This window comes from Phaethon aethereus (genome assembly GCF_964289735.1).
Source record: "Phaethon aethereus genome assembly, chromosome: Z".
Lineage (NCBI taxonomy): Eukaryota > Metazoa > Chordata > Aves > Phaethontiformes > Phaethontidae > Phaethon > Phaethon aethereus.
In genome coordinates, this window is record NC_138577.1 from 7,252,687 (window position 1) to 7,396,865 (window position 144,179).

The 144,179-nt window shown below is 40.2% G+C and overlaps 1 protein-coding gene across 1 annotated transcript; it reads right to left on the reverse strand.

The window, feature by feature from the left end:
* Positions 1–24,501: 24,501 nt before the first annotated feature.
* Positions 24,502–100,234, reverse strand: PIK3C3 (phosphatidylinositol 3-kinase catalytic subunit type 3; the record flags this gene model as incomplete). Its single annotated transcript, XM_082013731.1, has 26 exons — positions 24,502–24,666; positions 25,303–25,428; positions 39,524–39,614; positions 44,617–44,785; positions 54,972–55,046; positions 56,183–56,267; positions 58,262–58,326; positions 58,982–59,051; positions 59,368–59,496; positions 61,270–61,401; positions 62,064–62,180; positions 63,050–63,155; positions 66,173–66,240; positions 67,443–67,530; positions 68,788–68,942; positions 77,067–77,252; positions 78,788–78,880; positions 79,365–79,469; positions 80,100–80,189; positions 80,620–80,691; positions 86,826–86,921; positions 89,082–89,168; positions 95,221–95,350; positions 97,565–97,708; positions 98,226–98,414; positions 100,167–100,234. 26 exons carry the CDS (start codon positions 100,232–100,234, stop codon positions 24,502–24,504), a joined length of 2,901 nt encoding a protein of 966 aa, XP_081869857.1.
* Positions 100,235–144,179: the final 43,945 nt, after the last annotated feature.

A 144,179-nucleotide genomic window follows, 5' to 3' on the forward strand; every position in this document is an offset into this window, starting at 1 on the left:
AGCAGAAACAATTTTGTGTCTCCCTGAACAACAAAGCAGGTTAGAAATCCTACCCTCTAAAGACCACCCCCGTATGTAACAGCACAAAACACACCTTTGCCAGAGTCTTCTATAAACTAAAAACGCCGAGTCCAGAGCACTCCCCTCAGTCTGCAGTCATTCCAGCACTATCAGATGCCTACAACAAATGAGAAGCCCAATGTATTTCTCGATATTTAGGTGTCAGAAATCACTTAAAGGTCCAATTCAGAAAGACGATGCCATCATACCCTCTACAGAACCTTTATTTAAAAAAAAAAAAACACTGTTCAGAGAAATAAAGCACTCCTCTCCCTGCCTTTTGGGTTTTTTTTTTAACCACCTTCTTCGAAGAAAAAAAAAGACCCATAAAATAGTCAGCACACAGAGGTCTAAAACACTTCATTAGCTTTTTCTAGGGCATTACAGAACAGTTATTACTTGATTACTTTAGGGCTTGCTCTCTGCCTCCGAGATATGAGTAGGATTCAACATGTGTTTTGCCTGAAAAAAGCTAAACGCCAGAGAGGTGGCTTGACAAAACTATCAGTCTTTATCTCACAGCCTACCGTTCTGAAACTCAGTAATGCAGACAGATGGTGGCAAAACAAGCCAAATTCCATGGGAAACTCAGAACCGACACCATTTTCACATCGTCGTTATGTTTTGTCAGGAAGAACGAGCAGTGAAACAGCTTAATGTGCACACAGCGAACACACAGCCTGCAAACAGGTGACAATTATGGTGGGTAACCCCATGGACTGCAAACAAATTCTCCAGGCAGAGAAGAGCAATGGTACCCTGATGCAGCAAACATTCAGGTTGCTAAACTTACCTGATTAGAAGCGGACACCACCCCTGGGCCAGGATGTATCTCACCTTAAGTTGGCAAGTCTAAAATTGGGACATTTTATCTATGTTAGGGGGTTCGGTCCCTCCTTGTAATCGAGGGAGAAAGAGCGAGCTGCTGACTGCTGCTCCACATGTCCACAAGTTGGCACCGGGGGTGGGAAGAGCCCAGGCTTTGGTGTCTCCAGCTCTCCACATCCCCCATGGACAAAGGTCCATGATACAGCAGCACCTCAGAGCAGCCTTCAGACCGGTTTTCTCACGAAGTAACCTCAAAACGGGGGTGTGAGGAGCATTTTAGAAACCCGCCTCTATCAGAAAGGCAGGACTGTAATCTCACGAAGGGTTCCAGCTGGGGGTGATGGGGATTGTAGAGCACACGCCCTCGGGCCGCCCTAGTCCTCCCCGTCCCTCCCAGGCTGTGTGCCCAGGCTCTGCTGGAAGGGACCCGCTTGCAAACGCCGCCGCCGAGCGCCGGCCGCAGCAGCACCAACGGCACCCAGCGAGGAACAGCCCTCCCTGCGCGCCCTCGTGGGATTTTCCTCAAATCCGACTGACGTTCGGGACGTGGTTTAGCAGGCACGGTGGTGTTGGGTTGATGGCTGGAGGAGATGATCTTGAATGTCTTTTCCAACCTTAATGACTCTGTGACTGCCCCAAAGCCTCACACGCTGCATTTTTGTCAGCACTATCCCCCCTCCTTGCTGTACCAAACTCCTCAATTCAATTATTCCTTTCTTTTGCTTTTTCTCCCTGTCAAAGCCTCATCTTGCCTTCGCTCCCCGATCTAATTAGCTCCCACGGAACACCTGGGTTCCACATGCTGGACTGACACCTTTCGCGATGCACCAATCTTTCGCTCGATTGCCTCAATTAGCTTCCATCGTACACCTGGGTACGGCACTAAGGTGGCATCTGTACAGCTCAGGGAATGTCTGCTCCATTATGGAGCTTTTCCATCACTTCTTGGAGAGAAAGAGATTATTGTGCCCTTAACTGTATCCCTGCCTCAGCCGGAGGGATCGTTCTCTGCCTCCGTGTCTCACATGCAGCCACTCAGCCTCTCTGCAGATGTTGAAGCTTGGAAAAAATGGGTCCTCTACGAGGACATGAAATCGCAAGCCATCAAGACTTTGGAAACAGAAATTTATCGGAATGCTTGGAACCAGAATTGCAAAGCTGGGTAGAGCTGTTATAACCGTTGCATCTTGATCGACCTCTGCTGTAACCCCAGGGAAGGGTAGCTCTTTGCCCTGTTTCGGCTGGCTATAAAGTTGAGGGACTCCTCAAGCTGCACTGTAGGACTTTAAAATCTTCACTAGGCTCAGACTGCTCAAGTTGTTTGCAATAAACTGCAGACCAGGATCTTCGAGAGATAGGTCCAGACTTTATCACAGATATTTTATGTTTGCATCCATGGAACTGCTGGCCAAATTTGCCCCATGCTCTTCAAAAGGCCATTAAAGGACAATGGAAAGGGCATCTTCAGATATTGCAGACAATGTTGATACTTTAAATTTATCATTAAAAATAATAAAAGGTGTAACAAAATAGTTTGTTCAGTGCAGGTGAGGAGAAGTGAGGGCTAATGCTTCCTAGAAAAGATGACAGCTTTCTCCCTGGATCCAAAATGATAAATAGCATTTTTTAACACGTCATCATGTTGGGGTATTAAACTAAGTTTTTCTAAAATCCAAGCTCCTAATAGGTCTTATTTGGGGATTAGTAGGGAAGAAATTAGCTAGTATAATTCTATTTGACAGAGATCAAAGCTAGGAACAACATTTTTCGTGATGTTATGCTGAAGCTGGAAGGTTTATGTTATCACTTTTCATCCATCTGTTCATTCTTCGTGGTATAACTGCTGAAGCTGTTGGCCAGTTTCAACTGTATCTGGTGGACCAGGGAGGTCTCAAAGACATTATATGAATGTATGTTTCATGGAAACGAATCTTTAATCAAGAAGGGAGACCTTATTAATTTCTCTGCTAAGTAAAACAGCTGTAGTGTGAGAGCAAGTGTCATCAAACAGAGAAGCACATCAGAAATTTTTATGAACTCCGTAGCTCTAGTGAAAAACCCCAAAAGCAAAACAACAAACACTGTCACTATTTCCACTTTAGCAAGCACAAGAAAATTCAGCTGAGTGACTACTCCACAACAGACCAGTCTCTTCAGTTCTTCAACACTTCTACTGGTCGAAGAACAAGTTGTTTCAGCGCATTATTTTGGGTGTGCAAGAGATGCCCCCTTGGATTTGGTTTGCACGTAGAAGAAAGCAAGGTTAACACCACCCAGTCTATCCATCTACCCAGTCTGTGATGTGAGATCATAGGAATTGCCATGAATTATCTATCTCAGGACCTCAGCGATAGATTCACCAAGAAACGGCGTTATACACACTGTAACCTCATTTCTGAATGGTGACCCCTTTCAGATGGTGCCAAACTTGGAGGTCACGTGAAGCGTCCTAGGCATACTTTCTCTTGTTCTTGGGAAAAAAAGATGATGATGCTAAAATAAGAATTCAGGTTTACTGTTGTTGATTAATTTTATTTATTTGCTCTTTTTCTGTCTTTTTTTCTCCTTTTGGGACTGATTCTGTGGTATTTTGCTGACCTTTCTTCACATGTGCATGTCTCCTAGAAAACAGCTTTAGTTCACCAAATTCAAACTCCAGAGAGGTCTCCTACAACTTTGCTGGCACGCTTGCGGCGAATAAAGAAGCCTAATGGCTTTTAATGTCTATTAAACCCCTTGTTTCCAAGAAGTTTAATCCATCTCATTGAAAGACTCTATGCCTTTGAGTTGTCCCACTGGATTATTTGATTATTAAAATTAAATGACTAAGTGTCAAGCTGAATGGGCGCCGGTCTTCTAAACCACCTTCTGCGCACGACAAAATTTCAGCAAAGCATTTCAGCGTCTGCCAGAAACACCTCAGCAGGCAGCAGGATAAGGGAGAAAGGATTGAACCTGCGTGGAAAGGGAGAGCTCAGCCGCCTTTAGAGGAGGGAAGCACCACGTTGCTGCATTCGATTGCTTGCACTAACAGGGAGAGCTGACGCAACAGTGCTCTTCAGGGACTGGGCACAACGGACAGCAGATGCTTGCAGGCTGCTGCATGGCAAGAGCGGACACATCCTTATTATCGCTAAGAAGCAACATGTGGCCAGGAACAGCTACATGCTTCCAAATTGGAGAGACAATCGCCAAGGGTTGGGGAAGGAGGAGCTCTGGGGTCTTCCCTTCCTCCCATAGTACTGCTTGGGGGGTACCTGCATTCCTTGTCATGTAGGGACCCTTCTCCAGTCGTATCACAGCTTTTGGGGGGCTCTCAGCAGTGCACAGGAATTAATATATGTGCATTTAAATGCGAACAAGGCATATCTTCCTTTTAAGTACTTTAACTATGTTCCTCACCTCTCTGAGCTAAATTTTTCTCGCAGCCCTCTTCTTTATTCATTTTCCTGTCACCATTTCTTCATTTGGAAGGGTCTTAGATTTTTAATTGTGCTTTGTGTTAACTGGGATGATTTTGTCACATACAACCTAACAGTGGCTCAGATGAAGGGGCAGCACATCATCACACGCAGGTGAGAATGGGCCTGTGGGACAACAGAAAGAAAAGGTTCTACTGGTTTTGTTGCTATAGAAAACATCCCATGGAAAGTCACTATGAGTTAAGATTTGAAATAGGTATTCTGAGCCACAACGCAGGTGTCTTCTCCTCATCCTTTAGAAAGAAACAGAAGTAAATAAGCCCTTCTTCTTTGGCCCCTGTGCCCAACGTAAATCATTCTCCCTGGAAGTAGCACATCATTTTTCTTGTCTCTCGGGCCGTGTGACCTGCAGACAGTAATTTCCTTTTGAGCGGGGTCTCTCTGACATACCAAGAGACCGTGGCACATGGTTATAGTGGAGTCCCAGAATGAGCTCTACTGCCTTCAGGGGAAACTATTCCTTCCAGAGCAGCCGCTCATGGACCACTGTGTCACTCTGGGTTTTTCCTGTACCATGTATTATTTCCATATACTAAACTGCTGAACAGGACAGCTCCACCAGTTGAAAATATTGTTCTGAAAACAAACCTGAACTAAATATACATGTACAAACATATCTATAGCTTTGAATTCTTTCAAGAAAGGGAGAAAACCCTAACACCCTCAATTCCATTTGTCAGCATGGCCAGGGTTTGCTTTCATAGCAAGTCTCTCCATGGAAGAATGATTAGGAACAAAATCACTATATGCTGAGTTTTAGAAAAGTGTCCAAACTGTATGAGAGGCAATTGACTCACTGGAGTGTAGGCTTGACTTGACTGTTATGGACTAAAAGTGTTTTTTCAAAGCTCTTTGTGTTCATAAATGCTATCTATAACATCTTTCATGGTGCCTTTTCTGCAATAGACGATAATGTGAGCTCACACAGAGTGAATAATTAGCAGCCAACGGGCTAAGGATAATGGATATGGAAGCAGTTTCCAAGAGGACATTTCTCCTCTTTTCTCTCTCAACTTTTCAGGCAAGTATTTGAATAGTCAGAGACAGAAGGGATTATATCCTAAAGGTAATTAATATCAATCAGTCATCAAAACTAGCTGCTTTTGTGAGCTCTAATTACCAAGGAGTCCAATAGCTTGGTGGATCATGCCACATGGTGGGGTACTGGCCATCATCGTGCTCTAGGCCCTGGAGTAATGGTGGACTTTCACTTAGCCATCCAGCAGAGAGTTGTCCGAGAAAAATCAGAGAACAGCCTAAGGAAACGAGCAGCGCTCAGGGAAAGGACGTCAGCCCCTGTTTGCAGCCTGGAACTCAGGAAGGACACAGCCTTTGGCCCTCCTCCTTTTTGGAAAAGTTTTATCAGTAGCAGACAACTGTTGTGATGTGGCTGGTGTGACTGCGCGATGTCCAGGTTTCCTGAAGGGCACATTTTGTATTTCCTCGCAGCAAACCCATCCGAGCGAGCCTGTCACAAACAGAGAGGGTCATCTACTCTCAGAGTCCTGATTTAAGTTTTAGGGTTGTTTAAACCTCACAAAACAGGCATAATACTGTGCTCATCCTGGGGCACAAACCTAAAGGTCAAAGAGAGCAATGAAAGATTTGTCAAACTCCCACCTGACTCAGTGGGTGGTGTCAGCACCACAGACACTCAAATTCTGCTTAAAAGCTATTGTAAGCACTCAGGTTCCTCCTCTTTCTTTCCCTAAGGTCTCACTATTTAAATGAAAGCATTTTTTTTTCCTGCATCCAGCACTATTCCTTCATGTTTCTTTTGAGTCTGATGCTTTACATGTTCTTTAATTGTCATCACGCATGATGGAGGAATATTATCAAAGCAATCAAACTGCAAACAAAGGGACTTAGAACATTTACAGCTGCATTCAGCCACCCAGATGAAGCTCATGACAGCTTGAAGGCACAGCAAGCACCAGGCTCAGCTGCCGGCCGCAGCAGCAGGTCAGTACTCACCCAGGGCAGATATGGGGGGCTGGGGGGAAGGAAAAAAAAAGGCAAAAAACTGGACAATCATCCAGCTAAATGAATTTGGAGGAAGCAATAGATGTGATACTCCATGGGGCTTTTCCTACCCAAACAAAACTAACAGCATATCCAGGTTAGTAACCTGGAGTTCCTCCTTTTTACCATCTCATTCCAAAGGCTTGCAATGAAGGCAACAGCAGGAAAAAAGCAGTCTTAAAACAATACCGACATACAATTGATCTGGGTTCCTAATCACTGCTCCACAGGGACCGGCAACACTTTAAAAACAAGATGTATTTAATCACAGCGTGCCACTGACATCAGTTCAAAGGCAGCTTCAGCCGCTCTCATCTTCAAGAGAGAACTTTCTTGCCCAGACTTCAATTAATCCCCACGCGGCCTAATTTTTCAACATTTTCAACCTTGTACAGATTCTTTGCACAAAATCCTGTCCCTTCTACTTGTTCTTTCCTCTCAGTTTGAATATACAGGTCTTCAGCCAGAAAGGAAATAAGAGAACTCTTGTAACTGGACTTTTCCTGCCCTGCACTGTAAATCAAGACTGTGGCTGCTTTCTGATTTACTTTGTCATAATCAAAACAAAAAATAACCCCCAGGGCTCAGTCTCCTCAATTTTAGTCCATTACAGAGATCGTCAGTTTTCTGTCTTGTGCAAATAAAGTTCTTCACTATTTTGCCTAAGAATTAATTATGATGAACTATTTCTTCAGCATACGCTCCAGATTTTCCAAACACTGTATGGGAAGCTCTTCAGTCTCTTAATACACAGCTATGCTCTCTCTGTGTTTTGCAAAAGGAACAGATTTCTTAATTCCCATCTGAGTCTAAGTCATTTAAGTAATTTTATTTATACTTACATACCTCAGAATTACACCGAGCCTCTGAAAGCATATTAAATTTTCACTTGTGCTTAACAGTTTTCAGTCCAGCATTTCCTGTATTACACATTAAATATAAATTAAAAAAAAAAAGACTCAAAATACAGCATTCATCAACAGCAGACATGAGAATGGAACTTCCTTGCTCAACAAATTTGCCCTCTATGCAAATAATTTCTTTGTTGGAGGTATATTTTCTTTTTCTAAGATCATCACCCATTTCTCTCATGAACTTTTCAGAGCATTTGCAACAAAATGGATCACAAAGTGCACATGCATTATACTTCTAAACATACAACCAACTATGCAAGATCAACTGTATTGTGTCACGTCTTCAGCTGCGACCAGTAAAAAAAGTCAAAAGATGAGACAGGAGAAGGGTAAGAATATATTAATATTTCTCAGTTGTATCTTCTCGGTTTCCAATGACTTACAGTTTCAGGAAAATCAAGAACTGACCTTGTTGATTGTTCCTTCCAGTGCATTTATCTAACTGCTTATTTAGCATCCACGAAACACTATGATAAGGAGCTCCACAGTTCAATTATGCACTGTATAAAAAGCTTTTCCTTTTATTTGTTTCAAACTTTTCTTTTGCTAATTTCCTTTTGATACCATCTGTTCATTAAGAAAGAGAAAAAATAGTCCTTTCTTGTTCACTTTTTTCCATATTACTCGGGATTTTCCACAGAATGCTTTAGGATTGAAGGCGCCTTTTGAGACCATGTAGTCCAACCCTCCTGCTCAAGCAGGGTCACCTAGAGCAGGTGTTGTCCAGGAATGTGCCCAGTTGGATTTTGTGCATCTCCATTGATGAAGGCTTCGAAGCTTCTCTGGGCAAGCTGTCTCAAAGTTCGACTACCCTCACAATAAAAAACCCCAAACAAACAGTTTTCTTGTGTTCAGATTGAATTTCTTGTGTTTTAATTTGTGCCCATTGCCTCTCGCCCTGTCACTGGGCACTACTGAGAAGAGCCTGACACCCTCTTCTTCATTCCCCACCCCCAGGTATTTATACACATTGATGAGATCCCCGCTGAGCCTTCTCCTCTACAGGCTGAACAGTCCCAGCCCTCAGCCTGTCCTCACAGGAAAGATGGACCAGTCCCATAATCACCTTTGTGGTCTTTTGCTGGACTTGCTTCAGTAAGTCTGTATCTTGTACTGGGGAGCCCAGAACCTGGCACAGTACTGCAGATTTTGAAGACCTCCGTAAGATCCTTCTTCAGCCATCTCTTTTCTAGACTGAAGTTTCCTGGTCCAGCTATTTATCCTGTGTTGGGAGTCATTTTGTTCCCTTGCTTATCTTTTTTACTCATCTTCATATTCTCTAGATCCAATATATCAATTTTGGGATGGGACAAATGTCGTTTTGCTTGCATTCAGTGGATGCACATGCACACACTCAGTGGCATGAGGATATTTTCTGTATGTTCTCTACTCCTTTTCTAACAACTCTTAATGTTTAATTGCTCTTTGCTATGGAGCATGGAAAGATGTTTTCCTAAACCTGTGTATTAGAACTCTGAGATCTCTTTCACGAATAAGCCTTTTAGCAGATGGGGTTCTATAATGCCAGATTTTCCTTACGGTATTATTATTATTAATAGAATCATATTCAAATGCTTCCCCCTATTCTTCCTTCAGTTTTTGCTTTGCTTTCATAAACAAAACCTGAAAAAATAATTCATTTTGCATTAGCATTTTTAGCCCCTTTCAATTATTTTCCTATGGCAAAACAGAAAAGTGAATGAAGGGGGGGGGAAGGGTAAAAAGGATAGAAATGTATAGATGGAATACTGAAGTAATGTATTGATACTACAAGTGATTTTCTTTGTGATATGGTTACAGCATAGCTTATGGGAATGCCTTCTACACTCACATGCTGGCCTGTGCAATGACAGAAGAATCCAGACACATCTATCAGCACTGTGGGCACAATTTTAGACATATGTTAAGTAAGCAGTCTGATGGCTGAAGACTTGTGGCTTGTGAAACAGAGAAGGAAGCAGAACAGCCATGATTTCACTATGTACTTCTGCTATATAACTTGCTTAGACTGGCTACCATGACCTGCGATTAGATGCTTGGAAGCTTCTGAAGTAGTTGGATCTCCCTGTACAAGAGAGAAATGCATGGAGACTGCTTTATTGTAAATATTTGCATTGTTGTCTGTCTTTTCACATTTCCAATAAATTGTTTAACTTAGAATCATAGAATAGTTTGGGTTGGAAGGGACCTTTCAAGGCCACCTAGTCCAACCCCCCTGCAGTGAGCAGGGACATCTTTATAAACTAGATCAGGTTGCTCAGAGCCCCGTCCAACCTCACCTGGGATGTTTCCAGGGATGGGGCATCTACCACCTCTCTGGGCAACTGGTGCCAAGGTTTCACCACCCTCATGGTGAAAAATTTCTTCCTTAGATCTATTAAAAATCTGCCCTCTTTTAGTTTACAACCATTACCCGTTGTCCTATTGCTACAGGCCTTGCTAAAAAGTCTGTCCCCATCTTTCCTATGGGCCCCCTTTAAGTACTAGACAGCTGCAATAAGGTCTCCCCAGAGCCTTTTCTTCTCCAGAAGAATTGTTGGTTTAACAATAATAGATGACAATTCTTCTCACTTTGATTTAGAAAACAAAACCCTAATTTTTTTCTGTCATTTTCAGGTTGACCAAAGTGAAAATGTGTGAGTAGAATTATTTCTAGCAGAAGGTATTAATTTTCTTCACAGGGCTTCTCCTGTCTTCTAGGCAGCTATCTAGTGTCCCTTCTCATTTTACAGTTAATTTAACTATCAAGATCCAGCTATGTTATTTACATGTGCCTTTGCATTTGGGCTTGGATTGCCGGTTTCTTCCATAATTATTTGTATTATAGGAATGCTCAGAGATTCTAGACCTATGGTGAGAATCACTACGCAAATGTAATGATATGATCCTTACTCAGAAGAGCTTATGAATTTAAAATGTCAGGAGAAGACAACACAGATGGATGCAACAGAAGAAATAAGAACCACTTGGATCCCTGATGCCAGATACATAGAATTTAAAGGAGACTGGATAAACTGTTCATACATATGAAATGGCAAACAGCTGGCATGAAATTTGTGGAGCACTGGGATCAAGTTTGTCCTTTATTGTGCCAGCAGAAATTCACTGTAATGATTTCAAATTCAAGTAAAGCTCCTTTCATTAATTACTTAGATGGAAAATAAGTTTTAAAAAAAGAAAGTAAAAGTAGCCTCCTTCCCACCCTCAATCATGCTGGAATTTATGGAATTAAACAAAATAGTAGGGGAAGAATCAATGAAATCCCCAAGAGATATTCGAAAACTGCAGTATCAGTACAAATTCATGCTTACCTTTAGATAATTCATGCAACCTTACAAAAGTTGGTAATTTATGCCTCACCTGGCATCTTTCCACTACCAGGACCTGAACACATTCATTATTTTAAGCTTCACAAAACACCTGAAGGCAAGTAAAGAACAGAGATCAGAGCAAGCATATCTAAAGCGTAGCAACCACGGCAATTGGAAGCTATATGAAGATTTAGAGCCCAAAACTGAGCATAACAGAACAGCTAGTTGATTTCCTAGGGCAATGTAATGATCTACTCCGTGATTTAAGTTTGGGTGATGTGCCTAGTTGTGTGAAATACATTTGACTCTGCTCTAGCTTCTGAGAAGATGGCATTTCTAAAAGATGGTACTCTTTGCTGCAACATCATCCACTAATAAATTTAGGTAAAAGCAGTCTGTCTTCTTGGGACACCATCTCCTATGGTTCTGGGGGGACACCTCTCATTCTAGTTAAGTTTATGGGTATTTGAATGTGGGAGAAGTATCCCAGTGTTCAGTGACGGGGCTGTACTCCTAATATTTTACTGTATGTGAAGCTCTGAACTTTTGCAGAAGTTCGGCTCATGGAAACAACGATCTCTTCAAGGTAACCAGCTGGATGAAAACGTGATGGGATTAACCTTTCCTCTGAACATTCCTGTACCTATGCCTCCCCTCAGAAAACATGTGTGTGACCATACAGTCAAACAAATTAAAGCCGAAGTGTGATTTGGATGCACACTTAATCCACATCTTACAGTGAATTCCACTGCTCAGAGTAACAGAATGTCTGCATGCCAATGACTGTGACCTCCTCTTAGAGAAGGAGATGGCCTAGTGCCTTGAACCTCTCCCTTGACGACTAATTGGACCTCAAACTCCCTTAAAATTATCCAAACTTCCCAAGACTGGGAGATCCAGTTACGGATGCCCTCTGTTTGGTCCTTGCAAAGAACACGCCAATACTGGAAAACAGAACTGCTATGTGTGTATTTCATCTTCATAGAAATACTTGCATCTAAGTTCCCAGCAAGGCCCACGGAAATCTACTCAGTAGTCAGTGAAGTCTAAAGATTTCAGAGTCAGCTCATGCTAAAGGAGGCACATAAGCCTTGACTCAATTTGGCTAAAACCAAGCACACAGTGCCATTTGAAATAGCCTGAGGTAGCCAAGACCTCCATGGCAGGCTCGCAAATCTAACATGGAAAATACGGGTAAGCCACACTCTTCTAGAGCAATAGCTGGAATCCAGGAAGGATGTTGCCTAGATCTGAGGCCTTAACCAAACTTGCTTTAGAAATCCTAATCCGTGATCCAGATATCACTATATAAAGCTGAGGTTGATGATCCTTACCTGCTTGCCTCGCAAGACAAATGGGAAAGAAGAGATTATTCAGTAGTTATCCAAGGGCAGCAAAGAACCGAACAAGATCCTGTAGATACTGTAAACTACAGGATTAGAACATGCATATACCTGGCAGCTTTAATCTAGTAGGATTAATTGCCCCAAATCTGTGTCCGTATGGCACCAACTGCAATGGTCCCAGATTCCTTTCTCACGCTCCTGTATTACAGTGCAGTACATTGTGTAAAAAGTCGAGTATTTGACCAGTGATTGCATCTTCAGAGATATTCTAGTCCAAAATCAACACTCTACATTCACAAAAATTAGGGTAGCTGGTAACCCCACCACCACACCTGCGCTTGCCTTTGCACTAGTACCAACACCACGTCTGAAAAACGGCAACCTACAATAGGAATGCACTAGAACTTGATATGCAAAAAACTGAGTAACAAAAAGAACAATCTTTACGACTGAACAAAAGGCTCAACACTAAAACTGCTATTGAGGAGCATTAGTAGGTACATGACCAGGGATATTAACAGGGGCAACAAAATCACAAAATAGTGGAAAAACATATGCTAAGTAAGTCTTTTGTATACACACATAATGGAAATCTAAGACTGAACTGTGGGTGTCCTGATTTATGCTGATTTACAAGTCTTAAATGAGTTGGTCTTCTTGCTTATTATATAGCTCTAACTGTAAATGAGAAATTAATTCTTGGGACTCGTAATTCTCAGTTGTTCTTGTACACACCCATTTACAATCCATATGGCGTTAAACTAGAAAAAATGTAGAGCTTTTAGCTATCCTTCTGGCTACATCTCTTCATTGAATGAAAGAATTTATCTCTTGCAGCACATGAACTCAGGATCAGATACCCATTAAGATGGATGACGCAGATGCAGAAAACATGGACCCTGCTCAAAAGGCCTGACAATGTGTCAAAAGGCCTGACAATGTGTCTTGTGGCTATTGCTTTCTTAAGCTGAAAAACTGATCATCTTATTTTGCTGTATTTCAGTTAAGCCTTCTTTTTGTACGTACAGAGCTTTAGCATTAGTTAATGAAAGGAAAGAAACATTTTCATTCTCCCTATTTTTACTACAGCTTTCTAAGACAAAAGGATGGAGAGAACCAGCAGAACAGTGTTTGACAGGAACAGGAGTTCCAGCAAGTACATTTCTTCAGGCATCTTTCAACTCTAATGTATGGAATAAACACAAGCCAACAAACCAAGGCTGAATGCAAAATGCAATCAAAACACATTGCGATTTGGCAGATTACAATGGCACTTCCCAGATCCATCTGAAATTAAAACCCCAAGCTATGGTACTTCTTGTGAGAGACAAGTTAAAAATGGGTCATGCACCACTGAGTTTACAGAGTGGGAGGGAAATGTAAGTTCAAAAAATGAAAAATCTTCAAGGCCAATGGACAACGTAACATAGAGTCTCTCAGCTCTCATTTCAAAAGTAGCATCTGTCAAGTTAGAAGCAGAACGGGCACCAAGACCTGTCATCTCCTCGTTTGCAGAGTACGATGCCACTCAGCACCTTGTTATTGGCATGTTGTTTGCAACTTGGAAAAGATAAATTGGCAATATGGCCCAATATCCTTGAAAAGATACCACCTCCAGGTTTTAGTAAATTGTGTGGACTAGTCACACAAAAACACCTCTGAACTATACAAGCACATTTTTTCCCCATTCAGGATTTCTACAAGTACAGCTCTTCCAGTAGCCAACTCTTCCCATGTATTTCATTTTTAAAAAGACCTCATTTGTTATCCCAAGATCTGTTGCTGTGCTTTCCCTTGCAGAAGAAACTGAATTAACTTCCAGCGTAATGCTGCCTTGACAGAACCTGGTCAGAGACCTCAGCTGAATTGTTCCTTTAAAAAAAAGAGCTTCCTGCCATGCATGCTGATGTTCTCACCCTTGAGGTTGGTGAATGAATCAGACATGCATTACAGCATCAACCGTCTCCCCCTTCACCTCTGCTGGGTCAGAAAACTTAGTATCTGAGTCAGATATGAGTGATCAGACCCGAGCGTCAGAAGCAAAACAGTTATCCGCACCAGAATGGCTCCCAGCAGGGACAGCCAAAGGGAGAAAAAACCCAAGTTTAAGCTGAAATGGAAGCTGCCTACCTCAGGGAATAGACTCTGCTGCTAGACCTGTTGTGCTTTCGTCAGAAATCTCTCCCTTGTATGCCAGTCGATGTCGGTACAGCATTAGAAAGGTGACAGACGGCTGACTGGACTGAATGAGTACGGTTGACATCACCTGACAAGGGGAAAAAAAAACAATCCAGTATCTACTGGAAGAGAAAAAAAGTTCTGTCCCTGTCCTGGGGACACAGTGCCCCTGTCACAGGGCACCACACCCCCAGCCAGGCAAGGTAAGCAGGCACCTCTCTATACCTGCCTGCAGACATAGAGCTTGTTATTCCACCTAAAGTTCAAAGGGAAGTAGTTTGTGAAAGGTTTGTTAAAAGCAGAGATTTTCCCTAATTACTGCCTATCTTCACAGCTAGAAAGCTGTATATATATCACTATGCCAGAAAAGAAACCTACTGAGAAAAAAAAAAAAAGCCGTTTTTTTTTTTTCTCCTTTTAACAATATGGGTTCTTCAGTCTCTAATCAGCAGGAGATGCGACATTAAACAAACCTGGGAGAGAGATGCCTTTGGTTACAATTAACTTTACAACCTGATTCCCAGTGAAAGAAGACACACTGCAGAAAGAAGCGTGCAAAAAGTCTTCCCATTTCACAGAACAAGGAAAAAGCAGTGTGACACTGTGGAATGTGTATCTATATGCTTTACCGATTACACGTTCCAGTTGATGTCCAAGCACCTAGCGAGACGGGGAAGGTGCCACTATCCGACTGTCACCCCGAGGACTGCAGGCTGGAGCAAACTGAATGGCTCGCCCATGGAAGAACTGATCCCAGACCTCCCCCGAGTCCCCACATGGGCTCAGCCCTCCCTTCACATCGCTTTCCATGCACTGTACTTCAGGAATTGAACATCTTCCCTTCAGCGACTCTGAAACCGCCATCTTCCGATCCCTTGCCATTGGTGAGGATGGGGAAAAATTTAGGACAAACATTTTTGTCACGGGGAGGATCAAAGTGGCTCTGTTAAACTTTGCAAAACATCTAGTTGTGGAGAGGTTTATTCAGAATTTAAGTACCTCCCTGTGGCATAGCTTAATCCACTTTGGGAAGGACAATCCCACACACAGCTTAACTGATTCATGCCTCTGAGTAGACGAGCTATGAATTCCTCTCTGAGCGACATTCCTGCTGTTTCAGGTTTGAACCCATGCCGGTGAACACCACGTCGCTGCTCAATGCTCTAGAAGCAACCGGGGTTAGGCATCTTCCCCTCTGCAGTGAAATTTCTTCCCCCCAGCAGAGTCCCTTCTAAATCACGGATGCTTGGAAAGACGTGAGGACACCAATATCGCACTTCAAGTAGCTTCACTATTACAAAGAACCACCACATCAGCTGAAGAGGTTACAAAAATCTATTTCAACACAATCCACCTGCAATCTGTTTTCAATGACTCCCTTAAGACTCCTTAAATGTACACGCTTCACATACTTCATAACGACCATGGTATTTCACCATCCACTGATGATACTGGGCCCTGCAAGTAAAACCTCTGCTGACTACAAAAGGCAGGACATTTCGTGATAGTACCTCTCTTTGCTGCTACCCCCACTCTGCGAGGAGGTGTTAAGATTCCCTTTTCCAAGGCCATTATTCCCCCAAAGCCTTGCAAAAATGCTTTTTATTTTAGATAGCACAAAGGAAGAACAAAGCCAGGTCTAGGGAACAGAGACATTCCTTGCCAAAAGGATAGATACCTTTTATATTAAAGCAAAGAGTCCATCCCTTTCTTTCTCACCCCACTACCCCCATCCCTCAAAACTATTTTGGCAATTCCTGCTTCTTCCTCCAAAGAAGAAAGGAAAGACAACTGTGCCGCTTTCTGCTCCTGAAGCACTGGCAGTTGAAAACATCCAATGACAGCGTGTAGGCAGGGGAGAAAAAAACAAACAACAATTCCTTTTGCTTCCCTCACCCTCAATCCTAACAGAAAGACCACCATAGATTCCAGAAGAAAATAAAATCAGGATGAAACTAAGATGGACGTTGAAAGGCAAATAAAGCACCCACAAGCCAGCTTTATAGTACTTTTTATTTCTAGCTATACAAAATAACAACTGCTGACTAAAACAAGCCCATGGCAAAATTATTTTTTGACTGTTGTTTCTTTTTCTCTGTAATGCTTCCTGAAGAGACTGAACAGGATGACTTTTGACAAGTTATTCTGTGACACAACTTAGTACAGCCTTGTTTCCCACCACCTACTGCATCATGCTCCGACACACGATGGAGCTCACAGCCTCCCTCTGCGTAGAAGTTTCTGTGGGTATGCACCCCTCATATATGCATGCGCACAAATACACGCGCAGGGTGAAACTGCCGTCTGACACTCCCTGGGGACCTTCCTCTGACTGGGGATCTACCTTTGTGAAACATGTAGGAATTTCACCATTAAGATTTGTACCCCTCAAGTCAAAACTGGCAGTAGTTATTCAAGGGATTGAGAAGTCATTGGAGAGAGACACGTAATATACTCGCAGTATGGACGGCATCGAGATATTAAACTGTAATAGATAACCTATTAAATTAAACATTCTTACTCCAGTTAGTCAAAGCTTTAGACTAACATAACAAAAAAGAAAAACCTTTATTCAAAACAAAACAGCTTATTCCCCCTGGTTTTGTTTTTTGTTTCTGTTTTTTTGTTTGTTTTACTTTAGATAGATGATACTGACCTAAGTTCTAAGAGCCATTAGATTATACAAAATAAGTTCAGAACTTACTTGGTTTATCAACATTTAAAAAAGCAAACACCTATTGATGTGTGGACTTCTAAGAACCATTTTCAACAATATTTAGTATTTAGAAGACAAGACTTAATTTATTTACTTACATCTAGTATGTTGTAGCAGTTCCAGTGCTGTCCTGTTCTTCCCGCTGTAGGGATTCAGAGGAGCTGGAAACAGAATACGCAGATCAGCCTGAAAAAAGTCACTAGCTGGATCAGACATTTTGTCAGCATTCAGCTGGCCCGTATTCTACAAAATTCTTTGGAAAATACACTGGAAAAAAATATGCAAGGTCACTCAACGAGCAGAAACACAGATGAACACACTGGTTGGGTTACGTTCCACTGACTCAGGTAAGCTTTTCCATTTCTGTGCCTGAGGTTGTCCATTTATAAAATGGTCAGTGATTTACAGTGAAATCAGGGTCTTCCTAAGCCTTACCTATCATACTCGGATTCCATTTTGGGTTCACATGCTAATATTTATAACTGTGTATAGTTTTAATAGGCTGTTGCACAGTCCAGCATATGAACAGGTTATTATGTTCACTTTAAACCACAAGACATAGTGAACAACCATCTATTAAATATAACTTTTATATATACATTGCAAGTTAACACTTTATAAACCTCTTTGCAAAGTAGGATCAGGTTGATAATGTCTTCTGGGTTTATAACCGAGAGTCATCCCTGGCCTGTCTGGTCAACTGATGCAGAATAGCTTATACCCATATTCTTCATACTTAGCCTTGGCCAGGAGGAAGATGACGTTTTCTTCAAAAGAAACAGAGGAAAAATCCTAGAATATATAAAGTAGAAAGCGCTGGAGATAGAAGTCAAGAAGTCAGCCAAATCAAGTGTGGCTATATCATACAAATCAACAAGTTGTGTGAGCATGTAGGATGCTCCTTAAAATAAAGACAATTCTTTTTTGCAGAATTTTCTCTGAATGTCTGAAAAGTCTATGTTCTTCAGAAATATCCTTGGAAGGTACCACCAAGTACCGTATGTAGACCCAGTTCATGGGAAACAGAGGCAGTAGAGAAATATCTATTTCTGAGAGATGGAGCAAGACCCCAAAAAAACCCCAAGAAAATGGTAATTACTACTTCTCCAAAGAACAGTCAACTAAAGAGGTACTACTGTGGCTCTTCTGTGGCACCGTGTTTTCCCAGCTAACACAAGCACTATGTAACTAGGGCAATATATTTCCTGTAAGTCGCACATATAGGGGAAAAGAGGGGCTGAACTCATGTTGTACTTAACTAGCACCTTCAGGTAATATGCTGATATAACCAAAGGCCCATCACAGACCTAGTGGATTTTGCTCCACCAAAGCTCTTCTGACATTTGCTAATGTCCTGGTTTCGGCTGGGATAGAGGTAACTTTCTTCCCGATCGCTGGTATAGTGCTGTGTTTTGGATTTGGGATGAAAGTAATGCTGGTAACGTGCCGATGTTTTGGGTTGTTGCTGAGCAGTCAAGGATTGTTCAGCTTTCCCTGCTCTGCCCTGCCAGGAGGAGGCTGGGGGTGCACGGGGAGCTGGGAGGGGACACAGCCCGGACAGCTGACCCAGGCTGGCCAGAGGGACATTCCATACCATACCACGTCATGCTCAGTATATGAACTGGGGGAGTTGGCTGGGGATGCACCACAGCTCAGGAACCAACTGGGCATCGGTCAGCAGGTGGTGAGCAATTGTGCTGTGCATTGCTTGTTTTGTCTTTTATCATTATTTTTATCATTATTAATTTTCCCCCTCCTGACCCGTCTTTTAAACTGCCTTTATATCCACCCACAAGTTCTATCTCTTTTTTTTTTTCCCCCCCAATTCTCTCCACCAGACTGTGGCGGGGGGAAGAGGGTGAGCAAACGCCTCTGTGGTTGTTCTAGCTACCTGCTGGGTTAAACCACAACAGCTAGCAAAAGAAGCACAAAGCAATCTGACTCACAAGTATCAGTCAGATTCAGATTCAAATCGGTCCTTCTTATCTTTATAATTGGCAGGGTTTTCTTCCTGACTTAAAATTGTTATTAAAAAAAAAAACAATGCAGGAGTATAAGAGCACCCATTGAAGAGATTCACACATTTAAGAAGAGCTAATTACATTGCTGATTATTCAAAACAGATTCATTATGAACTCAACACGTGGCACAAAAGTAATTTTGTGAGTGGTCTTATTCCTGCATCAAGCGAACTGAGGAGTGAAAATTCTCCTCTAGTATGCCATGTCTCAGCAAGTAAGATTAAAAAGACAAAGCAGAACACCTCAAGACTGCAACAACAAAGAATTTATTAGAGTCAGGAATATATATATAATCACTGTACAGAAAACATTCAGAGTTAAAGTGTAAAATACTGAACTGCTCACTGTGCATTTCAGTTGCTGAGCCTGTTAGTGATAATTTCATGGGCTGCCTACAGCTGGCTAACTTTATCAGCACTTAAAAACATTTTTGTAAGCAGGGAAGAAATGATTGTCTTTTCTAAATGATAACATTGCCCACGGTGGGAAGTAAAGGATCACACGAATTACACTGAAAACTTACTCAAGGTAGGAAGTTGGTGAGAAGGGAGGAGAGGAGACAGCCGTAGTTTTGTATTTTTTCTGCACCGAGGAACTGTAGCCTCACTGCTGTAACTTTGTACATAGTTGTGTTCAGTACAACAATGATTTCTATTTTTAAATAAGAAAATATATTAACAGGTACAAGAATTTACCATCAAATCCAGCCTCTTCCAGTTATCTTTGGCTTGAGAGGAAGTTGCTTACTTTGACCTTTGAGGCTCAAATGTTTTCACTGGAAAGAAATGCCGCCATAGCATCCGAGCCTGAAAGACGGTATAAACAACCATTTTCCTTTAAAAAATGGTTGGTTTTAAACCTTCAATGAACAGAGACTCAAAAAGCTTCTCTATGTCCTGAGCTCTCAATTCTTCATGCTACAAAACCTGCAGTTTTTGCCTTCCATAACTGTTTGGTGAAGTCCAGAAGGGCTTGAGAAAGTCTCTTTCTTGAGCATTTGCTTGTTTCCACCACAGGTAGGCAAAAGGCTTATTTTCTCCAATACTAAAAGAAAACAAAAACACATGGCACAGCATTTATTTAACCTGGTATACTCTCAAAGAACAAAAGTTATGCGTAAATTGAACTCTATGTTTAAAAACGCGGTGAAATGCCTAAAGGCAGGCGATTTCCACAACCCTTCAGAAGAATAAACAGCATGGAAACCAACTCTATCTGACCCTTGACAAATGGTTTCAGCCAATCTACACAATCCAGCTGGCAGATTTTCTCTATTTTGCTGTCCAGTAAGAGGAAAACAGAAGCCCTGTCCTGAGGGGAAGAACTAGAGCTGCATTCTGGGATGCAGCAGCACTGGGACCACAGCTTGGAGATGTCCTAAAGCCACTTCACATTTACAGCTTAATTTGAGTTTGTTCCTAAACAGAGAACAACCAACCATTAGTACAACCCCAGACTGTACAGCTACATTTTAGATGGGACACCCCTTGTCCTCCAAACTTTCACTTTTTAAATCACTGCTTAACATCAGCCCAGAATGCAACTGGCTTGACGTGTAAACTTACAAAGGAAATAAAAAGTGAACTCAGTCACTTCAGCTGGAGATTGTTTCCTTCCTCTGCAGAAATAAATAATGCTGCTAAAATGAAAATGACACTCCAGGTAGAAATGGCCATCCAGTCTTCATTAGTATCAACTAAAATTAGTATGCACCTTTTGTCCTCTTGAGCACTATTGTACACCACCATTGATCTATTCTAAATGTTAAATTTATTTACTATTGAGACAACAGTTTTTTGATAACCATTAAGGAGACAAGTACTACCTAAAAAGGTCTATAAAATATCTGATAAGATTAGAGATACCTTAGAAACTAAGCTAAAGTCTTCGTAACACAGCTTTGAACCAAACTCATTTTATAATATGGTACAAAAGAACAACACTAAGCTGATGCCAAAGTATCTACAGTGCTTTATCCAAGAGCTTTACTTACTACAGAGTGACATATAAAATGCTGATACACAACAGTTACTATAATAACCAACCTTATTAAAAAGCTCTTAACTGCTGCAGTAGACAGCAAAGATTCCTTGCAGGCAAGTAAAATAAATACCTATTGATAAACAAAAAAACACGTTCAAGGGCATTTCAAGTGAAAAATTGTGTGCTGTTAGGCCAAAATCTGCTATTTATGCAACTATCATAACATCTGTGCAGTGTTTTTCGGGGATTTGTTTTGGTTTTTAGACAATTTATACTACTATTAAGGGCAAGGCCATTGGCAATTCAATTCAATTCCATTGGCATTATACATGAACAAACTAAAAGCTTCAACTGCCCATGGTGTAAGACGACCCCTTTACAGCAAATTCAATGACACATTAATTGTTCATTTGTTCAACAATTTACAACCTCAGTGAAGATTCCAGCAGCAAATTCTTAAGAACAACTCAGACAAAAAGGAAAGATAACGATTTTGACTAATGAAGTACTAATATCACTAAAAGTGTCCTACCTCACTTGTAATATAAAGAGAATAGACATAATTAATGACTATTTAACATTTAATTTAAATGTAAACATTTGATTTTGATGGGATTTTTTTCATAATAAAAAAATATATAAATAGACCTCAGATTCTTAAGACTTGTCAACTACTGATTAATGTGTGACTATTGTTTTTGTGTTCTCACATTTACAAGCATCCAGTATTCTTGCATGGGAAGCTTGCAAGTAGTATTATTTATAGAACGTGAATGAAGGCAATAATCGCAACTCCAAAACTAGCAGAAGAATCCTACATCACATGGAGCCAAGAGACACCTTAAGCACTTAGAGCAACCCATTCTTTTTTTAATTTTAGACACCTGATACCCAAAGTAGAAAGGAAGGCCAAAAGCATATAGGTAGCAAACTCTGCAGCAGCGCATGAGGAGAATTCAGGGCCTCACAGGAAAAACAACCCAAAAGTCTCCACGCTGGAACGCAGCGTCAGCCAGCTAGAGAGGTAAAAACCCTCCAAATGGGACAACTGGATCACGCCTACATTAGTAGCTGTCACATCTGCTTATTTGGTATCCAACGTGCAATACATACACACTTTGGGCTTGTTTTTTAACTCCCAAAATATAAATGGAAGATGCCATCTTTGCCTGCTGCTGTATACATCAGCCTTTGCTTACAATGCCATTCCTGGGAGCTAGAAGCCTGGGGTTCAAATTCTTGGGTACTTCTAAATATTCCGAACAAATCTGTCCTGTGATATTAAAAGCAGTTGTAAGTGCTGAAGAAAGGTCAAACAAGACCAAGTTTGAATGGAAAAAGAAAAGGTCATCTAAATCAAACCTGTAAACTCTGACTTACTAATACAGCTTCACAAATGCAGTAACAATTATCTGGGAGAGTCTGGCAGTCACCTAAATGCAAGGAAGTAAAAGACGTATCTTTAAAAAAGTGACTGTCAATATGTGATTAAAAGAAAGGTCTACACACATATTGCAGGCACTTAAAATTTTAATCTTGAATCTTTGTAATAGGTTTTTTGTTTGATTTTTTTTTTTTAACCCCAACGTAGATGCTAGGCATTTTTCACTTTGTTTCATGAAATTACTGTCCTCCATCCTATGATCAAAGTAATCCATAATGAATGACAACAAATTTTGCAACATTTTCATATAATTACATTCCTTTTTTTCACATCATGTAAGAGATCACCTTTATTCAATATATATGCAGAGGGAAATGACATTTTTGCTCCTTACCCTGCACTACAGTGCAATTCTTCAAAATAAAAATTAAGTTTGCAGGAAACAACAGATTCGTTGGAAGACCTTTAGCAAAATGGATAGCCATAAAAATAGTTCCCAGTTTCCAGCAGAATTTGATCAGCCTTTTGAAGAAAGAATCAATAAAAAAAACCTGGGATAATGACTGGCTTTTCAGATTGGTTTCATTTTTCCTCTCAAATCCATTTCTCGTCATGAGTCCAATAGTTAAAGCAAACAGCGTAATATCTTAAAAACCTGATAAACACAAACTAAATACATCAAATGGTTTTAAGGAAAAAACGTTGTGAAATACGCTTTTGTGAATACAGTTTTATTCAACATGAGAACTAAACATTGTATTGTCTTGTTGTGGCTTGTAGTAACACAGCACACATGCGTGTGGTTAAACTTTTCATTCTCCATACCAGAGCAAGGGTGAATTTTAATCATAAAAATAGCCAAGACAATAACCTATTGCCACCCCACACCATTAGCAAAAATCAGGTAATGTGTGAGGATGGATGGGACCTCCGGAGATCATTTTAGTCCAACGCCCCCGCCGAGCTCAAGCAGGATCAAACACAACAGGTTGCTCAGAACATTGTGCTGTTGGATTTTAAGTATCTCCACAGATAAAGACTCCGGCACCCCTCTGGGAAACCTGTCCCAGTGTTTGATCTCCCTCACAGCAGTTCTTTATGTTTAGATGAAGTTTTTTGTCTTTCAGTTTGTGCCCACTGTCTCTTGTCCTGTCACTGGGCACGACTAAAAAGACTCTGACTCCACCTTCTTTACTCCCTTCCATCAGGTATTTACACGCATTGATAAGATCCCCCCGAGCCTTCTCTCCTCCAGACTGAACAGTCCCAGCCCTCTCACCCTCTTCTCATGTGACAGATGCTCCAAGCACTTGATCATCTCCACCGGCCTTTGCTGGAGTCGCTCCAGCACATCCATGCGCTGGAGAGCCCAAAAGGGGCACGGCACTCCAGATACATCTCACATAGCACTGAGTGGAGGGGAAGGATCAACTCCCTCCACCCGCCAGCAATACTCTGCCTAACATGGTGAACGAAGCTGGTGGCCCTCCTTCACCACAAGATCACATTGCTGCATCATGTGCAACTTGTCCACCAGAACCTTCAATGCTTTTTCTGAAAAGCTGATTCCCACCTCATCATCCATGCCCCTTCCCCGTGCTTGTGCATGGGGTTAATCTGCATCAGGTGCAGTGTTTGGCACTTCCCTTTGGTGAACTTCATGAGGTTCCTGTGCAGTCATTTCTCCAGCCTGTTGATGTCCCTGTGACTGGCAGCACACGCTTCCAGCGTACAGCTGCTCTATCCAGTTTTGCACTGTCTGCAAACTTGCTGAGGGTGCACTTCATCCCATCATACAGGTCATTGATGAAGATGTTAAACAATTTTGGCTTCATTATCAACCCTTTGAATACACCACTAGTGACTGGCCTCCAGATGGAGTTCTGATCTCAGCACACCAGCGAGTTTCCAAGCCACATCAGTGTCTATTTCTCTAGTCTATATTGCTCCGGTTTGTTTAGGAGGATATTATGACAAACGATGTCAAAGCCTTGTGCCAGTCAAGACAGAATACCTACAGCTCTCACCCAGTCCACTGAGCTAGGCATTTTATCTTAGGTGGCTACCAGGCCAGTCAGGCATGATTTCCCTTTTGTAAATCCATGCTGACTACTCCCAATCACCTTGAATCTATTCTGCAGGTGCAGATCTGCAGGTAGAGCAGAAGCCATCCCTCCTAATACCATAAGTCTCAAGGTTCCAGCTGTCACCATCCTATGAGTCTCTATTTCCTAACTCGATGAGCACAACATACTCTTACTCCTCCTTCAATGCAGCTGGAGATGCAGGCTCTTCTATCTCCAAGGTCTTGGGGAAGATCTGGTCAATCTCTGCTTTGCAGCTCTGATACTGTGCACTTTGCTGACCTCCTCCCACAGTTCCTTTACTTGGTGATCTGGACACACCACTGCTGCATACCTCCTGCAAGCAAGGAGCCCAACTCCCACTGCCCCAGGAAGAGGTCTCAGCTACTCACTACAGCCTCAAATCAGAAAAAGTGCATTCTCCCTCAGGAACTTCCCTGTGTTGAGGCCTCTGACACAGGGGACAGCCGCTCACATAGCCGCTGGGCACCACATTCTGTGGTACACTGTCAACATGGCAGAGGACGTGGATGCCACTGTGAGCAGAGCTTCTGGCACCTTCTGTGCACCCTGGTATGCAAGCCGCTGTGTCTGTTGATCAAACTAACTAGCTGGAATGCACAGTTCAGGAAGTCTAGCAAAGGTAGTAAAGAAAGGAAGTTTATCTTCACTCATTTACTTTGGGAATGAAAGCTAAGGAAGTTCTGGATCCTTCCCTCACAACTCCAGCTTTCCAATTTGCAGCAATACAACCAGCTACAAGCCACTTCACATGTTTGCTAAGTTGCTTTAGAGAATTCTCTAGGACTGCTAAGAGCTTGCTCTCCAGTCCTGGCAGCAAGAACACACTTATAACTTACTGCAAAATGAACTAAAACATCACGAACAATGAAGTTAAGTCTTGAACTTACCACTTGCAACCTCGCACCTTACTTAGCTTTCTCAGAGACCACCAACCGAGAAGACATCTCACCTGTGCAAACTTGTGTATCTGCTCCACCACAGCTGCGAAGAGGGCATGGACGCTTTCATCAATTAGACTCTGCATATAATGGACAGCTTCTTCATCAGACAGGTCCAAACGAAACTTGTCCTGCACCTGCAATGGGGGCAGAGATGACAAAAATTAATTCAATTCAACAGTTAAAACGTACACTGTTTTATCTGAACTATACAGGAGCAGACATAATTATTTCAGTTGTGGAAGTTTAGTAGACAATCTCTCTTTTACTTGTAAATTACAGCAGATAATTGGGAATTTACAATGTTATGTAAAATGAGTATTTTTAACCATTTCATAAAAATGAAAATGAAATTACATAAGCTAGAACGAGCGCCCTACACCTCATCCCCCCAACCAGCAACTTTAAAGCTCGAGGCCAGGAAGTCAAGAGAAGTACCCGGACATAAGTGTTTAAACAGAATTAAAATGCTATGAGAAAAAGAGAACACACTCAACAGTCATAAAAACGAATGAAATGCCACTTGAGAAAAAACACATAACTTTGCATAAATACAAAGTTGGAAGAATCTGGATGATCCTAACCATTTTTGAAAGTATCTAAACACTGCCTTATTTTAAGCTGAATTTCAGATAAAATTGTCTTTCAGAAAGTGTAAGAAAATTAAGTAAAGAATACAGATCGGAGGAAAGGCAAGCAAATGAACCCTGTCAAAACTAACCTTGGTACGGCTGGTGAGACTTTCATTAACTTTGAGTATGTCCACCATCCACATACAGGTGGTTGGAGACACTGCTACGCTCTCCATTGTTTCTTCTTTTGACAACAACGTATTTTAACTATTGTACCAATAGCACATTTTGCGTAGTCCTTGCAATCTGTATATGAATTAAAAGCTTAATGCACTATGATTAAGAATACAGCAACAACATCTATACTTTCCTATTTCAGCCTTGGCAAAGCTTTGACCCACGGATAATTACAAACGTGCAGCCAATGCCTTTCTGTGAATTCCAACTAATTCCATGGCAATTGTTCAGGACTGCTCCAGACGGCAACATCTCAAGTACCGTTACCACAGACATTACTTTGGTAATACTCAAAAACCTCTGTACATAGAACTGGCAAGAGCTTAAACAGATATTTTGGGGGGGGGGGGGGAAGATTTTGCTTTGCAGGAGCCAAGTAAGTTTTACAGACACGCCTTATGCCTCACAGCATTTATGAGAGACAGATGCATAAATAAGCATTTTGGATGAGTTCAAATAATCTGATGCATGGATCTGAGGAAGTGCTACAGATATCAAAACATCATTTTCTAAGTTTTCTGAAGCGCTGGCTGTGCAGCAAGGTCTGCATACAAGAATGGCAAGTGTTCATTCTTTCTGGGAAAAAAATCAAATTTTTTTGATAACAATGCTAACTTTGGTGCTTAGTTTGAAAAACCAGTTGTGCTGTTCAAGACCTCCTAGCGAGTCCATGTTCTCTCAGAATTAATGAGTCTAAGATCCCAGCATTGTGTAAATCCTATCCCCAAAGGTTATAACTACCAGGCACCTTGCAAAGTAGTGCTGTTCACAATATGAAAACTGCCCAGCAATTTCATATTACGTGCAGAAAATCAATTGCTGCCCTCTAATCACGTACTTTATTCTCATCAAGATAAATTTCAAATGATGTGAGCTCTTGTGGAGACCATCATACCCATCTACTTCAGTCTCCTGCATAAAGAGATAGGTAAAATTGTATCAAACAATTTTTGTATCAAGTCTGTGGCTTCTGGTTTATCGGTGAGAATCTCTTTTACAGAGTTTTTATAATAAAACAATGCTTCATATTCTAGGTAAATTTCTTCCATGATTAATTGCCCTGTTTAACATTTGTGACTTACTTCCTATCTGAATTGGTCCAATTTCCATCTCAGTGGAGCTCATGACAAGTTTTTACATTAAAGAACTGTCCATTAGAAATCTCTCTCGTGTAGGCAAATATCAAATGATTTAAGTTGCTTCTTAAACTTCTCCTGGATATGACTAAGGAGAATCAAGCCTTTCCTGAACTTCTTCCATGCATTTACTTTTTTTAAGCATTGACAAAAAAGCAAGCCAAATTATTTCAATGCTGTTCTTAAAAAGGTCGTATTAGTGAGATGGTACTACCTTCTCTTCCCATTTTGTATTCTTTCTATGCACCAAGGATACCACATATGCAACCACTCTCTTTATGATAGCAAAATACACCGAGAGTTCAGTTTAGTATTACTCTGCATTCTTTTCAAAGGCAATGTATTCCAGAATAGTGCCCTTCAGCGGCATAATAAAAAGCGTAAGTTAGCCTGCCAAGTATGGGAAGATAATGCTGCTTCATGCAAAATACTGTTATAACTCTGTTGCTGATATGTTTGAAGTAAGCAAAAATTGAATTTCTCCTCAGTTTCCCCTCAGAAAGAAGATTGATCAATATGCAAGAATTGATTAAGCCAAAAAAGTTCAAACTCTCAAGGGAGCAAGTACCAGGGAGATTTAGAAGATATTTCAGGCTAATATTATAGAACTTTTATCTTCATAACAAACATGATGAGAAGGAAGTTTATTATCTCCTATAGACATATTAGAAGTTTGACAGCCAATAAAGCACACAGTAGAATCCAACTGAATTTAATCGGCTGTTCACAAGCTTGCAATTACACAGAAGCTTAAAGACCTCCCCAAATTAGAGCACAGGCTCCTATCAGATCTATTTTCACACTCACAGAAAAGGTGATGTAATGAGAATTCAGCAAAACTGCTAACTGCAGTTTCAAAAGGAAAAAAAAAAATCCCTGTGATACTCTTTTACAAAACTCCAGTAATGAAGCACTTCAGCGATATTCTAATTTGTTCAAAAAAGAACTTCTCAGAAAGTCTTGCAGTTAGTGATGTTAAGATGCAGCTTCATTCTATGAAATTAATGTCTATTTAAACCCACATCCCACCTTCCCCAGGTACAGACTCACACATTGATATATGCGGAAAGAAATTTCCCCCCAGTTAGACCTTACAATCAGTTTGCAATTAACAGCAGGATCAAATGCTGCTGAGTACTCTATCTCTGCATGGAAGTTTTTCAGCACTGCAATTAAAACTGACTGCTGCAACCTGGCTGAGAAGAAACATGGCAAGATGACAAATTACCTCTTGAGCTGCAACAGCAGTAACAAGATTAATATACACTGACTTATGGTTCTTGTAGCAAAACCAGTAGTAATTCTTATTTGAAATCTCTGAGTTCCGAAGTAAAGCGTGTATTCTGAAAGCCAATAGTTTCTCCCAGAGGAAGCGCAATTAGGAAGAGATTTTTGCATGGTGTAAAAAAAAAAGTTAACGGGGGACAAGGGGTGTCGCGTTCTGGTGAGTTATACAATTATCTCGTTCTACGCACTTTAAGAAGAATAGCTACCATGAAGGCATCAAAAACATCCCACCCGAATTATTTACTTAAGAGTTCTCGCTTTGGCATTTAAATTAAGTGAATCTTGTTAGTATGGTCATCAGTATTTCTCAAAAGAAATATACTTGATGAATCTGGTTAAACTTTTGCTTTGTTTCCAGAAAGGAAAGTTTTAAACCACACACCATATACACACATGATTTTAAACATCAGGTCTCAACTGCAAAATTTTAATGTTCAAGGCTGGAAAGGTTGGATAAAGAACTAGAGAGTCCATGAAGATACCGACGCTCAACTTCAAGGTTTGAAGTTGTCCACTTCCTATCCCCTCCCCTGCACAGTGGATAGTTTAGTAATAAAGCATAAAAGAACAGGATTGAACAGTTACATGAATCTGCATGCCTAGAAATTTTTTGTACTTGAGTTAAATTTGAAGTGTCCTGTAAGAAAGCTACTGTCAGTTCCCATGACAGAGCTTTTTCAAAAGACAAAGAAAATAAAAATTAAAAAGGGGAAGAGGCCATAAACAACGAGGGATAGTTCAGAAGAAAACATGAGAGGGGTGGTGACGGGAGAAGCATTTAAGTATAAATTACTTGGAGCTGAACTATGATGAGAACAGAAAAAAAGCTGATCATCACTTGCTGCAGAATCGCAGAGAGTATAGGAACTTAGCAAGGTAACGAGCCAAAAAAGAAAAAAAAAAAAGCATTTTACAGTAAAGCTATCAAGAAATACTACTTTGCACTGTGATTATCCCATCTAAAAATAAAGGTTTATCAATTACAGTTGAAACAAACTCAAGAGAAAAGCACTACAAGAGGAGGAACCAGATACTTGGCTGCTCCCTGCCTTCCTTAACTACACAAACCAACACAATAACAGATATAAGGCGTTTTTGGTGCTGGTTTGGTTGGGTTTTTTCCTGTAACTGATACATATCAGAAGTCTTCACACATTCCATTAATGCTGCCCCATGCAATGAATATCTCAGTATCTAGAGAGATTGCAGATTAAGCATTAACTAAAAGATCCTCCTTTTTTAATACAAAGATGACTTTATACAGCACATTTTTAATATGGTCTAAAGTTGCATTTACACAATTTATTTATAATCAAGTCACAGTTTGAAGATACATTATTATGCTTTCTAGAATAGTTTAAACATAAGGATTAAGGTGCTAAGGTATGTGAGGGTGTGGGTGAAATAAAAACAGGCATCAGTTTTGATTACGATTTTGTTGAAAATAACCAAAACCATCAAAAAAACCAGGAAAAAATTCCAAACCCAAATCTAAACCACCCTGAGAGACCTCAGTCAAAATCAGTGTTAACAACTTCTCCTGCCAAAATCAAACAAAACACCTCAACCCCAAAAATCAAGTGGTCACTTCATCCACCTATTGTAAAAAAACCCTTGGATCTTATGAGGACACAGCCTGACCAGAACAAACACTATATAGCATCCCACATCTTAAATTCTGGGGTAGGTAAAGGAAGTCCCACACCACAAATGTTGTTATGGGGAAGCAGAACATCATGAGAGGTAAGACCGCAGTAGAAATAAAACTATTTCATGGAAAAAGGTGGTATTTCACACACACCCCCCCAAAAAAACCAAACCCAAACAAAAAACCGCAAACCAAAAAAAACTGTTTTGAAGATATGAAATGTCAAAACCTGTAAACTTTATGTGTATTTACATTTGATGTGACATTTCACTAGAAAAAGGGAAGCTATAAAGTTAACTGAGAGGGAGAGAGCAGAACATCTACCAGAATAACAGGCAGTGTTAACTGCTGGTAAACTCGCACTTTCTTTTTTGCTTGAAGAGTGTTCAAGGACAGTTAAAAAGACTTATAATTTTGAAAATGGTATCAAATGCGTTGTATAAAGCTGATTTCATAGAAACTCCCAGTCAGGCCCACAGAACTACATACAGAATAAAAATCAGAATGGCAATAAAGAGGAGATGAAATACTCAAGAAAACCCTGATCATCGTATTAAAAATCGCAGTGAAATGGCTGAGATAAATGGCAGGCCTGTGTCTCCGTTCACTTGAATGAACCTCCAGGTTCATCCTTCTCCCTTTTAGTATCTATCTTGTAATTTTGGAAGCACGACAGGCTTAGGACTGAGAGAAGAGAGACAAACCCAGTTGGGAACAGCGTTAGTGCAGCTAAGCACACTTCGTTGCAAAGTTCCAAGATTTTCACTTACTCTTTTTGCTCCTTAACCACAAGACTGCCCTTTCCCCCTCACCAAAGAACAGATTTGTAAGGATTTTCTTTTTTTTTTTTTTTTTTTTTTGTCTTCAAGTTTGACCTATTGTATAATATAGGCCATAGTTATCCTTGTATTAAACTAAAGAATTTGTCTTTTGTACTAACAAGTATCTGCTCACTGCTAAAACATCATGTAAAATGGATAGGTACGTAAGGCTCAAGGTTAAGATAAACTTTTTAGAAATTTTTAGGAAGCGTTCATAAACTTCAGGGCAGTATCTGAATCCATACCTCATGAACATTTGTAGCTATATTTTTCATAATTACTGAAGAAGGCAGCAATACATTTTGACCCAACATATCAAACGACACAGAAGAACCCTTTACTCAATCCTATTTAGTTTTCAGACTAAGTGCTAGTCAGCCATTCTGAAGACTGCTGGCTGCTCTACTATTTATTCTTCCAGCAACATTAAGCAGCACTGCTGCTGTTTTCTACGACTACGAGCTACATAATTTTATCGCTCCAATATGGGATTGCTCATTGCAAAGTCAGCTACTTAAGAGAAAAAACTTCAGTGCCCTTTTTTGTCGGGTCATAACATGTATTGGATGTAAGCACCCCAACTACTACTAACATCAGATGAAAACCAATTGATCACCAGAGAAGAAAACAATAATAATCTAGTGGGGTTTTCAGGATTATTTTTACTGTTTTGACATATAATTGTTACCAACAGTCAGCATCCAATATTCACGTAGCAGAAACTGGCATTAAATTCTTGACTTAACCCTTATCAGATTTCATCTTTCTCAGCAAATGACGTTCTTGCTTTCCCTGCTGCTTGCAGTCCCAACAACTCACTGTACAAACTACTCTGATGCTCTACTTGCATGAACAATCTATTTGAAAGACTATTCCGACAACAGCTTTTGTTTTCAAGGCTTTGATTTGAACAAACTGCAGCTTCTAAACAAGCCTGTGTAGGCTTCTGTAATGTTTTGGGTTTGGGTTTTTTTTTTTTTTTTAAATAGAAGCCAGTGAAGACATTAGTAACCATCTCTAAATTGAACTTCTATGAAAACAAGGGTTTCAGCTGCTGCAGTATGCAAAGATGATACTGTTCCAACTCAGAATTTCATCATATTGGCCAAAATCTTATAATCAAATAGACAGCGTGATATAAAGCAACAGGAGTACAGGAGTGTTCCCACACTTGGATCATGTTGTGATGTTTATTCCATTTTTTTTTTTTTCAATTTTGAAATGAATTAATATACATGCAAAATCAACAGCCTAGAAACAGAAAAGCTGGGTGTGCAGCTGCAGTGTCATTACCCAAATGTACAGAAAGATGAACGTCTGCTTAGGCAAAATAAGCTCCATGTCAATGTGACACTTCTACAAAGAATAAACCTCCCCAGAGCAGGTAGTAAATACAAATACTAAAACAAACAGACTCTGACCAAGCACAACTGAGTTTATTTCTCCTATAAATTTCCTCTTAGAATTAATAAATCTCAGGAATGTTTCCTAGCCCCACCCTTTAATAAATACTGGTATTTTCAGTAGGGTGAAAAGGGACAGCAGATATCCATTGCTTAAAAAGGCATGCCAAGCACCAAACAAGAAGTCCTTTCCGTTTCAGTAACTTATGAACTCAGCTTTCAGTTATCCACTGACTGACTCCTGGGGAGGACAGAGGAGGGAGAAAGAACACAGGGAATTTTACTACAAACCAGATGAAGAAACTGGCAAAATTAGCTCAGGATTAGAAAAAAGCTAAGTCAGAAAATTTTTCTGTTCCTCCACTCACATCATGTCTCTGCTTTACCTTTTATATCTGTAGAATGAGAATCATTTTAATTTGCCATGTTCAATATAAAAGGAACAAAACACGTTTGCTCTCTCTTCTTGCTAGTTTCCAAACATTTATACTATCCTTTCTTTTCAAGAGGGATGAGACTTAGTCAATGTTTGACTTGGAAACGCAGAGGGTGCTCGCAGTGTTACACTCTGTAGGAAGAAAATTCTTCACCCTGCTGAACAGTTTGAACGTAGACTTTTCCTGTCTATACCCAAAGGCGCTACCAAAACGGAATGGGGCTACTTTCACAACCAGCAGTTACCTGCTGCTTGCTGGAAGCCGGCATTGGAGTCCACATTCACAATAACCTCGCCTGTAAGTGAAACAGTTGCAGCATCTTTGCAGCACCTTCTTTAATCAATGGGCATCTGAAACACAGCTCAGTCAATTAGGACACTGTCCTTTAACGCCTGCCGAGTTCTTTCTGTGCCAATGAATCACTGGTCCCTGATGTTTTCTAATTTAAAGGTCAAATTTGCTATGATGGACAGATAGGAGCCATCTGGCTTTCCTATAGAAAAATCAAAAGCTTTTTTTGTTAGGAGGTGACAATGCTGAATACATTAGCTACATCTGAAGAGTGATGGTCTACCTCTTCCTTATGCAAAATTGGCTGTATAATTGACTCCAGATTTTAGTCATTACTACTTAAATTTATAGCACTGGCTAATTTAAAAAAGCCCAGCAATTAGCAGTTAGTGTTGGTGATGTACTGGAAATAACAAAAGCAAGTAGCACTGTCAGAAAAAGGTGTCATATGGGGAAATCTTGATTTTACTATCAGTTATGCATTGAGAAGTCAACATAAGTAGATTTCAGTCCCAGCCCATTTCGTGAAAACTGATAAGTGGAAAAGAATAAGCAGAGTGTAAAATGTAAGGGCTACCTTAGAAGGCAGAGAAAGGGAGAGGCAAACTGGGGAGAACCTTCTGCTACTTTTCAATTTAATTTCATTTTGTGAAGTTTTCTGAGCCAAAACAGGTTTACAGAAAAGCCTAAATGAGAGGGTGGCTGTAGGAGATGGTGTCATGAACCATGAGGTTAAGCACACTAGACTGAGTTTTCTTTATAAATGGTACAGAGAAGACAAAAGGACACTAAAGGATCAGAGAGACAACTAATTTCAAGCTCTGCAGCTACTTTTTCTTGGTCAAAAATTGACAAACATTTTACCATTAAACAAAGCACCAGGAATTTGAAGGGGGTTCCTATGGTTTTCAGGATGGGGCCAACTTTGTGCAGTTGGTAATCACTCTTTTCTGGGTTCTTTTATGGGGAAAAATAGCGATTGAAACTGGAGCGAAGGAAGTGAGTCACTAAAACAAGCTTTTCTCACAACTGAAAGGTACTAGCCAGTTTATCTAGTGACACTGGGTATGCACGCTGAAACTGCATAGCTAGTTGAAATATCAAGTTTTCCATACACTCTCAAAGAATAGTTGTGAAACTACAAACAGAGGTTTTTTTTGTTTTCAGGCCAATGCCAACTAACTCATTTTCAGTCCAAGTTTAGGTGTGAAAATGCATCATTAAAGTCAGGACGGATTTAATTTACAAAAACTACTGTTACGCAAAGCAAGCAAGAAGATACTGTCAAATTTTGGTATGCTCTAAATCAGCATCTCCAGTTGAAGTCATTGGGAGTTTCTGGTTCTTTTTAAGTTAACAGGAAGAAAATATCCACATTGTCATCTTTCTCCAATAAGTAAAATTAGTTTGTGTAGAGAAGAACGTGGAAGTACCTTCACAGATGACAGGAACAGAGCGCCCAGCTCTGCTTACACCATCCTGTGCCATAAACCATGTCAAACAGGTGTAATCTATAGTTATTGTAAAATAAGTTGTACATGACACAAGCTGCTGTTTCAATTTTGCCTTGACTCAATACATATTTCTCCCAAGACATTTCATAACTATTGGACAGAAACAATACCCAGACAACATGCTTTCATTTAGATTTCAAGCTTGATTATATTACATCCTGTCAGTTAACTCCTTGGGATGTCATGTTTTACTGGAAGGTAGATACATATTTTGGCAAAACCAGTCTCCAACTCTCAAGATCTTGCCTTGCCTTTTGTTCCTCAGGTTAGTAATGATACTCCTTGAGAGTGCTTTCTGCACTCAGATTTTTCTAAAAATTCTCATTTAACCTACCAGTCTGAAATTCTTAAAAAAAACCCAAAACTCCTCAGAATTCAAAGCATCCAATGCCTCACTGAAGAGGACATGTTCCACATAGTACTTTCTTTTATGATCTTACTTCGTTATATTTGGACAAATCAAGAAACAAAGTCCCAGGATTGTTGACTTCCAACCATATTTTCAGTCTAAGTAATGAGCATCCTGTTATAATACATGGACATATCACAGGAAGTGACAAAAGAGCACAAGAAATCAAGCCATACAACATGACAGTAGTGTTCCTTATTCTATTTCAGTTTATTTTACTCCAGCCATCGTTATCATACGGTGTATGCAAATGTTATTTTTATTTAAAATATATATATGATTACAAAAATTAAACCCTTCTTCTGGCTCTAAAAACTTGGTAGATTACTTTCTGAAAGTTTAGAAAAGGGCAACATCAAAAACATTTCCAGAGATGGCTTTACTTGCTAGTATGTTTTCACATCTTACTGTGTTTTTCACCAGCAGACAGATATTTCCTGCAACATAAAGCACCTCCCTGCCTACCAGAAATGAGGATGCATTATGTCACTTTGTGAAGCTAAAGATTAGACTGGAACCTGAGCTACCACCTAACAGCATAATGAGAAACTGTGGCCATTCAAAAGAAAAAAAAAACCCTTTCTTTAGAAGTAGTCTTCAGAATAATTCATGCCTACTTAGTAACAGCAGTATAGCTGCACCTAGTGAAAAATTCCAGGATTTCTACCAAACGAATTGTTCACCAAAATAACTGAAGCATAATACTCCCTTCAGTAAGCATTCCTTTCTTTAAAAAGAAAAAAACACTTTTTTTTTCTGACTACACAAAATTCCTTGTAGTTTAAACAAACTAGTATTCTGATTTATCACCAAATTTAGATAAGATTACCATTATCTTGTTACCTCAGTGACTTGACTTCAGCTGCGAGACCAAAGCCTCGCTGGCTCACCAGCCCCCTAAAGCAAAAATGAGGGCTCTACAAAACAGAAAATGAGTATAACTACAGCACCAATAAGGAAAATGCTGGCTATGAACTTCCACCTACCCTATTAAGCAGGATACCTTCTTAGATACAAAAACATTTGTACATCTCCACCTTTGTCTTCCACAAAAGTGGTATCACGGTTGAAATGGTTATTGACTGGACTCACACATCAAAGGTAATTTAATTTTACAGGTCAGTCCAAAATGGATCTTCAGCTAATTTGACTCTGTTGAAATATATATGGATTTTTTGTTTAAAGCTTTAAGGAAAAAAAAAAAAATCAATTGAGATGCTGAAAGCATTTATTCAATTTTCCGACAACAAGGTACAGTATTATCTTGTTAAATGACTGAAGAAACTTGACACTCAGCCCAAGAGATGCAAGACACCTTGTTCCTTTTTTTATTAGTATTAACAAAGCTTATAACTTATTTGAGACCGGCTAAGGACACAATATCCAAAACAAGTTTTCTAAGACATTATTTAAAAAAAAAAAAAAAACACAACCACAAAACAATCACCTATTCACCATTCTATAATGGGTTAAGATTATTCTGATCCTAGCCCATTTACAGCTGATTTGCTAGCTGTTTTTTTAAAGCAAAAAAGTAAAAACCAAAAATTGAGAATGAAAGAATACAGTTACTGTCATAGCAGCTTTGAACATAGTTGTAAAGCATCCAGTAGATCGTAACGCCAACAACTGTTTTATGGAAGGGTCCTCTGTTCACCTACTCGTTAGAGAACTCATTATGATATATTATTTTTGCATAAATTCCAGGAGTATATTCAAAGGACAGTTTTTGAACCAGAAGGACCAAACCTGAAAACTTAACAGGAGTTGAAAACAGCAGAGCTGTCAGAAAAAAGAGAATTTATATGAAGTAATGGGGAGGGTTGAGGAGTCTATGAATTACAAAGGAAACATTTATGAACAAGCTAAACAATTTGGTTATCTTTCTGGTAAAACCTTACTGTGTGGGTTTGGTTTTGTTTTTTAAAGTAACAAGCACACTGTAAATGAACTTCCAGAACTTGGGAAAGTAAAATCTTTTCCTCTCAAAAAATGTGAATACGTGAAAGTGATTTGCATTCCTTATGAGAAATAACTTGCCTTACTGGTTCAGTTCTAGCTCTTCTCACGTTTTAAAGCCTCTGTGAATAGACAGACTTGAACACATCGTGAGGGTAAAAGTTGCAGTTCACCAAGCTGCAGCATTGTCAGAGCTCAGTATCCCAATAACTAATTGCTGCATTTGATCTAACAGTGAACTTGTCATACACCAAATAAACGTACATTCTTTTAACGCAAAAACGACACTATTATTTGTACTTTTAAGGGAATTCAGAAGTAACCACATTGATCTAATTCACAGCTCTCAGAACTTTTTAGATTTTGCTTCCTTCCATGCTTTATGCTTATGTAAATCATGCTTTACATAATCTTGATTATTAACTATTGTACATCAGTAAACTGTACCATACTTAGCAGCGGTAGAAAAGACTTGTTGGCTTTTAATTCTGTATCTTGATTTGTTATTTTGAGAAAACTATATGGGAAATTTATATAGAGTAAGATAGTTTTGGAAGTCTGTAAAATACTCAAATGGTGCTAAGTCAGAACAATCCTTTGCAAATATTTCACAGAATCTAACTTCCTATTATCATTAATCACAGAAAACAATATACCCTTGGACAGTGCTTCTACAGAGTTCACAACCATAAAATGTGATACCAAGATACTAATAAGAAACAAGAATATTACATCTTAATTGGCAGGGACCACTGGGAGACTTCGTTTGATTAAAAAACGTCAGAGCTCATGCGACAGCATTGGAGGCCAGAGTGAACACTATCATGTAAAGCAACACTGAACGCAGGACAAAGATTAGTAAGATTAAAATATGTAGCCAGTCTCAAACTTATTGCTGCAAACATGAAAGAACCAACACTTCTGGAATTCAATGAAACCATCAGTTTGATCTTTGGTGACTATTTCAGTCAATGACAAACTTCTCAAAATTAGCCCCTGCACTACCTGTAGATACATACTTCAATTTTTCCCACTGTATCTATTTGTAGACTTCGCAATCTAAAAGGTTTTCCCATCCTTACTGTATCACTGAAGTAAAAAAAAAAGAAAGTACGTCTTTCCATTTTTCAAATAGGTAGCCAGAACAAAACATGTAATTTTTAGAAAGATGAAATTCATAGACATGTGCTGCAAGCATACTGTTAGAAAGGTCTCTTCCTTCAAAAGAAGGTCTCTACAAAAATGCAGTTACTCCCATCATCTACAACTTGGTAGGTATTGAACCATTTTGGTTTTCTGCTTTAAGCCTCTATCTCCCATGTTCTTACATGAGTAACTTATTCAATCTTTGCAGGGCATTTAGGGACAGAAGCGAGGTTCAAATATTCATACGGAAAAAGCATTAGCTGTCAGTTTCTCAAAAAAAACCCAAAACAACAATGAAGTGGAGGGGGGGTTGTCATCTTTACTACAAAATACAGCACTTCTGGCTAGCCCAGCCTTTCTGAATAGCTACATGAACTCTTTGTATCAATTTGAAACCAAGAAACTCTGAATAGAAATGCTCGAATTCTCACAGGCAAAAGGAAAGATTTGGTTCAAGTCACAGTTTAGTTTTTTTTAAGGTCTTTATATTAGAACGTGAAACATTAATTTAAAGATTCTGAACCTCAGCTTTCATAGCTTACTGAAAACACTGAAGAACAGGCTATGTTAGAGAAAATCCACTGCTCGAATAAAAATTACACTGAACTGATCTCCATTCGATACACAGGTTCTACAGTCTTTTGTGGAGCAGACAGTCCCTCATTGTAAATCAGGTTATAAAAAAACAGACAACAATTGCCTAAAATTTATGTGTAATGAAAGACAGATGAATATGCATCCAGTATATTTTAGTGTCAGTTGTTGCTGAAACATCAAATGGAGAAGAATGATTCAGGCTGGTGCAAAGGGACAAAATTAGAATTATTGGACACATTTCACAGAAGAGTTTGTTTTCACAGTAAACAAAAGTTTCATGATGATGAAGATACACCAGTCTACTGGTTTCATATGTTTAATAGACTGGGTTTATATCTACCAGTAAACTGGTTTTATAAGACCATCCATGACTTGCAGGATTCTAGACAAGACAGAATCTTCCACAGTATAGTCAGTGTTGACTGCTTCACTTATCAAAAATTTCATATGGTGGGATTACTGTAATTCTTTACAGATTACATTCTGGATTTAGCAGAATGCTAAAATACCACTTGGAACAGGGTGCTAGAGCAGACTCTGCACTACTGCGTGGATGATAAAGAGCAATTCTGTATTTATGGGCACATGTACTAAGTGATCTCAAAAGTATATTCTCCTATCTTTTAATTCAACGATTCCAGAAATCACTCAGGACTTACAAAACAGGAGCAAGTATTTTCAGGTCACCACTTACAAGTCAGTCACCACAAGTGATTGAAAATTTCATGACATGATGACTTAGGCTATTGAAAGACAAGGAAAGCTTTCCAGTTACCTTTTTTACAGTCTTGTCAGGTTCAAGAGCAATATCTGGAATGTTGGCATCCACCATGAGGGAAAATAAGTTCAAGATCAAGTTGGAATACCTAAGCAGAAGAGCAGATTAGGTAAAACACTTTGTAAATTGCACAAAAGACATTTTGTTAACAACTTAAATTAAGAACTCATCATCATTTTAGTGTTAACTCAAAATGCTTCTTCAGATGAAATGCATTCATAGCAGCGTAGTTGAAAATATTTATGTTAAAAACATAAGATTCACTGCTGATATCAGGTAAGTTTAACCCTCACGCTGTCTCAAACTGCCAAAACTGAAGAGACTGCTCTGGTTTTTTGTTGTGATTTTATAAAAATTGTCAGAACATTTATTCAGATACACATAAAATATAAACTACGATTTCAAATATTGTAAGATTTAATACCATCTTCTACCTCTAGTAGGACAAACATATGCTGGAATATTGATTCAAAGGTTATTTTTTATTAAAAAGGATATCAGTAATACAGCAGCACTATGTAAATTAGCATTCAAACAGCTGAAGTCTTCACAATTACAAGAAATGATTTTTCAAGTTGTTGCAAGGGCTTTGCCATAACAAGTTGAACATAAGTGATTTAATCAGAACGAAGTCTGCAGTTGTTCAGTTAAGCTGCAATAACATTGGTAAGCATGCTACACTTATGAAGTGCAAATGTCACTTATAACCATTATAAAAGACAAGACACGAGTATAGTTTTCAGTTTTAACATGGTGTTGGAAGTACTAATCTTTTAAAGAATACCATTTTGCCCTTGCAGGAAATTAGCTGCAAGTTGCTTTATGAAAGGATAATTTTCAAGCTGTTCAACATAAACTGAAACTTCCCTTCCTCTGGTAAAGAGATCCTGTCCCCTTTCAGAAACAAAGTGCATAACTGATTTCAAAATCTGAAATATTATTTTGCTAAGAGCACTAGGAGCTTCATAGATGATAGAAAATGAATTCTTAACAGCAAAACTCGTTTATTAGCAAGCTGCTGAATATATATAAGCTGACAATTGCAAGGAGTACAAAGTATTTTAACTACACAAAAGGACTTGCTTCATAGCCATATTTTATAAAGTAAATACTGCTCAACAAAAATCTCTCTAGAAAAGCATAATTCCATCTAAGTTTTAACCCTTTATAACACAAACATTTAAAATAAACTGTTTGGGCAGAGATGTTTTGTGTCTGATTTGTTTCAGCTGTTCTGCATCACTTTCCTGGGGGTGAGGGACTGAAATCAGGAAATTTTTTTTTTTTTCACAGATTAAAAGGTAGAAAGAAAGAAAAGCTACACTACCTTTTGTTTTAGCTCTGGGTAAGAAATCTGGCAGAGAAGTTGCTTTGGTGCCAGGACAAGACACCACAGGTTTTAACAAAAACTTTTTCTACTTGCCTGAAACAAGCAATTCTTACTTTAAACATACTTAAAGCTTACAGCTACATTCTCTTAAGTCTCTTCCTAGATCACTGGTAGCTTCCATTGGTAGTTCTCCCTTTGAACTGACCTAGGAGTCCAGAGTCTCAGAGTGCCTTTTGCTCTTGAACCACACAGAGAATAAGAGCTTATGAGCACTACAGGTTACTGGGGTCATTCAAGCGGCAGGCGTTTGTAAAAGAGTTTTTAAAGGTCTAGGCATCATTGCTAGATGCCAGGTAAGAGCTGGTTCTGTTCCCTACAATGAAGTCTTTTGGCTCTTGGTACTTATAGTAAAAGCATAAAACCATCTGAAGAACCTCATTTGAAAAAAAAATTCAAGAAAAGGTAATTTTGGGGGTAGTATGCGGTAGGAAGAGACAAAAATCAGGAAAGAGCTGTTCACCATACTACCTGCAGGTCTCTCCTCTGCCCCTCATCCCAACATTCCTTTAACTTAGTAACCAATTATATAGTGGTCTAAGGATGAAACAGAGCTTATCACGTAATTTGTTAGCTGCCTCTAGGATCCTTGTCACATTTCACAGGTTTTTCGAAAATTTATTCAAAACCTGGGACTTGACAGGAGAGGTAAGAGCTTCCTACTTTATAGACAGTTGGCTGTCATGCTTCCCATAGGCAACATCCTTGGCAAATATGCCAAGGTGTTCACAACTGGTCAACTGACAGCCCAAATTCATCCTAACACTAGACATTTTGCTGAAAAACCTTAGTAATTTGTTCTGTAAAAAACAGACAAGTACCTTTATCAGGCAAGTTGTATCACTTATCTTTGACATCTGTGTTACAAAGGCCTCTGGAATGGCTGACCTACGTCCATAGCCAGAATGAACTAGCAGCTCAGTTTTTGTAGGTTTAAGGAGCATCAATTAAAGCACCTAAACCTGACGTTGAATCTTTCTCACATAAATGCATTCTTTGTTTTCCTCAAAGACCTGTACAAATTAGTTTACAAAATAAACGAGCACTCAGCTGCACTGGAGGTTGATTAAACTTACAGCTTGAACATGAAGTGCTAAAAACACAGAGACCCTGCACTGCCCAGCTACAACCTTTCCAAAGAATCAGCACTTCCCAAGGGCCATCATAGCTTTCCACTTGTTGCCTATAGTTTTGTTTTTTTTTTTTCATTCAGATCTATATGGCCTCCTCTGTCCACTACACCACTGATTTGATGAGTTGGGTTGATGGTTGGACTTGATGATCTTAAAAGGTCTTTTCCAACCTTAATGATTCTGTGATCTGTGAAAAGAAAATGGGGAAAAACACTGGTCCAGCTAGCTGGATATCCCCATCCACACAGTGCAAATCTCAGCTCAAACTACAGCTTCTGTCTCCAGTTACCTCCTACTCCTTTGTCCCTACCTATGCCCACTAACTCCAACCAAGTATCAAACTAACACAAGGCAAACCCTTATTTGGGAAGGAATAATACAATCTAGAACCTCACCCTGGGAAAAGCTCTCAAATGCTGATGCTGGATTCTTCTCTGCTGGATCCTGCTAGGGATTTGTAAACTGGGAATTCACAGAGGAAGGGAAATGCTGACACGTAACAAGACTTGAACATCTTTTAACAGGCTCAACGGGTATAATGAAGGTGTAAAAAGACTGCTACAGCCCAAGTGAGGATGCAAGTTCTGCTGCCAGCCACAATTTGCCTTGCAGCACATTCAGAACTCAGAGGCTGCTCCTTCATTATAGCACTACTGACAAACACACAACGGATCACTCTTGTTCAAAAAAGTGGAAAGCATCTCCTTCACCCTCTGAAAAAAAAACAAACAAACCCAACAAACTGCACACTAATGACCATAAGCCAAACCGCTTCCAACCTAAACCCATGTACAAAATGAATCTTCCACTTACAAGTTTTAAACTGTTTTTATTTGTTTTCACTGTGCAACACCCATACTACCAGGAATCCTAAAACACTGAGATACAGCACTTGAAATACGTAGAGAACTGTGTATACCCCAGGGAAATAAAGAAGAAAGGATAAGATCCAAATTGATGGAGATGACAGAGTTCGCATTTAGTCTTGGCAATCAGAGGTTATGAGGTCATGCTACTTGGCCGGAAGAAGTATCTGTAAATGGGTTTGTGTCAACAGGCAGAACTGTTAGAGCTAAGCCATTCCATCTATAATTATTCTTTTTTTCAATAAGCAAATAAACTTAATCATTTGTAGTTCTAGCTACTTAATGTAGTAGTTACAGTAATACCAGTATTTCTATCTTTGTTGAAAGCCTTAAAGATATTTATCCAGAACCATTTAAAAATACTTTCCTATTAAATTGAACAAATATTGGATAGACTAAAATTACAACTACAATCCCTGACATTAAAAATGAAACCATCTTGATTTACAGTTTAGTCTTATACCTAAATTACTGCTACATTCCACACCTAATGATGGTATCTGTAGCATTACATAAATGAATGCAATGGATAATCCTTCGCTGACACAACAGACCTTTCCATTGAAACAGCTAGGCCTAAACAATAAAAACAACACAAGTATTTCACAAACAAGGAACAGAGTATTACAAAACAGTTTTAAGCAAAATTTAGAACATAGAATATACCTTAGCTTCCCTGATTGTTTTCTGGAGTCATGAATATTGTTTGCTGATAACATGCCGCTGTTTTTTTCATGCTAGTGATTTGCTTTTAACCCATTAACAATGTCAGTTCATAAACCAACTCCTTACTCTTTCTCCTTTTAACAAGGAGGGAACTACCTGCGGCATTTTTATTTCGGATCATTGACCACCTACTTTTCATACTACATGTACTTTTGACATATGCTTTTTATATTAATAAATTTTTTCCACACCTTTGGAGGTTTACATTACGTAATCATGATACCAAAGTGAAATTCTCTCATCTCTATGGAAGATGTATTAAATTAATCACTGGATGGACCAAAAGCGCTTACCTGTGTTCTGTTCACACAGAACAAAGCTGAGCTACTTGGCTCAGAAAGTTGATGGTTAAGCAATATGGTCACTGCAAAAGAATGAAGCTGATTCCAAGTCTAAAGGAGAGATCTGTTGGTCGGTAAATAAATACAGTCTAAAGAAGTTTTAGCTGTCACAGTTCCAGGTATCTACAGAAACTGCTAACATACTTGATTTTCACTACAAGTAGGTAGTTTTCGTCCCACAGGACCTGAACCCAACTAAGCTTATGTATGCCATCTTCAAGCCAAAGAATGTGATCATCACTAATCTAAACTGGTGAGGAGAAAGCAGCAAATGAGTAATGACTTAGAGTGAAAAGGAGTTACTTGATCATCAACAATCAAAGAAAATGTTGCTTAAGGGCAAACACATATCCAAAAAGCAAGATACAATTTAATACCCCAGAGTTATGAAAAAGCTATTTAGGTTATTAAAAAAGCAAAACTAGGGACCTTAACTTGAAGGATAATTACATTCAAGCTCTACGTTACACGAATGCTGTGATGTTTTCATTCCTTTGTTTTGTACAAGTTCCTGTGTCTATGTTCAGACTTGAAACAAGTTTTGCATTTTTAACAGAAATATTTTCTCTGATTCATGTACTCCTCTCCTGCTTTATGGTGGTTCTAATAAACTTTAGCATCAAAATAGTATTGTTACCTGCGGAGATGGAGAAAGGCTGTGTAGCACTGCTTACGGAACTCTTGGTACTGTTCACTCTGCGTGCCTCCCATACCTTCCACCATCTCCTTATTGAGCTTCATTGGGGGAGGTAGAGGCTTAGGGTCCCGACCCAAAATATAACCAAAGTCAATGTGAAATAGTTTACCTGTGGAAGAAGGAATGTAAGAAAGAAAGGAAAACATAATCCCTTAACTTCACATAGCATCAAATCTTGATGCAAAACTTCGGGGGGGGGGGGGGGAAATCTCTAAGTGCAATCTCTAGATGATGCTAAGCAGCTCTCAAAAAAATACAATCCACTGGTTTTTTGTAAGACTCATAACTGTGTATTTTAGATCTTCAGCTGCCAATCTGAAATTATGGGTTTAAAAAAGGAAAGTTGATTTCAAATTTAAGAGTACAAGATAATAAACAAGATGAGTTTTTTCCTGTTGTCTTTTTTTTTTTTAAACATATGCAGTATATTCACAAAGACTGAATCAATGTTAAAACTGGTCAGTAGACAATAAATGCACAGTTATATAACAGATACTACTAATTCTTTATGCCTTCTTTAGACTTTGTGAGCAAATTAAGATATTAATACACACATTGCATTGCTTTTAGTATCCCATTTGGTTGCTGTTGTATGAAATATGTTATTTCAGCTATACGTTAAATTTACCAAGGGGAAGATAAGACTCATGGTCCTAAGACCTTTTGAAGCCACTAAATTCCAAAGAAGAATTCAAAGCTGTTTCAAAGTTCATTAAGCAACGTTAAAATTTATCAACAGTTTTCAAATACATTGAAGAAACATCACTACAATTCTACCTGAAACTGTATTTCAAATGTGCCAAAGTTTGTCTTACACTTTTTCAGCACTAAAATGCAAGAGTTGCATCATTTTATCACTACCTTTCCCTTCTCAGATCAACTGACTACATTTAAAATGTTTCTGCAGCATTAACTTGACAAAAACTTACATATATCTCGTTTCAAATGCTCAAGGCAACTTCCCTTCCTATCAAGAGCTTGTATGCAGCTATATTGTTTACAATGTTGCTCAGACCTTTACTAGAGATTATTCACCATACTTCCTTTTAATAGTACTGAACTGTATGTGCGATGCAATAGGCGGCAAAATGAACAACCAAAACACCAGCAACTCCAAAAAATTCTACTAAAACATTTAGATAATCTGAAGATTAAATATTATATAAGTATACAAACAAAAATGTTGTCAACAGAAATCAAAATAGTACAATTCATAATTCTTAGGAAGCCAGTTTTGAGGAACATTCTCGACTCACCTCTTAAGTGGAAAATATTGACCATATAAAGCAAAAAAATATTTTTTTTCAAAGTGATCTGCACACAAATTTTCAGTTCGAAACGCATAATTTATACAATGCTTTGGGCCATACCAGAGCTGCATTACAGAAAGATGGTAAGAATTCAGATATACCAAGAAACATTTACATAAAAAATTTAAAAAATAATAACATATGAAATCTGTTAAGTGGTTTCTTTAGGACAGACAGAAACCATCTTCCTGAACTCTGCGGTAATGAGGAATCAGGAAGTAAATTAAGAAGTACAAAAGGGTGATGTGTGTTTGAACCGTTTCATAAGTTTTGCATCCAAAGCAAAGCTACCCAATGACATTAATAAAGTTAAGTCTTATATGTCTAATTTATAGAGGAGAATGAAATGTGTCTACAAGATGAAAGATCTTTTAAACAAGAAGGTAGAAAATTATTACCATGATTATTAGCTAGACAGTCACAGACAGCACAGATCATACACAGTCTTGCTTCAGAATTATGAAACTGAACAGTATTATGGACAGGGATCTGTTTGCCAAAGGGTATTTTAACCTGCAGCACCTGTATTCATTTTAGTATTTTCATAAGCTTAGGTGCTCAGCACTCTTGAAACTATGGAACAGCAGTATTTTTCAGTCAATCACTCCTCTTTGACCATTTCATTGAGCAATAATGTATCAGAGAAGGCTGCTCGAGATCCATCATAAGCACTCTTCTCGAGCCCAAGAAACAAATTACATCACAGCCCATTTTCTAATGGAGATCACAAGGATGCTTAATAAGCAGGCAAAGTATTCGTTAGTTGATAAAAGCCACAACCATTACATTTTGCATACCTAATTCTGCTAAAATATCCCCTTCCTTCAACAGTTTTTTTTAAGCTGTTACAGGAGTTACATTTGAGTAATGTAGTTATATGCAATAAAGTTACAAGGAGCTTGTTTTTGTACACTAAGTTTCTGAAGTAGGCACTTTGATATATACACATGCTGCACCATTAAGTTACAAAAAACATTTAATTAAAAAGTTTGTGGGGTCGGTTTTCTGTTTACTTATTAAAACCTCCCACCTTGAAGAGTCAAGAGACAATATTTTGAATAAAACAGTAACTCTTGTGGCAGTAATTAAATCTTTTTTTTTTAGTTTGCTCTGGAGATAAGGAATAAGAGATGATAATTAATAATTTAAATTGGTAATAAAGATGCATCTAAAACCTAAAAAAACATTTTAATAGCTGACTGATATATAGTCATATAAATTTATTAGATAGTTTACTTACTCATTTTTAGAAATGACCTATAAAAGAAACTGTAAGATAAGGCCATCCTGCATCAACATTATAGCTTCCCCAGGTGTACTTCAAAATTCAGCAGGTTTTTAGGCTGACTCAAAATGTATGTTAAAACCTTTAATTTGAATACATTAAATATATTTAATGTTTTTCAAATCCATGTATTAAACACAGACTGAACTAATTTTCATTTGTGCTGCTCCTCCAAGATCAATTAAACCAGCATACCGTATTACGGAATATGGACAGAAGGCTCCTCTTGGTGCTCACCTGAAGCCACTACACCAGTAAAACCAAGCAGCCAGCCTGAGGGAGTACCGCAGTTTTAGAGCTTTCTACAGCGAAGCCTGACTTATATTCTCCTTGAGGACTTAACTACAATTGCAACAACTGGAGAACAAGCTTGCTTTAGACAAATGAAATCGCTTGTATGTATAATACTGAAAATTAGGAGGAGCTTGCATTATTATTTTGTTAATAAATAATAAATTTTCCAAGTTAATAAACATGATGATTTGAAATCTTTTAAATACTAAGATAAAAGGTTGCAAGTATCTGAAGTGATCACCCCAAGTGAAATTCATATCAGGGTATAACACTGAACATCCCATTTTCACGGCATTAATGAATGTGATCATTAGACTATCACTCAGTATAAGCTCTATTATAACAACAAGGCTGAAGAAAGTTTCTGGTGCCTATATGACAAGGTGCAGTGTCTGAAAATACTAAATAGTAGCAGAAAAAGCAGGATAAAAATAGGAAGTTGAACAATCCAGCTCTATACAAAGCAACTGTTGTAGATCATATAAATTTCAAACAAAAATATCCCTTTGATCTAGAAATGACTGTACTGAAGATATAATTTTAAGAGGACAGAAAATGTACTCAGAATTTATATTCTGTGAGAACTGACTTACACTGTGAATAGCATATTGTCACCTAACATAGTCATCACTCCTGATATGCGTCTGTAACAACGGAGGCAAAAACTGCCTGTAATAACTTAGGAATGTTTTTTCTTTGTCAACTTAAATATGTTTTTTTCTTCAAGAGCACAGATCCTCAAAACACCACTCAGTTGAAATTTGTCAGCCTCAGGTACGGCAATACTTAAAAACCTTGTCTACTAATCACAGCTGAAAAAGTCTACAGGAGAATCATCATCTTATTTGGGCAGGTGTTGAGTGAGATTTTTAGTTCTGGAGTATCACACAATTTGTTCCATTTGTATTTGAAGTTCCTGAAAGTTATGTAAACTAGTTGATAAGAAGCCTACCTTCTCAACTGATTTTAGAAGACTACTCTTTCAAACCTTTATTTCACAGAATGGTTGAGGTTGGAAGGGATCTCTGAAAGACATCTGGTCCAACCCTCTGGTCAAGCAGGGCCACCTAGAGCTAGCTGCCTTGCATAGGATCATGTCCAGACAGTTTCTGAGTATCTCCAACGATGGAGACCCCATGACCTCTCTGGGCAACCTATGCCAGTGCTCCATCACCCTCACTATGAGTATTCATACCTGTAGTGTTGTATTTATATACAATTATCATCTGTCCTCCCTGTAAATCAGACTGCTTGTGAACTTTGTGTAAAACCAGTTTTTCCTAAAGGTTTTGAACTTCCATGTTTTATAAAACAATTACATTTCCCTTCTTCAATATACAGTGTCAGTGCCATAATACATACAGTTTGATCTCTTAGACCATCATGTTTTTAGTTTAGCTTCTAATCCATCTTCTTCAGATTTATTACATCTTAATTTAAAGGGCTCTTAATTATTAGACATCCTTATAAATTAAAGACAAAACTGGACTTCTAGTTTTGGTTTATTATTGTTCCTGAAAGACTGCTAAATCATATGGGTGAGGGTTTTTTCTTTGAGTCATGTTTTAAACTAAAAGAGAAATTACTTAAGACAACAGGTGAAACAGATTTTGTCCTCTTAGCCGCTTTTATTCTTGTAGGATTAGATATAAAGGCCTTGAATTTGTAATATTTAGACACTGAAACCTTTAGATGTACATTTAGAAATTTGAGTTCCTTATAAAAATGGGGCATTTTAGGCATCTGAGAAAACAAAACGTAAGAATTCAGTGAACACCTCAAGACCACAGACAATTATGCACAACTCCATGCCCTGTTTCGAGGCTAGGAGCAGGACTGTATGTAGGCACCTACACATAGTTCAAGATACACAGCTTTGGACAAACATTTCTGATGTTGAAAGTGACTCATTCATCAAAGGCTAAAAGATGACGTTAGCACTCTTTCAGGAAGCAGGAAAAATCTTTTCTGGAAAGCCTTCAAGTAGAGTCTCTCACCTTAAAAAACACTGCCCTAATAATCACTCCCCACTCCCCGTTTAAGCTATTTTACTGTAGAAAAAGCAATTCACAAGGCATTTACTGACTGGAAGAAGATGAGATGTTTCCAGGAATATGCAATAATGCAGCATGCACACACAAAATTATTTCCTTCAAAACCTAAAAGCTGATACTGTTTTGTAGTTTTACGTTTTTGGGGTGTTTTCTTTTGGTTTGTGGGGTTTTTTTTGTTTGTTTGTTTTTTGGGTTTTGGGGTTTTTTTTTATTTTATGAGGTTGCCTGCATTTTTTACTGAACACCTGGTTTTCTAACATACAGAATAAAGAGGACAGAACCTTGGAAACTTCAAGGAAAGGACATCAAACATAGAAATTTTCCCTGACTAGAAGTCAGACCATGAGGGATTTGAAAATCCATCCGAGTTCCTTTCAGCCTTGAGAGCGAAGTGATCTTTGGTTAAGTGAAGCATGGACTTATGGGGATTAAAAATTGGTGCAATAGCCAACGACACCTTACTGCAGCCAGAGAGGCTGATTTGTCCACCACTTTTACTGCTAATGTCTAGTTTTTAGCACAGGAGAAAGTTCCCATGTAACAGCACAGCAACTGTTTTATTTCACCAGAGGACTGTTAGGAAAAGCTATTGAAAACCTGCACAGAACTCCAAGATCCTTAAATGAAATGTGGAAGGCAAAGTAATTACTAAAATAAAATTAGTCTGGTGGCAATTGCCTTTTAATAGGTAAGAAAGCCTCACAAATTATTCTGAACTTAGCTGTTCCCAACTTTAGGGAAGAGGGGAAAAAACCCCAAACCAAAATACAGAAAACCCCAAGCTCTGAATTTCAACGTGTTTTCTCTAAACTGAAACTGCCACTATTATTTTAACATGGCTCGTATAAAAAAAATTACAAATTAATGACTATTTAAACTGAATTCCTATTTTAAATTTGAAGCAATGGGATAAAAATTCCTCTGATGAAATTGTGTGGATGCATGGGATGGATGGAGGGATGGAGTGGTTTCCTGGCTTTCTCAACAAATTCTGATGTTACCATCAAAATTTCTCCTTTGCTAACAGAGCACTGCCATGAGGAAAAAATCAGAATGCCTAATTTATTGTCATCATTTTCATCAGCTACATATTATAACTTTTCTAAGACTACACAAAAACGGAAGAAAGTAGTATGAATTGTTAAGGACTTATTCAGGATACAGACTTTAAAATCAGTATGCAGCAACAGCTGGAGGTAAAGTTTTATCGCTGTTGATGATAACGGATAAGGGCCCAGCTTGTGCTAAGCACTTTAATTTTCCTCCCCTCACACTTCAAGCTGTCCATTCTCAAAATACACTCCATGCAGGCATATTATGAGAAAAAAAAGAGTCAGGTATTTATTGTTAAATGAGAAATACTGTTCAAGAGAAAACGTTTTAGCATACCAACAGCTGTATTTAGGGAACCTATAATGGGAACCTGAATTTACATGTAGGTCTGTAAAGGTTATTGAAAGGTTAAGCTGGTCAGTCACTAGAGTGAGAATTAGTTGCTCAGACACACACATGCGGTGCTACTCTTGAATGCCATCTGAATGTCTCAGGATAGCCTAAAAATATCTACACGTAGCCTGCAAGTATGACAGGACCTTTGTGAAACCTTTGGCTGTCTATAAAGCAAGCTGAAGTTATTAAGGTATCTCAAATGGGACAGATTTCACTTGTCTATCATAGCTGAAACACTATCAAAGATCTAATGAGGACTGTAAGTCCAGTCTTAAGACTTTAAAAGGCTTCGCTAACATGAAGACGTGCGTATCTGGGTGTTGCATCAGTAGCTAGATCCTAACTCCACCATCAAAACCAGAGAGTGCAACAAATGCAGAAGAAAGTACTTTCAAGGGAAGACAAGACAGAAGTAAAACAAATGTGAAGCATAACGCATTATTGCATGAAAGTTACTGAACATGCTGCATCTGGTATATCACAATCCAGCTTCACAACCATCTAGCTCTTCCTTCCAAGGCAACAAAGGGCACATTAGCTGGTAAGTCAGATACCGGCATTAATACATACATCAGTCTGTAATCCTGCAACAAGGCACTGATGTTACTTAATGCTGGGTATTCAGCTGCACAACAGTGTCTTGTTATTTACAAGTCACAGTAATATCTGCTGTTATAGAACTGGAAACAAGGAATTAGAACATACAGCAATTGATAATATATTTCACCTCCAGCAGAAGTAGAAACTTCTCAGAGAAAATAAATATTCCTGTAGCACAATATTGACTTTATAATGCGACATTCAGATTACAAGTTAAGGCACATTTGTGAAACCGATGCAAGCATTCTTGTAATTTTTAACATTACTGATAGATGGGGATGTTTTGACTGATGGTTCCCTATATCTCCCTCCAAACAAACATCTACAGCTGCCCTTGAAGTATAACGGTACAGCATTTAAAAATCTGAAAGTCTAGATTTCTTGTTTAAGTCTACTTAAAATAAAAGTTACCCTATTTCTAGAATTGGAGGCATAAAACAGTCATAAAAGACAGCAGAAATTATTTCACCCAGATAAACATTCTCATCCTACAGCACAACCCCCCCATCTTCTAACACTGAGTGGGAAAAAAATTGGTTTTATGAACTTCAGTATCTATTGCTTAATATTTAAATACCACCATATCTATTATAAGTACAGACATCTGTATGTTAGAAGATGATGCAACAGTTCTATTGCAAGGAGTCCAACACAGATGTGGCTGCATCCACCAAATTAACGTGTAGAGATGAAAATGTAATGCCATATTGCCATATAAATCCAAGAAAAGTATGTGAACCCACAGCTGGTACTCAGCATTCTTTATCCTATTGGAAAGCTTTAATTCATTAAATAAGTATCATCCAGAAAGGATGCATATATGTCTCATAATTTTGAAGAAAGTTACTTACAGCTTCCATTCTTCAAGAGAAGAATGAGATTAGTTTTTCCTAACTTAAGTCTAAGGGATTCTCAGTAGCAAGAAACAAGCGTTTATAGCAAGTCTTTGTTGTATTTTGAACGTAAGAATTTCTCGTGATAGCTCAAAAAACCTCTCTCAGTATGTGACAGAGCATAGGTAGCAGACTGCAAACAATTTCAGGCTCAGAATGTACCGTGGATGTGCGCTGCCCTCTGCTGTACTGCCCAAATTCTTCTGCTAAGCCAAACAGCCATTGTGCTGTTTCTTTTTAACACAGACAGGTAAGATGCACTTGATCCCAAATGAAAACACTACATATTACTGCTCTGAGCATGCAAGCAGTGCCTGCTACGGGAAGATTCATACCCATCACCTTAGACAAATGATAGAGACCTCTAAAGACAAATTTTTAAATGCCCATATGTACATTTCCAAGCAGATAAGGAAAAATACACTTGGCTTTAGTTGCTCCCCCATGTGCTTAGTGCAAGACCTTTTACCCTAACCAAGGCCCAATAGTTAATTTTCTACTCTTTCATACAGAGCGTGCTGATTCGAAGTAATATATGCTTCAGTCTCATCTGTAAGCTAACACGCCTTCCACATGGATATGTCTCTTCTGCCCAAGTAACATTTTTAATTTACAGGTTTCCCATTCAATAAGTGTTTCACTATTATAAACACTTAACCACAATTCCTAACTCTTCATTATTACATAATGAAGGTATCTAAGGCATCAGAACTCCTATGGGAAGCTGTAGTTCAAAAACAAACAAGCAAAAAACAAAGGAAAAAAAACCACGAACAAAAAAACCCAACTAAATTCCCCCTAAAATAAATGTTTTTGTTTGTTAAAAACTTTGTAGAACTCATTTTCAACTAAAACATTTTAATTTCTCTCCACCCCAAGGCATTGATTGTAATAGTTGAAGTACCTTAATTTTCAAATCTTTCATTTCCTCTACTAGAGAAATCTATTTATTTAGAATCACTAGAATTATTCACTCTGTCTGTGAACTATTAATCCATACAGATGGCAACAAAAAAATAACATTAAAAAGGTTGAAACAAGTTAGGGAGAACCAAAATACATATCTGTTATTTTTAACTTTAAAGATACACGTGTTTTGCTGCAAACTGAAGGATGTATAAACAGTAACTTCTACTACCTTCTCTTCCCTAGCTTAAGTCTGTAATGAGCAGGACACTAAAGAGTCTATTTCCTTCTTTTTTTTAGAGAAGACTTAAAAATAAAAAAAAAATCTCAACAGGAGCTGAATGATCCAGCCAGCTCAGTTAGTCTGATTATGAAACACTTGGATTTTTGCTGTACAGTGGTTTGGTTTCATCACCAACACAAGAATTATAGGGAATAGAAGATGCATCATGTAAATTTCTTAGAAAAATTTCTTAGAAAGCTCACAGAACCACTTTGTTTAAAAGAATGTGAAATCTGAGACAGGAATTCGCATGAACACCTCAATGAAGTCATCAAGATTATACCTAATTCTGTATAACTACTGACAATACTTGTCTAAACATCTACTGTTATTTGGAATAGTATACATAAGAACCCAGAATTATTTGACAATTATTACAATACAACTGGCATCTAATTAGTAGATCTTGAATTTGCTTTCTGATAGCATGTTAAAAAAAAAGCTACGAAACAGGAATGTAAGAATTTAATGAAAAATGGTTTGATAAGAACAGTCAGGATACTTGGGGTTGGAGTCACTTTACAAATATTTTTTAATGCATCCCTATTTTTCATCTTTGGACCAGAAGTTCTGAAAAAGAAAGGTAATTATGATTTTAGCCAAATTTAAGATAACAGTGAAGTGCTTCTTGGTCTTACGTAAAGGCAGTCAATTTTTACTGTATACTACGTCCACACCTTTTTCAAAAAAAGTAGCACCCCTCAAGAAAATTCTTGTGTTTAACAAAAAACAACTTACAGGTCCAGTTTTCAGTGCAAAAAACTGTGACAGTAGAACAAGCCAGCTGAAAATTAAACAAAAACTCCAGTGTTTAAACACATGTCTGTGTTTAGGTGAAGTTAGACTTCCATTACCTACGGATGTATAAATGGCTCTTAAACTGACATCAAAACCCCATATCACATACCAGATACACATTATATCTTGCCTACTAATATAGGCAGATAGAGCAATATATCTCCAGTGTTCAGAGAGCAATTTATCTACTTGCTTTCTTATTCTTCAGCTGCCACTTCACACTACTAATCGGTTAAACCTAAACTTTGATTCACTGGATCAAATATTACTTTAGATGAGACAATAGAAGTTTACATTTAAAAATATATTCTGATCTACAATACTCAGTGGGTTATACTCAAAAGGAAAATGGAGCAAAACAGTACCAGCACATTAGAAATTTAACAAATGCTGTTACAAAATTATACTGCTAAAAAGAATTACCTGTTTTTGTTAGCAAAAGATTATCCAGATGTCTATCTCCAACTCCAAGGATGTAAGTAATTACACAGTAACCAGCTGTAACAAGTAAATAGTCAACATCAATGTAAGTATCTTTCCTGGAGAGCAAAACGTTCCACACAATTAACAGCAGCATATGACATGATCTTGGTTCTTGTTCACAACTAATAAATATACCAGAAAGACTAGGAACAGAGGTGGTGCTGGTGAAGAATAATCAAGATTATCATCTCTGTGAAGAACATTTGAATTAATACATTAAAACTCTGAAGTTCATTCAGTACTGCCTAGAATTTCTTTCTATGCAATTACATGCCTAACACTAAAAGCCTAAATCCATTCAAGATTGTGAGCAAGGTACTTCAAAGGAAGATGAAATATTTTGAGCAAAATGAATGTATGCATTTTGAACTTAAGATATTTTAAGACAACTGTAAACAAGCATTAGACACTGATATGAATGTGAATGTATATGCCAGCAGAATTCACAAGCTAAGCAGTAAGCCAGGCAGTGATAAATAAATTAGAACAAACATGAACTGTGTTAATGCTTACTTTGACCCACTAACCAGAACAGTCTGAAACAGTTCTAAAGACTGTACCATCAGAAAGAGAAGATACTGTGGAGCAACAACCGAATTCCATTTTTTTTGTTGTTGTTGGGGTTTTTTTGTTGTTGTTTTTTAGGATAAAGTTGCTTTTGATTTACTGGACAGCAAATGTGTCACTTTAACCTTGCCATCAGTTTACTGAACAAGAACTACACTACCACTTTTTCTTGTCATCCAAATGGAGCAAGAAGCTGAATGTAGCCTCAATCCCCGCAAAAAACAGATGTTTTAAAATTTTCTAGCTCAAATACAGATGATTTATTACTGTATAAATACTTTACATCTCCCTGAATTATCCAACTCATGATGTGGGAGGGGCAGAGGTTAAGATTATTGCTAGAAAGCAAAGTGTATTTAGCTTCTAGTCTCCTTTAAGGAGAACAAAAAGAGGGCCGAGGAAAGGAATTGCATATGACATGTCAGGCTCAAAACTATCATTTTCACAGGGATTCTGACAGCAAGTACATGCATGTCTTGTTGTCATCTATCTGCAGTCATCTAAACTGAAATGTCTTAATACCTCACCTACCTTGTCCTTTATACTTCAGATACGAAGTTACCAACTCTAAGACTGTAACTTACCACAGCTCTTAACATATGTGTCCATCACCTCGGCACTTATTCCATGCGGGCCGGTCTCACTCGGTGCATGTTTTCTGAAGAAGTTCTGGAGGGGAAGTCAACAACAATATTTAGTTATTCCACATGATCTGAAACAGGTTCTTCAGAACTAGCAGAAAGAAAGATTTAAATCAAGAACACAAACTGCCATTATTACAATCTGCTGAACTAACAACCACTCCCAAAAACCCTAGTAAGGTCTAATTTAATTTTGTATCGCTTTATTTTCTGTCTTAATCATTGTATTCTTATACTCAGTAGAAACAAATATGAAGTTCAAATTGAAGAGTTTCAAATTTAAATTCTTTACTAACAGCTTCAAAAAATTAACAATGCATTGAAAAGTTACTAATTAGTAACTACAAGTGCAAGATACTTCCACAGGAAACTGTTTATGCCAGATCAGCAAAAACTAGAACAGGACTCAGTTCAGATTTGTTAGCCATTACTAAATCCAATACAGAATCACATTTGGGACACACACTCTTACAAGGTTTATCATCATTATGTGCCTCCCTATTCCTCAACACAGCCAACCACTGCTGAGTTTAAAAGGAAAATATAAGTCATCAAATAGAAATTTGACATTTCCTGTGAAATGTGGACAGGGAGAAAACAGTCCTTCCCACTACTCAGAAGAAAAATTTTTTTTTTTTTTTTTTTTGACTGCGACAAAAGATGGGTAAACTATATCCAAGCCTAAGGACGAGTTTTGTCCTGCAAGCAAACATCGAAGTAAGCAAGCACTGGAAAGAGGAGCTTTGTAGGCATCCACATGACGTTAAGTGACTTAAATCCCTTCTTTTTTTCATTAGGATCTTACAAAAGAAAAGGAGCTACTGACAAGAAGGTACCTGCAGGCTAATTTAAGAAAGTTTTCCCTGAAAAGCAGTCCTTTTGCAACATGTATCGGAGTTTTAAGGACTGGGAAAGGTTTTAATTATCTTTGCTTACAGAGGAACGAGCCCTACTGAGATCTATTTAAAAAGCTGCAGAGTAGAAAGATTCTGTTAAATGAAATCCCTAAGAGAAATGTGGATGGAAATTTTTAATTGGTTAACAGGGCACTAGAGAGATCTACTGTCAGTGCTCCAAAATTTTACATGCTGTGTGTAAACAAACAAAACAAAAACCAAAAACAAATCAGACTTCAGACCATCCAAATGCTAAACGGTGGAGAGTGGATGAGAAGTACCTGATGAACTGTAACTTCAAGATTGCTGATAGAAGGTAAGTAACACTCAAACACCAAAACATTAAATTTTATATTATATAGATTAAACTTATAAATTATATAATTTATTTTTTGTAAAAATACATTTAAATTTTCCTCATATGTCAATTTGGTATGTTTTTATCTAACTTTTTATCTCAACCAGTTGAGCTCTGCTACCTAGCTTTTGTGCCATGCTTGAAATCAGAATGAATTTAGTGTGCCACTATTCAATTATGCGTCCCTGCCCAATTCCACAACAGTTACAGAAAGCTTGTTAAGTAAAAAAATAATTAAAGAGAGACATAAAAAATTCACACATTTCTATACATCCACCATGGCAGGGAAAGAGACATCAGAAATTATATAGACAAACTATTTAGTTGTTCCATTAAAAAAACCAAACACAAATAAACAAAAAACCAAACAAAATTAAAAAAAAAATCATTAAAAAATACTTTGACAAGGTATCAAGCCAAAACTAGTGGATGAATGACAGATACACTTTAAAACAAAACAGTACACAAGCACCATGCATCTCCCACTCATCATTACAAAAAAGACAGAATTTCAATATCACAACTACATTACACTTTAATTATTTAACTGGTATTATTTTTAGAAGATGAGATGCTCATATGTTGATTTAAGCATAATTTTTGGAAGGAAAACATCTGCTGTAAATACCCTTATATTTCAAGCTGTAATTTTTCTTCTAACAATGGATACAAAAATCAGTTGAGAGACTAAAGACTTTTGTATGACATTTAAGCTTGTAATTTATACTGTCTGACCAGAAGACTACTTAAAAATCTCCCATCCCATACCTGTATACTTTCCTCAGTAGCAAGTACTTCTGCAACTGGTACGGACTGAATAAACTGCATGAAGCCTGTGACAGAAAACAACCAAAAAAACCAAAATCTCCAATGCACAGAACTTTCAAGCTACTCTATAATGCATGTTTATTAAAGGACAACACTAATACACACTTTAATTCAACTACTTCTCATCAGCAAAAAAAAACATGTTTTGTCCCAATTTTCTGCCTTCAGTAGTTTTAAAACAACTTGTCATTAATATCAAATCAGCTTGCAAAAGGTCTGTTGTTCACAGTTTTCATGAGAAGAGAAAGATAAAGCAATGGCTTTCTAAATATTTATTCAGAAAGTATAGCCAACTTTCATTTTGTTTTGTCTTGTATTTTTCCTCCATTTCAGATCTATAAATAGGAATATCAAAAGTTACTTGTTTGAGAGCACACAGCAAGCTAGCAGTAAAGGTAACACTACTGATTGTCACATACTCCAAAATCCAGACCAGGCTTCCTTCGTGAAGGTATTTGAGTTACCTATGGAATACTGTGGTCACTCAAGTCATTTACTTCCATGACTTACATTGCAACCAGACTGTCTTACACATTTGAATCCTTTTTAGAATGTTGTACTATTTTCATAAGAGATGTTTTCTTAGTGTGTCACAACCTATGAACAGAGGGAGAAGACGACTCCCACTACTGTATTTTTAGGAAATCGAAGTATTCATACCATGTTTTGTACTAGTTGCCAGCACTTTATAGGGTGTCAGCTTCAAATCCAGATTCTCTTTTCTTAACAGCTGGGGGAAAAAAAAAAAAACACACACACACAAAAAAGGAAAGATGAACGAATAAAAAAAATCAGCTTCTATTTCCAAAAGGAAGGTGTATTGGACATTGATCTCCACTGTTCTTCACTGAAATCAGTTATGAGCAAAAGTCTGTATCACAATTTTTTTTTTTTTTTTTTTTAAATCTACACAGGATCATTGCCTGGCTATAAAGAAAAAAAAGTCACCTAAGATCTGAGAATCTGGAATGTATTAGCAACGTTAAGAGAGAGTCAAGGGAAATAAAGAACACAGAAGGGCAAGGATGTGGATTAATAATTCTCACCTTATCCATGAGTGAAATAATCTGAAGAATAAGTTGATCTTGACGTAAATCATCACCATGCTTAAAAATTACAGGATATTTGCCCCCATCTTCTGTCTTGAAGAATAACTGAGCAGGCATTAAGGCACTCTGGAAAAGGAAACTTACTTTACTAAGCTGGTTCACAGCAATGTTCACATTAACATGTTGCTACAGTGGAGTTCTAAAATATAAATCCTTGTTTTCTGCATTGTAAATTAGAAGTGAATTAACAAGTAGCAGGTCATAGGATTCAAGTATCAAATTCAGTTAGAAAAAGGTTTAGAGAAGTCCCATTTGAATACCAACAGCATTGCGGTGAGCACCAGAAGTCTCTTCACATTCCTCAAGTTCAGTAGAAATGAAGCAATTCTGAAGCTTCTAAAAGCAGTTACTCACTCTCTAGGACTCAAGAGTTAGAACATACCATTTCCACTTAGCAAAAGAGTGATCTAGGCATGGTTTTAAAAAAAATATCCTAAGGCTTTCCTTCTTTTTTTAGCAAGGAATGTGAAGGATACAGTCCCCCCCTCATCCCCCACCAGCAGCACAAGAGGAAAGGACAGGATTCAGATTTTCTTTGTATGCATGTAATTCCAATCAACATAGAAGCACTATGCAGAAGGTCACAACAAATTTAAACTGACCAGATCAAAGAGAGACAATTATAGGATAAATATCAAAGAAATGCTAGGGGCAAGACATCTTAAACAATTAATTCCTTCCTTAATCTATTTAGTAAAGGCAAAAATGCCTTTGTATGTTGTTGTTTGAGAAAGCCAATTTAGTTGTTTGCAATTTCTCTACAGAGAATGGGTTGAAGGGGATACCCTACAAGCAAGATTTCATTTACTGCAACCGACCAACTCACTTCGCTCAAAACCAAAACCAACAAACAAAAAATAATCAAGGATACAGAGTTTACTATTTGAGCAGTTCACATTAGATTTGTACATGCAATGATGTTTCAAAATTATTAAGTTCCAGAAAAAAAGGAAAAATTATTCTTTACATAGTCCTACTGCCATGTGACATCCAAGAGCACCAAAAATTAGTCATTCTTCCCTCTTTGGGTTTGACACCTTTTTATCCCATAGTACAGAATGAGAGATTAAATGGAAGTCTGTAACCTTTCAGAATCAAGAGGATCAAAGCCATGTCTGATTTTGAAACAAGCTACAACTCGTATTTCTGGTCCTAAACTTCCTACATTACTACAGAAGACCTATACGTAGACTATCTGACTTGAGTTTGTCCTGATCAAATTAAGCTATTATTCTTGATAGGACTTAGTTGCTGTTGCAGCAGTCTTTTTGTCACACGCTTCCCCCGACTCTTAAATCATATTCACTATAAAAGTTGACTCAAGTTTGTGAAACCTTGCTTTGATGAGAAGATCTTTCCAACATTGCCTTCAACCTGAAGGGCAACAGCATGCAACTGAAGCAACATACTCTTCAACGAGACTAACTGGTATATAAAGAAGCAAGCCAAGGCTGGGAAACCAAAAAATGGTATGGTAGAAAACTATGCAAAAATGTTCATCTCTGATTTTAAGTAAACAGAAATTATATCATAAGCAACAAGTAGCCTGTCAAAGTTTGAAATACTAGGCATAATAAAATTATGACCTAGTAGAGAAGATATATCAACCCGAGTTGCCAGAGCAGCTTGAACATTTTTTAATTGGCAGAAAATGCTTCCTGGACATCAACTTGTAAAAAAGTTTCACAAAGAAAATAGAGTTGTTTATTCACTTTAAGAGCGCATTACAGTTACATTTTGCCTCAACTATGTCAGCCTCTAAGTCTTTCAACTGATGTTTCTAAGCTTATAGCTCCTAAGATTTGTTTGTATTTCATCTATTCAGAAGATCTTATTTACCTTGAAAAGTGTGGCTTTTTCAGGGATTATCCCTTTAATTTTCACCTGAGGTTCCAGCGGAAGTGGAATAAGTTCCATATCTGCTAAATTCATCTTTTCATTATCTGCTAACAATGCCTGAAGCCTCTCATTCTAAAAGAATAAAAACTTGTTTAAAAAACAAAAAACCACATACTAGCTATAGACAAACAGTTAAAAAGTCTTTTAACAGAGGATCTAGCAATTATCCAATTTATTAAATTCTTTACTCCTCCAAAGAATCAAGGTTTCACTCATAAAATGCAGTGAAATAAAAATTATCTATTTGAAGTAATCTGAATAAGATATTCCATCTAGTCTGAGTATAGTCAAGCAGGTTTTTTAAGTACCAGGTATAACAGTCTTATAAAAATTTATTTTTAAATTGCCTGCACAAGTAGAAGGATGATTTATTTTCTACACCAGTATCAAGTGTTAGTTCTGTTTCAGACACTTGATTCAAGCCTTCATCTCTGATATTTTAAATCCCTGAACTCAAGGAGATCCCCTCCCACCAATGAACCAAACTGCCAACAGCTTGCGTAGACCACAGACTTCATGGCTTGCTCTACATTCTTACATCTGTAGTTACCAGAAACACATAACAGTCAATTTTCAAGTACTTTACACTTGGTGTCCTACATAATAAAGGTCAAATACATATACAGGACAGATGGACATCTGTTACAATCTCAGTGCTAAGAATTTTTAGTGAGAAGCTAGAATTCTTACTGTTGAATGCTAGCCAGAGATAAGTTTTCCAATCCTTTAGTTACCTTTTTCTTACGATTCCCACTTTCACGCTGCACTGCTTTCATTACATGAACCAGCCGATCTACAAAAGTCTGCTGGGCTGCCAACAACGAACGCATAACTCTGACAGACTTATCGCCCTAAGTGAATTAAAAGAAACAAAATTAGTTCTTTGTTCTGTAATTATTTTATCTAGAGATTATTCCTTTATTCTTAGGCCTTTGGGCTTTTAAGAGGTAAGTGAATAATGATCAATTTTCTGTCAATTCAAAAGGTATTTTCTGTAAAACACCATCAGAATCACTGTAGCTGGCAATCAATTATCTGACCTACTACTGCACTTCAATTTGCATCAACAATTTCAGCGGTGAACAGTCATGCATGACAAGCCTATTCACACAGAAAAAGTAAGTTACTAAGGATAAGCACATGGAATATTCTTACAAAGCCTAAGAGTCAGATTTGAGTAACATCCCTAAAATGGGAATTAGTATGAAGTGAGCGACACACTAAAATGAGGAAAGACTGCACACCTGCTGTAAATTATAAATCACAAAAGTTTGTTTGGTTGGGTTTTGGGGGTGTGTTTTTTTTTTTTTTTTTTTTTTTTTTGCTTTTTTTCCCCACTGCTCCAGCACCCTCTGCTGCTGATACACAGAACAACACTGCCTGTGAATTCAAAAGACCAGTCTCTTGTCTCTATTTGCACCGCAAGGACAAGTGCTTCCAATAAAGAAATAGTAATTAAAATAAACTGATTACACAAGGCAGAGGATTTTAGAACCAGCATGTTACCACCAGGAACAAGCAATAAAACATAGGAAAAAGTTCTTTTCTTTTTCAGTAGTTTCTTTGGTTTACCACAAACTCAAAATTCAAGCAAAAGTAGAAGCTTTTCTAAAAATCCCATATGTATGACATGAAAAACTGTCCTCCTTCTAGTCATCTGTGCCTTTTTAAAGAATGACTATCCCAAAACACTATATTTTTCCTTACACAGAGGCATTACCTTCAGCAAAGCCTGACTAAATCTTCGCATCACATTTAAGTACATTTCGTGAGTCTTTGGGTCCCTCTGCTGAGTGTCTTGATCTTCACACTCCACTATTACATACCTGCAGCATAAAAACAACCCAAGTTATGCTGTACTCCAGTGCCACACAATTTAAGTGAAATACAGCAAGCCCTGTATTATAGGCCTGGAACTAAAAATAAAGTCGGTATTTGAATAGGGTATCAACCAAGAGATGAACTCTTCAAAATTGTATAGTCAAGTTCCCACTTGCATCAGGAGAGTCCCTTAAAGTTTCTGAAGTCTTCCACTTACAGTGAAGTGGCATCTCAAACAGACAAGTCCAAATCATATGAACACTCCAACCAAGCAGTATAGGTGGGAAGAGTGGGCATTCCACGGTGCTGCTACCCTCTACATAACGTAAGGGCTGCAAGTATACCTGCAAAAACAACAGGAATCTCACCCTACCTGTTCCCTGTTCTACTATTAGCAATGGTGGAAGAGATGGTATCCTGAAGCAGCTCTGCAAAGTCTACATTCCAAAACAAGTTTTCATTTCTAAAAATTATGATTCAGGTACAAGAGTTGAACAGTACAATTTGGGACAGTTATACTGAAAATTTATTTTGCTGTGTTAAGCAGTTGTTTGGAATGCTTTTGTGCTTCCTTCTATTTGCAGCACTGACAAGAAAAAAGTAGTTATGCACTGAAGGTCTTCTTTCTGTTGAGCACTATATCTCCTAGTACTACCCAGTAAAAATGTAACCCCACTATTAAAAAAAAAGAAGAAATTAGCAAGTCAGTCGATTTTCAAACACTGCATTTGGATTCAAAAGTGACTCTGCACAATCAAACACACAGACTTTACAGTGACAGCTAGAATTAACCTTTCATTATGCACTTGTGTAGAATCTCTTTACAACAATGATTATGAGACAAGATTAGAGGTCTGTCATTTGCAGCTGATCAGATTTTACTAGTTTTATTTATAAATACACAATATATTATATATATTAAAATAAGGCCTATGGAACTTATTCCATCAGTATTATCTCAATACAATATATAACTAGAGATTACTTCTAGATCTGTGCTAACATATTGTTCCACACCGTTCCCTCACTAAAATGACAAAACTAGATTGCAGTAATATGTGTACAAAAATAGGTCCATATTTACAAAGTCTGAGCACCAAAACATCAATGAAAAAAGTAATGAATTGAAACATGCCATTTTCGTCTTCATTTGTTAAAAAGCCTTAAGACAGTTTCTCAAAGGTATCTTGAAACAAGGAGTAAGAGTAATTCTTCATACTTGGATAGGTGTCTCATAGGTCCCAGAGACAGAAAAAAACAGCAGCACTGACTTCTGTAAGCGCTGTTAAAGTATAAGGATAGGACAGCTTTACAATGCCAAGTGAATGAACAGGAGGTTTGATTTTCAAGGGTTATCGTACTTTTTCCATTGATCATTTTAGGTGCATGCTGTGTCTAGGTAGTCGAAATGAGCAATTGATCAGCAGCCAAGAGGATTTATGGCTACGTCAGCTGAAACAGTGGCTGCAACATTTGTATTTTGTCACTGAGAAATTGAGATGTCTGGAAGGAAAACAAAGAATAAATTGTCTGGTTTGGGGTTTGTGTGTTGTTTTTTTTCTTCCCTGCCTCCCCCCACCTGTTGTAAGACAAAAACTTCAGAGTTCTGGATGCTTTCAACTTTCTTCTTTCTGTCTGAGATGTTGCTGAAATGTGAGTGCACAGTTTCTATCAATGTGATAGAAGTAAGCTAACCTACTAACGCTTACCTTAATGAAGGATATTTGATTAGGTCAAGCATTTGGCTTCTACCCACATCAATTCAGCCTGCACTTATTCTAATCATTTACATTTAACAGCACTCCTTTCTGAAGCCAAACATTATCTTTGGCCACTGTAATAGAAGTATGTACACTGACAAACTGTAGTTAGGTCATGCACTTAAGTATTTTCAATTCAAGCTGCTGAAAAAGCAGTGAAAATAATAAAATTTAGAAAGACATTTACAAATGGAATCACTCTCAGGGTAGGTCAGGATTATTGTAGGAATTTTGTAAGAACAGTTTGGTAGGTTTACATTACATACCATACTCTATTCCTAATCCACAACTTATCTGTGGTTAATATTCATAGCACGTTAACATATAATCATGTGTATTGGTATTTTTCATTATAAGATGCATCTACAAAGGATACAAATAAGAATCGTTTCACTTAAGTTTAGCCACGTAAAAGGCACCTAAGCTCTCTATTTTAAAATGTGTGTATATACAACTAAATAGCTGTATGTGTTGTATATATGCAAATATATAGGTACATTAATATATACACATATATACACACACACTTTCAGAGAGTACAGCTCTATTCATCACAGCTTTCTTCAAGTGAGGTAATTCCTGTCTGCAAATACTTACTCAGAAGGCATGCAGATGACTCATTCAGGCATCTAAGTTAATTCTTAAGGGACTGAAGCGAGACAAGATCTTTAGCTGAGTAATCTTTCCTCTCCACTACCTAGATGAACTATTCACAAATAAAATTCCCTCTTAAGAAAGCACACATTTGCAATGACTTCGTGCTCATAGCATAACTACAAGTGGAATCTAAAAAATAATTAAGTTATCACAAAAAGTTGTGCTTTATGAACCTTCATAAAGTACACTCTTAATACTAAAGTGCATAACCTTAATATTCTAGCCAACACTGTCAAAAACTACAAACACAAGCCAAATAGAAAAGGAGAGCAAAAGTTTATCTACTTCCCACAACCATAAACTTGAATGACAACTTATAAACTACAGTTAGACTTTTTTTTTTAAAAATGTACTTTATGCCCTACAAATCACCTTCCTTTGTCTAACAGTAAAGTGCATTTGTGCATTTTAAAATACAGCTCCCTCCTTTTACTAATTATTCTGTTCAAATGCATATTGTTTTAAATCTACTACTTCACCCTGACAGAAACTGAGGTTCTCAAGTTCTTAAGACAGTTCATCTTTTGCTGTGCATCCTTCTGGGCATTACAGCTTCCATTTCAATTAGATATTGATAGAGTATGAATAAATAGTTTTTAACATACCAGTATAAGTAGTTCGCCAACGTGGAATTTTTGCATGCTCGTGTTATCAAGAAAGTGCAAAGGTCTTGCTGGAAGGGAATTAAGAAAAGCAAAATGAAGTTACACAGAAGTCTGAGCCCCTGGGAGAGAGACAAAGTTAAGGAAAAACCCCAAATAATTGCAGAGAGTTTTGACAGATACATTCCCTTCTAAGAGCTGAATCCAATCCAACCTAATATTTAAATCATATCAGTTTTAATATTACTCCAAAACAAATCCAGCAACAACACTACAAATAAAAACAGGTCTGCTACTACAGTAATCTATTTACCAACATGTTAGAAGTACATGATGTTCTCCAACAATAAATCTTTAACATAAATTTTGTATTTATAATATATTACACTTTCCTCCTATGCAATTATCCCTTGCTGTAAGACTCAACTTCAGAAGGTATTCGCTACCCTGTTTTGCATCTGAAGGATCTTAAAGTCATTAAGATGTTCTACATTTTAACATAAAGAACAAATCTGTAGAGTATACACAGTATTTAGTTGCTTTTTCAAGTTTCAATATTCCCACTAACAAGCAACCTGTGTATCTTTACTGGTATGCTCAACTTGAAGCTTATTTTCTATGAAATACTAAAACCCAAAAGGAAAGACTGGCAACAGGGAATGGATCTTTAGTTCAAAGACCAATTAACTGCACATCAGATTAAAATCAGATTCCCCTCAAACTGTCTTTTCCTTGCATCTTTCCCTCCCTCCAGTCCCATTTTCATTACTCTTCTACTTGTGGTATAAATTGAGTATAATCTTTGGCAGATGTAAAACACCACAGTGGCTCACTTAGGTCCAAAACGATGACACCCACACGAAAGAATATGGCTACAGGAAGAACAGACTGCAGAAACTAAAAAATTTGTGTAAATGTTTTCCATTAAAAAAAACTGCTTTAAAACATGTCAAACATATGCAATTGTCGGTATCTAATCAGAACGTGCTAGCCTTTGCAGTAAATTTCTCCTTTAAAGAAGAGTACCTTAATTTTAGGAAGAATTCAATACCCAGTCCCCCAATTTTGAATAGTGTGACCATGTACATAAATAGATGGCCTGTAAAAAAAATTCAGTTAAGCTATTGCTATTTCTTAGCATTTAGTTTATATTTATATTCTTTGTGCACTTTAAGTAGAAAGATTCAAATATTCACAAATAAAATCTAAAAAAAGTACCAGGTCACTAAAAAGCCTCAAGTATCAAAAATACAAGGTAAAGCATTTAACTTACATCAAGGCTTTCATTGTCTGCAAGCTCCTTTGTCTTAGAAGCAAGAGGTGGTGAGGAAACAGGTGGAACAGGGCTCATGATCTGGGAACTGCATGAAGGAAAGCATGTAATTGGCGTGATTCAAAGTTCTTGCTTGGGGGAAAGGGGCATGCATGGAAATAGCAACATATTTCACGTCCACAGCATAAGCAGCTCAGAAAACTGGACATGAAGTATCTTTGAAGATAGTATCTCATGCCTGTTTCAGAACAATCTGCATGAACAGCGCATTTGACAGTTGCAGTTCTGAAAACGGCAAAAATCTGTGCCTGGATAGCTACACAATTTATGTCTGTGAAGGACATTCGCATACATCAAATTTAGCATTTTGTTTCATCTTCCATAAAAAAATAAGCAGACACAGGTGGGAATTTAGCAAATCCACATTTCCAGGATATGCTTTTTTGAAATGTTCTTAAGATGAAATTGCTAATACGCAACACCTGCAAGCACTCATCTCTAGAGCGCAATTACACACAACAGAGGAGACAAACCCAATGCTTGCAAGAAAAAAAAAAATCAGACAGTAAATTTACCTGAAAGGAAGTAATCAAACAGCTCTACTAATGTCTAAGTGTCACGGCAGCCTCAAAATACACCACACATTCCAGGACACCCACCCTACAGCTTAGCAGCAAGATCAATGAGCAGCAGTATACTTGTAACATGAAAAGCATAGCCTAGCGACACAAGTGATTACACACTGAAGCTTAAGACTAAAAATGCTAGAAATTTGTATTAAATATTCATAGGAGACTCCAGTTAACCAAGATGGTTTGCACCTTTCTTAATACCATATTAATCCTGTATTTCAGTCTTTCTTTTGGATTCTTGCAAGAATAAAAAATGTGCTTCCCTAGCTCCTTCGCATTTACAGGATTCTCCCTACACCTTCTTTTGCACAAGCAGGAAAAAATTTCTTTCCATTTCAGACTGATCGGAGTTTTAGATCCTTATTCTTTAATGGAAGCGCGAAGCGAAGCCTCATACAACAACTTCGTTGAAGATATCCTAACTTTTGCAACAGAAAGCAAGTAATGCCAGTGTTCTTCCTGCTCTCCAGAAGCTGGCTTCCTTTACATGTGGCAAGGTCAAAGGCCACAACTTCAAAATGAAGAATGTTTTCTCCATAAACTATCTGTAGTCAGGAAATACATTCCATGTAAACTGAGGGTTAATTTTTTTTTTATGTCACTGCTTCAGATTATAAAATAGGACATGCAATGGTCCCTAAAAAGGAGGAAGAATTTGAGGGCTTACAATGTTACATGTTTCTGATTTTCTACTGGAAATCTAAGCTTCTTACCTGTCTATTTCTGCACCATTAGTTCCAGATGTCGTCATGCTTTCTGACATTGAACCTTGACTGTCCCTCTTGCTAGGTTCCAGTCCATTCTTTATGTCATCAAAGTTTTCATATTTCAATGCCTGGACTAACTGTAGCAGGTACATCAGCAAATCCTCATGGAGGAAAAAAAAATGAAAATTAGTTGAAGATGTCAGTCAAAGCTGACTAGGACTCCATATATTTTTACAAATCTAATTTATAAAAAAACCTTAGGATTTAGTGTCCTGTAAAGAAATGGAAATTGGGGTCTCCCTAGCAAGCAATATACAATAGAAAAACTGATGTAGGATGAAGTTTGACTCCCAAAAGATACTGAATTACCATACTACTAATTTTTTGTTCCTCAAAAGGTAGTAAGTGCTAATTAAGTAAATATTTAAGTGCAATTACTACTTTAAATTTCTCTTAGTTAAGCTGCCCTTCTTGCTTCCAGCATCCACAAAATAAACCTTACAGTCTGTGGCTCCCTGTCCTGGTTTCAGCCAGGATAGAGCTGGTTTTCCTCACAGAAGCTAGTGTGAGACTGTGTTTTGGATTTGGGATGAGGAACTGTTGATAATGTGCTGATGTTTTGGGTTGTTGCTGAGCCGTCAAGGACAGTCCAGCTTCTTGTGCTGGCCTGCCAGCGAGCAGGCTGGGGGTGCACGGGGAGCTGGGAGGGGACACAGCCGGGACAGCTGACCCAGACTGGCCAAAGAGATATTCCCTACCATCCGACGTCATGCCCAGTACATAAACTGGAGTTGGCCGGGGGGGCGGAAATCGCTGCTCGGGGACGGGCTGTCGATCACGGGGTGGTGAGCAATTTCTGTATTGGGCCTCACTTGTTCTTGTACATTCCTTTGTTGGTATTATCATTATTGTTCCCTTCTTTCTTTCTGTCCTATTAAACCGTGTTTATCTCAACCCACGAGGTTTTTCCTAATTCTCTCCCCCGTCCCACTGCGGGAGGGAGAGTGAGCGAGCGGCTGCGTGGTGCTTAGTTGCCAGCTGGGGCTAAACCACAACAGTCCTTTTTGGCGCCCAACGTGGGGCCTGAGGCTTGAGATAATAACGGTTGCAGGTCACAATATCAGTTTATTTGATTTGCATCATGCTCTCGTCTTTGCTGTACATGTTAAGGATCGGTGTTGGTTTCTGCGGGCTGCTGTACTCTGCAATGATTAGTAATGTCTCGCCTGTGAATTTTGTTTTTAGAGCACTGACCTTGAGCTTAATGTGGTATCATCTGAGCTCTGTACTAAAGCCGTTACTGTATTTTGGCTACAGTCTTGTGGAGACAATTAGCAATTATACTTCTGCCTCTGAAAGGTTTTTTATGGAGGAAATGCAGAGTGGTACCTTTGCTACCCTCTATCATAACATTTCCTCCTTCATCACAATAATTTTTCAGTATTTTGAACACCCTTGGCTGGTTAAAATACCTCTATTGCTACTTCTGGGGAACATGGTTTCGGTTTTGTCTAAGGTTGGCAAGCAATTTAAGAATATCACCCGGAGATCTGCCCCAAGACTGGATAGTTATGAATGGCAGGGTGTGTGGAACAGCATGGGCAAATGCCTGGGGCGGTGGGCACCTCCGGTGTTTTGGAGCTTCACTCCCGAACAAGTGCAGAATCCTGATAAACTAGCAGAATATCTGGAAGAAGTATGCTGTCAGCCTGGCAGCTCCAAGGAGACACAAATCATTGCCATGTGCTGGGGCCTGGCCCATGCCTACCGAACCCTATTTAACACTATGCAAAGGGGAGAGAGGCTCTCTGGGTCTGATGGCAATGTGGCAGGCACTGTGACTACTCCAACCCCTGTGGCAGGCACTGTCACTACTCCAACTCCCACGGCGGGCACTGCCACTACTCCAACCCCCACGGCGGGCACTGTAGCTACTCAGACTGTTGCAGCTGAACCAGAGAACCAGCCCATCCCGGTATCAGTTGCCCCTGTACAAAAGAAGAAATCTTGGAAGCGGAAGTCAGCTCGTTTAGTAAGGGAGGAGGAAGATTCTGCTAAGAAGGAGCCAGAGGAAGAGAGTGAGGAGGCAGAGTGCTCTGAAGCAGGGCCATCACAAGCACGGAAGAGGGAAGAGAGCGAGTCATCACTTGAAGAGGAGGAAGAGGAAGAACTTATAAAAGAGACGGTAACTACCCGATCTCTATCCCTGAGTAAATTGCGAGATATGCGAAAGGATTTCAGCCGTCGTCCAGGTGAGCACATTGTCACCTGGCTGCTCCGATGCTGGGATAATGGGGCCAGTAGCCTGGAATTAGAGGGTAGGGAAGCCAAGCAGCTGGGATCCCTTTCTAGGGAAGGGGGCATTGACAAAGCAATTGGAAAAGGTGCACGAGTCCTCAGCCTCTGGAGACGACTCCTGTTGGGTGTGAAGGAAAGGTACCCCTTCAAGGAAGATGTTCTATGTCACCCAGGCAAGTGGACCACCATGGAGAAAGGTATCCAGTACCTGAGGGAGCTAGCGGTGCTGGAAGTGATTTATGGTGACTTGGACAATGGACAATCATCCAAAGATCCAGATGAAGTCAATTGCACGCAACCTATGTGGCGGAAGTTTGTACGGAGTGCACCATCATCATATGCCAACTCATTAGCAGTAATGGCCTGGAAGGACGGAGAGAGACCAACGGTGGATGAATTGGCTGGCCAACTCCGGCAATACGAAGAAAGTCTCTCTTCCTCCCTACGGGCCTGTGTCTCTGCTATAGAGAAACTGTCCCGAGAGTTCCGGCAATTCAAAGAGGATATGCCCTACCCTCCACCCATACGGACCAGTGTCTCAGCCATTAGGAGTAAGCGCTCTTCTGTTCAAGAGAGAAGATACAGAGGATACACACCACGAGCCACCCTGTGGTTTCAATTGCGTGACTACGGAGAGGACATGAGGAGGTGGGATGGAAAACCTACCTCGACCCTAGAGGCACGAGTACGCGAGCTGCAAGGAAAAACAATTACAAAAGGGCGTTCAGGTTCCTCGAAGAAAATCGTCGCTCCACTTTCCAGTGGGCAGCTTCCCAGAAAGAATAGAAGAGCTGATCTCACCTCTGATCCTCTTGAAGGGACTTCTGATTCCTATTTACAAGAAGTGGGTAACGAGTACTATGAGCAGGATTAGAGGGGCCCTGCCTCCAGCCAGGCGGAGGAGAGGGACAACCGAGTTTATTGGACTGTGTGGATTAGATGGCCTGGCACATCAGACCCACAGGAATATAAGGCTTTAGTGGATACTGGTGCACAATGTACCCTGGTGCCATCAAGCCATATAGGGGCAGAGCCCATCTGTATTTCCAGAGTGACAGGGGGATCCCAACAGCTGACTGTACTGGAGGCTGAAGTGAGCCTAACTGGGAATGAGTGGCAGAAGCACCCCATTGTGACTGGCCCGGAGGCTCCGTGCATCCTGGGCATAGACTACCTCAGCAGAGGGTATTTCAAGGACCCAAAAGGGTACCGGTGGGCTTTTGGTATAGCTGCCTTGGAGACGGAAGAAATTAAACAGCTGTCCACCTTGCCTGGTCTCTCAGAGGACCCTTCTGTGGTGGGGTTGCTCAGGGTCAAAGAACAACAGGTGCTGATCGCTACCACAACAGTGCACCGGCGGCAATATCGCACCAACAGAGACTCCCTGATCCCCATCCATGAGCTGATTCGTCGGCTGGAGAGCCAAGGAGTGATCAGCAAGACTCGCTCACCCTTTAACAGCCCCATATGGCCAGTGAGAAAGTCTAATGGAGAGTGGAGACTGACAGTAGACTATCGTGGCCTGAATGAAGTCACGCCGCCACTGAGCGCTGCTGTGCCGGACATGCTAGAACTTCAATATGAACTGGAGTCAAAGGCAGCCAAGTGGTACGCCACCATTGATATTGCTAACGCGTTTTTCTCGATCCCTTTGGCGGCAGAGTGCAGGCCACAGTTTGCTTTCACCTGGAGGGGTGTCCAATACACCTGGAATCGACTTCCCCAGGGGTGGAAACACAGCCCTACCATTTGCCATGGGCTGATACAAACTGCATTGGAACAGGGTGAAGCTCCAGAGCATCTGCAATACATTGATGTCATCATCGTATGGGGCAACACAGCAGAAGAAGTTTTCGAGAAAGGGAAGAAAATAATTCAAGTACTTCTGAAAGCTGGTTTTGCTCTAAAACAAATTAAAGTCAAGGGACCTGCACAAGAGATCCAGTTTTTAGGAATAAAATGGCAAGATGGACGTTGACAGATCCCAACGGATGTGATCAACAAAATAACAGCTATGTCTCCACCAACTAGCAAAAAAGAAACACAAGCATTTTTGGGTGTTGTGGGTTTCTGGAGAATGCATATTCCAAATTACAGTCTGATTGTAAGCCCTCTTTATCAAGTGACCTGGAAGAAGAACGATTTTAAATGGGGCCCTGAGCAACGACAAGCCTTCGAACAAATCAAACAGGAGATAGTTCATGCCGTAGCCCTCGGGCCAGTCCGGGCAGGACAAGATGTTAAAAATGTGCTCTACACGGCAGCCGGGGAGAATGGCCCTACCTGGAGTCTCTGGCAGAAGGCACCAGGAGAGACTCGAGGTCGACCTCTCGGGTTTTGGAGTCGAGGATATAGGGGATCTGAGTCCCGCTATACTCCAACTGAAAAGGAGATACTGGCAGCATACGAAGGAGTTCGAGCTGCCTCAGAAGTGGTTGGTACTGAAGCACAGCTCCTCCTGGCACCCCGACTGCCGGTGCTGGGCTGGATGTTCAAAGGGAGGGTCCCCTCTACGCATCATGCGACTGATGCTACGTGGCGTAAGTGGGTCGCGCTTATTACACAGCGGGCTCGAATAGGAAACCTTAATCGCCCGGGAATCTTGGAAGTGATCATGGACTGGCCAGAAGGCAAAGATTTTGGAATATCACCGGAAGAGGAGGTGGCGCGTGCTGAAGAGGCTCCACCATATAATGAACTGCCAGAGAACGAAAGGCAATATGCCCTCTTTACTGATGGGTCCTGTCGTATTGTAGGCAAACATCGAAGGTGGAAAGCTGCTGTATGGAGCCCTATACGACGAGTTGCAGAAGTGGCTGAAGGACAAGGTGAATCACGTCAGTTTGCGGAGGTGAAAGCCATCCAGCTGGCTTTAGATATTGCCGAACGAGAAAAATGGCCAGTACTCTATCTTTATACTGACTCATGGATGGTAGCAAATGCTCTATGGGGGTGGCTGCAGCAATGGAAGCAGAGCAACTGGCAACGCAGAGGCAAGCCCATCTGGGCTGCTGAATTGTGGCAAGATATTGCTGCCCGACTAGAGAATCTCGTCATAAAAGTACGTCACGTAGATGCTCACGTACCCAAGAGTCGGGCCACCGAAGAACATCAAAACAACCATCAGGTGGATCAGGCTGCTAAGATTGAAGTGGCTCAGGTGGATCTGGACTGGCAACATAAGGGTGAATTATTTATAGCTCGGTGGGCCCATGACACCTCAGGCCATCAGGGAAGAGATGCAACATATAGATGGGCTCGGGATCGAGGGGTGGACCTGACCATGGATGCTATTGCACAGGTTATCCATGAATGTGAAACGTGTGCTGCGATCAAACAAGCCAAGCGGTTAAAGCCTCTCTGGTATGAAGGACGATGGTTGAAATATAAATATGGGGAGGCCTGGCAGATTGACTATATCACACTTCCACAAACTCGCCAAGGCAAGCGCTATGTGCTTACCATCGTGGAAGCAACCACCGGATGGCTGGAAACATACCCTGTGCCCCATGCCACCGCCCGGAACACTATCCTGGGCCTTGAAAAGCAAGTCTTATGGCGACATGGCACCCCCGAAAGAATTGAGTCAGACAATGGGACTCATTTCCGAAACAACCTCATAGACACCTGGGCCAAAGAGCACGGCATTGAGTGGGTGTATCACATCCCCTATCATGCACCAGCTTCCGGAAAAATTGAACGATACAACGGACTGTTAAAGACTACACTGAGAGCAATGGGTGATGGGACATTCAAAAATTGGGATAAACATTTAGCCAAAGCCACCTGGTTAGTCAACACTAGGGGATCTACTAATAGAGCCGGCCCTGCCCAATCAAAACTTCTACGTACTGTAGAAGGGGATAAAGTCCCTGTGGTGCATGTGAGAAACATGCTGGGGAAGACAGTCTGGGTTACTCCTGCATTAGGAAAAGGCAAACCCATTCGTGGGATTGCCTTTGCCCAGGGACCTGGGTGCACTTGGTGGGTAATGCGGAAGGATGGGGAAGTCCGATGTGTACCTCAAGGAGACTTGATTTTGGGTGAAAACAGTCAATGATTTGAATTGTATTATGTTAATTGTTCAGTATGACATTACTACTATGGCTGCTATCTACCATATCAATGGTATTACAGTAAGAATCACCCAGACTGATGAAGAATGAGCTTCACTGAAACCAAGCAACGTGCAGCAGTGATGAAACCAGAACTGGCTTCAGCAGCTTGCGCCCAACAAATCCCTCGAGATCGACATCTTCGACCTGCAGATCATGGACATGGACCGTGCCAGATGACAATCCAACACCACATACCATCTCCCCTGCCCTGAGAGACTGCTATGATGGATGAAGCCCAGAGTCATGGACTGACTGAACTCCATAGACATTTTAAAGTGATGGCCCATGGACTAAGAGAGTGATATCTGTGTGTATATATTAAAAGACAGGAAGAGTAATAATGAATAATTGGAATGTATTGAAAAGTATAGGACCTGGGCATGACGTAAATGGTATGGAATAAGGGGTGGATACTGTCCTGGTTTCAGCCAGGATAGAGCTGGTTTTCCTCACAGAAGCTAGTGTGAGACTGTGTTTTGGATTTGGGATGAGGAACTGTTGATAATGTGCTGATGTTTTGGGTTGTTGCTGAGCCGTCAAGGACAGTCCAGCTTCTTGTGCTGGCCTGCCAGCGAGCAGGCTGGGGGTGCACGGGGAGCTGGGAGGGGACACAGCCGGGACAGCTGACCCAGACTGGCCAAAGAGATATTCCCTACCATCCGACGTCATGCCCAGTACATAAACTGGAGTTGGCCGGGGGGGCGGAAATCGCTGCTCGGGGACGGGCTGTCGATCACGGGGTGGTGAGCAATTTCTGTATTGGGCCTCACTTGTTCTTGTACATTCCTTTGTTGGTATTATCATTATTGTTCCCTTCTTTCTTTCTGTCCTATTAAACCGTGTTTATCTCAACCCACGAGGTTTTTCCTAATTCTCTCCCCCGTCCCACTGCGGGAGGGGGAGTGAGCGAGCGGCTGCGTGGTGCTTAGTTGCCAGCTGGGGCTAAACCACGACACTCCCAAAAAGAAAATTCAAGCTTAAAATCTAGAACTTGGTGCCAGGAATTCAGATTATCTCCTCTCCCATGCACTAAGTTTTTTTTTTTTTTTTAATCCTTTGTGTAGCTATCTATTTTAGATTGAAGATTAGAATCTTTATCACCTTCTGTTTATAATGAATTTGTTCCCTCTACTATTACACTTGCTCCATTTAGTTGCCTTCAAATATTTTGTAAAAGGTACATTTTTACAGTCCAAGCAGCATGACCTTGGCTATTGATGCAGGTTTGCAAAAATTCTATGTATTTATGCTCCTTATTTTAAACTCTATTGATGGCCAAGGATTCAGGAGTTATGGTAATATATTTAAAATATGTTTTTTTACTGTCAAAAGAAAATAAAATATAATTAAAATTTAACAGATGAGCATCTATTAAGTGGGCTCTACTCACAAATCACAGCTCATCATATTCTAATCAGTATACAACACCTTATTTGCACAGATGCTTTGCTACTCACTTTTTTTAGCAAGAGAGTATAATGATATACTTCCATTTACCAGGTGGATTTGTTGGAAATCTTTTAGCAGACTATTGAAGTTCAGAGCACTTCTACGCAGGTTAACATTCAAAATTTATCACTGGTTTCTGGGGAGAACATATGGTTGTTTCACCTTGTTTGACAAGCCAGCTATCACTGGCTGTTCACACTAAGACAATTAGCAATGAGTGCCACTCAATAATGTGAAGACTTTGCTCCATAAAGAGCTTATAGTAAATACCATCACAGTGAATTTAATTTTCTTTTTAGTTTTCCATCACTATTAAATCACTTAAGTGCCTTAAAAAGCAGCAAACATTTAAAGTACTCAATGAGACTAAAAATTCTGAGACCAGCTGACTTGCACAAGTACCCACAGACCAATTAATACCTCATCATCAGCCTGCTGAAGCCTGGCAACAGCATACCGCCGAACCGTTGGGTTGGTGAAGTGAGACGACAGAAGTTCTAGAGAGTCTTCCACATCCATGGGCTTCCACTTGCCCAGCAGCTCCAGTGCTTGCTTTGCCTCTTGTGGTAGGTCCCAGTTGACACATTTTAAGAATTTTGTCAAAGCCTCAATAGAAAGAAATTGGACAAATAATCAGTGAAAAGAAAGGTTGAACAAATGATTCAGAACAAAATATAAACTATTTCAGTTGGAAGGAACCTACAATGATCACCTAGTCCAACTCCCTGACCAATTCAGCGCTGACTAAAAGTTAAAGCATGTTGTTAAGGGTATTGTCCACACGCCTCTAACACTGACAGGCTTGGGGCATCGACCACCTCTCCAGGAAGCCTGTTCCAGTGTCTGACCACCCTTTTGGTAAATAAATGCTTCCTAATATCCAGTCTAAACCTCCCCTGGCGCAACTTGGAACCATGCCCGTGCATCCTGTCACTGGATCCCAGGGAGATCAGCACCTCCGTCTCCACGTTCCCTCCTCAGGGAGCTGTAAAGAGCAATAAGGTTGTCCCTCAGCCTCCTTTTCTCCAAACTAGACAAGTCCAAAGTCCTTAGCCATTCCTCATAGGACATTCCTTCCAGCCCTTTCACTGGCTTTGTTGCCCTCTTCTGGACACAGTCAAGGACCTTCACATCCTTCTTAAATTGTGGGGCCCAGAACTGCAGACAATACTCAAGGTGAGGCTGCACTAATGCTGAACACAGTGGGATAATCACCTCTTTTGACCGGCTGGTTCATCATACTGTGTTTGATGCACCCCAGAATGTGGTTCACACTCTTGGCTACCAGGGCACACTGCAGACTCATATTGAGCCTGGTGTCGACCAGTACCCTCAGAACCCTTTCTGCAGGGATGTTCTCTAGCCACTCCTCTCCCAGCTTATACTTGTGCCCAGCATTACTCCATCCTAGGTGCAGAATCTGGCATTTTGACTTGTTAAATTTCATCACATTAACAACAGCCCAATGCTCCAGTCTATCTAGATCCCTCTTGCAAGGCCTCTTGTCCCTCAAGAGAGTCAATAGCACCTCCCAGTTTCACATCATCATCAAACTTGCTTCATGGTGCATTCAATTCCTGCATCTAGATCACTGATACATTGAACAGGACTGGCCCTAGAATTGAATGCTGAGGAACAGTACTGGCGAATGGTTGCCAGTCCAGTGTAGCCCCATTCTCAACATCCCTTTGAGCTCTACCTTTCAGCCAGTTCCTCACCTAGTGCACCGTGAACCTGCTCATCTCACAGTTGGACAATTTATCCAGAAGGATGCTGTGAAATTAATGTTTCACATTAAGGTAGAATTAGATTCAGACTGTATTTATATAAGCAAAGACCTGAGATCTTACTCTTTAATAATTTTTCCTTGCTGAAGACAAAATTGGCAACATTGGTATTTTAAGCCGACAGTCAGTATTTGTAGAAAGACTGCTGTAGGAACAGCCAGTTCATATGATATAAGAGGGAAAATTACAGTCACCAATTTTTAAATCAGTTACACTGTAGAAAAAGTTAAAATAATCTTGACTAGCTTTTAAGACACTGAAGCTCTGTATCTCTGCAAGGACAGAACATTGTAGAATGAGTACCAGATGAAGCACCTCTTGCATTAATAAGTCCTCTCAAATGAGTCAACTTACCTTCTCTTGATTAGTAAGGTAATATCTGAATTTCCAAACTAGATCCTGTTCCTCATATGTTAGCTGCTTTGTCGGTGGATAACTCACTATGATCTATTAGATACACAGTCAGAAAGTGAGTTTAAAAACATGAACAAGCATAATCAACAAGTTAACAGACTACACTGTGACAAAGCACAACACTGACAACACACAAAAATAGGTAGAAAAAAAAGCAACTTTCCAACAACACAAAGTTCTCATGCTGTCATGGTGATGCTCCTCAGTTATGTGCTTGACTGAACTGGCAGCATAGGCAAACATACAGTTACTTTAAGACTACCATTAACACCTACATGGCATGTGCACAATATGCATTCTTCCCCTCCCAAACCTGTTTTAAAAGAAAAAGCACAAGTACCTTCTCCTCCTTTCTGAGTAGGACCCACCTAAATAAGCACTTGTAAGAAGCACTTGACATTTCTTCATTATTGATTTTCTTAAACAGAAATGAACTGTATTTTTCTTAAATTGTCACCATATACTATTACCAACCTACCTAATAAAATTGAATTTAGTCATCATACAACTGACTTACATTAAGCTGATCTCGTGTAGCTGCATTAGGCTTCAGATCATGATCAGAAGGTCCACTTCTTAAACTTCGAGCAAGCTTGTGATGTTTGCTTTCTACTAAGTTCTCCTAAATGCAGAGGGTAAGTCTGTATTTATAAATATTTAAACTCCAGCAAAAATTACTACTGAAATGACACCATCTAGCAAAGACTCACCAGTATCTTGAATAAAGCAGGAGAATTAAAATTCATATCTAAAACTACAGTGTCTTGTGGATTTTTTTCTGTTGTTTTAGAAGAAATTCCTTCAATAATATGTGGAGAGTCATTGGGGATTTTGAGGTTTTCTTTTGTGTTTTTTTGGGGGGGAGGGGGAGGTTGGGGTTTTTGGGGGTTGGGTTTTGGTTTTTTGTTTGTTTGTTTGTTTTTTTACTTTACGCAATTTACAAACCCTATCTTACCTTTTGGTGAATTGCTGCAAAACGCAAGCGTTTCATTCAACACATCTGTGATTTAGACAGCACTCAAACGTGCTAGCTGCTTTATAAACATTTTTAGGATGTTTGCAGTATAAAGCTTTGTATGCAAGAAAAACTTTTCAAAAGTTTTCCCACTGTTAATACCATGTTAGCAACAGTAGGAGCCACAGTGTCCATGAGACCCCAGCAGCCAAGGCAGTTTTCAGCATTATCAGACTTGCTCTTGCAGTGTTAGATTACACAGTGCTCAAACAGTGTCGCCAGTAGAAGCCCACTTACATTAAGGTTCCCAAAGCTGCCAATACCAGTCCCACTGAATTGGCTTCCACAATAATGGAAATCTTTTCTAGAACTGTATTTAGGCACTGTCTACATGAAAGACAACATACAAGAGAGTGTAGGGAGAAAATATTTTAACAGATGAAGTGACCAAGAGTTACTGCACCTTGCTCTCAATTTCTTTTCTTCAGCTCCCTCTTACCTGATATTCCCACCCTCTGACCTCTTCTGCCAACAAATCCCCCTTTTCTGCTTTCCTACACCTCAAAAGCAAGCACTTCAGGTATTCAAAAGAGGAGATGAACATAAACATTAAATCAATTCTTGTATTTTACTCTAGCAACAGGAAAAAAAATTACAAAAAGTCAAACCCACTGATATTTCTCAACTGGTCAAATACATTATTCCACTGGAATTTTAAAATATTGAAGGCAGCAATATAGGCAAGTTTTCATTTCCGTTTATGAAAACTTCAACAAAAACACTATAATACATGTTGCCCTGCCTGAAGCATGCTTACCATAGACATCTGGGGATCTGGAATCTTAACTATTTCAGAACTTGTTAAAATTGGAGATGACTCATCACCATCCTGAATGACAAAAAGTAAAAGGCATATTAAACATCTCAAGTTTTAGGAAAAATACATGTCATATTAATGTATTGTGAATTATATCACAGTGAAAGAACAATGCAACTCCACCTTCCTGACTTTTGATAGTTATAAAGGGGAAAACAGAAAATTCTTTTTCTTGTAAGTTTTTGCCAGATGATAAACAAGATGGCAAGTCAGCTGAGGTTTCATCCAAGGAGACACAGCTTGGCAACTCACTACTCTGCTGGCACAAAGGCGAGTGGAGAAATTTGCCATTACCATTACATGTGTCCTCTGGAAGCACAAAGAGAAACCACATCAGGATCCACACTTCCACCAAAACCAAATCACTTCCTAGAAATAACAACCATGTTGCAGACAATATTTCCTAACAGTACAACATAGATGGCTTTAGGAAGGCATACGTGTGCCTATGTACCACAGGTTCCACACAGAGCATGACAGCCTCTTCCAGAAGTTCCTGCTGTGCTGCTCTTGGGCAGTGGAACAGAAGCCCCTTAGTGTTCCTTCAGGGAGTCTAACCTGCTGCTGCATAAATAAGGGAAAAGAGAGGCTGAAAGTTTCCTGTTTGAACCAGGAAGAAGGAAAAAAATACAAAGCCTGCCAGCACATGAGACAAACAGCAACTCCATTTCCCTCTTCCAGTTACAACCAGCCGTTTGGTTTTTTTGTTTTTGGTTTTGGGGTTTTTTTGGGTTTTTTTTTTGGTTTGGTTTGGTTTTTTACCTTAAAAGTGTAACTAAGCATTAGTTGATACAATCTACAGAAGAGCATCTCATTTAAAAGACAGTATAAAACAGTAAAACAGAAAAAACAAGACAACACCAGCATAATATGTACAATACTGTATTTACACTTAGTTTGTTCTCATTTATTTTGGAGTAAATTTCAGCTCAGAATAAAGGGGTTTCTTTGGCATGTCAACATTTCCCTCAATAACGTAAGTTCTGAGATAACTTGCTCAGGTTTGCTTCTGCCCCCACCCTCCTTTTTTTTTCCTCCTGCTTTTCCAATCACATATGTCTCTTGGGTTGGCTTTGCTTTTATAGTTTTCAGATGCAACTTTCAAAAGAAGTGAGGGGCTTCTATCAAAGGGAAGAACAAGTCACCAACAAGACACAGGAGTTAAAATTGCCATTAACATATCAGGACAAACATTTTTTTCCAGCTACATAAATTTGGTGTTGCTGACTACAGTAGAAGATCTTACTTCTTTGAGAGTTATTAGTGTCCCATGCCTCTAAAGTAACAATTTTACAGTCAAAATAATGACAGTGACTACATGCACATCCTTCCTAATGAAGGGAAATACATGTAATCTGGCTGTGGCTAGTGATGGTCCCAGAACAGGAGCAGGACTGCTTTTCTGATTAGTCTTTAAAAAAAGTACTCATGCAAACACTGAAGAGGACATTTGCTTACAGTTTCTCTGTATTAAAACCATCCTGCATAAATAATGACCTTGGCTTTAACCTAACTGTATAGAATTAATAGCATTTCCAAAGTATTTCTATTACAACAAGATACTACTGCATCAATATAACAGTAGACAGAACTGAGTCAGAGCCACATTGACAGCTGAGCACTCACACTGTACTAAAACTTTTGCCAACCCATCACACAAAACTTTCAAGTCATGTTATACTAGTTTTGCGAAGTTAAATTACGTAAAAAACAAGTTGAATTGTTTGGGGGAGAGGGGAAATCCTTCTGAAAACAAACACATCCAATGACAAGAGATGACAGACTGATTTTTATCTACTAATTAGTTATCTTCCTAATCAAAACTATAATCAGGCTGCAATCTGACTTCACCTTTATAAAACAACAAAGGGTTACCAGTGACAAACAAGCTTCCACTCCATTTAGACCCTGCACATAAAAGCACTGTAGGAAAAACTTGACACAGGAGTGGATTCACTAGCAACTAATAAACGTTGAAACTCCTAGAGAGGCATTTATAACATCCATTTCCCATGTGAATTCTCTAGGAATAAGTAATAATAACACCCATACTACTACATCTTTCTCTCACTGAAAATATTCAGGTAAAATAGCTGTAAAAGGAAAGAGTCTGACAAAGCTTTTAGGCTGGTGAAAATGGAGCACCTACCCCATGACCAGAAGTCCATGAGAGCTATTACCAACTCAGAACTTAGTAGGATGAGAATGACAAAAGCACAATTGCCTAAAATTTGCTTTCTTACAAAACTAAAAAAATACACAAAGCCTTCCAGTGCCTCATGTCAAATGTTTATAATACCCTCTAAAACGAAGATTGGGGATTTTTCTTAAGACCAGTGTTAGCAGAATGATTTCTAAACTCATTGCTGGCATCTCTTTTTGTAACCTCTCAAAACAAGTATAATAACGACTGTTCTTTAAACTCCTCTTCTCAAACCTAGGTGGATTATGCTGAAAAGTCAAGCTGAAAAGCTCTAGTTATTCAGCTCAAGCACTAGGAAAACTCTGTTCCTAGGGTTTCATTGCATTTTAGAACCAAGCCTTAAACTTAAACCAAAACTTGCTATGAAACCAAGTTTCGCCAAGCGTTCATGGGACAAGTTACTGTGTCAGGAATTAACACCATTTTCAGAAGAGACTACTTTGTAAAACCCTCAAGAAGGCACAATGTCATACTTGGAAAGCATCACAATGGATCACTGTGACCTTGACCATACAAACTTACTAAACCATACCAATGCCTGAGGGTCAGCTCTAAACTAGGATTTGAATTTGGTCGGGTACCTGCTTTGAAGTGCCTCTCCTGATTATCGCTATGTAGCAAGCTTTGGTTTATAACATGGAGGTTTTAGAAATACCTAATGTCCTCCAACTGCCAACAGCCATTCAGCCCACGGGACTTGATTAAAGCTAGTCCCAAGTATAAGCACAGAGTGCAGATGCTGGGCCTTCAGCAACAACTTCACTCTGTAAATCTGCTCCTCTTGGCTGCATGACTTGCTAGCACAGCCAGAACCTGAGATGACCTGCTATTTTGCCACTGGAAAACAAAAGCAACATCAATACTAAACAGCATTAATTTGCCTTAAACTATATAGATTCATAGAATAGTTTGGGTTGGAAGGGACCTTTAAAGGTCATCTAGTCCAACCCTCCTGCAATGAGCAGGGACATCTTGAACTACAATATGTTACAGAGCTTTAGAGGTATTTCACTACATTAAGGTCAGTATATGTGACTGTATATAAATATTACAGTCCATTTAAGAAGCCAACAAAATTTGCAGAATTTTCAAAACCAGCAAGGTTCTTCTGTACTTTCCTGAAATATCAATAAATATGGAGGTTCTATTTACCTTACTCTTCAGTCAAAACATCATTTCAAGTAACACCAAAGGGATCCAACTTCTCCCATACAAAAAATGGACACCCAATGCTGTAGACACTTTTTCTTTCTTTCAAGCCATGAAAAAGGCTCTGATAATCAGACTACTTTCTTTCTTTTTTTTTAAATAAACCAGATGCAGCATTGCAATCAATTTCTTTGTTCAAAGGTTGCACTTGAAACCTGCACAAAAACACATTAACGATAAATGCTGGTGTTATGTGCACTTGAAAGTCACACTGAACTTTTGCCTAAATGGGGAATCTGAAGCGATGCTCTCATTATTAGCATCTTGTGCTATCCTTCACACCTCGAATGCTGTATTAAAATTAAGTTAATAGAGAACGTGGAAAAAGCCACTGCCACACCACTTCATTGTAATTGAATGTTGAGTCAAAGAATCTCAAATTCTATCAGCCACTGTTTAACAGGCTAGTTCTTCGTAAACACTTGAAAACAAATTTATCAACAAAACTGTGACAAGTAATCTCCACTTCGACTATCGGTCACAGGCAGGTGACAACAGAACCTACTTTCATTAGACTCAATATACTGGATTGGTGATGCTGGATATGTATACTGTACAATGTAATTGGAAGCATGACAAAACTGAGAAGACAGGCAGTAATTTATGTACTCTTTCCTACTGCTGCCAGAAAAGGGTCAAGAACTTGTTGAAAAGTTACTTCATAACAACAAATCCCTCAAACTGCAGTTAGTTATAGCTTTAATATGTACTGTTACACATTGAATTACTTTATTTCCACAAGAGCAGCCAATTCATAGTTATTTTGTTCCATGCACTTTTAATATGCTTCAGAAACATCCGTTGAAAGAAAGACACATGCTTCAAGTCTGAATCTTCTTTCCCACACCTTGCACATCTGTGAAAGCATAATGATGACAAAAAAAAAGAAAGGGTTGTGTGTGTGAATTGGGAATAATTCATCTACAATGGTAGGTTTCTGGAGGCAAGGGACAGAAATCATTTTTAGGAATGTCACATTCAACTATAAAGGAGCCAACAGGACACAAAGCCACACAGCAGCCATGCTCATCAGTTTGCACCTGTGAAAAGCACAAGCCCGTTCGAATATAAAAAGCTAATGGGTAGTAAAATGTTTCAATATTTTAATTATATTCCATTATGCTCTCCGTGAAAATACTGTCTTGATTTCCACAGAAGTAAATAACTTTATTTTGTTTCACTATGAAACAGGCTATGCTAAAGGCAAAAAGACTTGGAAAGGCGGGGAGAAGTCCCATTACCAACTACAGTCCACCAAAAGAAATGCTAAAGAGCTACTTGGACTCTCAGGAAGGAAGCTAAGCAAGTTTCTAACCTAAACACCTGCCTAAGACACAGAGTTGCACTAAAATTTTCTTTTTCAACTCTACAACCTGTTTTTAAGAGATTTTAAACAAGCCTTAAGTTCTTCTGTAATGGCTTACCAAGAGACACAGTCAGTCATAACTAAGCAACTACGATGTCACATGTCACTACAATAAATGCCGGGGGGGGGCGGGAGCGGAGAATCAAACACCAAAAAAATCCACCACCTGCACAAAAAAACCCCAAACAAACCACAATAAAACCAACCCCTCAAACTCAACCACACACACCACCACCACAGAACAAACACACAAACAAACAAAACAAACCCAATACACACACATGGCTCTCCCATGCCGATTTTGGGGAATCCTGCTTTTTGCAATTTATTACTGTATTTGTCACTACCTCCTTCTAGAATCTTAAGTTAGATCACAGTTCTGTTGCCCAAATCAACGGGTGATGCTGTCACATACACAGAAATACTTGTAATCTATTTTCCATTTATTAACGTTTTCTGTATGAAATTACAGCGGGTTTTTAAATTCCCAGAACAGACACTGCTTAAAGTTAGTGCCTCTGTTCTCAGTAGGACTCCAGTCTCTTTTTCTGCCCTCTTTCCTTTCCATAAAGCTGCATTATTCAGTATCCTTCTGAAATCTTATGAAACTAAACATACTGAAAATTTTAAGGAGGTAATTACTGACTTTTTTTTAAAAAACAGATTATAGATATACCACTTTTTCTATTTCACTGGGTCTTTCTACAATGCACAGGCCCATAAAAGTACTGATAATGCCTTCCAAAGCCACGCTGATGTCTTGTTAAGCTCACTGATAATCCTTCATTCCATTGAACCTGAACTCATAAATAAAAACAGAGGGCACTGCTTTGGAGATCTTTTGTACATGGAAAGAAAAGGTATAAGATATTCCAATCCAGAAGTCTTTTGCTTAATTGACTTCCAAAGCATTTTCAGCATGAAAGACTAAACTTTTATATTTGTTAACTTTAGAGAAAATGTTCACCAGCAGAGCTCCTGTGCAGACTTTTAGTAACTTATCTTGCATAAAGTCACCAATCAATACAGGTAATTTCTTCCCAATACAAGACATAATTTTACATACAGCTACTCTGAAAGTACTGCTGGATGACTGAAGGAACCATAAATCAAAAAAATGTTTAATCACACTTACTAAATTCTGCAATCTTGAACTGTATTACATGAATGATTGACTTCAGCAATCTTGCTGCATCTATACTATTTGATTTGTATGTACATAAACAGTTGCCACTGACAGCTGTCTGACACTATCCTACAGCAGAATATTTCACCAGAAAAAAAACTATCTTTCAGCAGAAAAAATTATCCATTTTAGGTGCGTATGTTGCTTTTTAGAGACGACCATGAAGCCTGCAAGGCACATACCTTTTCGTAGTAAACTATTCCATATTCTTTATCATCAGACTTGACGCAACGGAATTCAATCATCAGGTACATAAAATTAGAACTTCGTTTTTCCCTCTGAGAAGAGAACCATCACAGATGTGCATCATCTATTGAAGTGCATCAATCTTCAGCATTCTCAGCACAGAAATTACCCTACTGCCTTTGTGCTCTAACTGATTCATTAGATTATCAGTCATTGTAGCAATTATTCAGTTAATCATTTTACTAGCACTACCTGAGACCATATGACCTTCTTCCTGACATTCTTACTTCCTTACATTCCCACTTCACGATGAACATCTACATGTAACAGATAAAAATCACATTGTTTTCATCAGTGGCTTGCAATTGTGGACTGAAGGTATTTAAAAAGGCAATGAAGAATAACCAGCTGACAGCTGGGATTTTTCTGTGTTTTGGGTTTGGTTTTGTTTGTTGTTTTTTTTTTTTTAAATCCTTACATACAATTATGCATGTCAGAGGCAAAAACAGAAGACAAAAAAAAAATATTACAAAAAAATCAGCATTTCAGATCAAACCATGAAAAAGACAAATTAAACTTGGACTACAAGATTAGATTTGCAGCTCATTCACTTTCAGAGGAAGATTTGCTTATGTATGCATTTCTGAAATGTTTTAATTAGAAAAAGTGCTTTAAAATCTAGGTGGGAAACAAGAAAGAAGTTACATCACCACCACCAGCAACATACATTTAATAAAAAAATAAGCATTCCCTTGAATAATGAGCAACTGAAATTAGTTTCATGCATTAGTAATGGACTGACTTTCCAGCACAGGCAAAGTGGTTCTCCATTTAAGGCACAGCTCTAGGAAACAGCAATTTTTATTTTTCTGTTTTTTTACAGAAAGGGAAGAGAAAAATAAACCAAAAAAAACACAATAAAAAACCACCGTGATAGACAGAGTTCTTAAAAAAAAAAAAAAATCGTAAGGGTTTATAAAAACACAAATTTCAGTTCAAAGAGTCTGATTCCCAGAAGACAACAAAAATCTCAGAACACAAAGCAGAAAACAATGTTCTGTTGTGCCAGATGAGTATAGTCAGTCAACAGTTTGGGGGTGATTTTGCTCAACGAGGGTTAACACCTCATTCAGGTACTTACCTACCAGATAATTTTTTTAAAATATTATTTCACACCTTAGAAGTGTTTTACCTCAACAGACAAAATCAAAACCAACAAAGCTGAACAGGTCTAAAACCAAGGAACAGGCTGTATGTCCAAAAAGTTTCCCATCAGAATCTACATCATAGAATTAAGTTAGTCATACCTAACAGCATTTGTTCAAAGCTACGCCAAATTATGAATAAATTCTGTCTGTGATCAAGTTCACTGGATGCTGAAAACTTGTGAAACAGCTGTCTCTTTTGGTGGATGAAAAGCTGGACATGAGTCGGCAATGTGCACTCCCAGCCCAGGAGGCCAACCGTGTCCTGGGCTGCCCCCAAAGCCGCGTGGCCAGCAGGGTGAGGGAGGGGATTCTGCTCCTCTGCCCCGCTCTGGGGAGACCCCCCTGCAGGGCTGCGTCCAGCTCTGGAGCCCTCGGCACAGGAGAGACATGGACCTGCTGGAGCGGGGCCAGAGGAGGCCCCAGCAACGCTCCGAGGGCTGGAACCCCTCTGCTGGGAGGACAGGCTGGGAGAGCTGGGGGCGCTCAGCCTGGAGCAGAGAAGGCTCCGGGGAGACCTTAGTGCAGCTGCCAGGACTGAAAGGGGCTGAGGAGAAAGAGGACAGACTTTTTAGCAGGGCCTGTTGTGCTAGGAGAAGGGGTGATGGTTTTAAAGCAAACAAGGGTAGATTCAGCCTAGATATAAGGAAGAAATTTTTCACAGTGAGGGTGGTGAAACCCTGGCCCAGGTTGCCCAGAGAGGTGGTAGATGCCCCATCCCTGGAAACATTCTGGGTCAGGTTAGATGGGGCTCTGAGCAACCTGATCTAGTTGAAGCTGTCCCTGCTCCTTGCAGGGGGGTTGGACTAGATGACCTTTAAAAGTCCCTTCCAACACAAACCATTTATGATTCGATGAGTCTCCTTACTGCCGAAGTAAAAACAACTTTGGAAGCTTAAAGAATTATTTTTCCTTTTATCATATACACTGGCAGTTGAAGAAAAAGAGGACAATTACTTAGTCTCCTAAGCAAGCAAAGGCTCCACATTAGCAAGATTAAAAAAAAAAAAAAAAAAAAATTTGCAAGTCAGAAGTATAATGACCTACCTCATTGATCATTTCTATTTCTCTAAAGGTCAGTCTGTCCAGCCAGTCCACTTTCACCATGTGACCTTGCCGATGAGACTTGGTGAGCTGCATGAAAAAACACAGTAACATTTAAATTGCTCGGAGCAAGAAAAAAGAATATCAAAGTTATAATTTAACAGAGACATGAATATGAAATCGGGGGGGGGGGGGAAAACCAACTAACTGGAAGAAATGCTTGTGCAGTACGCACACAGTAGATCCTTCTAAACAGCTAACCCATGCCATAAACATAATTCTAGTATCTAAAACACCAATCATGGCAAAGGCCAAAACCATGTTCCAAGCACATCACCTTTGCATTTTTACCACGTTAAAAACAGGAACCTATTTTTAAAGCAAAGTCACATAACAAAGACATTTAGTTTTTTGTTTTACTAAATTTCATATAGTAAAACTTAACAAGCCAAACAAAAAGAAGATATTTCAAGAACTATCCAAACTGAGTAATTCTGCTCTTATAAGCCTTACCTAAACAAGTTTTCAGACCGGGACTTACACATCGCAAAAAGTCAGTAAGTCATAAAGAGCTTGTTCTTTTTAGTCATCTGAAAAGTAGTTCAAGTTTTACTCCTACATCTATATAGTGTTGTAGTAATAGCAACTAAGTTGAGTTGTTTAAAGGACTACCTAAGAGTAGAAGAGTGGAAGAGAAGATACGTAAGATATGAGCCATACTACCTGTAGTTTCAGATGGACTGACACACAATACTTTATGAAAAATTCAGCAGATGCAGATGACCACACAAATATGAACAGGAATCATCTTTTCAGCTCCTAAGAAATCACAAGTGTTCCTCAAAAACTTAGTAATTCTTGCAGTATGCAAGAAGAGATGCAATGGAACTACAAGACAACAAGTTCTTTCATGCTTCAAAGAAATCAGTAGCTGTCTAGAAAATGGCTAGTGAAGAGACCCTCAAAATTATTTGTATTACAGGAAGGGTTACAACTAGTACTTCATCAGCCTTGTTCTGTGGTCAGCCTGCCAACTCATGAGCATTTAAATTTGAACAGGCTATACAGTCACACCGACTGCTGTTTCTTGCCCAGCTGACAGCTATGGGACAGGCAATAGACAAAGAGCCCTAGGAGAGCATATGAATGGAAGGTATTGTATGCAGGAGAACATAACAGTCTACTTCCTCCATATAAAACTGGAGATGAGATTACTACCAAACAAAAAAAAAAAAACACCAAAAAAAAAAAATCTTGCTATATGCTGGGATCTGTCTAGGTTGTACAGTTTGTCAGATACATGCACTAGACTTATAGCTCACCACTACAGACACAAAAAACCCCAAAAACCACTGTGAAGAAAAAAAGGTTAAGCATTTGCACCAGTAGTACTGTTTCATTATTCTCACTTAAATCCTGAGTAAACTGATGTCTTACAGTACGGGCACAAGTATTATTACCTACCAAGGATGACCTGGGCTAAATACAAACCCCATCATGACGTACTCTGAAAAGAGCATCAACTTCATGTCCAGTTACAGATCCTGACAGATCTGTAGAGTAGATACATGACAAACTCACAAGAAGCCAACGTTCAGAAATTATGCAGAATCAACTAGCTTTTTTACATCTCTTAGAAGCAATACTGGCATAACAGGCAAATAATTAGCTAGTATCCAAAAGACTGTAAACGGCCATTAAAATCATTAACAACATGAAATTTCAGCATTCTGCAGTCTCCCTACAGGTGTTCTTATATCAGTGGAACTGATCTGTCAAAGATCAGCTGGTAGGCATTTATCCTTGTCTTTTAATACCTTGATCAACTGTCCCTTCATATCCAATAACAGCAGAGCATCTTGCTTGTTCCCTTTCCACAAAGTGACCTCTTGCTATTGAAGATAAGTTCATTGGTTTTGCTTTTTCTCTATTCACCTCCCCAGAGTTTAATTTGGTATTATGGTCTAACAACACTTTGGATATTTGTTCCTACTTCTAAGCAGGAAACAGAACTCCCAATTAATTTAGTTTTCTTGGAAACAGCTTATATCAGAAAGAGTTGGAATACATTACAGACCACACCATGGCCTCTGCGCCCTCTCGGGATCTGAATTAAATTTTAAGGCAGATTATCTATGAAAGCAAGCATGACCTCTAGCTCTGAATGGTGATACTTGCTCATTTCACAAATACATTATGTAATTCAGTTTTAATGACTCTTGGTTCCTACTATGTCTACTAACAATGAGGTTTAAAATTTTCCACTGAATATTAATCCTCAGCTATAGTTATTGGCCCTCCAAGGTAAAGGACTAATCAAAAGCAGTCACAATTTAAAAAAAAAAAAGTCAAAATGTTGGGAGGAAAATCCTGCCCTTTTTAGAAAAAACAAAAACAGAAACAAAAACAACTTACTTCCCGTTTTGCTAGGAACTTTATATTTCAAGAAGCACTAAACAGTAAATTAGCCATGAGCACCCAATGCCCTTTCTTCTAAACTCATTCCATGAAACACAACAGCATAATCCTGTAATGACTGTTTGCTTAAAGCAGCTCATTCACCTAACTTTTCTTTAAACTCTAGACCACAGTACAGCTTGACAGAAATAAGAAGATTTTGATGCAAACTTTGGAAGACCACTGCAACTTCTAAGAATTAACTAATTCTGTTCGGTATGCAGTAGAGGCTTTTTTTCATTTGTTTGTCTCCAGTAAACTCTAGGACACCTAATCTTCAGATTAGCTTCAATAAAACTTAACAGTACAAAAGGAAAAGGAAGGGCGGGGGAGCAAAGTATAATCCTTAATAATATTTCAGGACGCTGGATGTAACCAAAGCACAGAAACCTCGTCTTCGGGTTCTTTCAACTTATCAGCAGGATTTTAAACAGGAGCACAATCCAGTAATAATTTTTTGCTATCTTTTGTTATATTCTGCAGCCAGCTCATCAAATTCTATCTCAGCAATATTATGGAGACAGAGCGTGCCAGGACTGCACTAAAAGGATAACGCCAGACTTGGCCTTTGCCTCATATATGATTTTATAATATATTTCAAAGGTAGAGAACCAGCAGCATGCAGACCAGTTATTACCCAAAATGCTGTTTCAGGCAGGCTGGACGTGATCACAGTGCATTCACAAATGTTCTACCAAGTTCAGAGAAAAGGCCTTCTCATCCTCAGCAAAGAAGGAAGCCCTTACCCTTACATGTCCACCATTTTAGTCACTTCTACATTACTCCCTACGTTTTTTTTTTTAACCTAACAAAAATATTTCTTCTTACTCAAGGTAGCCCTCTTATTTCCACTACCTTAAAGCAATGCATCAAAATTTTCAGCATACCACATATTCACATGCAGCCTTGATATACAGACTTAGGATAGCACTTATCAAAGCCTTAACAAAAAAGTCTCGTTTAGACACCTTGGTCACAAATTCTTAGTTCATTTTCCTGTTCACTGCACTACAGAATAAAGAAAAAAGTAATGCCGTATATTTCAGAGGAAAATCATTAATCTCCTAAACCTGGAAACCCCCCTTATAGAGACGAATAAAGTCATAATAGAGCAACTAGTTAGGCCTGCACTCAAGACCCAGAAGATCTGCAGACATATATATACACACACACGAAGAACCGTTCTCTTGAATTAATATTTAAAGCTTAAAATAAGAGAGAAGTTAGTGCATTCCCTTAAGGGAAAGAAGCATTCATCATCCGCTACTAAACAAGAGGCATCCCTTTAGATATTATCTCACCATTGTCATTATCTAATTCCATTCAGTCAGCAGAAGCAGTGAGGGAAATGAATGGATCAAAAAATAACTTATTTTTTGTTTAATTAGAATAAATTAATCTAACACACAACTCATGATAGAAACATCTTAATGTCATTAATATTCGAGCGTGCTAAAGTATTCCACTCTTCCCACTCGTATTCCTTAGTACAGGACAAAATCTGCATTCACATTGACACCCAGGATGCGAAGCCACGGCTTTTTCATCAGTAGCAATTTTACAAGCAACATTCAGGTTAAGAGCATAACCATATGACACCTCAACATAAAATGAGAGGCTTGCCATAGTATCAAGGTAAAAATGATTTAAGGTAAAAGGATACCGCTCCTCCAACAGCCAGTCTTTGATTTTATACAAAGTCCATATAATAATAAATATCACACACACACAAACTCAGAAGCTTGTCAAGAAAATAAAAAGCTGTGTTTTAGATGGAGAAAAGGTCCTTCAACAAGCTCTTCTCAGAAGTTAGTAATTTTCCAGAGGACTCTAATTCGGCCTCTGGTATCAGACATCAATCAGTATCATGACACTTACAAATGGTAAGTCTGCGCAATAGATAAAACAGAAAAAAGCACCAAACCAAACCAAGAATAACAAAGTCCACACAAACTCCTCTTGTATTTAGTTAGTCCTACTCCTCTTACTGTATTTAAATATACCTTCACATACAGTAGCATCAGGAGGCATTCAGCAACTGATGAACAAGATGTAGAAAAACTGAAGCTGACTGTACTCAACCAATGGCTCTTTAGGAATAATACATCACAAGAACCTCATCTGCTGTGTAAACAGCTGTACAAATGAAAGCTCTCACAGACACACTTATCCGGAAACCCTATTCACTTCGCTAGCGTCTGATGGTAAAATGTTTTTATAAATGAACACAACAAAATGCCAGTGAAAACACTCTCATCTTTCTGAAATTAGTATCTCCCAAAACAGCTTTCAGAAGAGAAGAAGGGTGGCAGTGATGTTATTAGCTTTTTATTAACCATTAACTAGAACTCTCAGTTGGGATGTGAAAGGAGAATTCCCTCCTCTTCCTCAGAGGCTTTGAGTCCTCATCTCCCACATGCCCAGGTATTTTAAGACTGAAATACTCTCCCAAGCTCAAGAAATGGTTGGACTTGATGATCTTAAAGGTCCTTTCCAACCTAGTGATTCTGTGAAATACAAATAATGTAGCATAAAGGAGTGAAGGGAAGAGGAGAAAAAGCACTGGTAAGGTATGATCATGTTTGCATAACAGAACTAACATGAAAGGGGAGGCCTACACTCTAAAACCTCTTTCTCAGAGACCCACTGCCTGCATCATGTAACCGGTTTGATGAACTATAAACAAGCCTCGATATTTAGTGTCTGTTTACAGAGTTTCCTCAGGCTAGAGGGGATTTATGCTGCTACAACCAAGAAATGGGGTGCCACCACTGCCAGAGAGCTTTAATGAGTCTGCCATTATAAATTCAAGGTGAACTAGACTAATAGAAGAGAGACCCTAAATGAAAGTTAGTTTATTGTTGTGATAAATTTCTAGATGAGAAAATGGACATATTTATAGCACAGGACCGTATCTTTCACTGGGAGTTGCACAACGGTGAGGATGAAAACTAGGAGATAAAGACTAAGAAGAAAGTACACTGAGTAAGTGGGTTGAGGGATTTGGCAAGCTTGGGATAAGCTTACCTGAAGAATGAGAGATATCAGCCACTCAAACAGTTCAAGAACTAGTATTTACTGATCAATTCCAGAAGTAGTTTTGAGTGCAAAAATACACTCTGCAACCAAGCTGGGAGAATAAAACACTAACACACACACACATATTCATGAGCCTAAATGAATGAAACTTTGGTTAATTTTTGCAGTTCTACTTAAGTTCTTTCTAACATAGAGGTTAAGTCATACACATCTGAACAGCATGCCAGACAACCTTAAACCTAAAGGACAGCTACTGAAAGAAATTAGACTGTCCTCACAAATCACTGTTAAGAGCTGCCCTTACTGAACCTCATGGAATTTAGGCTTCAAGCACCTTCAAAGGCATGTTCGCATTTTCATTCTTTACAAAGAATTAGGATGTTAAATTGCTACAACAGAATGCAATGCATATTAAAAGGTATTTATATGTCCCCTTTTAAAAAATACTTCAGAAGCAAATGAGTGTAATCTAGTTTGCTCATTTCTATAAATCCTGTGAAAAATATCTAAACAATCAAAGGAAGACAACTTTCATGTGAGAAAACAACATGAGAAGCCTATCTTCATTAAAGGCTGTCTTCATTTAACTCCAGTGAAAGTTCAAGCTTTTCACGTACATCTTAAAGGTTACTTGCTATTCCATTACCTTTGCCAAGCGGCTCATTTGATCTTCAGAGACTGTGCTGCTGGTTCGCCCAGGAGTTTTGGTGGGCTCTGAGCCATCAGCTTCCACGTTGGGCCAGACCTTCAAGTCGTGCATTCCTTGACGAAACATACTGCAGGTAAAAATGCAGAATCGCTTCAGTAAATTCAAAATAATATAGCTGTCAGAAATCAAAGTACAACAGCAGCTGCAAGAAAATGAAGTAGCTTCCTTTGCCAAACCTACAAACATGCATTGCGATGTATAATTTAACCGAACTGCAAAAATGCCTCGCACCTTGGGCCCTCTGTGGCCTTCATTTTTATTGGCACATGGCGTTTAGAAGGCAATGAGTAAGTCTGAGATAACTTATTTGGCAAGTGGAAGAAAAATGGGTAATTCCCAAAGTTAGTGGGGTGGTACAAATGCAAACTGAGGACAGAGCTTGACCTTCATAGTTTTACTGTTTGTAATGAAGCAGAAAGTATTCCTCTTAACTTGCAAATTATAATACTGACTTTAGGTCTGCCAGTCTGAAAAAAAAATCAACTAAAAAACTACCTAAATTTCATTTGAAGATCATCTGATATAAAGCAGCCTTCTGAGCTGCCAAATAAATAAAAAAAAAGCACAATCCTCAACATAGCATTTTCTCCATCTATGCTTGAAATTGAATTGGTAATTGAAACTGTGCAGCGAACAGAACTTTGCAGGGTAACTGACCACACCTTTTCTCCACAAAACTCTGCTTCTCTTGCACATTTGTGCTGATCCACCTATAAAAGTTGCCCCAAGAAATCAAGTGCATTACTTTGGCCAATAAGAGATGGTCACTTAACTCTAACAACTTCAGGTAAATACAACTGGAAGGAACGCTGTAAGAAGTCAACCATTAAAAATGAGCACTACTGACTAGATGAACCATCTTACCTTGAATTTACATGTCACTTTGTGGAATACTACTACAATGGTTTCTATTCACAAACGAACAAAATTTCAAAATAATTTATTGTTTTCTGTCCATCTACTTCCCCCAGGCCCCGCATGCTGGTAGGAAATACAAATTTCATTTATAAATCATATCTTTTTCCAGGAACTATGCTCTAATGCTTTAAAAACTACCAGTAGTCTTTGTGGCACAGTCTAACTGACCCAGTTCAATCTTCTGCCCTAAGACAACGTCAATCTTTTTGTCAAAGCCGTATCTTCAGTGACAGATCTACAACCATTTTCTGCATTAAAGGATTGCTAGAACAAGCTTTCCTAACACTAAACTTTTTCTGCAGTTCATTTTAGCCTTATTACTTCTTATCCACTGACAAGACAAAAAAAGGCTATTTCTCACCATCTTCCAATGCTACTTATACACTAGAAAAGTGTTCCTACAGTCTTTTCTTCAGCCTCATTAGTCTTTACTCCTCCTCCATCACACCTATTGGCTAGATGTTCAATGATATGGACTCCCTTCGACTCCCAGTAGTTAGCAACTTGCTTAAAGTCAGTTATATAGAACTGAACATATCCCAGCCGAGCAGACAAGTATGGAGAAGGAGGATACAACATTGTGCCTGATACACTTATTTATAGACTGTTCGTATATTCAATGTTTGCACATTTCACAAGAACATCATGAAATAAATCATGCAAAACTTAAGACTCATTCTAAATTCACCTTTTCCTCTGTTCTCCTGGGAAGCTGCTCCCCATTCTGTATTTACAGTCAATTGCAAAAAGTACCAGCACATCATACTTTTCCTTAAACTGCATCCTTTTTTTTCTTTTTCAGTCCCCTTTGCACTATGTCAAGATCCTTTTGATGTACTGTCACCTTCTAGCACACTTGTAATCTTTCCCATTTTAGTGTTATCATCCACAAATTTATTAAACCCACCATCTACTGGGTCACAGATTATTAATTTTGAAAACTCCTGATTTACCAAGTTACACATTATTCTTTACGAATAATACTGCATTAACAGCCCAACTGCAAGAATTAAATCAATCATGTTAAGTAATCAGTACTGGCATTAATGCATTACAAAAGTATAAATATGAAGTAATTTCAGCATTTGCTACCTTGAAATCCAAGCTTACAGATCTAATGAAAAAAGCCTAAAAGTTGGGTGTTATACAAGAAAAGACTCTTTTTTCTTTTTTTTTTACAACACTGTAGCATGTATGAAGTTACACTCCAGAAGAGAGTAAATCATCTTTGTATCTGATTTTTCAAACATGGGACTGTTAACCTGGCTTAAACAAAGAAATTTAAAAACCTCTCATAAGCACTGCTATGTTACTATTCACAAGTGAGCTTCAAATCTGTACCATAGAAGAAAAAGCAGTATACCCGTATTTCCCAAAGAGCGAGACTGTTGTTCCTCCCACAGGAACTGCTTTACCGGGTCCATATACATCCCAAATGGTCAGAGCCACCTGTGCATTGCGAGGCAAGTCTGGATACTTCACAGGCAGCTTCAGCCATTCATTCCAGCTGTAGAGAAAAACTTTTTATTAGTCATAAAGGTTTAGAATTCAAGTTACTCTGTATTAGTTTATACAGCCCAGATTCTCCTTAGAATATGAAATATTAAGGGCAGATAAGAGTATTTTCCTGTGGGCTTTAACCATTCAAATACTTGTCTTGAAACTGATTAAAAGGCTAGAGACCAAAGGATAAATACTCTAGCTCAATGACTAAGTACCAGTCTGTCCAATAAACATGATGAAAACATGCTAGTCCAGACCCCAGAAGTTACTTAACTAGTGAGCCATGCCCAAACACACAAGGAACAATTTTATGACTTACCCATTACACAAAAAGGTTGGTTTTGTACTGTCGGGGCAACACTTAATAACCGTACAGAAACTTGAAGAAACATAAAAGTTATTTAATAAAGACAACAGAAACCAAATCTTTCTTAACACAAAATAAAAACCATACTGATTTATTTATATAACTTGATGCCCCAGTAACTAAGAGGGATATGAAAGAAAAGGCAGTCACTTACTTCCATCTTGTGCTAAAAGCTTTGTAGGAAGTTCTAACTGGAAGAGCAAGAGGTTTCCCTTCTGCAAACACCTGACAAGTTACATACAAGTCAGAGCAAGTTTCTTGATACAGTCCTGAGAATCTCAGCATTGGATCTTCTAGGAGAGCTTTGTAACTCTTCTGTTCTCTTTTCCCTTCCAGACTTCCTCTGTGCAGTGGAAAATTAACAAAAAAAGAAAAAATAAAAATACAAAATTTATTTTATCTACATCTTTTTCTATTTCCATAGCTTATATTTAGATTACCCAGTACTGAGGCTATTTTCACTTTGCATTACCAGCCAGCAGTGGAATCCAAATACCAGATTCCTCTGAGGAAACTCAGGATGCGAAGTGATGAACAAATAGCGAATTTATTGCTATACTGATTTGGGGATAGGGGAGAAAAAGAGCAAGGAAAGGAAGAATTACTTGTTTGCATTTTCAGTGGAGATAACTTATAGTACAACCTGTAGATTCTCAGACAGCATCAAATGAGATACTCTAAACAGGGCAATGATGAGATGACATATGCTGCTATTATTAAAAAAAAAACAAACATGAACATACATGTGCTCCAAATACTACCTGGAAAAAAAAAAAGCATGGTAAAAAAGCCTTAATTTTAAGCTGTATGAAATGTGAAACGTATGACTGTCTTTGGATGCCAGTCATCTCTCAAATCAACAACAAACCAACGTTCATCTAAGCAGGCTATTCAAATCATACTTGATTAAAGCTCTGCAACAATTTGCAGAATGCTATTGTTACAGTAAATTGATAGAATTTCATCAGGCCACGATGAAGACAACCATGCATACTAAATATCTCACTGTGGATACAAGGAATTATGGTGATGATGGGAAAACATGTTAACGTCAATCTTCCAGCAAACAAAAATCTATCAGTAGCACAACAACACTTCAGAGTAGATGAACAAGTTTTTTGCAAGAAAGTAGCATAGCACATTCCAACTCTGATGCACAAAAAGAAAAAAATCCTAGTTTTATTTTTGTTAGGCAGAATGAATTAGCAAGGAGTACATGCATATGCATCTGACTTCAGATACCATCTTCCACTGGGAAGTTAAACAACCCCCGAATAAGTTTTCCCCATTTAGTTTTCCCAAAAAGTGCAATATAATGCAGCAACATTAGGTATATCACATTTTACAGCTAGCTACATCCCTCCTACACAAATGTAAACGTCCCAGTGCTGTGATGCAGGAAAACCTCAAAAATTAAAAAATGAACCAGCAAATACGTCGGCGTGTGATAACACCAACTTCAACGAGAGTGCTTGCATATACCTAGCCAGGAACATACTTACATGTTGCAGCACCTAGATCTGCTTACAACAAAGAACCCGACTAAGGGCAACTTGCTTTCAAGGGAGGATGCAAACAAGTAGGAAAAAGAGCGTCACCAGTTTAACACTGAGGAGTGAGCTGTGACACCAGCAGGTGAAAGGTTACGAGAGACAACAGCGCTAAAATGACAATCAATCTTTGCCTTAAAGGACCGCCTTGCACTATGGGACCCAAGGCCATGAACGTCCGTCACGCGTTTAGAGCGAAGCTCGCAACCCCGGCCCTGCTGCCGCCGCGGCCCCTTGCCCAGCTCCTGCCCATGGCACCGCCCGGCGGCGGGGCACGCCGACAGGGACGCGGCCGCGCTGCCTCCGTCTGCCCGGGAGCCCCGAAGTAAACGGGCGGCAGCATCCAGGAGCTCCCGGTGTCGGTGAGGGGAGACAGAACGAGCACCGCCGCGTAGCCACACTCCCGCGGGGGAGCCGGGCTTCGGGACCCAGCGCAACTCCGGTGAGCGGGCGGGCAGCCCAGCCTCCTCCCTAGCCGGAGGGGACCGGGCCGCTCGCAGCGGAGCAGAGGGACGCTGCAAGCCCCGACCCCCCCACACACTCACATCTTCAGCTGCACGTTGATGTCCAGGTCGCAGCTATAAACATAATAAAGCTTCTCAGTCTCGCCCATGGCCGCCGCCGGTCCCCGCCCGCCGCCTCAGCGGCACCCGAGACCTCCACCACAACAGCCCCCAGGCATGAGCGCCGGCCAGCCCGCCGCCTGGGCCCCGCGCGCCTCCTCGCTCTGAGCATGCGCTAGCGCCGCCATCTTGCTTAAAGGAGGAAGGAACGAGGACGCCGCCGCCTCACGCTGTAACGGCCCTTTACCAAGATGGCCGCCAGCCTACGTCAGCCGAGTTAGCGGCCTCAAGATGGTTGCGCCCACTCTTCTCTAATCACCATGGCTGCTGCCACCCGTACGGCACACAAGATGGCCGCTTCCATAAGAAGTATACTAAGATGGCCGCTGCCCCAGCAGGGTGCGAGATGGTTGCTTGTCCCACCTGCGAGTGGAGAGGGTTGGGTCGTGCCTCCAGGGTGATGTTTGTGAAGGTGTCAGGGCTCTAACTCCTGCTCAGATTTCCAGCAGTCTACCTGGATTTCACAGTGTCCCCTCAGGTTGTGATTCTCCATGCTGCAGGCAAATCCTTCATCTCCAAAATCCTTCTGTGCCTTGGAAGGCAGGTGCTACTTCTGTGAAGCTATGGACTGTATACCTTATGTTTTTCCAGGGGTAATTTTAGAGTTACCACACACTGGGTAGTTTTAGAATTAATGATTCTTGCTTTTTGTTACTGACAGACCTGAAGAAGGCAGAGTAGAAATGGCAGTTTTCTTCTGCCACTGTGCAGCGAATGCTGTGCAGGATGTGGACATCACAGGTTGATCGCTGAATTCGTTGTGGTGAGTTTATCATGAGTCCCAGCATGCTTACTTTGGGAGTAGTTTTTCTCATTTGTTAGTTTTTCCTGAAGCCTCAGCTGTCAGCAGCAGTTGGTCATCAGCAATCATCACCTAACGGGGAAACAAAACAGTAAAATTTAAGTACAGAATGACTCTGCATCTGACACAGGCAACTGACAATCACCCACAACTTACATATTGTAAATAATTGTATGGTTTTAAACAATCCTTAATGTTTTGAGGATTGATACGGATTGCAGGCACTTTTAAGTGACAAAAATACACACATCATTACTATCCTATGCTTATTCTGTCTACGTAGGCAAAGCAGCTGGGGCTGACTAAAGAGGAATTCCATGTTTTATAATCCACCGCAGCCACTGAACTTCTCAGTGCTGATGAACAAAAGTATAAAAATTGATGTCTTGCTGTAGCTCGCCGTACATACAGCAGCAATAGTCCTGAGGAAGCATCAAGACAGAGGTGCTGTCTCTCAGCATGTGCTGCTCGTATTAAAAAAAGATAATTATCGTTTGGAACCAGCATGTTTTCCATTTTCGCAGCAAGAACCGTTAATGGGTGGATGTGGAAGAACATGTCGTCAGCTAGCCCTCTTCTCTTGCAAGTCAGCAGCAATGGGGGAAGAGGCCAAAGCAGGGGAGGAACGATTCTTTAAGGAAAGAAAGACTATTTCACTTCAAAACTTTTTTTTTCCCCTCACATGCTGTGACCAGGAAGTCTTTTTTTCTTTTTTCTAAAAAACAAGGAGGAAATTGGATTTGGAAATCCAGTAGGAAATGATCCAGAACCATGTATCACTAAAATGAAGCCTTTGCTTTCCAGCACTGCCAAGCTGGCATGTTATGAGTGCAAAACATAATTTAAACATAATTAAATTAACAAATTGCTTTGATGTTAAAATAACTTTTTAAAATGTGATCTTTTATCCATCTTTTTCTATCTGAATTTGTCACTTTTTGATCACATTTACAGCTTCCTTCTACAGCTCTGGCAGCTGCCATTCATTTATTGCCTGCCTCATAATTTTTGATGGCTTCTATTTGTTTGTTAGTTTGATTCCAGCCCAGTTTTTTACATAAAATCTCTGCTTTCCATAACAAAGATAAACAAACTTATTGTTCTTCTTGGCTGTGGAGAAAAAGTAAAACATAAAACTGTAAAAATTTACAAGACAAATAAATCTCACAGTTTTAAGGCTAAGCAATGTACGCTCTGTGTGTACACAAACAGCAAGTACATCCATATGTGTGTACCTATTTTTGGTATTATTTTGTCTCAGGAAAAATTGGATACTTTTTCAATTAATGGAATTAGTAGTATCAGTTAACTAATATCACTGTTGATTTCACCATTACAGAGACATTTTTAAGTCATTATTCAAGTTTTGTTTATTTGTCAGAAAAAAAGCTAAGGGAAAAAATTACAGAAGACCTCTGAAGTTGGCATTAAAAAAAGTTTCTGAAGTGGTATATTTCCCAACTTTCTCAGACTCCAGTGTGGCTAACTAAACAAGTAAATTAGGTCTGTGGGAGGCAAAAGAAGAGAAAAATGTTTAAAAAAGACATTTGACAATAAAATTGTAGAAAGATCTGATTTCAATCAAAAATGTAACTTTCTCATTATTACTTTCTCATTACTAATGACATTACGTTTATAAGTTCTCAAATACTGTCATAGAGGCAGGTTTCTATCTATTTCTTCTATGTCAGGTACATATACCCTATCTGAGTGTTTTTCACCTTGAATGATCCTAACGTACTTTGAAAACGCAGTGATGGACGTACCATAGATGACTGGGAACCGTTGCCTACGCTACTGACACAAATCCTCCCAGAGGGGACAGATGCCTGAGCGGGTGCAGGCTCTGTACGACGTGCCACACTGCTACAACCGAGGTAGCACACTAAAGATGAACAGGGCCATTTGGTACGGAGCAGATGCCGAGTTAGATGAGGGCATTATCCCATTGACTCTCTGCTGCCATTTCTGTGGGTCCTTCAGGGCACTCGGCATTCATGGCAACATCTGTACTGCTAAAAACAGCCACCGTAGGCTGTTGCCCTGAATCAAGTAGTACGTGTGACTCACATATACCCTATCTTGACTTGGCCCCTGTGGACTGGTCCATCTGCATCCCAACTGCAATAATATTTGGTCTGTCTTTTCTCTAAGCTTCAGTGACCACTCTTGTGGCCAAAAGACACAATTACTTCTGTGTGTGTTTTCCAGCTCAAAGTGCCTGATGTAATGTAAGGGTTGTTTCTAAGCCTGCAGGAAGGTTTTTATAGCGTGACATCTAGAGCATGGCATGAAGGCACGTTGTGGTGGTTGAGTGATTTTGGCCTACTGCAGTAGGGCAGGACTTTTCCAAGTGCTGGGTGTCAAACAAGGCACATCTGTTCTCCTATTGCCAATCTGCAGCACAGATATTCCATAAGATTGCCACATAAGCAAACTCTCCTGGCAACTCTGCTTGGGTTTATTCTCTAAGGAGACTAATAAGTGTATTCCAGAGGGAGTCTGGGAGTGAACTGGCACATGCATTGTACAGGCAACTGCATATATGTGATAGTAGGAACAAGTTCTGGAAGCTAGAGTGTCAAGATTGCTAATGCTCCAAGTACATTGTGAAGCAAACTGAAACCTTCATCATGCCAACAAAAAAAGGGCATCTGTCCCTTCTAGGCCTGGGGTGAAACTGAGAGGGACCTGAGGGACTAATAGGCCTTAATGGTCACTAATCTCCCGTGCTCATGGCCCAGGACCCCATTTCAGGGAGTTCTGTGTCCCAGCAGTGCTATAGGTACCAGTCTCCTGCTCCACCACAGCCCTGCCTGGCCCAGCCATGGGCTCCACTGAGCCAACTCAGATGCCTGGTGAGGTGAAGCATCAAGAAAACAGTGGGAGTGGTAGAGAGCTCTGCTGCTGACATGATTCTCTTTGGAGGGAATGGTGCTATTTTTCTTGTTTTGAAGCAAAAGTATCACTTGCAGTTTACATTCGATTGATAGCCACAGAGACATACGTAACCTCTCAATCTTACTGAGAAATATATACCATCTTCCAGAGGATGGCATTGCTTCCTCATACACCATTTATTTTCTGCTAGTGGGACTACCACGATAAGCAAGAGGACTGATCAGTTCAGATGTTCAGCCAGGTCCCACATTCTTGGTAAAGACTTTCGGCAAAGTAGCTGAAAGTAGCTGTGTTGTCAGACTTGCTTTGTTTCATCTCTTCTGAATGTGGGCATCTGTCCACTAGAAACCGGACTGAGACAACTGAAAGCTATACATAGCCCTCAGTACATCTGTCAGATGGTAATGACTTTTGGTTACTAATGAACTGGAACAAAACTGAATTGGCAACCGCCTTTTTCCCTCTAGTAATATCCCGAGAAAGACTTTACGTGCTGGATGTACAGCAGAGTTTCTGCTGTTCGGATACCACAATGATGGACATGTTTTCAGAACCAGAATGGAGAGGTGGCTAACACCATGGCTATCATACTTCCTTTAGAAATGGATGAGAATGAGGTTTAAGAAAAGAACACACCTCCCCTTCCCTCCCCTCAAATGTATGTTTTACATTTCTTTATAGGTGCATTAAAAGTTCATTGATTCATATGCTGTAGATAGTGAATATTTTTAACTATCCACACAGAACAATAGTTAGCTGTAAAAAAATACCATTAATTTGGAGTTAAATTCAAACCTAGTAGTATCATTTGGGTCCAAAAACTGATCCTTCTCAGAATTCTAGCCTTGGAACAAAGCTGCCCCTGTAATGTGCTCGGAAGACAGTCACATCTAGACGAGATGGAGCAGGGAGCAAATATCCCAAGTCTGACAGTGTTCGGCCAGCAGCATATACCCCTGCAAGAGAGCTGAGGCTCTCACAGGGGATGGCCCTCTGGATTCTCATCTAGATAACACAAAGCCATGTGTAAAGCTCTATTTGAAAACTCAGAGCACCAATAACTTAGGTTTATGGAATGATGTTTTACCCAAAAAGGTTCACTTTCCAGCTGACTTTATATTTTTCCATAACTAGCAACTGTTAGATTTAGATTAGAGTTCTTTGAGGAAGAAGTCATCTACACTTCTGCATTTCTACTGTGCTTTGCTATTATGGGACTTGACTTAACTCCTAAACACTACAGTGAGAAGTACAGTATTTTCTGTCTAGTGTGTGCCAGGCCTTTTCTTATTAAAGTGACACTACTGCTGAACAAACTATCCCAGTTCTTGTTTCCCCAGCCTTCTGTCCAAGAACAACAGCATCATTCTTTGTGCTCAGAGAAACCCAGGACTTGCAGACATCTCTTCAAACATTCAGTCCTTGCTTCTACTATTACCAGCACCAACTGTTTCAATCGGTTTCAGTGAGTTCCACTTTACAAACAGAAAGTCTTTCAACTCTACCAAGACCATGAAAAGTTGTCCTAAAGCACTCCTGGTTAGGAACCACCTTCTTGTTTTTTTGTCCCATCCATAAGAGTCTGTTTTCTCTGAGCCTTATCCAGATTGGTGCTGCATTTCTGGTATTTTAAGGAGCCAGATCCTCACAGTCTCACCTTGCTCCTGGGACAGATGTCATACCAGATGCCACTCCCTCAGTTGCCGTTGATAGAGATATGGTGGAGAAGATGGCCGTTCTGGTGGGCCATACAACTCAGAGTGCTCCAGGGAATAGGTAAACATGAACTATTATTAAATGATTCTTGATAATATTAAAGGATTTGTTCTAATCCATTAAAGCAAGGTATGATTTTACCTTTTTGTGTTTAGCACCCTCAGGTTTCATCACATCGGCTGAAGATGAAAGCATTGGGCTTCTTGCAACATTTAATTTCCATTGAAACAACAACAAAGCCGTGGACTTCCCTTTTATTATAGAATCAGCTTCTGCAATAACCCTCTTTGGAGTAGTCCCTGAACTCATTCATCCCTATATAACTTGAACTCAATAAAGTTGCAGTAGGGAAGAGTTTGGACCATTAACTTTAGTTTTCTAATGCTGTTTAGTCAATAAGCCATATAATTCCCAAAACAAAGAAGGGGAAGGAATAATAATAATAGGAAACATGAAATGTCAACACAGTCTGTTCAGAAGAGAAGAAAAAAAAAGCTAAAGCAAAACAAAAATACTGAGTCAGGTCATCAGCTAGAGAAAATCAGTGTAACTCCAGTGAAATCAATTAAATTATATTGGATTACACCAGATGAAGATCTGGTATGTAATTTTCAGGTTTTTCCTGTTCCTCCCCTTCCTCCCCTCATCATAAAATTTGTTTAAAAAAAACCCAGTCTGCCAGATTTTGCAAGTTCAGTAGTCTCTTAACTGAGTAAGTAAAGATATAATGAAAGCAATAAGTGCTGATACATCACACATGCAGTACATTTTCCAGCCAGTCCAATTTTATGCCTAAGGAGACTGGCAGAGTTCCTGCTGCGATTCAAATCTTATGTCAAATTTATAAACTTGTTTTTTCCATTCTCCTCTCCTATCCCCGTGCCCTATCAATCAGAGCTTATACCTGCACAAAAGGCTGATCCATCATTAAGGAAGCAGGTTGCAGCCAAATGCAAATTTGCACTTTAAAAAAAAAAGGAATAATACTCATGCTGCAGGGCAGGGTCACCCTCTGACCCTAGGCAATCTGCCTCTTAATGTGCAGAACACAGGCTAAAATAACATGTCCGCCGAACAAGCAGTAAACTTTTCTGCTTCTGCCTTTTTGAAGATTCTTGGAGTTGCTGCGTCTGCCGGCTGACACTCTGCCTGTCTTTTAAAATATGAAAATCTCCTCCATATGCATTGAGCTCAGTTTTCTACTTAGCATTTCAAGAGCCCTAAGGACCTTCAGGGGAAAAAAAACCCCACATATTCTGAATTTTCAATTTTGATGACAATTTGCTTTCCCTACAGGATGTGCAGAAACACCTTGAAAAACTTGTCAGCTGCACTAAAGGAAATGTTCCTTGCCATGGGAATGAGGGCACATCACTTTCAACTAACTTAGGGAAAACAAGTTTCACTCTTAGAAAAGAACAGGTCATATTTTCACCTGCACCCCATGCTTCCCCAAAGTAGCTGAAAATCTCTTTTAGGTTGTTCCAAATCAGAAGCAACGACGATATTTTTTTTTTTTAGAAAAAGCAAACAAACATAAGTTTTGACCATGTATGTGAAGGCAAAATTTAGTCCCTCTATCCATCTGTCCATCCATCCTTCTATCCGTTCATCCATCTTTCCATTCATCGATCCACCCGCCCACCCACCCACAAAGGAATCCATTTTCATAGCATCTGAATCCAAATAAGGCTTCAGACCATAAACAAAAGATTGTTAAGTTACATTGTTATGTTGGGATACATTTTTTTACCTTGTCTAGGCTAGCCTCACCTTGCTTTAGAGTCAAGGGAAGGAGGCAGTAACACTTATAAGCAATATAACCACACTTACCTTCAGTAATTGTGTGGGGCCAGGATGTACCACTGTTTGCAATCTCATTTTTCTCAAAATATTATAAAGGGAACCTAGATGACCTACTTCTATTAAACACTTCTTTTATAAGCTACTATTAAATGAGATGAATCCCACCCTTAAGTTGAGGTTTATGTATATTCTCTGTAACCACCAGATCACTAAAGGGCACATTGCAAGTATAAGTTCTCTAAGCACCAGGCACGTCCAAATTGTTCAGGGTGCGCTGGGTTTTGTTGCTTCCATGCCACAGGTGGGAGGTGCAGGGAACATGAAGTTTGATGTTTTCTGCTCCAACAGAAGTTAATGACAAAACCATAATTGACCCTAAAGGGCTCAGGACCAGGTTGTATGGGCTGACTGTTCAGAAGACCCAAGGTTACAGAATTCCGGATGAAATCACTGGATTTCAGTATTCTGGATGCTCAGTATTCAGCCTTCATTAGCTCCTGACAGATGAACCACAAGCTGAGTTAGGAACAGGGGAGATAAGCCTTGATTTCGGGGCTTGTTTTCCAGCCATTAGACAGCAATAGTCTTTAATGTGAAACTCCTAGTTTTAGAGATTGGACTGATGACAATTGTTTGTTTTGTTTTGGTTTCTTTGATATTACCAGTATCTCCGTGTTCTACACAGGCTAGACAGGACTGCATGAATTCTAACATCATTTGGTATTCCTGCTGCTAATCCTACTTTTGCCTTGACACAGACAAATCTGGTATTAAGCAAAGGAAGATGTTGCATAAACATGGTAAGTGCTGCCTTTCTTCTTTCAGTGGACTCAGAAATTCACACCAGAGCAGTCAGTTAGAATATGCAATTTATACTACAGACTATTTAAATGTTTTAAAATGGAAGGGTTCATTACAAATGCCTTTGCTAACCTTTTGTCCAGGGTGAGATGCAAATACATGAGTGACTGATAAAGACAGACACATAAATGAATATGGATGCTTGCATAAACTGTATTCCTTTGCTGTTGTGGAACAAATTCTGCTCTTAGTTCCGTTTAAGCATCTGCTATTGATTTCAGTCTAGTTATGAGTATGCAGCTGAGGACAGGATAAATCCATCCATCCACCTATTGACTGATCAAACCACATTTTTTATTATGGATCCCATTTCCATATAGAAGTGAAGCAGGCCTTGATCTCAAGGGCAGGCTGTGCAGTATCATTGCTGCAGCCCCATGACATGATATGGGTATATGCCTCACTCCAGTGGGTGCTCGTGTTGGGTACAAAGAGACTGAAGTCCCCCATGCCTCTCTGCAAAATACTGAGGGCCAGATAGACACCAGCAATTAGAAGTTTGTTATTTTCTTTAAAAAGGTATTTAATAAATAGTCTAAGCTCAAAAAGCAAGTTGAAAACTCATAATCAATTTTGTCATTTTTGCTTTTCTTTCATATTTGTAGGAAAAATTTAATCACTTTTCTCCCACCCTCTGATAAGCCTAGGCTTTTGCACTCTATTAACCCCAGGGGCTAAAAGATAGACTGTTTTCTAACAGGTGAATTAATGCTAGATAGCATTACCACAAATGCCAAGTCATTAAACATGTAATTGGAATTTTTTTTTTTTTTTGCTATCTTAACTTTTCTGCATTATAAAGGATCTTTACAAATTAATGACAGAATATGAAGCTGCCCTGAGAGCTATTTGCCCATTAAAAATAGGCATGAAAAACTCCCAGCCCCATCACATGAAGAACTATCCCACCAATTTCCAATTACTTCTGCCACTGACAGTTCACTGGACTGTTAAGTTATATTCTACACCATGCTGCTTAATGTGGTTAAGTCAGGCAGGTATTTGCTACTCCTTTTTTTCTTTCTTCTTTTTATTTCTAATTTTTTTTTCCCCTGATTGTGAAGCAATTAAGCTATGTCACTAATGAAAAAGCAGAATTTTAGTACTATAAAGGCACAGTTAATTTAAAGATGAATCCCTGATAATAACTAAATAAATCCTCACAGTATCCTGGCCCAAAAATATTTCTGGAAGTTTATTCAGGACCTCCAATAAAAGCCTTTCCTATGGCACTCACAGATATTTTGAGGCAAGAAACCGTAGTAAAAAGAGCAAAAGAACTTACATCTGTGTCGGGTAATGACAATGATGGTATTAGTGATAATGGTAATAAGGACAAGGATTCACCGTGGAATTTTTTTTCTTCTATTTGATGAAATCCTTCAATTGAAAATTTGAGAAAAGACTGACAAATATTACTTATGTCAAGAACTGAAAACAAAAAAATCTAATGCTTTAGAAGAGTAAGCAAAACACCAACGATTTAGAGTGCTTTGAAGCTCCATGATCGGGAAATCTAAGTGGCAGTGTGTACTAGCTTTGTTATTAGATGATAGAGCCTTTAAACAGAGATGTTAATGGTATCACTGGGAATTGAAGAATCATAGAAGCATAGCATAGTTTGGGTTGGAGGGGACCTTTCAAGGCCATCTAGTCCAATCCCCCTGCCATGAGCAGGGACATCTGCAACCAGAGTAGGTTGCTCAGAGCCCCGTCCAGCCTGACCTGGGATGTTTCCAGGGATGGGGCATCGACCACCTCCCTGGGCAACCTGGGACAGTGTCTCACCACCCTCACTGTGAAAAATTTCTTCCTTATATCTAGGCTGAATCTGCCTTCTTTCAGTTTAAAACCGTCACCCCTTGTCCTGTCGCTACAGGCCCTGCTAAAAGTCTGTCCCCATCTTTCTCCTAAGCTCCTCTCAGCCCTGGCAGCTGCACTAAGGTCTCCCCGGAGCCTTCTCTGCTCCAGGCTGAGCGCCCCCAGCTCTCCCAGCCTGTCCTCCCAGCAGAGGGGTTCCAGCCCTCGGAGCGTTGCTGGGGCCTCCTCTGGCCCCGCTCCGGCAGGTCCATGTCTCTCCTGTGCCGAGGGCTCCAGAGCTGGACGCAGCCCTGCAGGGGGGTCTCCCCAGAGCGGGGCAGAGGGGCAGAATCCCCTCCCTCGCCCTGCTGGCCACGCGGCTTTGGGGGCAGCCCAGGACACAGTTGGCTTCTGGGCTGGGAGCGCACATTGCTGGCTCATGTCCAGCTTTTCATCCCCCAGGACCCCCAAGTCCCTCTCGGCAGGGCTGCTCCCGATTCCTTCATCCCCCAGCCTGGATTGATACTGGGGGTTCCAGTAAGTCAATGAAGCATCATCACGGATGATCCTGTCTGAGTTAGAACTACTGGCACAGTTGTGTTCTTTGTGTCTTGTGCGGTTTTACTTCTCACCTATAACATCTTTGAGGTGCTTGACATACATCTAATAAGGCATCTACTCTCTGTAAATTGGTGATTAAGTAACACACAATTCAACAAATAGTTATATTCAACCTCTATGATTTAAGTGGGAATATTTATTGATTAAAAAGTAATTTATCTCACCGTGGAAAAGGGTAAGATAACCAAAATGTAAATGGACTTTATCAAAACGTTGTGTTGGATGTGAATCTTTCCTTCAGGTTGCTGATAGGATCCCTTTTGAACCAGTTCTGTGATATCACTCATAAGCTTTGGGGGAATTTTAATCTAGCCATTTCTGGTTTAAGTAGAGAGATCATCAGGTATTACTGAGAAAGTGGAAAGACCTGGGCTTTCTAGAAGTTGTGTCATGTCTATGAATCATTAAAGTGATACAACAAAAAGAAAGGCCAGTACAAAAAAATTCTAACAGGAACTTGGAGACTCTAATGGCCACAAAAAGACAAAAAACAGAGTTGGTACAGAGAAGGACTATTAAAATTAACAGAGGAATATAGAACCTATTTTATGTGGAGAGATTAAAAGAGGCTGGGCTTTTAAACCAAAAGGGGTGGGGGCAAGACAGGGAAGTAATATTATTACTGTGTAATCATCTTTCCTCATGGGGACAAATCCCTGCAAGGAGAAAAAGATATTCAAGTTAAAGAAAAACAATGAAAAATGCAGATAAGTGCATTTTAAGTACAGCTGTCCTCTGGACAGAGAGTGCTGGAAGCATCCATGTGCCACTTTGAAGCATCCTTTTTGAACAGCACTATATATTCTGAAGTATCTCCTTATCGCATACACTCCACGTATATACTTCAGTGCATCCTAACAAGTGTCTTTTTTAGAAGACCAAACTCTAAGTCTCTCCAGCAGATTAATGCTGGGATATTGCTGGATAAGGTGATGTTTGTACTGGAAACAGCAACTCATTCCATTCGCTGGCCAAAAAGCAAATTTACGGGCCTGATGCTTTTCACTGGAACTGCTACTTCTGCAGCCTGTTTCATTTGCCAGACTTCTCCCTTCTCCAACTGTCTCACTGAAGTCTAGTTTGATATTCTCAAAATTTACCTTGGCTTTCTGATTCTGAGGATTTAGTTTGGCTTACCCAACTGGACAGAAAAAAGTCACCAACACATTAATACGGAAAAATGCATTTTCTCTCCTTGTTGCTTTTCCCTTCCTTATAGGTTGTTCTGACTCCTTTGGGTTCTAAGATCTGAAGGCAGAGGTTTGAGTTCAGATGTTCCTTCATCTTTTAACATTGTGCTTATTTACATTTGTGTGATTACAAGGTGGAATATATTGCTAAACCAACGGGACATGATTTAACACCCCTTTTCAGCGTTCGGAATGATTTACCAAGGCTAATCATTTCAGAGATGAAATGGAGAATTACTGTTTTAAATGCCCGTGTTCAGTTCAAACACCCCACTGCTGCTCTACAGAGCTGCATGAAAACAGTATAATTTAATAATGAGTGGAAAACTTCCTGCTTCAACCTGTAAACTGATAGTTGAAATTTACTCTTGCGCAGACAAGCCGGTGTTTGGGCCAGTTCACACCTGGCATCACATCAGGGCTTCTGTGAAATTCAAGTGGGCCACAGGCTTTGTGCTGGGTTTTTGAGCAAGGCTGTTTTCACTCTGCGACGAGCAAGTGCGGTCATATGTTTCAATAAGGGACTTATCCGTCAGCATGTGGAAATGTTACTGCTAATTTTACGCCTTGAAAACAAATCAGGGTTTCACAGTTCAAAAGCAGAAACCAACCAGCTATAAACCGTCAGATTGACTGTGATCTCAGAATTGAATAGGTCTATTTGTTCTAACAAACAGTTAGGCCATTAAATTGCAAAGCCTTCCAGTGTTTGTCCAGGTAAATAAGGACACATCCAAATTGATTATCTGTTGTTTGGAGGTAATGATACGTAATAAACTATCCGCTCTGGGTAACGTAACAGAAATGTGCTTTAGCGCGTAGATGTGCAATATCTTCCAGTGCGGGAGCAGCATCTCCCCACTAGTTTAGCTGAAGTCCAGGACTCCATCACAACCTCCTGCCCCCCACCCCTGCGGGCAAAATGCATTTGCCTGATAAAACAAATACGCACCTTTTTCTCGCTCAGTAGCCTTGTCTGATGCTGTTGCTTCTGCTGATGGGCTTTCCTCAGAAATCTGCAACTCACAGGAAAAGACTTCAGGGACATTAAGGTTGATCCTGTTCCTTTTGGTGTCATTATATTAATTTAAAAAAAGAATATCTGTCATCACAGATGTCAGATCCACTAGCTGCCCAGCAATAAATCTTGTGCTCATGTCAAAATGTCTCCAGCAGAATTTCTAGGATGAAACTTCACAGCTCAACATTAGGCAGCAGTTTATGATACATGATATAAGCAGTATGAGCAGTATTCTAACAGGAAAAGGGGTAATCTCTAAATTTTGTCAAATGAGTTGTTAAATGAGTCTTGCTTTTCCCAGTTAGGAACTTAACTGACTTTTTAAAACTGTCATGTAAGAATTCCTCCTGTGCACACATTCCTGGTGTCTCCAGAGTTAGCCTATGGCTACACGCAGATCCGGCTGGAAGTCTCCAGTGGGGGGGAAAGGGACTGAGCAGCTGGGACCGAGACACCAGGGACAGAAACATTTTCCAGCAGCAGGACCTTCTTTATGAGATCCTGCTCCATCACTTGTGACAAACACCAAATTGAATGTTTGTGAGGACAAACTCTGAGAGGGTAATAACCCATGCTGAGGCAGTGTGAGAATGATAAATGCTTTATTATCTTTATTTTTCTCACATCACTTGCCAGTTAGACTTACAAGGTGAAATTAGCAACCTTCTGAGGTGGAATTCGTCTTGCCATATTTTAGCTGACTAAAATATGGAGTGGGATAATGCGCATAAGTAAACCACTCGCATTTAAGACACCCAGGGATGTTTGTGCCCAGGTTGGTGTTCAAGCTGCCCCTATGGCCTGAAAGGAGCTCGTCAGTGCTCGGTGGCTCCTGGGGAGTCCTTGTGCTGCTGTTGGGTGAGCAGCAGCATCTCCTGGCTCCACAGGCTGCACCGACAGGTCTCCCCTCCATGTAAGGAGAGCCTGGACATGCAAGGACTCAGCTCAGACCATGATTTCAGGCCCTTTGAGTGGCTCTTTGTAGCCTCTGGCCCTGGGATGCGGGTCAGGGAGAGGACAGGTCTCCTGCAGTATGTTCCATCCCTGGGGGAGCTTGACCAACACTGGTCAACGGAGAGGAACTGAATCATGGTCCAGGCACCTCACCTAACCTGCACCTACAAGCTACCTCAGCAATCAGGGGTGAAGACAGGTGCCTTAAGCAGCATTTTCATTTAGTTAGTTGTAAATGCCGATTTCAAGGTGATAAAAAATCTAATTTTTCCTAAACTATTACTTAAAGGTGACTGGCTACGACTTACATGAAGTGTCATTTGGAGCCTTATGCTAGAAAAGAATCACACAGATTTGGTGGAAAGGAGGTCACCTCTACCTGTTTATGGCATAACTTTGCTGATACCAGAAGAGTAACACCGTGGGTACGTTTAACCAATGTCCACTGAAACAGAAAGCAAGATAACTAATCAAACAAGGGCACCAGGCGTTATCTCTCCATGATCATGTAACAGATGGCAAACAGTATGGAAAGGGGAACACACAAAGAGCGACTTTAATTTAAGGCAGACAGATAGATGGAGCAATACTTGCAAAAGTAATAAATGGCTCAAATTGAAGACTAGTTCTCAAATGCATATTCAGATATCACAGAATCAAATGTACGGGTTCAACTCTCAATGAAAAAATCTCTTTTTTTTAATATATGGAAAAGAAGGATCATGCGTTGACATTTATTTTCTATCTGTAAAAGAAAAACAAGGCACAGCTACATTTTTCTTGAGCCCTTTTTCTCTGAAGTTGCTAAATATTGCAGTGCTTCCAGTAGAACTGACACAAGGTGGGTAAAAAGACATGAAGATTTTTTTTAAATGGAAGAATAATAAATGGAGAAGTGTTTCTTTTTATTTCATTTCAGAAAATGAAAACTAGTTAATCTCGAATAGATACAGAAATCTGAATCCGAATAGACTCACAACAGACTTGCAAATATATTTCTAGCCACTAGATGGTACTTGAAGCACAGGGTTGAAAGGAACTGCTGTACTGTGAGATGTATAGTCAGAGCACCTGTATCAGAGGCTTAACGAAGTCGAGGTTGGTTTTATTTTCCCCATATCCAGGAGGGAAAAACACACAACCCAAACAACAGAAAAGAAAAGAAAAAAAAGGCTAAATCTCTTCTGTGCCTCTTTTGACTTAAAAAGAAAAATGGACATGGCAAAAGTGTTCCTGATTAGATTGGTACAAAAAGATGATGCATTCTTTCTGGATGAATCAGGAGATATGAGGTTCTGTCACTCTGTAGATATAGACCTGAAATACTAAGCTTAAATTTATAGCCTCTTGAATGAGCCACAGGACTCTGTTTACTCATAGAGTAGAATTGGGTGCAGTTCCAGCAGTTCTTCTGTGTGATCAGTTACTTTATCATCTTGATCAGTTTGGAAGATACAATAACTCTCTTTTTTTAATCCATCCTACTACAGTAGATCCTTTATCAACCTTCTTTGGATTTAATCACACTTCTGGGGCAGGAATCCTCTCCCCATCTCTCTCTTTCGCATGCATGCAAACACATGCCTGCACAGCCATAAATGCCTGTGTGTTACTTTTTGACTTTTTGCAATTTTTATATTTTCTGGGGGAAAGACTGGAAGAGATAGGGAGCAGGATCTAGAGAAAAGATAGCTCCATTGCAGTTGCTCCTTTTTTCCGGCTCTAGTTTCCAGAAAGGACAATCTTTTTCCAAAAGTAACTAGGCGAGAAATTTCCATCTATAGGAATGATATTGCAGTGGATACGTGGACATTTGAAAAAGTAACTTGGCTGCAGATTTTGGACATTCAGTCCAACTTTGAAGCATTATGACTCAAAACTGTTATGCAGTCTGTGCTGCGTGACCTCTCCCATTCCATCCCAGACTCAGCAGTTTAATCTGGTGCTTTGGTTTGGCTTCATTCACCAAATAAATTTTTAGAGCAAGGAGAGCACTGGAGAGGTCAGTGAGATTTTCCAGGAAATATTGAATAACAAATATCTCCGTGTAGTTCCTCCCATTGAACACCCTCCTATGCAGTTGGGAGCATTTCTTCCTCACCTCTTCTGCCAATAAACTGTCTTTGGAGGTATGCAGGTCAATACTGTTGCTTAATGTACATGAAAAGGTTAGTCTGATTCTTACTGTTTAAAAAAATTGCCACTAGAACTTTTCTAAAAGTAGCTCAAATGATTTGGCTCTGAGGTATTCTGTGCCATTGAGCTCTAAAACCTCCAAATATTTGTTTGGTATCTCTGATTATCCAACAACAAAAAAAAAACCCCAAAACAAACCAAACAACCCTGCTGTATCTTTATACAAACAACCATGAAAGACACTGGGGTTGGAAAGTTGCATCTAAAAATGTTATAAAGTGTTAGATGACACAGAGAGTTAGTAGGGAATGGCTTTGTTACAAAGCCTAACTGTTCTTCAGGAAAAAGTGAGTCTCTGTCTGCTTCTTCATATTTCTTTGCTTGTCTGTGAAAAAGCCAACAGTTTGGGGCCTGATCCAAAGCTCCTGAGCACAGGACAAGTGCTTCCTGAGGATAAAGTCCATTTATGAGCTTCATGGCAGCCTCTGTGAGCAGGAACGTTTTTTCACAAAAGCAAAGTTTCAGGAATAGCTGTAGCATTGATCTCATCACTGAGATTTGCTCCCGCGTAATGGCTTTGCATCGACGGGCTTGGCTTTGGTAACGAGTCCGTGTGCGAAACCTTGGAATGTGAGTTTTACCCTGCAGTTCCTGGGTTTGACCAGCTGCTGGCTGGGAGTTACTTATTTTCTAGAATCAAAGGTATTCAGAAGAAAACTTCTGGGCAGTTTTTATTTTGTTCTATGGTGTTTTTTAAAGATGCATTACAGCACCTTCAGAAGTCACACACTGGATGAATCTGTTGGCCAGATGTGTCCTATAACATTTAGGGTGCTAAGGCATAGGACCTGATGGAAGCATGCTTGAAAACACTTTGCTCTTTCTTCCAGTTGGTAACTTCTATTTCATTAGGTGCAACTTGCCTCCCAGTCCCTGAAATTCCTTCCTAAAATTTTTCCAGAGCTGCATTGCTTCTTGCTCAGCCATGAAAGCTTTCACCATTTTGTCTTCTCAGTCCTATCTGTTCCTGTCTGTCTGTGGTACTGCACTGAATACGCTAAAGCAGAGCAAGAAAAATGAAGGACCATGCAATTCTGCCCACATCAGCAAGTTAGGCTTTTGTTGGAATACTCTTAAGCAATTACAAACCTGCCAGGACTGTATTTAATTAAATATATAAATATCTGTACAAAAATAAAACCCAAGCAACACTTACATCATGCCTACAAGGTGTTATTGTTCTGTTTATTTTTTACAGATGGACATTTTGTCAGGGAGAAACTTGCCAAGTGCTGTGAGAGAGAGAGAGGGAAAGAGAGAGAGAAGGAGGTGGAGAGATGTAGAGAAAAGAAATGTTGATGCCACAGGAAAAATGGCAGGTCTTATATTTCAAGGAGGCAAACACACTACAGTGCACACGTGAGGAGGAAGTGTGACTTCAGTTCCCTACTTCAGGCTTCACTGAAATTGCCCAGTACTTACAGGAAAACAGATGACAGAGTAATTAGAGATGGTGCATATAATTTATCATCCATGGTCTTGAACTTCCTGTAGCTGATTTGAATGACCAGATGATTTTTACTACTAGGCTAAATATTTGGGGGCGGGGGGGGACAGAGCTAAGTAAATAAAATAGCTCTTATTTGCCTAGAATACTGAATCTTTAACCCCCAAAAGACAAAAAGCATGCCTGCAGATGGTCAGGTGAGGGGAAATACAGCCAGCCAGTACCCGTGGCTCTGCTGCTTTTTCTGAGACATGTTTTGCACACCAAGAATCACAGGGCACACCTAAGAAGGTATGGGACTGCTTTTGCTCCTAATGGAAGGAGAGTCCAGCCATCATAGGATGAGAGGAAACTGCCTCAAGTTGCACCAGGGGAGATTTAGATTGAATATTAGGAAAAATTTCTTCACCAAAAGGGCTGTCAAGCATTGGAACAGGCTGCTCAGAGAAGTGGTTGAGTCACCATCCCTGGGAGGTATTTGAAAGACATGTAGGCTCGGTGCTCAGGGACACGGTTTAGTGGTGGACTTGGCAGTGTTCACAGTTGGACTCGGTGATCTTAAAGGTCTTTTCTCATCTAAATGATTCTATGATTCTGTGATCTATGGTTTCGTGAGCACACTACAGCTTTGCCAGGCCAGGCACATTCCTGAAGGGCCATGTCCTCATGGGGTCCTTCGGGCTGCGGAATCCTGCCTAGCAGAAAAACTGGCACAAGGTTTGATCCTGGGCTATTTTGGCACTAGTGACACCAGTTAAAAACCTGCATATAGTCAATATTTTAAACTGCAGTTAGCACTAGGTAGGATAACTCCGGGGCAAAGGTAATACAGTATATAGCTTAGATCCTCTTGGTTAAATCATCTCAGAAATATGAATGCCTTCACATAGTGATATTTTCTGAAATGTTAGTGTGCTACATGGAGGCAGCTGAGGCATGTTTCCTTCTCAGCTACCAGGAATGCAAAGTAACATACCTGTCCGCTCGGCAGAATGATTTCTAATGGCACTCAAATCCATCAGGTACTGTCTGGGAATGACGTATCCTGCTCAACTGTGCCGATGTTGTCGTGGTTTTCTTCTGCTCTAGGAGGGGGACCGAGTCTGTTACTACAACTCACTATTCATGGCCTCAAGAGATGCAGCTGCAGTGCCATGAGTCTGCGGTGACTCCCAGACACAGGACATCGTCCTTAGCTTCAGCAAGAGAGGTGTTTTTGTCTAAATGGTGTCTTGGGTGCTATAACAAAGGCAGATGATCAACCCAAACTGATAGGTTGTGTACACGAGGCTTTCCCATCATTTTGTGTGTGCTTCATGATCTCTCATGACCTACAAGAATGTGAACCTACAAAGGAAAGTTTTTTTTTAGAGTAGGGGAAAAATCCTACGTTGTTACCCGGTGATGTGCCTTCCTCAGTCCTCAGAGCAGGGGGAAAAAAAGAGTTGTTAACATGAAATAAGAGCTGGATTTTTCTTTCACTCCCTAAAAGCTGTGGCTATAGTTTTTAGAAAGGCTAAAGGAATTACGTATCCCTTTTTTTTCAGGTGAAAAGTCCCAATCTCTGACCTAAGCCCAGAAGGTAAATGTTTTGCTTGCTGTATTTTAGCCTCGCAACTGGTCATGTGTTGGGTTTATCCATGCTGCTTTATCACCTGAACCATCCCATGGCATTCATTATCCTGGTAACAGACTCTATGTTTAATTTACAAAGAGAAAATCTCAGGGACATCCGTAAGCTCCCACACAGAAGCATTGATGAGGAAGCAACCTGGCTTTCTGTATTTTCCTCGGACTATCTCAGGTGGTGGCTGCAAAATGAAAATGCTCCACTGATAAACACTTGTGAATGGTAGGTGTTGCACCTCTCATTTCAGGCGCAAATCCGATAGCTTCTCCTGCCGTTCAAGGGAGAGGATTCGTTCCCTTCGCCACGCACTTCTTCTACCTCCACCCACCCCCCCACCTTCAGAATCTATATCCGAACCCTCCATCTGAACCAAAAAGCTCTGTCTGTCCCTTAGTAAAACATCTTTTATTTGCCAACTTGTTTTTCCCACAGACTCCTGCTCCCTTTTGTGTTTGCGCTAATGTTCCGAATGTCTACACCGCATAGCCGATGATTATTTGTGAGACAGAGTGAGTTAATGCAGATTTGCAAGCTGTTCCCATTTGTTAAATGTCAGAAAAACACATGCAAGTCACTGGCTTTAGCACTTAGCTGCCAGCTGGCTCTTCTGAAAGGAGGGGACAAATGACAGTCTATCAAACAGCATGCTTTCAAAGAAAGAGGAGACCTGTTCCAGAACTGCAGCTTCAGAGGCTCTTTTAACAACGTAAGCAAAACTGGGAGCCAACCTCATTTTTTCCCCTCTGGCTGTAATGAACACATAGCTTAGCTACAGCATCCCCCCACCCCCAGTAAAAACGAACTGGGATTACAAAGCTTATGAAAAATACCCAAGTGTCATTTTTTTTTTCTTTCTCTTTTTTCCTTCCTTTTTTATTTTTTTTGTTTGTTTGTTTGTTTGTTTTGTTTTTTAATTCCTTTTTGGCTCAAAAGGAAGACCAAAAATGTCAAAAGGGAAAGGTTCTGAGATCAGTGTCTCAAATCTCAGAAGAAGATTGCAGGAAATTGTGCCAAATGGAAGTGTTTATCCATGGGTAAGTGCCCAGTGTAGATTAACATATTTTAATTATGGTCTCTGGGTTTGCTGCACTCCCTGAGGAATACAGGGTTTAGGCCTCACCGGTAAGCCAAATTTGTTGGGGAAAGGAGGGGGATTATTTTTGGCTGTGCATGCTGATGGGGAGCCCTGTCCTCCCTCTGCCCAAGGAGCCCAGACGTGCCTTTCTCCTCCGGCAGACGCTGCAGGAGTCGCGGCCATGCCGGTTTCTCTACGCCGCCCGACATGCTCCGACCCTGACCCGGAGGCCGCCGCTCCCGCGCTGCGGCTGCCAGCGCAGAGCCCGGCCGTAGCGCGGCGTTCCTGGGGGATGCCCACCGGGACCTCCGGCGTCGCCCGCTCGTCAGGACGCCTCTGAGCAGCTGTCGTGTGGCGCTGACTTTTTGTCGGGGCTGGCAGCGGTGAGATTAAAGCAGGTAGCCGGAGGCTGGAAAACTCTGTGTTTTGTTACGAAGCCCTGAGTCATCTGGTCCCTTGCTATAAATATTAGGTGTCAGATTTGGATTCACACTGAGTCACTCACAGCCTTCAGTGGATCCCATTGCACAAATGGTCCAATTTATTGCAGCAGGACTATTTGTATACAAGATTGCCGTCATTGTCAAGATGTCAAAATCTGGCCTTGTATGTTTAATGCTTCATAATGAACAAGCTGTAGTATTGCTCTAGTGAACATCTTCCCGTTGCACAGTAAGATTTTGAAATGAGTGGTCAGCTCCCAAAGTTTTCTCCGGTTGAAACTCAGTGCCAGTTAGGACAAAGCTTTGGGAAGAAAGAGCGTTGTGTTGAGAAAGATTCGTCTTTTCTATCTTCCCTTATCTTAGTCCAAGCTGAACATCCAGGTTCCTTCTTATAGGGTAAAGAGAGATGAAACTATGAAGAAGGTAGTTCATGCTGTCATGAACAAGGTTACAGAAGAAGGGTCCCTGCTGTCACTGGAGGGAGCCCGGGTGACTCCAGGTTCAGTGCTACCCAGTGACATGAGAAAAACCAGGTGAGATGAAACCTCTTCTAATTGCAGGCACTGCCTGCAAAGCTCATTGCTCTGTTGCTCACAAATCCGTCTCAGGAGCAGTCCCAACGAAGGACTTTGGTGCCAAAAGTAGTCTCAAATTGTCATCTAAACCACATCTCCTTTCAACTATTTAATCTATGGGAACTGTAAACTCTCTGGGTGTCTCTCCATGCTTTTACCCTGAAAACATACCCTGGGCACCCTTAAATTTGAACAGTGGGGTGAGTGGCTAACTCCTGCTTAAAGCCTGGTGAAATCCAGGAATTAGGTAAGTTAAGCCTCTGAATCTGATAGGTACAACTTGGTACAACTGATGTCTTCCAAGTTCAGCACAAGGCCTTACTTCAGTCAAGGCCCCTTTCATAGATAAAACAGGTCTAGCTATTCAACCAAAAAGTGAGATATGCCAGGTTCCAGGCTGTTCTCATTCAGATGAATATGAAAGAAGGGACTTCAATGGCTCTAAGCTTCTCATTATAGTCTCAAACTCTAGACTTTGAGACTGTCTGAGGAAAAGGGCTATAAAAGTTATTGTTCTGCAGCAGGAGGAATCTAACCCCATTTTGAATTTTAAGTGCTCAGGGTCTTCAGAGCTAGGTCCACAGAGATAGTCAGAGATATTTAGGCACCCAACTGCTATTTGTCTCGGTGCCTTCATCAAGAGAGATCACAGTCAGCTTGGGTGTAGAGAGTATCAGAAAATGAAAGTACTAAGCAATATCAGCCTGTAGAGAGGGGGAAGACAGTTGTTATCTGAAAATTTCCTCCACATTAGGTTCTTATTATCTTTCCTTTTGCACCATAAACTGTTCCATGCAATTGTGCTTGGGATCATTCAACTGAAAAGAAAGGCTCCCTTGTCCATCTGCCCGTCAGGCCTGTCCAAAGGTACCTCCTTTTCTCCTTCCCTTCCTCGGTCTGGCTGGTGAAGCATATCAAACAGAGCGCTGTGATACAGTAGCCTCTCCAATACCTCCGAATACTGAGACCACGGAATTTGTTGCAGGTTAGCATATGGCACTCCAGCCTTTTTTAGTGGCTCGAGAATATTTTTAGCAAAGAAACAAATCCAGCAGCCCGACAGAGCCGAGGCTGCCGCGGCTCCATGTCCCCGGTTCGACCAGCAGAGAGGCTGAGCGTGTTTTCGCGGCAGGCACGCGCTCACACAAACACAGGTCTGCAGCGTGCGTAGGTGCATATAGATGTGTGCGGATCCAAACAGCTGGCAGGCAGGCAGAGCACTCGCGCAGACACGGCCAGCGTCCACAGCCTCATCGTGTCCCCTCCCTGGCTGCATGGGATGAAAGTCTGTCAGTGCAAAATAGACACGTATGTATAAAAGCAGGATGCCCCCGTAGCCGGGCTCAGACGCTCGGCCTGCCCCGAAGCTGGCCATGGATCTCAGTCTCCGCCACGTTGCTGGCACTTGGACATGGGAGGTCCTGAGGCCTCAGCTCCCCTCTGGGGGGTACAGACCCCTTGCACACACCATCACACACACAGAGTGGACCCCGACAAAAGCACTGGCCAGCCCTGTTTGCACACAGCTGGCCTCTTTATCCCCTTTTCCCCCAGCTTTCCCATCTTTGGTTCTCCCAGCCCGCCTTGGTCCCTCCCTCTCCCACCTTTGTTCTTCTCCCCTAGACATCCCACAGTAAGTCCCATTCAATCCCAAAACACCCTCCCGTGTACCCCATAATGTGTCCCTGGGCAGTGACCCCCTCTCTGTCCCTCAGGTGCTCCAGACAGCACCGTGGTGGGGTGATGCTCTGCCGGGGCACCCCTGGGAGACGCCATGGCAGGGCCTCATTGCTTCCCTCAAGTTATTTGGGTCCCCCCTCCCTGTTGTTCTGCTCTGTGCTCCTCTGTGTGTGTGGAGATGAGCCTTTTTATCTCACACCCTGGCAAAGAACGGCTTTCCATAAGATTTTTTTGTTGCCTGGGTAGATCCTCCTCTGTCTCTGAGGCATATAAGCTCTGTCATATTTGTTACATGAGGAGCATCGGGGTGAGTAAGTCCTTTCCCTTCATTTTCTTGAAGAGTGTCAGGCTCAGACTTAAGCAGTAAGTGCCGGTAACAGCAAAGATGTGGTTCATGTGGGAAGATGGTGAGATGAGACCGGTCTAGCAAATAGAGTAGGGTGTATCTGGAGAGGCTCTGGGTGCCCGGTCATGGACTTTTAACCATGTGAAAGTCTGCATCCCCGCTTGGCAAAAGGGGATATTAGTGCTGGCTTTCTCCCGGGGCATCGTAGGCTGTAAGTAATGCCAGCAAAATACTTCAGCAGTTGAGAGTGTCAGACATGCACAATGGGATCTCATTTTAAGTGCACACAAGATTCAGATTTTCAAGGATGCTTAGATGAAAGATCAGCAGATACGAAGGAATATTTTTATGTATTTCATTCCCATAACTTCAGCAGGAGATAAGCATCTCTTCTTAACTTCAGTTACCATTTATTAGTACCTTTAAGTATCTAGATGTCTTTAAAAACTTCTCTGAGAACTTCTAGATAGAAAGTTCTTCATTTTAAAAATGAGCACTAAAAATATTTCTGCCATAGCATTTAGGCGTTATGGGGTTGGTTTCATACAGCAATGCTTACCTTTTTTCTAGGAAATTGTTAGTCACATAATTACTGGACAAACTGGATTTTTAGAAATGAACACCGACACACTAAACATGTCAGAAGACTCGAGAAGAGACAAAAGCAAGAGCTATACCTTGCTCTTTGGGCTTCATCCTGAACCCTGTTTTATCAGCATGGCAGATGTGCTTTAAGACAGGACAGTGGTAAAGTAGGGTTTATGAATGGAAGCATCATTTTCTCGCTTTACTACTTCCTGGGTGAATTGAGGAAGGTTTTCCTGGGCATTTGTGGTCATATTTGGTCGATACACCCCGGAGTGCTGCACATCGAGCCAAGCTCTGAATGAGGAGGCTGCAGGACCTCATTTTACCAGCACCAAGCTGGGATGGCCAGTCTGCTCCCGCAGCCAGAACTAGCATCTCTTCAGGCAGCGATGCTGCAGTGCAGACACTCAGCTATTTTGGAGCCAATTTAAATCTCTATCTCACAGTGATGTCTTATGCAGAGCAGGCTTATGCTTAGAGGCTGATCTGGAGCCCACAGAAATGGGTAGGATGCTTTTGACTGTGCTTCAGCGAACTCCATCTAAACCACGAAATTCTCCCCACCTCACTTCCCTTCCTTGAAACAGGGTTAACAACCTTTTCTTAACACGCTACCCGTCTTGCTCAACACAATAGATCCCTAATCACGCAGGGAAGAAGAGAGAAGAGGGGAGGGAAGGGCAGATGGTATCATACTAATGCAAATAATAAATAATCAGATTAATCCCTGCATCATGACAAGAGTTTCATTAGGTGCAGAACTAGGGAAAAGCACTGCTGCATTCCCCCAGAGCAAGTCAGAGAGGGATGGGATATAAAGTGCTCCCAAGCTTTTTTTTCCCCTTCTGCTTCTTCTTTTTTTTTTTTTCTTCTCATTTGTATTTGTGTTATACTGAGGGCAGAGCAATGTGGGAGGGCAAAGGCAGAAAATTATAGCGCTGGAAACCAACTTGTGTGTTTAAAAGATTTTTGTCAGCATCTCACAAGCAGGGTGACCAAATGCTCACATCGTAGGGGTCTTGTTTTCGTGATCTGCATCCATATGTCACACACTTAATCAGAAAGGCACAATCGTGGACTAAAGCAGGCAGATCTGAAATGTCAGTGCTCAAGAAGGAGGAAAGCCCTCTTTCCCCTGACTTCGGTAGCTGAAATGTTGAGCACTTTGCACTGCTATTGCTGCTTCTTGGTTGGACTGTTTCTATTTCCGCAGAGTCCTCATGCCTGTCATTGCCTGGACCTGGTTCAATAAACGCATTAGCCACATCTGAGAGTACAAATATTTCTTCAGAGGCTTAAATGTCTGTTTGAACATGCGATTGCAGTAACCGCACGTGCGGTCAGAGTCAGCCCTGTGTGCGGCGTCCGTACTGACGTGTCCCAATTTAGGAAGAATTGGGAGGAGGAGGAGGAACCGAGCTGGTGTCAAACGAGAGGGAGCACGGGCTGGCTGCGTCGACGGCTCTGCCAGAGTTGCTCCTGTAAGGACACCAGAGCCTGGGTGGGAGTGCCAGCCTCTCGAAAAGCCTCGGTGCCGAGGATGTGCATCGCTGTCCGGCGCGGGGCTGTGCTTCTCCTGAGCGTGGCTTTCCCCCCTTTCCTTCCTCGCTCCCCACCGCAGCCTGGGGCTGTCACCTCTTGCCCCGCCGATGTAGCAGCGGCACCGAGACGCCATGCGGCAAAAGGCCCGTGGTGGCATTTGTTGGCGTATCGCGACCCAAAGGGTCTGTGTGGAGAAGGTTCCCCATTAGCAAACACAGATAGTGGAAGCTCAGCTGCGCTCCTGAAGGAATCTTCCGAACAACACTCCCTTCCTTTGCACTCCTGAAAAAGGGTTTTTTCTTCTAGTGCAACTGCTGCTAGCCGATACATGCTTTTGCAAACAACATGAATTGAGCAAAGTGAGTATTTCATATGTGAAGAATGATTTATAATGTGCTTTACAGGAAAGTTTTCAGCAAGTCTGAATTCTCTATTACAAACTGCTTGCTTCATTACAGAGTTACCAAAATAGGCAAAGAAAATATTCCTTGCTTACCCCAAGACTCCTTAACTCCTGACAATTTTAATAAATCAAGGAACATTTGTAAGTACTAAATGTTAAATGTGTATTCACAGTTAATTTTTAATCAACTAACAACGGTGATGTGTTAATTGAATGCCATTAAGAAACCATAACTTGATGCATTAGCTATTTTCCTATGCAGAGAAACTTTTCCCAAGGCTTTCAGTTGTTGCCCAGGCTGCTTTTGAAAAAAAACTATTTTAAATGTGTTTATACCTGGACCGTTCAAACCCTAAATTTGAGCCAAGTTCACAGGGTTCACCGAGATTTGTAGTTTTATGTACCTGGGCTGAATTTTAAAAAAGCCTGGGCTAAGTTTCAAGTTACCTTGTACCTTAAGGTATGACTTACAACCTACAAAGTGATCGTGTAGGCTCAACATGTAGACTCCTGGCTTCAATATGAATTGCTTAATTTTTGGGATGTCAACCGAAAGATCAAAGAGAAGCTCAGAAGGGTGACATTCATCTGTCTCTGAGACTCATGAAACTTGCTATTTTTGTATCCACCTTATCAGCTGGCTCCTCGTCAGTGCGAAGTCGATAGAGCTATGCCTCTTTCATTCCAAATGAGGACTTGCCCCAAGGCCTTGATCACGCATCTTCGTGGCTGCAGTGCAGCTAGCTGAAGAAGGTGCTGCTCCCTCTCCTGCCCCATCTATTAACTCCGGCTCTTGCTGGCCGGCCAGATGGACTGTTTGTGTGGTCTGTTTCACTCTTTTTAGTGTAAACGAGCTACGTTAGCTTAACCAATCTTAACTAATCAGGAACTCTTTGCTAACTGGGCTGAATCTGAATGGCGATAGGCAGCGTTCACATGAGCAGCTGAGGGAGCAAACCTCAGGGGATGACAACCCCTGGCAGAGCAACTGGGAATGGACGGAGGCTACTCCTTTGGCCAGCTACGGTACGGGTAGAAAAGAAGGTGGTGAAGCCCCCAGATTTCTCTCCGTGTGTAGTCCTTGCGTGGGTGCTTTACATATTTCACCAGGGTCTGAAATGAGTCTGATCAGAAATGCAAGGAGGAAAGGGGGAGGAGAGATGTGAGACAAAACCAGCCAAGTTATAAATATCTCTATTTTTAGATACTCAGATGAAATTTGCTATGGGGCTTTTTAGTGATGGTAATCAGGAGAAGAATGAAGGGCATCAGTAAAGATGATTGAAACCTATCCAACAAAAATAATCTACTGCAGTTGGCTCATTTTCTTTCTGATGTTGTGCTCAATGAAATGAATTTAAACTGTTTATTTTACAATTAACATGCAATGTGCATTTCCAAAGTAATTTATGAGAAACAATTTTCTTTTTATGTGGGGTTGCAGCAGACAGAGAGCAGAGCCTCAGTTCACAACGGCAAGGTGAAGTTCCAGGAAGAGACAAGGTGCTTTCCCATACATGAAATTTGCCACTTTCCATAAAAGTTGTGTGCCCTTTCATGGGTCTTTGCCACAATAACCTCAGGGTGCCAGGAAGGGAAGCTGAAGGAGGAGGAGAGATGTCTTGTTGATGGGCACCTGGTGCGTGCAGTGTTGCAGATAGCATCACCTGGTCGATGAAAGCCAGAGGATGATTAAGGCAGACATTTGCTATTACATTAGCAATGGGTTGAAGCAGATTTGCGGGAAACAGTCTGCCCCATGAGAGGCCAGAGCCATACATTGCTGAATTCCTGAGCATTTTGTGTCCTGTATAACCAGGTCTCTTCTTTTGTGCCCAGTTGCCACATACTGGTCTGTGCATGACTGGAAGAGGCAGAGGTAACACTCTCCTTTCTCACAGTCTCACCTGTAAAACCCTTTCTGCATGCTGCATTAATAGCCGTTATCCATCCCCATTTTCCAAACTGCTGTCAAGAACATGGATGAGCTGATGATCTGGGCATTATCCTGAGATTTCAGAGTGTGAGGTTTGGTTCCTTGCTCTGTTATATATTCCCTTTGTGACAATGTGCAAGTTGCCTCCTAAGAGAAATATACTGGGTTGTAAAAGGATCTTGAATCTTGAAGATAAAGTCTTAACAAGAGTCAGTGGCTGGAAGCCAAGAAAATTAAAATGGGGAAAAAGGTGCACATTTATGGTGGAAAAGGGAATTAACTCTCAGAACAAAATACGGAGATGAGGGGAATTCTCTTGCATTTGATGTCTTCAGTTCAAGACTGAAAAGTAAATGTAGCCAAATACAGATTATGTTTAAACAAAACCAAGTGACTGGGTTTAATACAGTTATAACAAGGGGTAATGATTTTAAACTAAAAGAGGCCAGATTCAGCCTAGGTATAAGGAAGACATTTTTCACTGTGAGGGTGGTGAAACCCTGGCCCAGGTTGCCCAGAGAGCTGGTCGATGCCCCATCTCTGGAACCATCCCAGGTCAGGTTGGACGGGGCTCTGAGCAACCTGCTCTAGTTGAAGATGTCCCTGCTCACGGCAGGGGATTCGACTAGATAACCTTTAGAGGTCCCTTCCAACCCAAACTATTCTATGATTCTATGACAACTGTGTGGCAGCAAATAGCTGATGATACCCAAGTGGTGATAGGTGAGCTAATACTCTTTCTCCAGGCTTTACATTCCCTGAGCCATGGAAGAATTCTTGAGGGACTGTGGCCAGTCCCCAACTCAACAGTTAAGCAGATATGCCTTCCCGGGAAATAACTGGTATGGAATTCATCTCACCTCACTTAAGTTGGCTAAAAATAAGGCATCTTGTAATTAGTTATCAAGGTTTTGCTTAAGTCGATGGCAAATGCTGGCACATGCCATGGGTGTTTCAGCCTGCCAATAGTGAATACCAGGTAGATAGACCCTCTGGTCATGCTCTCTCTCTCTCCATCAACTGGAAAGGAGCCTAGATGATTAATTTGGACCTGATGATGATCTATCATAACGGAGATGGATGGAATTGGATGCCATGAATTCCAGCCTGTACACTCCTAGCTCAGATGTTTAGCAGCTGTACTGTTACCGTCACTCTTCTTGTCTCGTAACATCTCTCCTTGTATTTATCACTGTTGCAAGACAGTCCTACATTTCATATCCACCCCAAAATGACTTTCACTTTAACAAAAGCAAGACTGAGCCTGTGGAGTAATTGCCCTCTGAAGATGTTTACCTCTTTCTATCATCTATGATGGAGCCTAGGTGTCTAGCTCAGACTTAAGTAATTTTCTGTCCTGAATGGTAGGTACAGTGTTATTAGCAATTGATAAAAACCTGCTGTGTTTCATCCTAGCTGTGCTTGAATTTTAAAAGATGATTTTGCAAGGAAATCTAGGATTCACCCAGCTGAGTGGAAACATGCATACAATGAAAAGAGGAGGGAGAGGAGCGTCTCGTGTAACTTCAGATTGTCAAAAAGTTATAACAGTAATGTCTGAGGCTAGTCATGTTAGGCTGACACCACTAGGACTGATGCCACCAGTCTCAGATGCCTGTCCCAAGATGAGGTCAACCCGTGTGCAAATCAGGCTAAATTCACTGACTTCAAACACCTTTCTACTGATAGGCACCAGAAAAGGAGAGGCGTTGTTTTATATGACTGATCAAGGAATTTGGAACTAGGGACCAAATTCATCTTCTAGCTTTTCAGGAGCATGATAAATAAGAAGTAATCCTATATTGTCTGCTTAGGCAGGGGATAAAACAGGCACCCCCAGAGGGTGATTCAACCCAAAAAAAGATCAGAGTCACCTTCTCAAAGAGTATCTTCCTCTTTTTCTCTCTCGCAACTATAGAGAAACTCAAGGGTGACCAAGTCCTAACTTATAGCTATTAACTAAATATATGAATTAGAGAGTACAAATCTGTAATGACAAATCTTAAAAAGCAAGCCAATTGAAATTTTGTTCTGCATCCTAGTTAGAATTTTGTTGGCATTGCTGGAACCAAGATGTATTTTAATGCTTATTCAAATCTAACTACGTAAAGATATTTATATATTCATCTGTATATTTATATGTTTGTTTATATGAATATTTATATACTCATATAGACGGTCATGCGGATCTCTCCACCAAGCAATTCTCTAATTAGGTACTGTCAAAGAAGAGTCGTATGTCAAAAAGAATAATTTGGGATTTGGGGAAAGTTTGCATGAGGTAGCAGTTTAGGCCCCAATCCTGCAAACTCTGTATATTAATAGCACTGCAATGCAATTCATGGTAGCAGTTATGTAATTAACTTTCGCTATATTACGCGAGACCCCATCATGCTAGCTAAGGTACATATATATTGTATTCAGCTATAAGTCAACTATAAGTCATATTGAGGAAAATCATAAAAAAATACTGCCAGATGGACTCCTCTCTTGGTGTGGAAATTTCCAGTAGCATTCTGTTGTGGTTGGGCATGATACTTATGTCGTATTTATTGGCTGGTCATCCTTTTGCTACCTCAGGCAGCAAATGATAATCCAGCGTATTTGCTGACAGAGACGTTCAAACGTTGTCTGTTTACGAGCCTCCGTGATGTTTTCAATTTCAGAATTTTAATTGATGTTCTCTCCTCCAGGCAATTATCTCTGCAAAACTCGCCACAGCTTCAGCCTTAAGTTCACAGACGGCCCCTAGGAATGGATGTGTTTCTCCACCTGGGTGAACTCTGCGAGAAGCAACAAAGCAGATTTCCAAACCAATTCTCTCATCTCGTCTGCCACCTCACTTTGGCTCCTCTATGGTCTACAAAGGAAGGGCAAAACTTCTTCTTTCAGTCCCTGTGATGCAGTTTCTTTTCCTCCAGCATTTCTCTGCTCCTCAGCATCAGATCTTTTCTCATTGTAGAGCATGCTTTCATGGCAACCTCATGTGCCTAGAGCTCATGCAGCTCCTTGAACAGAGTGGGCTGCTTTGATTTCCTCACTGAACAGGAAGAGACATTTGGCTCTACAATGGGGTAAAAAAGTCAAGCAACCACTTTTTGGAACATCAAGGAAGGATGTGATTTCAGCAGTTTGCATTTCATCCCCAAGCTAGCTATTTGTCCCCGGTACAATCCTCACTGACACTATTGTGCTTGTGTTGGTGTAAACACAAAGGACAATGCATTTGGAGAGGGGGGGTATTTTCCGCCCCCAAAATGAACAATGAAAGTGCAGCTTGCTGGATGTCAGAAGGGAGGTAGGAGCACTTGAGCCCAAGATTCAGGATCAGATTGTATCTGGCTCTATGTAATAAATAGATAGGATATAATTTGATCTGTACAATCACTTCACAATAACATAGCATGGATTGCAATTTTTCCACCTACAGGAGCAAGATTTAATCCTGCTAGGTCCTGGTATGCCTGAGCATTTCAAAACACATGTTAAAAGTCCATAAGAGTGAAGCAGATGCCTGCCTAACAGTATGGGTATTTTCCAGAAAGCTCAAAGTCTTTCATTTGTGGAATAGTAAGGTATGCTGATGGCAAACTTTGATTATACCTAATCCTCTTTTGTCTGCACGGGAATAAATCAGGAGGTGCATGAAGCAAACAGCAAAGGAATATCTTTTTTTCCGATGAACATTGTGCTGTATATTCCTTATCCCAGAAAAGTCAGGGATAAGCAGATTTTACCTCGGTTTGCACCTTCACCGGGAAAGCTGTGGATAAACCACCAGGTCTCACGGCCCCTGATGGGAAGAAGGAAAAATGTCTCTTCCTTGTATTAGATTTTCTAATATTGCTTGTCTAACAATAGTTATTTTGTCCTGGCTTCGTTTCAGTGAGATGAAGCTTGGGTTCCTTATGAGCTCTTTTCCTGTGTCCCTTATTCTTTGGTAGTGATATCAACAGATACACAGTGCTGTGGTTTGGATTTAAAAATAACTTTCTGCTTTCACCCACCTTTCACGCTTGAAAGGAAATTTGTAAATTGTCAAGTTGACTTAATATTTCCTCCGGACTTGCACCTATTTGCTGTAGTAAGAATTTCCCCCTTGGGTTTCACTCATCTCCAGTGTGTGGCAGGAAAAAGGGGTTAGGATTGTATTTGTCTTCTTTCTGAAGCCAATACCCTTTCAGCACGTCCGCTATCAGTTCTGGCTGCCAAAACAGCATCTTAATGCCTTACCTGAGGGTCAAGTATTTTATATTAAGTTAACGTTTGCCTCTGCTGACTTTCAGTATTCTATTTACTTTGGAATCCTCACTCCTTATGGAGCTTACTATTGTTTTATGTGCACTCAAACCTGTATTATGCTCTTTGGTTCCTCCTGCTAACCGGGCAAAGAAATGGGGAAAGGAGTCTTGGGGCTTCTTCTTCCTCCAGTAATAGCCCATTTTAATGAGTTTATCCTCTGATTTGGAGAGACTCTTAACCCTTTGGCACCAAGAGATGGGATTTCTTGACACTAAGTGCTCTGCAAATGCATTTTTGTCAGAGCTATGGACCATTGGTACCTGGGGGGATTTACGGAGTACTTAGCAGTCCCATTTATTTGCAATACAAAATAATGTTTTGTTTACAGCATCCTCCTCACAGGGCATTAATCATAAGGCACTTCACTGCAGCTGCAAATTGTCAATAATCCAGGGGTTTTTTTGCTCATTTTTTGTCATGGTATAGAAGATCTCTTATGTCTTGTGTTAAGAAGAAGGATGCGCCTGTTTGAAGGTCTGTGTGGAATTTTTTCCAAGATGACTTGCAGTTTTGGGAGGTTTGTAAGCTCTAGCTCACAGACTGCGAGGTGTACATAAACCAGATGGGCTCTGTTACCCATTGCTAACCATACTAGGACTGTCATAGGTTGTCAGTTAAATGTCTGTCACAGTAATTTAGAACTTCACCATCAAAAGGGCAAAAATTTCTATCAGCAAACTACTGACATCTATTGTTCTACGTGAAAAATCAACTATAAACTATTACCTACTGTAGTAGTTAGTTACCTATTGTGCTAAAGGTGATAAGACACAGTTGAGCAACCATGATTTCTTCCAGGGGAAAGCTGAGTTTTACTTTCCTTATGGCCAGTCAATTGACATATTTTCCTAGTATATAGCATCACTTCATCTACTGATCTAAAATATATCAATACGTTAGAGAGATAGGTCAATGTATTTTAATATTTTCTGTCTATAACTCTGTCAATGGATTAAATAGAATTTTCAAAGTGATGCACAAGAGATATTAGCATTCTTTTTTTGAAGGTGAATGAACTGATACAAGGAAAATAGATGTAATTTTACCTAAGAGGATACAATCTGAGTAGTATCCAATGGGGCCATTCAGGTACCTAAATGTAAGTATCATTTTATACTGTCTTTAGCACTGAAACATCCACGTATGTGACACTACCAGACTCAACCAGGCACCTGAACCACTCACTGGGAGCCCTCATCTTTTGGATTTTCACCTCAGCAATACAGGTACTATGGGCTTAGCTATACTTAGATCCTTGTTTGGCTTTTCCTCCCAACACACAATCAAGTTGGAACATGGGCATATAGGAAAACAAGCTTTAAGAAACATCCAACAACCAACGAATAGGACAAGAAAATAAATGAATTTTTTACTGGATATGGGAATCTTCCAGTAAATCCACTAAAGAACAAAAATATTTTATTTTCAATAAAATTTCTGACTTTACAAATCAGAATTCTTTTTGTTTATTTGAGATTTCTGTGATGGAAGTTTTATTAAAATTGTTCAGCTGTAATTTCATTTTCCTAATTTTATTTCTCCTTTCCTCTATGGAAAAATGGGACCAATAGAAAGAAAGGGATATAAAAAAATGGTGGAGGGAGAAAATACCCACTTAAAAAAGGGAAAATTTTGAGGAGAGACAAATCATTATTGGGGAAAATAGTTTTCTCCAAAGCCATTCCCTAGTTTTGAAAAGGAGGCAGTTTTATTAAAAGCATCTTTTTTTTTTGAAATGTTCTGTCTTATGTTGCTTTTCTTTCACTCTTGATTGCAGCTACCTCTCAAAACCTTCCCCTTGTATTACCTGTTGACGCAGTCCTGCTGTACCGTTGAAGCAAGCTGAGCTTGGGTAGACACTGCCTCCTCTTGCTCATTGGACCTTGTCTGCCCCGTTTTTAATGAGTAGGTCCTTACGTAGCCCCAGGTCTCACAGACTGCTCTTGCAGATTGCTCTTTACTGCAGGAGGATCAGTGAGTTAGGCTGACAGTGTACCAAAGTGTCTAAATTGTAGCATGTTTTACTGAAAAAATAACAAAAATAGTGATCATCATTGCGCAAGTAAGTAGTGCATTTAAGTGATAAGCTGAGATATCTAACTTTGGAGAACTCTTTTCCTGGGTTTAGCAGCTACTCCTTGTGGGTTTGGAAAGACCAATAGCTTCCACTTTGGGGGCTTGCTGCTTTCTGCAAAATCCCCAAGCAGGATCAATCCCTGTGTGTCAGCATTTCCACAGCCTGACAGTAATCAATGTACATTTTAATTGGATCAAATAATCTTCTTTTTTTTCTATTTATGAGTGACAATTTCTCTTTCTACGAGATCGAGTTTTACATTCACCTGTTTGGGAAGCACGATACCTGCTACCGGCATGTCATACGGCATCAGGACTGTCTACTGTCTTGCGTGAGGTTATTATGACAGGTTCCTGTGTTTTTGTGGCCTGGCTCCGTGAAGCATGTCACACTTGATGAATGTCTGACAAACGTGAGTTGCTATTTGTAGGCTTGATTTAGATGGGAAGGAAGTTTTGCTGGGAGAGCTGTTCCCCCTGGATGTGATCTGATTCCAACCCTTTCAGTTCAGGACAGTCAGTCTGCAACCCTGACTGAATGATGGGTCGATATCCAATAACTCATGATCAAAAGCTGAAGTCTTCTTAGTCAGCAGGGCTTGGGTTTCCTTCAGGGGATGAGAACACTGTGCAACCACTCTGACAGAGATGGTATTTCCATTTTCCTTTAATCTGAGGACACTACAGGCAAAGCTAACTTGGCATGAAACATTTCCTACATTAATGACCACAGCAAAAGAAAAAATAACATAATATATATTTTGGTGCTCAGCCAGTTAAGATCAAACCTGATTCATTTTAGGTCAAAGCTATGCAATAAGGGTTGGGTTTTCTTTAGGATGTGTGTTTTCCACTTAATTGAGCTATACTATCTGCTAGTTAACATTTTCCTCGAACTATGTGCAGGAATATTAGTAAGACATCACAGAGTTTCTATTTTTTCATGACTAGATTGCTAAGTGTCACGTTCCTTTAATGCAGTGATTCAGGAAGAAATGACAAATGGTTCTAATCTATCGCCATTCACCATGATATCCAGGTACAAAGCATGGAAATTTATGATGGTCAAAAGATTTTGCCATAAACAACCTTGCTGTCTGCTGCCTAGTTGAGTGAGGTTTGGAGGTGTCTCCGTCTTCCCTGTTGGTATGAGTCAGGTGTCAGACCTGACTTCAGCTTTGCTTTGGGAACAGGATCTTTCAATGGTGTAAGACACACAGAGTATCTTTGCATTTGGCCAACATCTTCCTGAACTGTTCAGACCATATTAATCTCAAATTGCAGACTTGCCTTCTCCTTTCATAGTTTATTCATTTTACAGAAGGCATCTTCTATTGTTTAATGATCAAGGGATTTTTCAGGCATATCATTTGCAGTATTCAGCATTATTTATAGAAATGTGTCATTTCTCTGATACCACTTTGTTAAGCTCGTCTGGGAGAACTAGTCAACGTGCCTGCCAGTTGAAGATAGGAGAAAAGGATTTTGAAGAACTTTTGTCCTTCTGAGTCCTGGTCCCTAAAAGGGAAAAGAGCACCATGCAGAACTTATATGTGGCAACATAGTGATGGGGCAAAAAGTCTTAGAGGTCTGAAAGCAAAAGGCAGACAGCACTAGCCAGAGCTAAACACAATGTGGGGAAATATTTAATAACCAGTATTTCTCCTAACTCAGAAGAAAGTGCCAAATCACATCCTTAGTTAACCAAACATTGAACTTAAAATTTAAATGTCTCTGTTGCCCAAGCCATTCACTCTTTTTAACAGATGGAAAGGGACTCCGTTAACAGTAAATTTTTTGGTCACCAAGTTTCCAGGGTACATTTAGGATAAAGGCAGTTCTCCCATGAGAAAGAGAGCTCATTTTGTTTGTACCTGTAAACAGACCATGGTCTGACATTGTTGGACAGCTAATGCCAAAAGCCATCTAGCTTTGCACCTTGTCCTTTACATTTCTTCCTGTTTTTAACTGTTACTCATTTTTTACAGCACCTCAGGTGTGTAAGGTTTTCTGAGCTATCGTAAAAGCCAAGCGGTCCCAGTCCATTAGTGATGCGTAAAAGCTGTTTGCAGTTTTATGTCTGCTAGTTTAATCGACTTTTCTGCAGACTACCACATGGTGTTCCTTCCATTATATCACACCGAGGTATAGCAAGAGAGCATTCAGCATCAGTAGGATCAAAGCACAATAAGCAAGAGCCATAAGAAAACTGAAGAGCTTCTATATGAAAAGCATTTCCCTTTTAAGCTGATTTTAAGAGGTTTAAGACCCTCTCCTGCCTCGTTGTTAAAGGTGGATCCAAGTGGGACACTGCAGTCTTGCACAAAAATCAGAAAACCTCGCAAAGAACGACAGGTATCATATTAGAAAGAAACCTACAGTTTGCTCCATAGCCATTCTGGCAGCAAAAAAATGGTACTGGATAACTAAAAGAGATGTGTTATATCTAAAGCCAATGACAGAAAATTGGGCCACTGATGACATCGTCCCAAATCAGAGCCATCTCCCTGGCTGTGAACGGTGGAGTCAACAGACAACTCTGGAATGGGGAGAGGAGGATGGCATGCAGCGTAATGACTGCGGCACAAGACTGTAGGTCCTCCAGCTGTCTTTTGCTTAGAGAAAACTGAAGTCAATCCTGTCAATAACAAGCATTAAATCGTCAATCTTGGAGATCCTAATGTGTCTGAGAAGTCCCAGAGATCATATCTACCTCTATAATTAGAGAGGTCTAAGCTACCTAGTAAATAAGGGGAAAAAAATAATATTCATATAGTGGTTATAAAGATTTTTAAGGAAATACTTAACAGTCAGGAAGGCAGTTTTCAAATCTTGTTAGATAGTTCTTGGAAAACATCGGCTCAACTCTCAGCAGTGGTTGAAATGGTTAATAGCAGGTTAGTAATAAATAGGAAAGGAAATAGTAACTGAATGGAAAAATCCTGTGCTTGCAGGATGTTAATAGATCTCCCTGATAAGTTCTGGGCAGGAGGGGAAATTGTAGGCTACAAGTCTAAAATGCTGCATGCTGTTATGCTGTTTTATTTAATGCACTTAGCTGAGAGCACACTCTACCATCTTAATTCAGCAGCACAGTCTTGGGAGTAAAAATTTGCCTGTTCAAACTCAATTCGCTGACAGCCTTGGACATAAAGACTGCCTACAAATATCAGCAAAGTATTAAAAAAAAAGTCAAGAGAGAGGAATCGTTTGGGTCAAGTCTTGCATAACTGAATTAGCAGAATGGGAGTCAGCTGTGGAAAATGTAGGATTAATATTTTGCATTTCAGCACCACTAAAACAGGCAGAGTAGGCATTTGAAAGAGAAATATCAAGAAATATGCCTTGATACAGAGATGATGAAGATTCTTCCTATCATGTAGGTAGATGATAGGAGCTCTGAGTCTAGTTCTCAATCTGTTATGACAGTTTGCATCACTGTTGCTCCATTTACTCCAAATTTACACTTCAGTTAGCCTAGACAAGCATGAGGATTCCCAAAGTCCTATGTGTGCTACTAAATGTTCTCAGCATTTCTGCATTCACCCATGTGTGTCTGGTACATATCCTGTGGTTCTGTGGGCTGAGATGCTTTAGTGTTATTTCCCATCGAGTTGTTTCATTATTTATCTGTCCCTGGAGGAGGATTTGTGGAAATGGCATTGGAGAACTGTCAGCACTTGTATGTTCTTGTTTGCATCCTCTTGGCAAAGTGAGTTCCAGATCAAGCAAAGCACAGCTCAGACTTGAATTCATATCCCAAGTAAGCATATTTATGAAGAGCAAGGACTACACACTTTAGGGTTTTACATGCAGTTGCGGGGCAGGAGAGAGAAAAGCAGAGCGTGTAGGCTTCATGTTAATTTTTGTTTAAGAGCACAGTGCAAAGACGTGATGTAGCGTTCCCTGGGGAAAATCAGCAGGTGACACATGTTACCTGTTAACATCTCTGCAGTAAGGGTAAAGCAAATGGATTTTCCTTCTCCTGGTTCATTTTGTTTAGCATCTCATTCTGGCTTCTGGAAGTTCAGAAGAAACCTCAGGAACTTGCAAACTGTATAATTAGTCTGGACAAAGTGTAGAGGAATCTCATCTAGTGATAGATACTGATATAGAAAGGCTAGATGAACAAGTCCTTTTCATCTTTCACCGTGTGGCAAGAACACTTAGTACAAGCTGAGAGATTTGTGATCCATGTTTCATCCTCCCCTTGACCTACTCTATAACTTTGGCCAAGTGCCTCTGTGGACGTTTTCTTTCTCCTCTTTTGTCTCGCTTGCCTGTTTAGTGCTTCAGGGATGCTCTGACTCGTGGCACGTACAGCTCTTACCGCAACGGCTATGCTGGAGTTTGGGGAACCAGTCTCTCACATGCCACGAGACCATTCAAACTTCCTTAATATCCTCACCACATGGGATGTATTTCTTGAGCTCCAAACTGATGAAACAAGTAAAGCAACAGACATTTTGCATATGCTGCAATTTTGACATTTATAAGGAAATTTACTTTGTAACCAGGGTGAACAAAGACTGACCTTCATAATGGTTATGAAGCAAAACAAAAGTTGGAAATTTCCTCTTGAGTACTGTCTCATATATTACTTAAAGTCCAAGTATCTGGGAAATGGCTTATTAGTTTATGTTTTTCTAGGGGAATATAGCGTATCTGTAATCTCCTAAGGACTTGTAACAATCCACATGTAGTATTAAAAAGAGAGAAAGCATCAAAGTTGAAGGATAAGCATGCCGCAGTACAGCATGACCTCCCTGAGCCAGTAGCAGGGTCAGAGTTGAGCTGAGTGAGTTTCAAATGGAGAAGACAAGCCTCTGGAGACAACCAGAGAGAGATTTCAGAGGAGACTTTCTCTGCAAAATAAGCTAACTCTGGTGGAAAACCAGAAGAGAAGGAGAAGGAGAAGGAGCTTTGTCTAGTGATTTGGAGGCAGAAGATGCAGGACATTCGTATTCTGTTTCTGTGCTGGTGACCTCGAGTAAGCAGCTGAGTGTCCCTAGGCCTGTTTGTCCAGGAAACTGCAAAAATGCCGTTAATAAAGCAAAAGCAGGAGACAAAAAGTCACGCAGAATGTAAGCACACAGGACAAGACTCAGACAGCTAACTGGCATCGCAGTATCTGAAAAAATAGATGCCTGACAAGGGGTAATGCAATCCAGGGTGGGATTCAGCTCTAGATTCAGACCCATAGATATAATTTTTTCCATATGTGCTGTGGGTCTGTGTGTCTGTTGCAGTCAGTACAGTACAGTCAATGGGGTCTTAAGAGCTGTTGTTTGAACTACTCGATACTGTTGGTGGTGAGCTAGAGCTAAGGAAATGCCAGTATCCACTTTAGGGCAGGTTGAGTAGTGCTCCATACTCTACTGACTGAATCACCACTGAATATAATGAAAACTCAGGCTGCTAAGCTCAGTGGTAGGTATTTCCAGATACACATGAAACACTAAACCTGGCCTGACGTGTATCCCAGGTCATAGTAGCTGCTCAGTGACTGGAGGGAGGTAGTTAGCTCTGGGCTATGATCCAGAAGTCAGTTAAGTGAGAATCACCAAGGGCTAACCAAAAGGAAAACTGACATGCAGATCATGTCTCCGAGGTTTCATCCTGCTGGCCCTGTGTTTGCGAGTTGCTCCTCTTCACTCAGGATGTCCCCTTTTGGCAGGGGGTTGATGATGACTTCTCACTTCCAGTTTGTGAGGAGCTCTCCCAAGAGCCAAACATACTCTTTTCTAGGCAGTGGAAGACCCCAAACTCCATCAGTGAATCCCTGGCTTGAGGGAAGCTGGTGATATACACTTTTGATTTCTGTGGGACAGCCTCTCCACCCTATGGATTACTTTAACGGCAATACTAACAACAGTCAGTCGGTTGGTGTTAGGAGCCTGGTCTATCCGGTATTGCTGTCAGCATGTTATATATATACCATGTAATCTCTCTTGGCTCAGAACAATCAGTACCTTGCTCTAGAATTTGCTTAAAACTGTTGGAGTTGAACCAGTGATAGCAAGAGTGGAAAACATTTGCAAAACTTCCCCTGAAGGTATACAAACTTAAGATACTCCCTCCCACTCCCCTTCATGGAAAGCAATGAAGATAATGGCTAGATTCCTGTCTCACAGGTGTTTAATGAGGTTAATGGCCCCTTTATAACCAGCACGAGATCCTTGGAAAATGTTACTGCAGACCTAGGCATTCTATTATTATTCTTTCTCTTCCTTTTTGAAAGGGGAATGTACCCTTCAGAGTGTTATATTTTGCAGCTGCATTGTTATGGTTGTTGGTGTATAAAATTGGTGCTTGGTCTGTATAATTTATAGCCTCTAAAAATGATAAATAGCCTGAGAAAGAGGAGTGATTTGTGTGTTCAAGTCCTAGGAGTTTCAAGAGGAAAGTGAATTCGTTTTGGAAATTGTCCCACAAACTATTATTTAACCTGCTTCTTAGCAGTGATGTTTCTACTTACACTGATGGAATTTAATTTTGAAAGCGTGCTAGCTCTGATCTGGCTGGTGGAGTCTGTCCAGGCATGCTGCAGTTAGTAGGAATGGAGGATCCTGAACACCTTCCAGAAGAACTCTATGGGTTCAGGTGTCTTAGGCATTACTGGTATCACCAAGGTCTTTTGGATAGGGGTAAACTAGAAATTAATATATTTATACTGGAAAAAGTGATAAGGATTGTATCTATTAGAGGAACGTGGCTCCAGAACTTGTCTCCTGTTTGAGTCAACTAGACTCAAAAAGGCTTTAAACAGTGTCCAGTACATTTATATGTGAGATTAAATTATAAGCTTTCCTGAGAAAATGGGGAACTGGACTAGATCCTTTCCAGGCTAGATTTCTGATCTGATTCATCTACATTGGGTACTGGCCCTTACATTCATGTTTAATGGGCTGGCTGTGTTATGTTGTACTTATTAAAAACTAGAGCTGCCCGAGTAATTATTGGCATGTAATATATCTGGTGATTGTTGAAGAACAGCATCAAAAATGTATTAAGTCATGAGTCAGATTAACTTTACTAAATTGTCTAAGAGGTATTCCAGATTAAAGAGGGGAAAGGCAAGGCAAGGATTTAACTAGCAACGGTCGTCAGTAACAAGTAAACATGCCATGGGTTTTGTTTCTTCTATTTTGGAAATGTCTTCAAATTCCTGTGCACTTTCATTGTTATTACTGTAACTAAAACATTATCTTAAGATTTTAGATTTCATTGGTATTGATCTCATAAAATGCTGAGCATGTCTATAATGCTAATGGAAGTTGAGAGTATTCAGCAGTTCATAAGTTCAGGCCCAAAATGGTTGCATTTGGTTATATAAAATGCATCAACCTCCTAACCTCATTTTACAAAAGTTTCACATTGTTACGGAATCAGCTTAAATGATTCTGTCTTAATGGAGCTCTTGAGTAGTGGTTACCAGAAGCTCTTTCACAGGTCAGCAAAACACTATTATGTTGATGGCTCCTGCTGACAGAGACTAGCAAGAAACAAGTCTTCATACAAGATAAAATGCATATTTCATTGGAGGAAGTAGAAATGTTATTCTGTATTTTAACTTGCTCAGACCTACGCTGCAACATTTAACCTCGTGGTAACTCTGTTCTTCCCTCTGTAAAAGCACGAAGCATTCACACAAAAAAAGCACTTGTTTTGTGATGAAAATGGGATGAATATATGAATCCTAAAGAAGTTTTCTAAACTTGCCAGCATCATTATTTGCAGAACTCAGACAATTCTGATCATAAGAAGAAAGTGTAAGGGCAGCTGCATTGGCTTGTCAGCTGCAGTTGGTATAAAAAGAGCTTCCTATATTATGCTGTTAGACCTTGTACATCCAAATCATGTATAAAATCAACTACTGATGTCAAAGCCTGTTAGGAATTTTTTGGTAAAAAGTTCTGCTTCACCTAAAGTAAGACTCTTTTAGGAACCTGCCAGGTTTAGGTGGCTAGTGGATCAAGGGAGGAGAATGATCAGATGTCTCTAGTCTGTCTCTGGGGCCCGTGGGTGGAAGGGGATTGCATCATGTACCTCATCTAAGAGACATACAAGTGCTGGCAGCCTATGAGGGAGCCCACCAGGGGAGGTGACCCGCTTGACATGCTGTTTATGAACAGAGAAGGACTGGTGAGAGATGTGGTGGTCGAAGGCCGTCTTGGGCTTAGCGACCATGACGTGATAGAATTCTCAGTTCTTGGTGAAGTAAGGAGGGGGGTCAGCAAAACCACTACCATGGACTTCCGGAGGGCAAACTTCAGTCTGTTCAGGGCACTGGTTGAGAAAGTCCCTTGGGAGACAGTCCTGAAGGACAAAGGGGTCCAGGAAGGCTGGACAGTCGTCAGGAAGGATCTTAAAGGCGCAGGATCAGACCATCCCCATGTGCCATAAGACCAGCTGGCGGGGAAGGTGACCAACCTGGCTGAACAGGGAGATTTTGCTGGGACTCAGGGAAAAGAGGAGAGTTTATCACCTTTGGAAGAAGGGGCAGGCAACTCACGAAGAGTACAAGGATCTTGTTAGGTCATGCAGAGACAAAATTAGAAAGGCAAAAGCCCAGCTAGGACTCCATCTGGCCACGGTCATAAGGTACAACAAAAAATATTTTTACAAATATATTAACAACAAAAAGAGAACTCAGGAGAATCTCCTTCTTTTATTGGATGTGGGGGGGAACATTGCCACCAAGGACGAGGAAAAGGCTGAGGTACTTAATGCTGCCTTTGCCTCAGTCTTTAATAGGCAGTCCAGGTATCCTCAGGGTATTCAAGGATCAGGCCCAGCCAGCATGGGTTCATGAAAGGCAGGTCCTGCTTGACCAACCTGATCTCCTTCTATGACCAGGTGACCCACCTAGTGGGTGAGGGAAAGGCTGTGGCTGTTGTCTACCTGGACTTTAGTAAAGCCTTTGACAGCATCTCCCACAGCATTCTCCTGGAGAAACTGGTGGCTTGTGGCTTGGACGGGTTTACTCTTCACTGGGTAAAGAACTGGCTGGATGGTGGATCCCAGAGAATTGTGGTGAACGGCGTTAAATCCAGCTGGTGGCCAGTCACAAGCGGTGTTCCCCAGGGCTCGGTTCTGGGGCCGGTCTTGTTTAATACCTTTGTCAATGATCTGGACGAGGGGATTGAGTGCTCCCTCAGTAAGTTTGCAGGTGACACCAAGTTGGGCGGCAGTGTTGATCTGCTGGAGGGCAGGAGGGCTCTGCAGACGGATCTGGACAGGCTGTATCAATGGGCCGAGGTCAACTGTATGAGGTTTAACAAGGCCAAGTGCCGGGTCCTGCACTTTGGCCACAACAACCCCATGCAACGCTACAGGCTTGGGGAGGAGTGGCTGGAGAGCAGCCCGGCGGAAAGGGACCTGGGGGTGCTGGTTGACAGCTGGCTGAACAGCAGTGTGCCCAGGTGGCCAAGAAGGCCAACAGCGTCCTGGCCTGCATCAGAAATAGTGTGGCCAGCAGGAGCAGGGAAGTGATCGTGCCCCTGTACTCGGCACTGGTGAGGCCACATCTTGAATACTGTGTTCAGTTTTGGGCCCCTCCCTACAAGAAGGACATTGAGGTTCTGGAGTGTGTCCAGAGAAGGGCAACGAAGCTGGTGAGGGGTCTGGAGCACAAGTCTTATGAGGAGTGGCTGAGGGAACTGGGGTTGTTTAGTCTGGAGAAGAGGAGGCTGAGGGGAGACCTTATCGCTCTCTACAACTACCTGAAAGGGGGTTGTGGTGAGCTGGGTGTTGGTCTCTTCTCCCAAGTAACTAGTGATAGGATGAGAAGAAATGGCCTCAAGTTGCACCTGGGGAGGTTTAGATTGGATATCGGGAAAAATTTATTTACCAAGAGAGTGGTTAAGCATTGGAACAGGCTGCCCAGTGAGGTTGTGGAGTCAGCATCACTCGAAGTATTCAAAAAACGTGTGGACATGGCACTTCAGGACATGTTTTAGTGGGCTTGGTGGTGTTGGGTTGGACTTGATGATCCTAAAGGTCTTTTCCAACCTTAATGATT